This window comes from Blennius ocellaris, assembly GCF_963422515.1.
Source record: "Blennius ocellaris genome assembly, chromosome: 12".
NCBI classification, from domain to species: Eukaryota; Metazoa; Chordata; class Actinopteri; order Blenniiformes; family Blenniidae; genus Blennius; species Blennius ocellaris.
In genome coordinates, this window is record NC_137661.1 from 21,225,024 (window position 1) to 21,369,202 (window position 144,179).

Here is a 144,179-nt window from a genome sequence, read left to right on the forward strand (position 1 = left end):
AAGCTGTTCTTCCTATTATTTCTATTGTTCAGTCACCGCCCTCATTGACCTCATGATCCTGCACGGCTCAAAGTTTCCATTCTTCCCACATATACAAGCTGTGACTGCATTATAAAAACCTGAAAGATAATATGTGCTTCCATCATCCCAAGAGATTTGGAAAGACGACTTCCAATCGGAAGCTCTGCAGCAAAAATCACCAAAGAGACATGATGGTGCAGGTTGGAGTACGCACATGCAGCTCCTGGGAGTGGAGCCAGCTACAACGTCGTGTCCAAATGAAGCACAGACTCAATCCTATAACATCCTGCCAGCAAATGCAGTGAATAGAACCATAGTCATAACTTTATGAAATGCAAAACAACAAAAGTGTTGCTGATCGTGTAAGTAATGTTGAAGTTGGTGTGAGCTATTATTCTTTTTATGAGTTTTTTTTTTTTTTTTTTTTTTTTTTAACAATAGGGAGTTAGCAAGTCAGCTAACAATAGACATGTGCTCTTTGTGCATTATGTAACATCAGATCATATGGAAGGACTTTGTCTGTGTGCACATGCTGCTGTAATCAGAGTGATGTCTGACCAATGTGTATTTCTACAACTCCCCTTACCAAAAAGAAGTACATTCAAGTATACTTCAAGTATACTAAAAATCAAGGTAGTATACTTCAAGTTTACTTTAAGTGTACTTATCAGAAGTATACTTTACCAAGTACATTTTAAGTATACTAATAATTATACTTATATATATACTTATTCTAAAGTTTACTTACATTTAGACTATACTTGTACTTGACTATACTTATCAGAAGTATACTTTACCAAGTACATTTTAAGTATACTAATAATTATACTTATATATATACTTATTCTAAAGTTTACTTACATTTAGACTATACTTGTACTTGACTATACTTATCAGAAGTATACTTTACCAAGTACATTTTAAGTATACTAATAATTATACTTATATATATACTTATTCTAAAGCTTACTTACATTTAGACTATACTTGTACTTGACTATACTTATCAGAAGTATACTTCACCAAGTACATTTTAAGTATACTAATAATTATACTTACATATATACTTATTCTAAAGTTTACTTACATTTAGACTATACTTGTACTTGACTATACTTATCAGAAGTATACTTCACCAAGTACATTTTAAGTATACTCATAATTATGTCAATGTTATATATGTATATACTTATACTAAAGTTTACTTACATTTAGACTACACTTGTACTTTTCAGAAGTACATTTCACCAAGTAAAGTTTAAGCATATTAAAATTTAGGCTATACTTGTATACTTATATGTATACTTACACTAAAGTTTACATTTAGATAATACTTGTTCTTGAGTATATCTTATTAAAATGAAATATGACAAGATATAAAACTATTTGCAGTTGTATTTTTGACTGTAGCCCATTTAATATATTTTCACATTTGCTAGATTGTTTCTGTACTATACTATACTGTAAGATAATCCAAATCATATCGATCCGATATTTGATTTTTTTGGCAAAAGGTCAGTATGTATGTGGCTTATAAGTTTATAGCCTAAGTGAACCTGGTGTTTCTCATAGTCTACATAGTGTCATAACCTTTTTTTTGTTTATTTCAAACAACTTCCAACCCTTAAATGGCACATAAAACCACCTATTTTATAACAATGGAAAAAGGAGAAAAATAACTTATCAGGTAGTTTATTAATGCTCATAAAATGGGAACATTTATTAAAGACAATGAGCTCTTTCAATCCCGTTCATATGGATTTGGCAGAGGTACAACATACAGTTTATCAGTCTCAACAACAACACATTTCTTTAATATCTTATAAGGGCAAATGACACACATTTCCAGTCTTAACTTCATGAATGAAAGTACTCTCTACATCAATCTTTGAATCTTTACACAATGGCCTGTTAGATTTACTCAGCTTCTCTACCAACACACAAGAATGTTTGCTACATGCACAGTATCCCGGGTTTTCATGTGCACACTTTTCTTTAAAGACAACCAAGTCATTAATTAAACACAATTTACCATCATTCAAAGATACAGCACTGTTGAATCTTTTTTTCAGCCGTTCATAGACTTTCAGACTGTGAAACAAAACAGCTGTAACCAAAATACGCCTGTAATACCAGAAGCAGTTACTTAGATTTTCACATAGTTTTCCAATGGCAAGCCCATGTGAAGCTAGGATGTCTACCTGCCATGGAGGATGACCAAATCCTTATACCCTATAACAAGAATAAAGATCCCTTTTTTCAGGTGTTCATCTGCATCAAGTATCACATACACGGGGACAGTCAGCTCTAATGCCAAGGTATTTCAAACAGCATTCACAATAAAAGTGTACTTCATATGTAGATGAGCTTCCAAATTCTTTTTGGAACAGGTAATTGGAGGATGGGATCAAACCAGGAAAGGCAATGTTGAGCATTTCAAGCAAATGAGTCACTGCTTCACCAGTCAAATTGTGCCACAACTGGAAGGACAGGAGCATCAGTAGTCTCTCCTTTAGTTCCCGGAGGACCAGGATACAAGAGCTTGTCACCGGCATCTCCCCCATCTTCATTGACCTAGACAAGAGAGTACACCCAAAATGTTAGTAGTTGACATATTTAAAGTTTGGGCAAAAAACGTTTTTCTTGAATTACCAATCCCACAGAGCCACTCGATTAAAACAAACACTAATAAAATATTTTTATACATCATATTTTCAAATCCCAAAGCATAGTATGACTCCTAACTTTGCTGAAATATAAGTTTATTGAACACATATGATAAAGCATGCCCCTCATGTGTTATGTGTTAGGTATAATTAAAGAAACCAGGCGGGTTTTCGTAAGGTACACTTTCTAATGCTTGTATATTAAAGAGGGTCTAACTTTGATTGACATCCCATAAGCATCAGAGCCAAAGGCGAGGTTACGACTGAACTACACGCCCGGCCAGGGTCAAGTCTACAATGAAGATCCCGCCCATATGCCTTCTTCTCGGGGGAGGGGGGTCACTTTGTGAACATATTAGACAAAAAGCCTGCGACATAAATTAAAAAAAAAAGTATGGGCGTATTTTGTTCACTTTGCTTCAGAGTAAAAAACAAAGTAGGCTACACAGTTGCAAGACAACAGTAACCTGTCGTTCATAACTTACCTTTGCTTCCTTGCATCTGTTCCGTGTTCTTTTCGGGATTTGTTCTGTGCCATCCTCCAAGTACTTCTTGTACGGTCCCGAACGTTTTGCCATGATTTCGCTACAAAAATGTACCACGATCCTCCATTACGCTTCAAGTTTCTTCTCTCTGCCTTCTCATTTCCCAGCATTCATTTCGACACGGTAGTCTCGCGGTACTACACGTAGTGCGACCCAACTTCGCTGCATAGAGATCTCGCGATAGCTCATTCGCGCTCCTTCAAACGTTCGCGCGCTTGCAGGTGAAGGAAAAAAGAAAAGAAAAACGAGAGCTCGTCGACGAGATAGGTGTGTTAAAACCTTGATATGGCGTATGCTATTTATTACTTTAAAGACAAGGCTGTAGAGGTGGGACCAATACAATGGATGAAGGAGGACGACCAAAAACAACTGTCATCCAAACCTTTTAACGAGTGCCCTAATCTGGAGGATGGAGATGGCTGGTTGAACGTCAAGTGGACAGGCGGACGTGAGGGGAAAAAAGACGGCCAAAGGACGTTTCCAGCGAAGATTTTAATGATCAGCGGTCAGTATATGTGTGATTTATCTTTTATATATTTATTTAAGTAAAATACCTTTCCAGAAAAAAATATGTTACAACACCGCGTATTCGGCATATTACACGGTTTTTGTCAAGTCAATTGCACTTTTGGGCTGAAATCAAGGCCTTAAATGTCATTATAAAGCATTAAATTGCATTCAAACTGGCATAAATGTAGATTTCTGGGAAAATTATGACATTGCTCAATAATTTTTACTGTTTAAGTTAATCAAATATACCAATATGATTGTCTAAAGTTATATGTGTGAACAGTTTATCAAGTTTATGGTGACGTTTTCTTGCATGTGAAAAATTTGAGTTGACATATTCATTATTGTGCATTTTTGTGTCTCATTGCACTCTTTTAATGTTTCTCATAGACAATTACACTGACCTGTGTAAAAAGAGAGAGGACTTCATAAAAGGAGAAGATATCTGGAAAAGACCAAACGATAATGAGAAACGAAAGAGAACGGCCAACAGCAAGTGGATGGAGAAAGAGCAACCGAAAGGCATTCAAAACAGGTAAAACATTATTAAAAAAAAAAAAGTATGACTACATACAAAGCTCTATAACCGATTAATCATACACCTCATGTCATGAAAATGAAAAGTAAATCTTTCCTATATTCAAGTGATTTTTGAGTCTCTCATGTCATCTCTGTATGGTCTGAGACTGCACATGCAGCGTCTCCAGCAACATGGAGCTGCCTGTGGAGACCTCTGTAAATAATGCAGATCGACATACACAGCAGCCCGCATTGGCTGATGCCGATACACGTAAAAACTACAAAAATCGGCTGATAATATCGGCCGGTCACTCATACTTTCCAAATACTAACATGCAAAATATCTATTTGGCAGCAAAAGACAAAAAAAGCATCCTCATCCTGTCCTGCAAAAGAGGCTGCAAATCAAATGATTGAAGAGTTGAAGAAGGATCTCATGGAACAGCAAGCTTTGGAGGTAATTTGTATATTTTTTGTTTAATTTAGGAAATAATCTGGCAATCTATTGGGGCTGCTAGTAGTTTATATCGGCGACCTTGCTGTGCTTATCTTCGGCAGAGAAACGCTCGCTTGCTCAAGTTTGACCGGAAGACAGTCAGCAGCACATAAAGATGTGGAGTCCAAGCCACAACTTGATGCTGCAAAACTTGATGCCATTGTTGGTGAGTGTACTTAACTACTTTTAAATATCAAAATAAATTGTACTAACACGTTACACCGTTGCTTAGTTCTCCATTGTTGTTTTGATGCAGCACGGGAGGGAAAGGGTTAAGTCTGCAGAATCAGTAAGGAAAACTGCAGCAAAAAGCAAAAAAAGGTGTGAGGAATTCACCTGTGAGTAGCTACAAAAGCTTTCCACATAAAATCATGTGTTGGTAACTGTGTGTACAAGGAGCAGCGAGAACAGGAAGAAGTGACAGGAGACATGCAGACGTTATCCTAGAGCCACAATTTGAGAGCCACTGGTCTAAACCAGGAGGATCAAACTGCCATGTGTACTTCTGGAGGTCGTCAGGAAAATATCAATGATACAATATTAGGAGTTCACTAAAATAGTTGCACTTTTCTATTTTATTATTTGACTATTTATTAACGTATACACATATATATCAAAAGTACCAATGGATGGTTTTCTGATGGAAATCTCACGTTTCTTTCATTGCATACAAAATCTAAGACCATTTTAAGCATTTCAAAGTGCACTAACTTTAACTTTGTACATCCAGACATTTTGACTTGCTATAAAGAAAAGTGTTAAAAGATAGAAGTCTTGTCTAAAATTAATAAACCCTGCTGCTTGTTTTGCATATTTGACAATCGATACCTTTTTCCATCATGGGTGTACAGTTAAAGCATTATATGCGTACCTATTGTTAATTAATTACATCAAAATTAACTTATCTATTGTGATCAATCAAATTTTAAAAGTCTGCTTAATCTGATATTCAAAAAAATGATTCACAGCAGTATTATTAATTGAAGTATGAACTGTTAAGATTTTGTGGTGTCAGAGTTCACCTAACAGTACAAGTGTTAATTTCTTTGTGTGTGTGTGTGTGTGTGTGTGTTCACAGGGCATGCTCAGTCCAAGTTTCCATCTATGAGCGTTCCAGATGTGAGAAAAATAATAAGAAAGAAATGCAACAACGAAAACTTCAAAAAAGCATCAACAAGCAAGCAAGTAAATGCTTAAAACAGACAATTAAAACATGTTCAGAATAGTTTGTGTTCTCAAGTTTGTTTCCTCCTGTTGAACAAATCTGTTGTTATAATGTTCAATTTCTACAATTCTCTATATGTTGAATAAATGTAAACAAAATTGCTTTGCTGTTTTCTTAACTTTATTTTCTCAGCATAAAGGTGAAGTATCACGAAGTGGTGGACTTGAAATGTATTGGTAGTAATAGTAATACCAAGTTTAACTTTAAGTATACTGTAAAGTATACTTTCAAAGAGAGAAGTATACTCAATTTTATCAGAAGTACACTGGAAGTAAACTCAAAAGATTACTTTAAGTATACTTTTGGCATACTTTAAAGTATACTTGTAGTATACTACAAGTGGGCCAATTTAGTCCCAAGGAGTATACTTGTAAGTATCATTACTTTAAGTATACTGTAAAGTATACTTTCAAAGAGAAAAGTATACTCAATTATATCAGAAGTACACTACAAGTAAACTTGTATTATTACTTTAAGTATACTGTAAAGTATACTTTCAAAGAGAGAAGTATACTACAAGTAAACTTGTATTATTACTTTAAGTATACTGTAAAGTATACTTTCAAAGAGAGAAGTATACTACAAGTAAACTTAAAAGATTACTTTAAGTATACTGTAAAGTATACTTTCAAAGAGAGAAGTATACTACAAGTAAACTTAAAAGATTACTTTAAGTATACTGTAAAGTATACTTTCAAAGAGAGAAGTATACTACAAGTAAACTTAAAAGATTACTTTAAGTATACTGTAAAGTATACTTTCAAAGAGAGAAGTATACTACAAGTAAACTTAAAAGATTACTTTAAGTATACTGAAAAGTGTACTTTCAAAGATAAAAGTATACTCAATCATATCAGAAGTACACTACAAGTAAACTTAAAAGATTACTTTAAGTATACTTTTGGTATACTTTAAAGTATACTTGTAGTATACTACAAGTGGGCCAATTTAGTCCCAAGGAGTATACTTGTAAGTAAACTTCTAGTGCAAATATAAGTATACTTGGTAGAGTATACTATGTATACTTAAGTACACTTGATATTACATACTTGAAGTATACTTCTTTTTGGTAAGGGTCTGCAGCCACTTTCCTAGAGCACTGGTCTCTACAGCAATTTGGATGTGAGTATAACACATTCACTGCACTGGACAATTTGCTGGATAAGTTATGAAACTGCTGGAGGGGAATACCGCCACATGTTTGGATGTGGGGGTGGGGGGGTGGGGGGGTGGGGGGGGGGGGGTGTCAGCGTACATTCATCCGCATCTGCCCATTCCTTAAGAGAGAGATAAAGGAGAAGTGATCTGCTTCTGATTATAGGACACCAGTCACTTTTGGGGGCTTACATTTAGCTATTCAGTGCAGCATGAATTTATTAATCGACATCTGGACATATAAAGAAAAAAACAAAACAGAAAAGAGATGTTTAATCTTTAAAAAAAAAAAACTTCGCTGTAAATCTCCGCACATTTTGCTAAAGCCAAGGCAAATTTTATAATGGAGACATTATAAAGTGCAGAAAAGTTCCACAGGACCTGGTTTCAGTGATTCCATCAACGTTTTATGTATATTTAGATAAATAACAGAATGCTTCCTATACCAGTAAAAGTCAAATGCTTTTCATCTCCAAGAAAGATATTCTGTAAGACACCAGTGTCTATGCCAATTGTGTGCCACAGAGAATTAATGTAAATATTCTTCCATAATGTTTATTCAGTGTGTTGTCTGAGAACCAGCATCTCGACATTTTTGTTTCCTGGAAGTGGAAGAAAACATCTGGCTAAACGCTCCTGAGATGCTGGCTGATGGCAAAGCCAGAGAATGAGAGAGAGGAGTGCATCCCGTGTACATGCTTCCTCCTTGGAGACAACTGTGTTTGATGGAGAGAAGGAAGAGAGTTTGACCCACTGCTGCAAACACACTCAGAATTGCACAAACCTTGTTTGTAGGCATCACATAAAAAAAAAAAAAAAAAAAATAGTGGCGAGCAGTGCTCACAGATTTTCCATGTGGCTTTGACCTGTCTTAACATTACTCCTGCTTGGTGCGGTGTAACTGTTCACTGTAACTGTCTTTTATGTTGTTTTCAGGTTAAAAGACACCGTGAGCACCACCACCTGGGAGTAGCGGCAGGAACTGCTCCGTCTCCTAGTAGTGTCCCTCCTAAACTGCAAACCATATGGAGGGCCGCTCCAGTCAGGCTAAGCCGAGATTGTGGACCTCGAGAGGAGGATTCTGGGGGTGTGGGGGGGACCCACAGAGGCTTGACGGAGACATTTCTGTTCGATTTTAATGGTTTAGTCTGGATAGGGAATGGTTGAAGTGGGTGCCTGTTTGTTGGTGGAAAGAACAACATAAATGTTTTATGATATATACTACTAGAGCGCATACACCCTGATAAATATATTTCAGTAAAACTCTGCATCTGGAATTGATGCAAAAACTAAAGCTCTAATCTAAACGGAAAAAAAAGAACACTTTTAACATTTCTAAATCTCAGAATAAAACTCAGTCTCAAATAAAACAGGTTTTATTTGGGTAAGAAAGATTGAAAACAGTTGTAGCAGTTTTAGCATTTGTGTCAATAGCTCAAAATATGGAGACGTTATTGCAACACAATAAAAGCAAAGTTTGGTCTCAATTTCAAGCAGTGAATTCAGTGAAAGTCAGTGTTATCAGTCTGGCTTGGGTTATTTGTTGCAGACATTTGGTACAATGTAACATTTTGAAAGGTTTCTTTTTTTTTAAATACACAACGTTGAGAGCTCTTTATAGGCCCAAATGATGGGCTGGACGTGTAAAGAAAGACGCAAAGTTGACATTGTGGAAGCCAATCTAATGGGATGTACTGAGAATTGACACAGATTATCTATTAATGGTGTTTGTGTATATGAGATATCAGATGTATGTTCCATATCATGTAAAATACTGGAAGGTTTTAATGGCAATAGATTAATGTATTGTATGTATTGTAATGTATTCACACCTGAAAAGGTTTGGAGTATCTTTTATGATTGTGTCTATTTTAACTAAGTCGATATTGGCCTGTGTACTGCATGTTGTATCCCTTATTTACAAAAGATACAATGGAAGTTTAAATGCAAAGCCTTCAATGCTATCCCAAGAAACAAGTGAGATTAAAAAAAACATTCCCTACTATCTCTTTCCTCACAAAACTGAAATCTAAAATAGTATGTTTTATTGAAAACAAATATTTGCACTGCCCTACATTTAAAAAAAAAATACTTTCAATGACTCCTTCTCCCCTTCTTACCCCACGTCTTAAATCAGGAGATGCAATATTTGACTGGACTGTACACATATATAGACATCATAATGATGATTAATGCACCTACAAATTTTCCCTTCGTTTTGGTGAAAAGAAGTATACATGAACTATAAAGTGTCTACATTTTCAGTAAATTTAGGCTTTACAGACTTTAACAAGTTAAAGTCTTTGAAGTTCTTGTCTCCCATAGCGTTTAATAATCTTCAGACTAATGATGGCAAAGGTTTGCTGCTGCTCAGGATGCGTAATTTCTACTGACTTCAGCATTTATGTTTTTCATGAAATCTCCCTCACAAAATTGTTTTGATGCATATTCTTCTCCACTAAAGTCGCTTGCTGGCTTTCACTGCTGTGTCCTTGCTGTCTTGGTTTGGGATTCAGTGTTGTGTTGTGTCTGATAACACTATAAAAGTGCCCCATTAGACAAATTAGAAAAAGAAGAGGCTTTGATTAACACACTGAAGGTAAAGCTTTTGTGTGTGTAATTTTTGGACATGGTCAGCGACACTTCTATGTTAGACAATACATTTCTCCATTGCAAACACAGTGGTGATTATTCTCACCTCTTAACAAGAAGTTCATGTATTTGATTCCATGTTTTGTGAAGAGTTTCATGTTCTTCCTGTATGCCTGCATATGTTTTCTTTTGCACATGAGAGCAACTGGTCACTTTATCTTTTAGGTGTGATTGTGTGTGTGTGTGTGTGTGTGTGTGTGTGTGTGTGTGTGTGTGTGTGTGTGTGTGTGTGTGTGTGTGTGTGTGTGTGTGTGTGTGTGTGTGTGTGTGTGTGTGATTGTCTGCCCCTCTGTGTTTATTTGCCCTGCAATATAGTGGAAACCGGTGCATGTTGTACCCTGCCCTTACCTATAGCCAGCTGGGCTCCAACTATGAGCTGAATTTAATACAAGTATAAAATTAATAAAACATATAAAAAAGGTATGGATGGGTGAATATTTTTAGTCTAAACATACTTTCAACAGTTAAAATGATAGAACTTTCAGCAAAGCTGTTCTACTGTGAGGTGGAGTGCATTTAAATCACTCTCTTGATGGACTTGTTCTATTGCCAAAGTGAAGTGTCATAAACAAGCGATATGAGCTTCATCATTCTGGATGACAAATGTTGCCAAAACAGCAGAGCCTTGAGCTGCAACACCTGGAAGACTTGCATGTCAGCTAACAACTTGAACTGGAAACAGCATATCTCTTCCATTATTTCCTGGCATGATAGCAATGTGCGCGTGCGCTTGTGTGTAAGTGTACTTTGTGCTGCTCTTTCCACATGCACCCAACATTGCTAAATATACTGTACTGTCTGGCACCGCACCAGCAGCAGAGTAATCCAGTAGTCAAAATAGACAACAGGCATTGAAGAACACTGGCCAAAACCCCTATCCGTGATGTCACGACTAAGTAAGTGGTGAAATCCAACACCACCAGCTGGTAGGAGTTGTGATGGGGTGAATACGGGTCCCCTTGCATCAGTGCAAGTCAAGGCACATAGCAGAAACCACCGCCTGGAGGTAAAGACGCACAGAACGGTTGTGTTGGAGACTAAGAGGAGGAAGAAGAAGCAGGCTGATAATTCTCTGAATCCCTCACAGCAGACACTGCTGTGAACTCTCCAACCCGCACTTTTTTGTCCTTTCTTCTTCTCTCCAACCCGGTGCAAACAGTTGCGCGTCTCCACGTTGGATAGAAATAGCCTGATCGCTGCGCGCCGCAGAGCGCAGAGGATCTGCGGCTCAGGTTCGAGACAGTGGGAGAGATTCCCTTCTTTGAACCGCAATGCGATGAGGAAGCTCTGAGGTGGCACTACTTCTCGCCCTCCGTCCACTTCGCGCGTCCCTTGGCCGCTTCCCAAAGGGTTAGCCCATGTGCAGGTATCCCCGTGAGTGTGATTCTGTTTTCACCCAGATCTCTGCTGCCTGGACAAATGCATACAAATGCATTTAGGAGCTCAACGGACAAGGAGTGGACACGTTTCCGCGGCAGCAACGTAAGTGGACATTTGGTTCAATACTGTGTGCAGATGTCAGGAGGGAATTGTGCGCCTTTGCGCCGGTGGCGAAGCTGCTCCCGGAGCAGAGTTTCACTCGAAATGGCTTCAACTGTTTCTGTTGAGAGTTTTTAGCGTCTTTTCCTGACAGGGGCGCCAGTTTGCAGCTACAGGTCACCCCCCCCCCCTTTTTTTTCTTTTCTTTTCTTTTTGGGAACCAAATCTTCAGAGAAACTATGCAGTATTGGAAGACCCGAGTGGTCTACTTTGAGGTTTTTCTATTTTTATTGTTTGCTTCTCAAGATGCATCCATTTTGATTTTGTTTATAATCAGATTTAGTTCTGCAGCAATGGAATTCACACTGCTTTCCAGAAGTAATTTCCTCTGAAATTTTTGCATCTGGACGTTGGCAGTGCTGAAAATATTCCTGTCATATTCAGTTTTATACATGACAACTGATGTCTTGCTTATGAACTCACCATGTGAGCATGTAGCTTGGGATTTCTCCCATTATAATTTGGGTATAATATGGAACCACCTTGTTTTTATTTATCTTTCACGAACCTAAACATTGCAGCATGAAGAGAGACAGAGAAAGAGAGGCTATGAATGAGGATGTCTAGAAAGCTATGACACTTACAGAAAGTAATACATCATCATTATATTATAATCTGATTCAAGCAACTGTGTGCAGCCCGAATATCAGTGAGTGTATCAAACTGAAGTATCCGGGCTCTGAATGAGAAAAATCTATTGAACACCATTAAACCTAAACATTCCTCATGGAAGTGTGCATTATTGACCACCAGCATTGCAGGTTTTGTTGTCTTGCTAAATTCAGCTGGCTCTGCAAACATCAAAAAATGTGCACGTCTTCAGAGGGTATTTAACATGAAATATTATCATTTATTATCTTGTGTCAGAAGTGAGTCCAAGTTTTCTGCACTCTATTATGAATCCCTTCCAGATAAGATCCACACACGGAAAAAAAAAAGCTGAGATCACAAAGCATTCTGTTGTTTTCTGCTGATAGTGTTTGCTCAGTGAAAAACAAACCTGAGACTCTCAGAAATCCCCCCCCCCCCCCCCCCCCCCCCCACATCCTTGAGAGTGAAAATGAGAGCCTTATGGGAAAACTGAGTTGACAGAGAATAAACGTGGCCTCCCTTGATTTTGCAGACAGAGTTAGAGTGAATGCATCAGTGGTTAACTGGCTCCTCAGCTCCAGACAATCACCCACTGTTGTAGACGTTGCTGGCCATGTTTGAACTGTATAGCTGCAGAACTAAGAGCATGAACATGGGCTGATAATTCTTCTAATGGCTTGAAAATGCAAGCTTCTTAGTGTGAGGACACTTTGTGTGGGATGTCTTGCATATATATTTTTTTAGAATATTGTACAATGTACTGATGAATCTGTCTGGTTTGATTGGAAAGTTCAGGAATGGGTCTGTTGTCAAATCATGTCCATAATACTGTTGGCATTTTCCATCATATCACAAGATGACATTGGATTTGAGTGTTCGACTGCAGCATTCTGCAGATCATTGGGTTTTGTGTAATGATTGTTGTGCTCTTGTAAACCCGCTGAAGAGGTGCATACGTGTGTTTTCTGAATCAGCAGCTATCACGTGTGAGAATACATGCTTGATGAGTAGATGATCCTATTTAATCAATACACAAGAGATGATTCTCTTGTCATGTCATCTTTGCCTGAACAGATGATGTAGCTCTCCCCGGAGATTACTATCATATTTAATTATTATAATTACTTTAACATGGCGTAAAACCTAAGTTTTCTCTCTTCTGTAGAAAAAACAAACTCTTGGTAGTAGGTTGCATGTTTACAGGAGTCCCATCCTTTTGATTTATCAACCTAGAAAAACCATAATAATGAACTTGTATTGGTATCTATTGCGATGCGAGTGGTTTAATTTCTCCCTGCTGAGATGCTTTGACTTAAATATCTAAAAATGTGGCTGAATAGATTCCAACGCAAGAAAGAACCACTTGACATTTGGTTACTCGGTATAATCTAAAAACCTTATGGTGAAGGTTGTAACTGATAATTGGTGCTCAATGCTGAGAGGCCCATCACGTCAAAATGTGCCACTTTCCTTTTGTTTTTGTTCTTTTACAGCAAGATACTCACCTCCCCTACATCACTGGCTGTTGGGATTTTGGCCTGTCTCTGTGAGTGAGTGTATTAATCCCTCCCAACATCTGCAGGTCCCTCCACATCAGGAAAAGGGCAAACCAATAAAGACCTGTGGAAGTTTACTCACAGCCCTTTGTCTGCTCGCCGTCTTGTGGACTAAGTCAATCTTTACTCTGGTCTGCAGTGACCTCTTGACCCCTGAGCACCAATCGAGTGAGCTGCCAATATGTGCACAATGTCCAAGACAAAAAAAACACAGACAGACAGAACATACCAATGTTAAAGAAAATATGCTTAGATTCACATTTTTTTATTGCACAAGTGACCTGGAGTAGTTTGCAAATCATTCAGTGTCTTGAGCCCTGCCAAATTAAAGATTATAAATAAGCAAATGAGTCTTGGAAAGTTGCTGGGATGCAAATTTTGCTGATGACCATTTAGCAGAGGAGAAGACAACCTCACTTAGTTCCCCTATGAAGTCATTATGATCTGAATAAAATGGAAACACGGCCAGCAGGAACAGGTATTGGCAGTGGATGAGTTTAGTTTTTACCCACCCAAGAGCGTTTTATGTTGAGATTTTGGAAGCAAACCATGCAGGAACAAAACATCTGATTAGCCCCCCCAAAAAATGATCTGTTCATTGAGAGAGAGATACTTTCTGGGTTTCAGCATGATGAAATCCATGTGTTGTGTGTAATGTTGTGAGTTAACATCCGATGTTTGTACGATGCACAGAATTTTTCTGACGTCTCATGAGCCTCAATACTTCTTTCAAGCGTCATGTCATTTTTTTTTTTTGCCAAAGGGGCTTTAATCTTAGAGGTTAAGCAAATGTTTTAAGGTCAAGCTCTATTAAAAAAACCCCCAAAAAAGTTTCTGAATAATGACTCCACGTGGGAGCGCTGCATGCAGCTTCCTGATTTCCTGCTGGCTGATGCGAAACGTCAGTGTGCAGGAGGGTTGAAGCGAGACAGGTCAGTCAAGGTGACTCCCGTCAGGTTTGGTTAGAAGGTCCGACATGTCCTTACAAATCAGAGAACCTTTTTAGCCAAAAGCAAGGAAAAGAGGAGCAGCTGTTACTTTTGCAGTTTTTTTTAAAAAAAATTTTTTTACCTTAAACGTTCACCACAGCAAACCTGCTGGTAGCAGTTCATTCTGTGTAACACTATAGAAGATGTTGAACTTTACCTGTTATTTAGGAAGATTAACAGCTTTGTTGCGACTAACGGATTCGGTAAGAGGCCTGCGAAATTAGACATGTAAACATCGTACTGTGAATGCCACCGTTCACAAAACAAGCTGACAGACATCAGCGGTGGATGTGGGGAAATTGTTTCCCCTTTCCTTGTAAGGACTGTAAACGAACTCCAGTGAGTTAGTTTCTATTTGCCCAGTCTAATTGAGCACTTTGCCTCTCCGTTTGCCTCTCGGCCTTTTCCTCACTTGAATGGACCATTGTTAGGGATCCAAGCTAATTTTTAAGGGGAGAAAGGCAAGATCTGTTGGCGCGGGAGTGATTCATTGCTGAGGGGAGTTTTAAGTTGTGATTATTTATAGTCTTGACATGACACCCACTCCCCACATAGTGGTATTTCCCTTAGTCAACACAGCCCTGTTTGGGGAGCTTTGTCTTGTGTTCAGCAGTCTCTTCCATTAACTGCTTGGACTGAGAAACATGTCTTGGCGGACTGTCGCTTATGCACTGAATTACTTCAAGATCTAATAAAGAAATGGTTGAAAAAAAAAGTTAATCTACATTAATTTATGCTGACAATAGATTTACTATTTTCACTTGGTTTGTTTTGTTTAGTTGAAAAATAAAGCGGTTGTATTATTTAGGAATCTGTGAAATGGTTGGGTCAAAGTGTTGGAAAATTCCCACCTCTTACCATAGATGTGGTGAGGCGGTGACCTGAGTCTGTTTGGTGTCCGAGCCTGTGGGATGCTTTAAATAGCCCACAACAGGGAGACCGAGAGAGAGAGACTGAGAAAAAAAAAAAAAAAAAAGCAAAAGTTGTCTGAATCAGCATCAGATGGCCCCACACACTCCAATTGGGAATGTTAAGCTATATTTAGTTTTGTTTCTTTTTTGTCTTCCCTTTGGTCTACTTTTAAAAGCTGCCAACTTCTAAGGAGAACCAGCTCCTTATTGGCCTTATATCAGTTTTATTCCCTCTATACAAATGAATGATTGTATTCATACAGTATCCCCCCCCCCCCCCCCCCCCCCCCCCTTCCACCTGACTCATTTCCCTGTATCAGTTTTTCCCGTTTCACGGCTGAGGAATGTCGCACCAATTTCCCGATGGGGAACAGGTGACAGACACCATTCAGGGTGTTTCAATTTAGTCCCAGCTGTTTTCTTTTCTGTTTCACCCATTATTTTATTCCTCATTTTCCTCCTCTCTTCTGCCTTTCATTATATTTTTCCTCCAGTCTGCAGGGCCTTGTTGCTCGGGGAAAACAAATATGACTGCCTGTCTGAGATAGGCTGTCAAAAACACAGGCCTACAAAACATTTTTGAAGTTCATCCCCTCCTCCAGTTCAGTTAATCTGATGCTCAGAGGCCAGAGAAAGATGCTTGTGAGACATTGGGACGTCTATCATGTTGCGTGGAGCTATCACCCTGCACATAACATCATCTGAGGGTTCAAGGTGTGACAGCGCCCTTTGATTGATAGCGGGTTTTTTTTTTTTTAGTCTCACACAGCTGCATATTAAAATAGCAGGACTACTGTCTCCTGTGCTCTGCTGCAGCCACCAAACCATGCGAGTGTTGAAAAATTATGACACAAGTCACTAGAACTACTTCAAGTGGTGGAAGCAGCTGCTGCCCTGTACAAGGCTGGTGATATGATTGATTTGGCCTGAATATGCTGAGTATGCTTTGAAGTTTTTGTGTAGATGATGAAGTACTGTGAAGTATGCTGCAGAGTACACGTATAAGTAGTTCGTAGTTTGTTTTCACCTGAAAGCGAGAACATTTTTGGAAAAGTTTCTCCTAAAAACATTCACCCTCAGTCCAATCTGCATTAATCTGGCACTGTTTTCATTGAATGGAATTGTCTCTAATTTCAACATTTCACAAAGCGAATGGGCAATTAAAGTCAATCTTGCATCATATGATGAAGGACAACATTATGGACAATGGCAGTTGAAAACAAGGAGGCCACAGCATCATCTAGATATGTAAATAATTAGGAGTTGTTTCAAATAAAGTAAACTGTGTCACTGACTTCCTACCATCACTCCATGACTAAGATAAATATAGCACAATTAAAAAAACAACAACCGTGCGTTTGGATAAGTGTAACACACTGCACTCATCTACATTAAATGGCATTTACTGTAAGACACATGGGCACAATACAAGAAACAGAAATATCACACATCTAATGTTATCTTCTCAGCACCACATATCCTTTCATTTGCAAATGCATAGAACATAAATAATGTTATTTGCATCTGCAAAAAAAAAAAAAATCATATAAGCTGTGGAAAAATGCCTTTGGCCTTTCTCTGATCCTGCAAAGAACTGGATGTCCTTCCTCTGTAGCTGTATGGCGGGCAGTGCCACCTAGAGGCAGGGTCAGTCAGGGTCAAATCAGTGCAGCTGCATACATTTATGCAACATGCAGTAACACTGGTATGCATGAACCTACTGAATCTCACTTTGACATTAAGAGTGTTTTGAGTGAGAAATTCAACTGTGAGAAATATGTTTTTTCAAAGTTTTTCTAAAGGCTTTATTCTTTTTGGTCTGTTTCTTCATGACCATCTTCAAAGGTGCTCATAAAATATGTTTGCGCTTTGCAAACAAATACCTTATTTTTGCAGCTTGACCACTACTTTCGTGTGGACAGTGTTTGTGGCTTTCAGATTCTAAAGGCACATTTTATACTTCAAGACCTTTGGGAATGATGAGCCATGCCTTTACATCTTGGGAAAAAAAAATCCTTAAAGACAAGGGGAAACACTTGTTTCTGTAAACTTTAGCTGGGGCTTTTCCCTCTTTGTGGTCATAGCTTTGTTGAGGCACGCTTTCATGGACTGCATTAAATTGTTATTAACTGACTTTGCCTTTGAGACAAAATCCATCATAGTCTGGAAACAATAAAACATGACACAGAAATGCTCTCTGCTTGGCTTTTTCACTACATTTCAGGACATAAAAATGTCAAAGTCAAATGCCTTCATAAACACAGAAGTCAGGTTGCCTTTTAAAGGGCTCCAGGTTTCCCCTTTAAATGCCCTAACTACTGGTTTTAGCCATTAGGGCTGCAGATGATGATGTTTAACGAAAATGGCCATTCTTAAAATCTGACTCACTTTTTTAATAGTTGTGAATTAAAGTTAAAAGCTTTATGGATGCTTTAAAAAGTAATTAATTGATTCTTCTGTGCTTCATGGTATTTTCATACCCATTTATGACAATACTTTATGTAATTCTAACCAGGCGTGCCTAAAAATACCATGTTGTTAATATGCAAATCAAATGTTGTTAACCTTTTAACTAAAAAAAACAAAAACAAACAATTTCTTGTGGTCATGAAAGACCTTTGATATTTCATCATTACTGCATTACTAAGGTGTTTTCCACTTTGTCTTGTTTCACCTCTATATGATGACATGCGCTTTTTCCCATGAAGGAAATAGAATACACAGTAGATGGTCTTTTCACAGATAGTGCTCATTGGCAACAGATGTATGATTTTATTCATAGACTGGTAATTGTTTGGGAGTTTGACAAGATTTGGAAACTTCTGCATTTCTTCCTGTGTCTTTCCACTTCTTTAACCTCCATCTTTTATATTGTCAGGGTACAGGCTGGAGAGGTCATCAGTTCTATATCGGACTAACACAGACAGGAAATTGTCATAATAATGAATAATAATGAATAAACTTAAGAATGACAAATTTTAATTGATCCTCACAACACATGCAAAATTAATCTCTACATTAAGATTGATTGCATAGAGACACAGTATAAAGTATAATGCATTAAGATGAATGCTTTATTTAGGATTCCTAGCTGTGTACAGACTCAACAAACGATACACCTTAAAAAGATCACAAACTAACAAAGACACTATTATTTATGTAATTTTAGCCATATGCACATGTGTACTACATTGAAGATTCCTGAATATACTTTTTCACTAAAATGAACCTGTTTCCTTTTCAATGAATTGTTTCTGAGTAGCTGTAGTGGGAGTATTTAATTTTTACATCAGTTGTTGTAGTGTGTAGAACCTAATGGGAAGAACCTAATAACCAAGATACCAACTAATGACATAAACAATTATTAGTTGTTTAGTGCACCCATGTATGTCCCATCATGGCCAAATCACTTCTGACTTCTTGAATCTCCATCTCGATGACTTCGTGAGAAAAAATGTTGTCTGTTTGAACTCCTGCTTTCAGAAAAACAACCTTCTAAGTAGGATGCATGTTTGATCGTGAACAACTGAGTTTCCTGTTGGATTTTAGTCATGTTTTCCATTTGTCTCCTCTATTACTCACCTGAGACAGAACCTCAACTGGAGGTTTTCTGTACAAGTGATTTAGCATTTGGCTGGAAGATTTGCTCATCTGTACGCTGTGATTACACTCCTCGGCGTTCAATCACTGTGTAGGCAGGGAACATGCCATTTTAAATTGTGCACCCTGTGTCAATGCTTGCCATTTTTAGTGTTGCTCATTACAGTTATTTCCTCTCCTTATGTAACACAACTATTTTGTACAAACTTAAACTTTTACTAAAAACACCTGGTTATTATGTTGCATTATGATCCTGGACTGGAACACTTATATAAACCATATCACCAGAAATGTTGGTGTGTATTTTTTTTCTTGCATACAATACACAGGGTTGAGTTAAGTTCCTTAGACCTGCATTAGCTTTTGTGATGGCCTGAAATGTGTTATTCAACAGCATTTAAAGCTAAATAAATTTTGCCCGACGCAATCAATTATTCTTCCACTCTTCCATGTCTTGCATGTATTTATTTAACAGTCTCACTGTCAAACCTTTCTAATTGCCCTGATTTTTCCTTTGTTTGCCTCTTCAGGTGGAACTTTCTCCTGCTCCTGTCAGTATGCTCAGCAGTGCTCAATGGAGAAGAAGACTACTTAACTCAAGGTGAATAGCCAAATTCTAATGCATTACTTACTGAATGTTTCGCTTTGCCTTAATCATTTGGTGGGAGAGCCTCTCGAAACACAAAAACATTTAAGTGAGCTTCAGGTACTCGGCTATACAGCTATTAATTATAGATGATAAGGTACAAAGATATATAGGAATGTTGTATTGGCGTTGACACAAAACTTGAGTTAAAACTGATTGATGAACCTCTTCTTCAGATCAGGTTTGAGAAAAACCAAAAACATTTTGCAGGGTGAGATCCATACAGTTAAGATAAAAGTAAATATCTGTGCATATAAAGAGAATTAGTGACTTGACTGCAAACTGGAGCTCCCCTTCCTTGCAGTTTGTCATTTTTACCGTTTCTCCCAGCATGTCTGTTCTTGCCCTCTTTACATGCATAAACAGCCTCTGAACCTTTGTTGGCTCTCTTTTTACCTGTCTCATTCTGGTCCATTGGAGAGGACTGTAAACATGTCAGCTGCAGACATAATACAAGACCCATGGTTAAAAGAGCAATACGTTAAGGTACACCAATCAGCCAGAAAAATAGAAAGAGAAAAATGTCACATATGGCTGAGTATGTTTTACCAGCTGTTATTCAGCAGGACAGATGCTGTTGATAATGTGATAAACATCTTTATCCTTAAGAAAGCCACATGAATGAGAGGAAACAAGGTGAGAAGAGCAGAAGCAAGGACATGGTCTCACATATTTTATTTGCTGGACGTGCTAGCTTCATCATAGCAATTTGATAATCATCATCACAATGTAAATATACTTAATACATAATTGCTTTCATTGAAAGATCTGCTGTTAAAAGGGATTAAGGGGGAAAAAAATAACCTCAACGGATTTAAATTTTGTGCATTGATCTTTCCTAGAAATGCCACATTATGTACTCAGACACCATTAAAGCAGTATTGAACAGTGCCCCCCTGCAAGGAGACAGTAAACTGCCGTAGGGGGTCTCTTCTTCTCTCGCATCGTGCATTGTCATCTCCTCGTGTATCTCTAGATGGTGAGCTCACCGTACAGAATAAATCCATCACAATGAGGGGAGGAGGAATGCACACAGAGTGCTGGAGCAGCTTGTCTTAACATATGAGACAGGTTAATTGGAATCTGGGTTGATGTTACCGCAGGCAAAGAATGTCAAGGACATCTCAGAGCGTGCTCAGATCAGCTGCAGCTTGATGTTTCTCTATGAGGATGAGCGAGGAAGGTTTGTAAAGTAAAAAAAAACAAAAAAACAACAACAACCTGTGAAACGTGATTCAGAACAATACACAGTTCTCATTTAAATTAGTTTATTACACATTGATTTGATTGATCGATCATTGAAAATCCAATTCCCAGTGGGAATAAAGAAAATGTTAAGATTCAAAAACTGGAAATAAAAGAAATAAAGACTTTATATGCCATTTAAAATAAAATTAAATCTATTGAAAATGGCACTTGATTAACAATATTTTGCTGAAAAATCACCTGATTTGGAATAAATTAATAACCTACTGCGCACAATTTAAAGACCTTTCCACATACAAGTGAATACTATTCAATATCTGCAATGTCTTCCTAAAAATTTTTTTTTCTAAATGTGACCCCCGATATGCATCTTGTACAGTTGAAAGGGGACACTGGAATTAGATTGATGTGCCAAAGCATACTTTTCTTATTATTCTTTCATATTTTCAAGTTAAACGCATCGGTGCATCAGAACTGACAGGGAGGATGTCATGCTTAATCAAATGCTAAGGGGCAAAGCAAAACTGCAGCCCCTTTCTCAAAGTTTACTGGAACAATTTTGTATTGTTTTTAATTGTCATGTCTTTACAGACTTTACTTTAGATACACTGCACAAATCATGAAATGCAATCAATTGTCCAAAAAAGGAATAAAGAATTAATCCATTAATCACTTTTATGTGTCAGGAAGCACATTACAAATGAGATATATTAGATGTACATTGAAGTCAATACAAACTTAGAGAAACCTATGATGCCACACCACATATGAGGCAGTAGTTTGCTCATAGTATATAGATAGATATCTCCGAGAATTGATTTTGACATTTTTGTCTATCAGTCGTGGCCATCTTTTGTACATGTGGCATATTATCCGCAGTTGTTGGGTCGGCTGCTCCTCCAGGGAGCCAGCATTGATCAAAGGGGGAACATATTTATCTGTTTCAGGCAGATGCGTTGTACGTGTTCATGTGATTTTGTATTTTGAATCAGCACAAGTCCTGCAAAATGTTGTCATCACTGACAAATAGTGAAGAATCGAAGAACTGAAATCTTCCTCTTTGACCGATCATATTAATTCACGAAACATGTGTTACAGTTAGAAAAGGAGACAAATGATGTGACATGCTCTTGTTTGAAAAAGGTCGTCTGTAATGGCAACAGAACAGCGTCCCCAGGATGTGAGTAAGAGAAAGGCAGCTGCAGCCCAGATGAGGATCAGACTATACTGGGATACAGGAAATCAGTCCACACAGGCTTTTTGAATCAATCTGCCACCAGAGATTCATGCGAGCAGCGGTCCTGTAAGGGCCCCTTTTTTTTTTTTGTCTGGCTGCAGGTAATTTTTTTTAAAAACAGAATTTATGTAGGCTCTGCTGATGAAATGGGCTCAGTTGGACAAAATCACTCAAACATTACTCAGAGACCAAGGATATTCTGTGTGGCTTTGGCTTTTTGTAAAGATCAAAAGACAAACATTTAGCCAAGAGGGCAATGTGTCACATATGTCATGTTTCAGTCTTCAGTCAAGACTTGAAGGGAAAAGTGAAAACAACAATATAAGTTATGTAATAATATGAACGGCAATGACAATACTTGACATGCTAAAACTGTAAATGTCAAGTGCAATGCAGTTTTGTGTGTGTGTGTGTGTGTGTGTGTGAAAGAGGATAAAAATGGATACAACGTTGAGTGGATTTGTTGCCATATGTGTGTATGCTGCCGGCCAAAGACTGCAGCAATTTGGAGGACGATGTAAATGGGAGGAGTGTGTGGGAGTGGGTCTGCACGTGTGCAGGTGTGCATGTGTTTCATATTGAATGGACATCATGGTCAAAGTATGGTAGTTTTATCAATATTCTCGTCAGCTAATGTTTTTTTGTGGGTTCTTCAGTTTTCAGATTATTCAAATGCAAAATCAAGTTTAAGATTAAAGTAGTGGCTTTAATTGAATAAAACAAAAAACATTAACACATCTCGATTTCTCACTAATTCCCTTACTTCTTTGTGCATGCAGGCCTGTAAATCTGATTTATTTTATTTTACACATCCACATGGGGAAAAAAAAGTCTTGGATAAATAAACATACTTGCAGCAGTGAAAGGTTGATGAAGTGTCACTTCTTGAATGAAGATGTGATTAATGTCTTGTTTAATGAAATGGAAATACTCAACACAGCTGCTGCTCAGGCCATAGACATTGCCAACAGGACAAGAATAGGTGTTTTGACAACAATACGTTTGATTCTATGTACACAAGTAGTCAGAAAGAATTCCGACTGAAAATTGTAAACCAGAATTTATTTTTATATATTGCGTTTCTTGAGTGTATCCAAGTGCAGCAGTTTCAGTTATGAATTATCGAATTACTACAACCAAAGCTTTTATCTTTGTGGTTACTATTACACTAAACTCTTGTTTACTGAAGGAGGAGTATGTCAATGATACTGAGACAGCTCATTCCTCCGGCTTCCAGTGTTTTACTTGTCCATTATGTAACATTGAGGTAAGGATGTGTCCACTGTAGCTGTTTGGTATTCAAAGCCTGGATTAAACTTTAGCTCCACTTTATGAGTCTGTCTGCATGTTTTTCTGCTGCTTCCTCCCACTTCAGTTCATAAATCATGGTTTTTGAAGAACATCTGTTATGTTCAGTTCTGCATGACTGCCGGAATATGTTTCACACTCATAGGAGTGAAAAAAGTGGACTTTAATAACGACTAAAGATTTGTCGAAAACACATGAACGGAAATACACCAAAATAACCTCAGTGATCCTCTATTTGTATCAGAGCCAACTGATTCAACTTCAACTGAACTTAACGAGTGAATCGGCCATTAAATTGACGGCTCAGCTGGTGTGTCACAGAAACACTGCAATACAGTTCAGAGCCAATTAAATGTACAGCAGGTTACTTTTTCAACTAAGATACTTTTTTTTTTTATCTATGGGCCTGCTCCACTAAAGAGTTGCACATATAAAAATGGGCACAAATGTGAATATTCCCAGATGTGAGAAGTTTATGCTTTCAGATTCATGAGCATATATAATATTTCACAGGTAACGGATGTGGGTTGCGCTGCGGTTTGTGTCTGACAAAGTGTGTTTGACTTCATGAGTTCATATTTGTCAGAGCAATTTTATATGTAGTTGCCATATTCGTGCTTAATTATATTCATATTCAAGTTCTATCTTATTTCTGTGTATTCTCTCTTAGCAGCGCCTCTCAGGCGCTGCTCACTAATCACATGTTCTGAGCAGGTCAACCTGACCGAGGCTGATAAACAAGATGAGCCACGTCTTCCACACAGCTGCCATCTCGACGTCCCATGCGCGGGATGTCCTTTGATTGTATTCATAGTTGATAAACTGTTAAAACTCACAGAATGTTTTGTTACTATGATGTGTATCCTGTAAACCCTCCCCTTTGTTTAATGAAATAAAACCGCAGGAGAAATGGTCTGAAGCTCAGAGTGGGTAGGAGGTGTAATCTGAACACGCTCCTAGGCCATTCTCCTCGCGAGTAACCAAAGCTCATTCGTGTTGTCTTCTTCTTTCTTGCAGATTTAATAAATGTCTGTAGCCTAAACCTGACAATATTGAACATTGGATGCGTGTTCCAGATTGCTCAAAATACTGGAACGAGTGTATGCGAGGGAATTAATACACATAACACAATGAAATTGCATCTGAAAACATTTGTGATGTTTATTATTGCACCTGTTTTTGGCACAACTGAAGAGGTTGTGCAAACTGGCTTAGTCTTTAGCAGAGATTATGCTGTTATTGTGGCGAGAGACTTTCCCTCATTTTGCTCACCACAACTTTTGCTTGACAATTCTGATATAACACATTTTCCATGTTTTACCTCAAATTTGACCATCTCTGGAATTGTGCTGTGTTTTTTTCCCCACCATTTCCCACACTGTTGAGCTTCATTGTTGTTGCTGCCACTCCAGGGTGATACCATCAATCCAATATATTGTTTCCAACTAGTTCTTGTGTAATCAGTGACTAAAACTTGCAAAATCCTCATTTAAACATTCATAAATTTACTCTGAATAAGTCTCCCGATTTGCACATTTCTTTTCTAAGTGAAACGCATAAGACTAATGCTTATACACTTTAGAAACATTGCTTTAAAACAGTCCTTCTCTTCACAACAAAACTTGATTTTTCTGTGCTAGAAGGTGCATAAACTGTATGACATTAACAAAATGTCTGTCTTTTTGAGAGCATTTCTGTTGCTGTGCAGCACAAGCTTGATCATTTGATAGTTCTCATAAAGGAAACCTTTAAAAAAAAAGGCCATTGTAAATTTCACTTGTGAGAAAAACATTGCTTACCTGCTTTGTGATCTGGTGTTTTAATATTAACCTCATGCATGTGTCCTCTTGTCCTTCAGGAGTGGATATTCTTCATCGACTGGGGCTTACAGCTCAAAGCAGCGCACACAATCCTCACGAGAGGACCGGCTCACCTCCTACCGCTCACACCGATGTTCCCCCGCCTGTGGATGCTGTTTCTGGACATGGGGTGCTGCTCGACTCAAACTCCCTCTATGAGGCTCCAGCGAGCAGTTTGTTCCCACCCGACTTCGGCGAGGAGTTTTCCGTTGTGGTCAGCCTAAGCTCCTGGCGAGCAAACAATGCTTTTCTTTTCACCGTTAAAGATGGCAGGGACAGGCTGCGTTTTGGCATTCAGCTGCTACCACGTCGCGTGGTGGTGTATACTGCCGAGAAAGCTTCTATCTACTTCAATTACAATTGGCAGGATGGGCACCAACACCCTTTTGCCGTATCCGTTCGCGCACGTTCAGTGTCTTTCTTTGCGGACTGCGGAGCCGTGCATCAGCGGGAGCAGACGCTGGGGAGATCTCAAACACTGGGGGAATCTGGGGGCCTTTTCTCTCTTGGGAGGATGAACTCCAAGTCGGCGCCTTTCATTGGCCGAGTCTGCCAACTAGATATCTATCCTTCGGCCCATGCTGCTACACACTACTGCAGCTATCTTAAAAAACAGTGCCGGCTGGCCGACACTGAACGATTGCCTTCACCACGCTCTGGTTTGGATATTGAGGCCAACGACCCCCCTTCTAGCCATTCGACAATGTCCCCACCCGGAGTAGCAGCTACCCATCACACACCTGTTAAATCCACGAGAGCCTTTTCTCAAGGTAGTATTGAAACACAATATTCAACACTGAGCCCGCCAATGCAACCTCATCTGGGGGACCAGGACTATATTTCCACATTGGATCCCCTAACCCACCTTGCCGCATCCTCACTTCGACCTGAACTCTCGACCCTAAGTACCCCGAGTACGCAGTCAGTTCTGGATCTTGCTAATAGCCCACCCATCACCACTAGCAATGATATGTTGACAAAAGACAGGCGGCCCCAGGGGGACACTGACCACTCTGAGAACAGTACCGAGAAAGAGAGCAGCTCTGGGAGTCAGCAGACACCTGATGTCACCCCAGGCCTGATTTCCCCAGTCAGGCAAAGCCGAGTGAAGGAAGGACTCAGGAACAACTCCAATACCAGCTTCACGGACTCTCGCTCGGGCCCTCACGTCCCGGAGACTCGAGTGAGAGCCAACGGCACCACTTTGTACAGGGAGAATCAGGTTGACACTTCAGAAGAGCATGATTTAGAAGGCAGCTATGAGAATGTAGACATCGGAGGATACGATTATGGATATGAGGATCCAGACTTCTTCTACGACTACGACGATGGTTTCCGTGGCCCCAAAGGAGAGCCGGGTCCTCCGGTAAGTCACTGAATGCATGAATAACAAGTGGAGCCCTGAAGGGCTTTATCGTGTAGAGATGCAAGTCAGTGCATTGGTAATCAGACCTAGTTTATAGTCGCTATGCTGTGGATGTTTTGTCAAATTTGGCTTTCACACATATGCTCAGGTTCTATGAAAAAATGTTTTGGCAGTTGGTGTGCGTTAGTGCTTTAAAGGTGGCGACATGTCCAAGCACTGTTCTTTATCTGCAAGTTGTTAAAACAACACGTCATTCTCTCATTGAATAGCTGCCAGCCACATATGGGAGAGTGGAAAGCTCTTCTCCGGTTTGGGGATATACCCTGGCCTTTTCTTTCGATCTGAAGATGAGAGCTTTCACTCTGAACATACTTTTACAGTTTACAAGTATTGCTTATGTTTCCATGAGTGAGATATGTCAGGTTCTTTTTTTCTCCCTCTGATGTGTTTAAACTGAAGAGTCGATATAATGATGTAAGATGTCTGGACTCCTCTTCTAGTTTCCATGGTGCTTATTCAGTTTTCAAGTATCTGCAGGACTGTTATAGGGACACGGTTACGCCTGCATTGAGTTATTGCTTTTTTAATGTTCTCATCCCAAAGCCTGCCACACTGCAGTCTGTTTAAATACATCACAGTTTGGCAAAAAAGAACAACTGTGTCTGTTAATTTAGAATGCCATTTTGAACCATCTGTATGTATTAACTAATTTGACCAGTTAGCTGCTTCCATGATTCAAATCTGGGGTCAAATTGGTCCATTTCAAAGTTTCTCCTTGTCAGAAATTGTTCTATCATCACAATTTATATTTTACGTTCGTTTAAACAAATGTGACTTGACCCAGCACAATAGAGAAAGTGTTTCAGAAAACAGGACTGACTCTAGCTGAACTTTAAAACTGTGCTCCGTGACTTCTCAATAAAACACAGAGGGGGACATCTAATTTTTCAACATCTAACTCAGCATTCCTGACAGCAACATCAACATTGTCCAAGTTGAAGTTATTAACTTGTATTCATGGGATCCATGATGCATTAGCAGCCTCAATAAATGCTATCTTGCCTTTTTGCCCTTTTCTTCTCCCAAGTTCATAAATCCTTTTGTCTGAAGAACGATATAACGTGTGGAACACAGAGTATTTTCGTTCAGCTAACAGGTTTAACTTAATAGTCAATCTGGTATTAGACTGACCTACATTGTGCTCACAACATAGGAAACCTTCCACATTAATACTGAAATTAGGGATGCACCGAACCACGTTTTTTCACTTACGATCTGATCCCGATACCTGAATTTGGATATGTACCGATACTCATATGATTCCGATACCAGAGCTTTATGGTTTAATATTATTATTATTATTATTATTATTATTATTATTATTATTATTATTATTATTATTATTATTATTATCATTATTATTATTATCATTATTGTTAATTCTATGAGACTGTAATAAACTCCTCTCTACAGTAAAGTATGAAATATAAAAATGTATTCATATATTCTCCCAAAAGGCACCTTGAGGTTAGTATAAGGTCAGAAAAGGAAACGGTAAAATGTTTTTTGTTCACTTTCGATAATGGGAGGGTTTGCCTGGCGTCATCATCATCATCATCATCTCATAATTAACTTATATCTTTAAAACCTCAGAATCACTTTATTAATCCCTGGGGAAATTCTTAGCAAACACATGTGTCTATTGGATTATCTTCAAATACTTATTCAAAATACAAAATGTTCCTCACAGTCCTTCACTGACATCTTTGTGTTTGTGGTATCACAAATAATAAAATAAAAGTATTTTTATGCTTTCCATACAATTCACTTTAATGTTTAAATATGTACTGTATTTCTTGGCCCATTCACTCTTTCAGCAAGATTGACAGAGTGTAGGTGCTTTGGTGGGTTTTTAAAAGCACTAAAGTAAAAGAAAATGAATTTAACTATTTTCTGGAAATACATAATCTTAGGATTTTCCTCACTTGGTCAAAGAATCAGTATCATATTGGTAACAGTGACCTATGGCTTTACTTGTTATTGTACTGGTAGTTATGGGCCAATTCTTATACAGCTGGTTGACAAGATCTTTTTCTAAATGTTGGAGGTTCAATCTCCGATCTTCCTCTGCACATGTGTCAAAGCACCCATTCTCAAGACACTGAACTACAAATTGCACCCTATGGAGGTCAAGTGCCTTGCATAGCAGCCATCAACATTGGTGTGTGCATGTGTGTGTGGATGCGACTGAAAGTGTAAAGCACTTTGAGATGCGAAAGCGGTAAGAATGTGATATTTAAGTGTTTATTAAGCATTTATCATTCATCACACAATAAATTATGGAATTGAAACTCTAAACTATTGAGAAGGAGAACTGAATATTGGGTATCAGACAATCATACCTCCAAATATTGATCAGCTCCTTGATCTGCAATTATTGTCTCTATTGCTTCACACATAATGCAGTTTGACTAGAATCGGGTAACAGTGCATGGGGTGATTTGATTATTTGATAAGTTAATATGACACAGGGTAAAAATGACTCATTCTTCCCTGGGATTTGAAGATTTGACCTCTGTCTTTTGAACATGAAACATGTGAATATTATCATTCTTCTGCATGACTGCTTTGGCGTGTTTCGGCCCTGCTGTTGTGGCGAAGGCGGTGGTGTGCTCACAGTTTCCATGTGTCTGTGTGGGAGTCCAGAGGAACAAACAGATGTTTCTTTATTCATGTCCCCCCCCCTGTGCCTGTATACTACGCTGTCAGGGGATAGAGATGCTCCAGAGCATCCCAGCATATTCTTCAGCAAATATCAAAGTGTTTCTTGGTGGGGATGGGGATCTTAATGGTATTTTGATAATGGAAATTGTAACTCAATAGTGTAGACTTTAGTCCACCTCTCTCCTCGTGTGATATGATATAATAAAAACACAGATCCAACTATTAGTGTCTGTTTTTGGAATTTATCATGTGTCCTAATATCCTCTTCGTGCACTAAAGTTTTATCTGGATACTCCAGTTTCCTGAAAAGTTTAATTGTTCATTCTTGCAACGAGGAACTTGGAAAGTCAACAGAAAAGTTGCATTTTCCAGTTGTGAGTCAAATGGCCAACACGTCATACCCACAAAGATCTGAAGATAAATGACTCTAATGTCACTCATGTCATTGACCTATACATAACAAATATGAATTTATCAAGAGACTCTATCAATTCATCTATCCTCTATCCAACTTAGAGCCTGGAGCAACTTGGAGCGGTGCCAATCCATCACAGGACAAATGCAGAGGCGCACTCACCCACACCACAGGGAAATAGAAAGTCACTAACTATCTTTAAAGGCATGTTAAAGATAGATAGATGCACAGGTAGAACATGCAGACTCCACACAGGATGCTTCCCCCGTGGAGTTCTTGCTATGAGATAAGAGTGCTAACAATGTGTAGCATCAATGGATTCTACAAATATTAGAAACAGTGCGGTTTATTGTAGTTTGCTGACTTGATTGAGCTGATTGGCTGAAATCCTATGTAAAGTATGATCATGTTGCATGTTTACACAAATAGATTGCAATTTCACTTTATGTACATTTCACAGGTGATCAACTAAAATGAACACCGTGATTGACATCATGGGCACACTGGAGTATTCAGATGAGGGTTTTGCATGTTTTCTGATCTGTTGACATGAGACTGATTTGCTGGAAAAGGTATAATTTTCACTATGTTTGGTTGAGTGTGGCACGGAGTGATTGGACTGGCCAGCCCCCATGAACACAGAATGAAATCTGATACTTGAATGGAATCAATGAAGTTCTCAAACAAGTGTTAATGTAAACAGGTCTGTTTGTTTTTTTTTTAAGGATGTTCTCTGTATTGATTTGTATTTTATCTCTAGTATTTGTGAACAACTTGTAAATTGTTTCTAGACTGCTAAAGTGGTAAAATTGCATGTTTTAAGAAGAGTGCTCTGACCTTTTATTAGCCTACTCAGCATCTCATTTCAACAATGATTAACTTTGCTTTAAACAGTGTCAGTGATTTATTTTTGCTCCGTTTCCTTGATGATTGTATTTGAAAGCCTTTTTGAAATGCTTCCATTGTCTCATCATTCTCGCTCGAGATCAGAACAGACACGCCAGTGCATTTTTTCTTTTTAGGATCCCTTCAGATAAACTTTGGCAGCCGACCACTTGAGAGACACCTTGTAAAATGTTTATGTGGAAATTTTCTGAAGAGGAGGCCTGGTTTTGTCAAAGTACAATTGAAGTTTTGGGCATTTACCAATGGGGTTGAAATAAACAGAAATATATTTTATTTACTCCCCCTATCTTTTCACATTTGGATTCGTCTTTATGGACATGTTCACTGGTGAACTCAGCGTTATTGGATTGCATGAAAAATGTTCTTTGGAATGATGTGGATTGAGATTTAGAGAAAGAATGAAAAAAACTAGTGCACATTCATTCTTTGGACTCTATCGCACAATTCATAAATCGATTGAAATTAGATAGCAACCTCAGATGCATAAAAATAAACAATGGTCAGTCATAACATTATGACCGTTATGAATCACATTTCTCAGTACAGGCAGACTGTATTATACAGCAAGGGATTAGCTTTCTTAAAAGTTCATAGACGCAAGTGGGATTGTGATGGTGAGATAACGAAGTCATCATCTCTATCATCTCTAAAATTGCAGCTCCTGTGTGACTTTTCTGGTGTGAATTGGTTAGGAGAGAACTGCTGACAGGGCTAAAGGTCTCATTAATGCCTATAAAAAGAGAAGCCTGACCCACATGTGTGGTCTCACCAGACAGTCTGAGCTTGCTGCAATGGTTCTGATAAAAATGCACGAGAATATACAGTAAATAGCTTTTGTTGTGTTATGAACAGCTACATGGGACACAATATGCTCAATTTATACCTGTTTTATGTTGATTTCTATCCACCCACAAGTCTGATCTTAGTAAACACCAAGATATTAATAATTTCTGAAAATTATAAAGAGAATGAACATGTTAAAAAAAGAAGTGTGAAAAAAGTAATGTCTGTAGTTTTCTCTCTAACCCAATGTTAGCAATGATTTAGCATCATAAGGATCTTGTTATCAATCTGAATGTTGTTTATTATCATTTAAAATACATAGAAGTCTGAAAGTGCCAAACCATCAGTGCACAGTGGATGATTGGTATGACTGATGACTCCATTCTGGGTCATCAGGTTTGTCTTCAATGACACATTGCCACGTTGCATTATTGTAATGGAATTGTCTATTTGTGAGGTTTTCTTCCTAAAGGTTTCCTTTAATATGTCCAGTGTCAAAAGATTAGGTTTTGCTGTTAATTATGACTCCATACACAAACACACACACACAGACACAGTCCAAAAGCAAACTGCGAATAAAGCCCAGTGCTTCTTGTAACTCTAATGTGCGTATCTGTGTATCTGGCAGAAAAAGTGGTTGACTCACATCTTGTCTCTGGTGATGACATTTCTGATGAAGTCCAGTCCTCCTGTACTGAATTCATCCAGGGGCCTCTTCCTCTGAAATTGAACATTTCTATCTGTTTGGAAAATCCACTTAGCACAAACCTTGAGATGTCCCTCGTGTAATATAACACAGTCAGTGTTTCAACATTGTTCAGAACAGTAACGTTTTGTGTCAACAAGCACACACACCTTAAAACTGAATTTAATGCTTCAGTTCCATGACGGTGTGAAGTTAAAGTGATTGATATTATCTGTGACCATCAATAGTCATTTAAAAGAGGAATAGAGATGAATAGGATATAAACAGAGAAACTTTCATGTATTGATGAACACGTGTTCGTGTTCATCAATGCATGTTTTGACCAACAAGGCTGTTTTTATGTCACGGTTACCACAGTTTCAATAACATGCTTAAATAATACTTGTGTTATAAAATGCTGTTTATTGCTCAATGTCCCTTTATAAAATCATGTTTGCAAAAGGGTTCGAAAGATTTCCTGTGAAATTATCAGCATATTTATTTTTTTGGGAATGAAAGCCAAATTAATGTTAAGTTGCAATAGTTCATATTATTACATGCAATCCATATCATTACTTGACGTAATTTGACCCATCAGCTCAGAGCTTTCTTAATAAAGGTTTTAGTTTAAAACACATGGCTGCTTTCTTTGAACTCCATACCTGTTACGTAAATATAGCACATACTCATCATTGCAGAGGCCTGGACAGTGAACTACAAGTTATTGCTTGCCATTAACATACTTTATCTGTCTTTCCTTTTTTTTCCTTCCTCTCTCTCTCTCTCTCTCTCTGCAAACATTCCCTTCTTCCTCTCCTTGTCCCTCTGTCTCCTGTTTAGGGTCCTCCTGGTCCCCCTGGCTTACCTGGTCCTTCAGGAAAAAGAGGTTCTCGGGTGAGTAATCTCCACAAAGGTGATGGTACATAGACAGTATGCTGTGAAGTAGATGTACTTCTTGAGAAAGTGCTTTTTTTCTGTCTGCATGCATTATGTGATTTAATAAGCCATTAATTAAGAGTGACACCAACATTTGTTTTATGTTATTTACATATATGTTAGAAAAGTGACTATTGTAAGAAAGTGCAAACACTATCCTTAGAAAAGTCGTGTCATAAAAACAAAATCCTCAAAACAAGCACCAGTTTAAAATGGATAAATGGTTCAAGAGTGATAGATAGGAGACCTTTAGATCTTAGATAATCTGTCTCTTAGGTAAAAGAAAATGCATCTTCTTACAGTAAATTAGCAAATCAACAGCATTAATGCATTAACTGGGGGCTTGATTGAACGTACAATTTTCATCTTTTGTTTTGTTTTGTTTTGTTTGTCGAACACCATCCGAATGTGTTTTTCCCATATTTTCCATCCCAGCAGACCACTCTGACTGCAACTGCCAAGACTGTCATGATGCAATGTTGCGATCATGCCACACGGCCTCAAGGCATCTTTAAACAGAACAAGACACATTTTATTAAATGACTACACATACCGCATGTGTTAGAGGGGATGTGTGTGCATACGTTTACTCTCGTGGCTTTTGTCCTTTCTGCACAGCAACACCACCATGGCTAATTTTACTCGGGGAATGTAATGCCTACAATGTTTCGATGATGGATGAAATGCAATACAATCAACCTGATTATGCATAAAGCTTGTGGAATACCATACAACAGTCACTCTTATGTGTTGGTGACAATTTCTCAGCAATTTCTCACTTGTGGGACAAATAAAGGTTTATCTATTCAAATCAAATTTTCTTCGGAACGTGGAAAACATAATGTTTTGCTCTCTTTGCATCTTGGATGCATATTGTCAACAGAGATAATCATGAAAAAGTAACGGAATATGCGTTTGGGTGGTTACTCTTTCATTATTGCGACGTTTCTCAGTGATATCTCATCTAACATTTTTACTTACCTTTAAAATTGTGCTACTGTCGTACGAAACATGCTTTTCACGATGAGCAACAGAGCAGCGATGTGCCTGATCGTCTCAGCCAATGCCAAAGTGCTTTATCTGCTGGCTTTTGCGTGTGTCAATTTAATGATTTCCTTACTTTTTGTGTTCTATAAATCTTTACATTGTCTTTCTGTCTTATTCTGTTGGTTCTAAGCAGTGAGCGGATGACACATTTTTCTGGTTTAAGTGGTTTCTTTCATTGTGAGAAATTGGAGCCAGGAGGTTGCATTGCTAAGAGTGTGTTGCTTGAAGTACCAGCAAGACAATTTACAGATGATACAGACAAAACAAACAAGCAGAGAAGTGGGTTTTTTTTTGGTAATGCTCATTAGATGATTGAAAACTCCTCAGTGGTTTGCAACATGCAGAATTCGATGATGCTGGTAAGCAGAGACTACAATGTTATTGGGAGAAAATACAATGGTCACTTTAAGTGTTTTATTGATATTGGGTTCATCTTTTTGTTTACTTTTTTTTTTTCACCAGATGACATCACATCAGCTGCAGAAAAACTTGAGCAAGATTTATGCTCATGTCCAGCTGACCCTGTGTTTTCAAGACCTTGTGCTTCGCTGTGCCAACATACTGGTCCCATTAAAAAATAAGAGCAGGGCTGTCTTTTGTTTTCTTTTGTCCATCTGCCTTGTAACAGAGAACATGACAGGCGTGCTTGGAGGCACTCAGACAGGCTGGTAGACAGAGAGAGATGTGGCATACGGTGCAGCATGTCTCCTAGTAAAATGCTTTGGAAACACATGAGCGTTGCAGAACCTAATCTTAACCCCATCGGCTAAGTCATAAAGTAGAAACAGAGTCAGGCCTGGGATCTTTATGTGGTGGAAAACTGAAGGCTGGTTAACTGGGGCTGTGTCTGCTGTGTCAGCACAGAGCACCATCCCGCATTATACTGCTTCAAATTATTATTATTATCCAACTTTGATCCTCTAAATCAGGGGACATAATTTGACGTGAGACAGACAACCTTGCTTTGAAAGTTATTTTAACATTATGTATTTGGTGAAAGTGATGGAATTCATGTCTCAAAAAAATTTCATAACTATGTTTGTACTTCATAATGAAAAAAAAAAAGCATGACCAAATACCAGCAAATACCAATCAAACGATTGAAAAAGGGGTGTTTTCGTCTTTGACGTAAACCTGCCAGGTTTGCTCAAGACTGTTACATCACACTTGATACGGTCTCCATCAACACTCTCAAAAATGTGAGAGTCCACGTTTTTTTCTTTCTATTTTTTTTGGGGGGGGGGTGGGGGGGGGGGTTGTTCTTCCTGAAGGCAGTCGGCTCCAATTACTGACATTTAAAGTGACAGTGAAAGATTTTGCTCAGGCTTTTGTAGTGCAGAAATTTCTCGACTGGCAAGCTGCAGAGATACAGATGAACAGGAATGCGGCAGACATATGACGTGTGTGTAAGTGTGTGCAAATGACTTTGCACATGTCGCGATAGGCATGTGCGGTTGTGCAGTAAGAGCACAAAGGTTTTGCCTCTGGGTCAGCAATGTTGACCCCGAGTTGACCCCATGCTGTTTATTGTTAAGTCTTGTTTTCTGCAACCTTAAAGAAAGCAAAATCTATAGTAACGCTTGTTTGACTAAAATACCACCGATTAGCAATTTTATAACTGATCTTAAAAGCTTTTTATCATCTGTAAACAGTCATTTGATGTAATGCATTTTGTTTCCCTCCCTGCATCTCTTCTAGGGCCCCGCTGGTCCGCATGGAAACCCAGGACAGCCCGGACCACCTGGGCCAAAGGTGAGTCTGTTAATAAAACATAAGTAACTCCTGTTAGCTTATGTTTATGCTTTGGTCACAATCTGAACCAGTTCCCCAGAAGGGTTAAACACTAGTCAGGGGTTGAAAAATGTAAACACTCATTTTATATGTAGGGTCAGAATGTATGTTGATGTGTGGTGAATAAGGTTAAAAAACATTGGTGAGCTGCTTGTTTGAAAGGGTTTGTCACACCTGTACTGTCAGGCTGTTTATAAACCGTTTCAATAAGTGATAACTAAAGAAATCTTTACTTGTTGAATTTTATCATGGATCTAGTTCTGGTGGGCACATGCAGGGATGGTTGTGAACCTCTGCAAGAAGCTTTTGCAGCTTATCTTTGACTCTTAAGTAAAATGTTTAATAATGTCAGCCGATCAGTGAATAATCCTCAAAATCTCTGCATTCTTACAGCAGTCCTTTGTGTTGCAGGAAAAATGTTTTAACTGGATGGCAAATGGGATCAATTATAGCGTCTGATGACACTGATGTTTCTTTTTTCTCTAGAGAATAGAGCATGTGCAGACAGTATTAAACCAAACACAGCCAGATGGAGGTGAAGTTTAATGATAACGAGTCATGAATTTGTCACAGTGCAACTGGACAGGAAGAGACGAGGGTGGTCGGTCAAAATGATATACCCAGAGCCTCTGTCATTATGAGCCCGGGTGTCACTTCAGGGCAAAATCATGCTGGTCTTGGGTCATTAGCCATGATGCTGATATCGTATACGATGGGGCAAGGAAGCATTTAGTGAGCTTTATCTCAGCATGCTATATAATGGGGATGTGAGTGAGGATGTGGTTTTAAGTTATGTGCAAATATTTGTGGTGACTGTATCCCCGCCTGGTGACCATGGAGTCACATGGTCGTGTAATCAGAGGTGTCACGCTGTTCTAGCAGGAACAAAGTACAAGCGAATGTTCAAACTTTTCCCCTGTTATGATAGGATGCGAAACATATGGATACCCACTCAGATTAGTCACACAGCACACTGACACCGGTTTGTTCTCCGTCACCCTTGACCTTGTGGAGATCTATTCGTATTTCGCTGGGGTTGACAGTTTGGCTGTTAGGAACTCCTAAGCTGCCTATCTGTTTCTTCAGCCTAATACACCCACATACGTTTGGACAAAAACAAAGTGTATCTAATACCGCAGTGACCTGTCGGTGAGTCAGCCTCGGTCCCCAATACCCTCCGTGAGGGCAGGAAGCGGATAAAGAGGCCTTTTGTCTCAGATTGGAAAAATTGCTCTTGTTGAACTGTGTTTGGTTTCTAGGACACATGCAAAGGGATATAATCCCTGATGCTGAGCCTCGACTCAGTCTGATTTGTTTTGACGATGCGCTTTTAACTTCAAAAAGGACCTGTCGATCTGTTTCATGCACTGGTGAATGTTATTTCAAACAGGAAGGAGCTTGGGCTTTGTGCTGCAGTAGAATCTCTGCTCTCTTGCTTCTCAGCTTTTGTATGCCTTGCTGGCTGTCAGTCAAAACTATGGAACTATAATGCTCAAAATACAAAGAGATAATATCTGTTTGGCGTGAGCTGTTAAAGAGAATCTGCCAAACATGTTAAAGTTCATTCATCCATCATTCTATTTTCTATTCCTGATTCACCCATGTTAAGCCTAAGTGAAGCCTTTCCAGCAGATGCACAGAGCTAACACAGACAAACCACCAAGAGCCACCAAATAATCTCCCCAGCATGTGTTTGAATTGAATATATGGAAGAAATGATAACAGGGGGAAAATGCAAACCCCACATAGAGAGGCCTCCAGCTTCATTATAGGAGGCAGACAGTGAGCAGTAGTAGAAGACAGACAGAAATAACAACAAATCACCCGTTTTTGATTAGGTGTTGATTTTGATATTATTATTTAATCAGATGTGAAACTGAGTTGTCTAAAAAAAAAAGTAAAATGACTAAACGAATTAATCTCTTCTTAATGTCCACATTCAAATCTGTTCCTCACCACAATATTTAGTGTCGACAACAGCAATTTTGATCCCCAGATTTGACAGCAGTGCTGAAAACCTTTGCCGGGAAAAATAAGTCTTCCCCCTGGATGTTGTTGTACAGTATTGATAGTCTGGAGCAAACGTAGTATGGAGTTCAGCTTAGTTTATTTTGTTGCACAACCTTGTTCCTCCAATAATCAAGATTCTTAAAAACATGCAGCTAAAGTTGCTGATTGGTTTGACCCATTTGCAATTACACATAATGACTGGGATAAGAGGAAAACCTGGATCCTCACCAGGTTCTCAAACACACTTAAACAGATAGTCTTCACACTTGTGGTGAAATTTAGTGGATTGGACCAAATATGAAAAAAAACTGAAATGCTTCGACAATATTAGTGCAGGATTTCTCCCCTAATGGACAATGTTGGACCTACTCTCAACATTGCACTGCTAAATACAAGACAATGTATGCTGGATTATTGTAGTTATACTTAAAAACTTACCAAAGCTTTTAAAATGCAATGGGTGTAAAACCAGCAGCATTCATTTTTCTTTTTAAAATGAGATTTGTTTGATATTGTAAAGACACAGCATACCTAAACCTCATTAAGCGCATATGTTTGGTCTGTTTAGAGCATTTTCTTCTCTGCTGTGTTCAAACTTCAAGTAAACTGCACTCGAGTTTATTTAGATGTAAACAAAGATTACCATACATATAAACACACACACACACACACACACACACACACACACACACACACACACACACACACACACACACACACACACACACACACACACACACACACACACACACACACACACACACACACACACACACACACACACACATATATGGCGAGCGAATGCTGCCGAGAACAAACATACCAACTGTTGTTTCCCCAACAAGCAAACATCATGAGGATGATGAACATGTCAAAGAAAAGATATAAATAAATGAAGTAAAATAATCTGAGTGACAGAATAGAGTAGATGTTTAAGTTGTTTGACACATCCCGACCTTGTGACTCCGTTTCTATTTCAGGGTTCAAAGGGTGACCCCGGACTGTCACCAGGTCAGGCTCCACCAGGAGAGAAGGTAAGAAATCTACCCCGCCGTCCTCTCTGCCTGGTTTCCTGGTCTATGGTTTTCTTAATAGTTTTTGTCTTTGTACTATATTCATTTATTAGACTGCATCTGTCCTGTGATGAGGAGTAAAATACTATAGTACTGTTTCATCTCACTTGGTTGCTTCTGTCTGTCAGATGTTTGTGTCTCATTCAGTTTGCATGATGTGAGCCAAATACTCTAAAAGGAATCACAAATGTTTACTATAACCCATACATATAATAGTGTTAAATATTATTTAGCTGTCTTGAACATATTAGCAATGTATAAATTATAATTTATCAATCTGTTATGATGGTTTATCAATAAGCTTCTCGTCGAGTCACGTTCTCAGCATTGCAATAAATCCCTCCAGAAACTACCACTGACTATCTTTTATTCAATTCAGACTCACACCATTATCAGAATTTAGTTTAGCTACACCACAGCTGGTCTGCCTTGCTCATGATCCAGCCTCGTCTCTTTTTATGCCAGAGTAATGATTTTCATGAGCAACACTTTGAAACCTCTTGAACTAATTAAGAATCAAATGTGTCTTTAAGTTTAGTATTCTCAGAGAAATCCTCAAAGAAAAACATATGGGAAAGTTAACATTAGCTCTCAGCTGTTTTTTGTGCCCAACACATTTAATATTGAATTTCTCTTGGATTCAAAACTATTTGTTTCAATGCAATACAGTATGTATCCCGACGACACTCCTACAAATTAAAGCAGAACTGGTGTCACTTTTCGAAATTTGTGTCTATACAATATGGTAAAGACTTAAATGACGAATGCAAAGTAACAAATGATTTTCCACCAGAAAATCAAACACTCCTGATATGTAAAATACGCACATCAAAATTGTTTTGAAGGTGTGTTTGATGTGAAAAAAGCAACACAAAGGCATTGAGAAGATGTTTGTAAAGAACACAGAAACAGTTCAAACAGGAAACACTGGGAACAATGTGGTCATCAAACTGTGAACACAGACCATTAAAAATACCATGAAGACACAAAAAAAACCCAAACTCCAACACATAAAAACAAACCACTGAAACAACACTAAACACTAACCATGCAACAAACAAGAAAGATCAAACCTCTTTTAGTTGCCAAATGTTGAAATTAATGACATTGGTTCACATGTCACTGATGGTATATTTGGCTCTGAATGCTTAAGATGTTAGTGATTTACGATAGGTGTTGCTCTCACTGAACTGGGGCTAATAATTATGTCTGTTAAATCTATTATCTTTACAGAAATTAGTTGAAAAAGGTTTAGGGAAAGGATGTATGTAATGTATTTTAATACCAAAATGTTGTTATAAAGACTGACGGGATACAGATAATCTGTTCACTTTAAACACTAAAGAAAAAGATATTTTCATATTTTATGTGACTACAGACAATGATCTGCTCCACTGTAATCATTGGGTTACTCTTTTTTATTACTTATTACTTACTTAGTTATTGCATTATTTGCACACACTCAGCATATGTTAATTTGTTAATCTCAATTCAGTCTTTCACATCATGATTTTGAAGTATACAGAAATATTGCTCTGCATATCATTTAGATTTTAAACTGATTTTTTAATGTAAATGGATGATGGACATTGTCAAATATACAAAAACCTTTGAACAGCCCCTCTTGCTCACCTGTTCTGCTCATGATGAACACTTTTTATAACATTTGGAAGGATTAATCGAAGATGCTTATTAATCATTTGAGATAGAAAAAACAACATTAATTTGGTCTTAAGTAATTTATACCACAATGTTGTATTACCATCTGGGTTATATTTATCGACATATTCCTTCATTCTTCATTATTCTTAGAGTGTGCTATATGTCACCTTCATTTAAAAAATAAAATGTGCGTAAACTTTTATCTCCCACTTTTTGGTTTTTCTCTAGGGTGATAAAGGTCCACCCGGTCTGACTGGACCGGATGGGTTTCCAGGTCTGCAGGTAAGATTTTGCTTATAAAACTGGGGTCTTTCTGTGAAGGGTTTGCATCGTGAAGCCACGGTGAAGTTAGCTGTGTTTGAGGTTTCTGAGGGAGAGCTGTTTGTGCATGCGACTTAATCCAAGCACTAGAATGCATGGATTTAAATGCCACTGTTTGTTGGTGGAGATGAGCTCTGACTCTAATAGAACTGCAGCTATGACTTGTGCAGTTGGTCCGGATCACAAATGTCCCTTCAGAATTGCATAATTGGCTATTCATAGAGAAAATCCCAAGATGACATCATTCATCTATTTTCTGTAAATGAGGGAGATGAACAGTCTCACGTTCTCTACACAGAAAGGTCACGGGGCTTGGAATCAAACCAGGAATAGTCCTAATTGTGAGGCGATTGTGCTCAGCACCATACCACCATCATCTTCTAGCGGAGCGGTCTAACTTCATTCAAATTTCATTGGAAAGGATTACGTCAATAGGATACAATGGGTCATAATCGCAGAAGGGCAATGGCAATACCATGGGAGCAAGGGACGTTGAAATGGAAGTATTTCAATTAAAAGAGCAATGCATGAACTGTGACAATAATTTAATGCTTGTTGAAACACAAAGGTTTACAACATTATGTATTTGTGAAAATGTAATGCAAAATAAGAAATGCAAACTATATGCGTTGAGTCAAACAGTGATGTTTCTCAATTTGTGAGTAATAGTTGATCTAATTTAGAAAGGCTTTAAAAATATATAGATTTTTGTTCATATTAATAACAATATCTGAAAGAAACATTTTATCCTCCATGTGGTAAAAATACAGAAGGAGAGATATCCAGTTCAGCGTGGCGGTATTTCCTTCCAACGCTCTTCACAAATCACACACTGAACAGACCTGTTTTTCCTTTCGGTTTCACTCACAGCTCGAGATCAAACTTCATTTCTTCACTCTTTGCCACTCAGAGCATCATTGCTAGTGTTTTAGGTGCGATGCTGCTTCACTTAAACCTGATAGGCCTTCAGGTCAAGGTCAAAGGTCACCTGAAAGAGGAAACCCACTCTGCCACCCCACCCGGGGTCAGGGTGTCAATGACGTGTGTAATATCCCATGCCTCTTCTGGTCCCACACCAGCAATTGTCATGCCTATAATTGGAGAATTTCACGGATGCTGCTACCCATCAATGAAAACCCAGTCGCTTTCTTCATCCATCAATGTGGACGAATACCCAAATATTTGTGGCTTTAATATTCCTACCTCACGTTTAAAGGGGTAAATTCTGTTGTTTGATACTGTATGTGTAGTGTTGTTGTGCTGAACTCGTGATCTCAGCTGAACTTTGCACCAGAAACAGAATAGACTCCAGGCGGCTGCACGTCGGCTCTGCCTATACAGTTGTCCTCTCACTGAAATTTTTTTTCGTCTGGTATCCACATAGCTGACCTTAACCTTGCCTCCCAGGAGGCCACACTAGTGTTTGCAGTAGCTGAACATAATTTACCAAGCACATGAACTGTGCCCCACCAGGTATTTTCAGAGGAAATGACTGGCTCAAGGTCTGTGCTCTTTACCCCCAATGCGGGCCTTTTATTGAGTGTGAAGGTCCAAAAGTCACAACCTCGGAAGTGTATGATAGAGTCAGTGGTTCTGTTCGAGAAGATCTTGTGCTGCCCCCCAAAAAAGATACTGACCAGGCCCTGACCTGGTTTTATGGTTACATCTGTTGTTCGTGATCATGTCAAAGGGAATAATAGGAGCAAATAAGCACCACGAACATGCTTAATTAAGAATAGTGAGTGTGATCTTGCTGAACATTGACATGCCAGAATCCTAATTTAGATTCTGTTTTCAGCACAATCTAAAATTTAAGTATTTTCAATTTTAACATTTTTCTATTCTTTTATTATCTTACATGTATTTTATTCAATTTTCAAGGGTGCCAAAGGTTATCCAGGTCCACCAGGACTGCCCGGAGATCCCGTAAGTTTTTTTGTGTATGAATGTGTGTTTGTGACCTTGTTCTTCTATAATGAGCTTTATGACTCAGAAATCATCCTCAAAAAATATCTGGGTGACAACTTTTAAAGGGTGGCTTATAGTATAATTTAGAAAAGTAGTTGTTAAATACAAAGTTCAAAGTAAGTCTGCCCGAAGTGGATGTAGCTGGATGCAAAGTCATGAAAATGCAGCGTGCGTCTGCACACGTGTGGCCCGGTTCATTCATACGGGCGTGGAACTGAACTTGATGGATGGGGATGTTTCCAGTCCGAACAAATAGTTTTCACCATGAGGGAAGTCGATGCATTTTTAGGTAAAGACACGTTTTATGGTCAGGCGATGGTTCTGTGGTGTTGATTATGGTTTATGGTTTGGCAACCAGTCGCTCTGGTTGTGTGTGTGTGTGTGTGTGTGTGTGTGTGTGTGTGTGTGTGTGTGTGTGTGTGTGTGTGTGTGTGTGTGTGTGTGTGTGTGTGTGTGTGTGTGTGTGTGTGTGTGTGTGTGTGTGTGTGTGTGTGTGTGTGTGTGTGTGTGTGTGTGTGTGTGTGTGTGTGTGTGTGTGTGTGTGTGTGTGACATTTTGATGTAGTGGAGTTGCACACATGCTTGTAGTATTTACACCCGCAAACACAAGACAGATGTACTTTAGCAGCTCTGTCTGGTCTCTGGTTTCTTTTCTGTTTGTCTCTCTAAGCTTTCTGAAGTGCTAAAGAGTAATGAGTCACTCTACAGTGGACTAAAACAATGGCAACTTGGGACAGCAAGAGAGGGACGGCTGGATTTGGGTGGTGCAGAAAGGTGCAGTTAGTAGACAGGGTTGTCTGGAAGGAACAGTGCTTGTTTTATCCCTCTAGCAGTGCTGGTTGAAGTCTGAGTTTCTCCTCTTTCACTTTATCCATCCAGCTAATCTCCCTATTCACTGTTCATTCATTCTCTCCCTGCCTCTGTCTGCCTCTCTCTCTCTCTCTCTCTCTCTCTCTCTCTCTCTCTCTCTCTCTCTCTCTCTCTCGCTCGTTCTCGCTCTCGCTCTCTCTCTTGCAGGGCATACCAGGATCTCCTGGAGAAGCTGGGACTGCAGGTTACCCTGGCAGGCAGGTGCAGTGAAAAACACAAAAACAATTTCTACGTCAATTCTTTTATTGACTCTCGCCATTGATTAAAAATAAACCCTTCAGAGACTTCAGAGAGCGCCCAGCCAATCATCACTGCCTGGTGCTTCCTGCTGTCTCATGCATAGACATGCTCATTCTTGATTTGCATTCAACCGGTCAACAGTTGCTAAATACCCGGTACTGAAAATTTAGTTCGCAATGAAGTTCAGTTTAGAGTGAATCACAATATAAAGTTGTGATCGCACTATTTTTTTTCAACTTTTAATGAAGTCGACGGTGAGAAACGAAGAAACATAATCTGTAACGTCAAGTGTAAACAAAACAAACATTCTGTGAATGAATGTTTGAATATACACTGGCACCCTTTTCCTCTCATTAAGTCATTTACAGTCTAATGAGTTTAGTGTGCAGATCAATATTCCTGTGGATGCTGTGTCAAAGGTCCTCCTCACCTGAGCCTCTCTTTTCTCACAGGGCTCAGCTGGACCACAAGGTAGCCCAGGGCCTAAAGGTGTCAACGTGAGTAGATTCAACTCTCCACTTTCATTCTGCCCAGTTCTCCTCAGCAGCACTCGAAGGAACACCTTATTTTTCCTGAAAGGGTTGGGACAGCAACGGGTCCTCAGCCTCGCTACAGAGAGCGTGATCAGGAAATATCAGGATGTGACTTGTATTCCTGACATGCCGCCTCACGGGAGTCTACTTGTGGGGGCTGGTCCAACTCTGTATTGTCACAGAGAAGGCCGACTCGTTCTTCTCACCACAGTTCATTCCTCAGCAATGGAATGCCCTAAAACAGGCAAGCAGAGGAAAGAATGAAGGATGAAAAGAAGAAAAAAAAAAAACAGACCAGAGAAAGTATAAAAGGAAGAGGTTGGTGGAGGTCAAATAAGCGAGTGAGAGAAGGGACTTAAGTGGAGCATTGCAGCTGAGAGAAAGAGGATAGGTGGGATTATTGTGTCAGACTGAGGCTGGCAGGGTGAATAGGAGCTACAAAGACGGACAGTGTGTGGTAGTGGGGCGAGTGTGTGAGAGAGAAAATGAGAGAGAAATGGAAGGTAGATGCACGAGTGAATCATACATACCATTACGACAGCTCACATACATATCCGAACAATCCAATACAGTCAATGTAATACTGACCAAAAAGCTGTAGTATCGAATGGGTTTTTAATTGAAAATCTTTATTTTCACAAGTGCAAACTACAGTTTTAGATGCAAGCTGCGTTAGCTCGATGCCGAAGGATAAATCATTCTTCTTCTATACAGCTCTAACTTGCGGTGGTTGGGGTTTAGAGTGACTCCCGTTTGAAAATGGGCGAAGCCAGTTTACATTTCGGTTATATCATCGGTCATCACAGACAAAACAAAGAGAAACAGAAACAGACACACGGACAATTTGAAGACATCAATTAACCTTATAGGCCTGTGTTTGGTCTGTGATGGGACACCCAAGAAAACCCACACACAAAGAGAAAACATGCAAACTCAGGTTGGACTCAGGACGTTTAACTTGCAGATACTGGCACCATGAAGGGGAGTGATCAAATGAAGGTTATCCTGGATAGCAAGCAACTCCACAATCCTGCATTCCACATGAAAACACCATCATGTACAAGCACCCAGTGTCCTCTCAGGAATGAACAATGTAGAAAGTGCACAGTTCTCTGCTCTTCAGCTCACAATAGAGTTGATGGATCTTTTATTTACCGAATGAGGACTTCACATTAAGATGCTACGGTTCACTAAATTGCATTGATGTAATAATAATAATTAAAAAAAATCTGCTCCACCCAGTTTTAATTATGTTGTATGCAGTATAATTTGTACACATCTTTTCTTCTTGAATCTACATTGATTAATCTTGACATTTATAGATTATCAATCAGCTGTTTGCACTGACCGACACTGGTATATAGCTGTGCTCTTGGCGTTTGTTCTTCTTGTGGTGTCTTTCAGTTATTGTCAAGTTTTCCTACATTGTTGGCACATTTCCATAAAAAAAAGTGCTAAAAAAAAAGAAAAAGAAATGAATGAATGAGCTGATATGTAGGACTAAAAACTTAAGCATTGGAATAAGTTATGTTCTGAAATCATATTTGAAAGAAATGTTGAAAAAAATGCCATGATGTATAAATTTCGCTCCTTTATAGGGTTTTATTGGGCTTCCTGGTGTTGCTGGGCCACTCGGACTGGAGGGAGAGCGAGTGAGTAATGTTTGTTAATAACAAGTGCATATGAAATTAGAAGTTTTGCATTTCTGTTATTAATCCTAATAACCTGAAACCAACAATATTTAGCAATTTACATTAAGCAATTTCCCAATTCTTTGTTGTTGTTTTTGCACAATTATCTTATGCATTTGTGTAACTTTTGTTTGAGTACTTTGCAGTAATGGTCATCTCTGGTGCAGTATAAACAAATCATAGATCAGAAGCTTTTTCACTTACTTTGGTTTTGGTAAAAAGTTTCATTATCCACAAAATTAAGTTTTCCTTGGTTCATACATGCAAGATTACTGTCTCAAGGAAATGATGGTCTTCATGGCTTTTCTTACTACAGTAATTGAGCACAAGGGTGTGTAAAAACAAAAGATTCCAACCATAGAAACAGTTGAAACAGTCAGTTAATCTTGACTGTGTGACAGGTGGTTCTACTTTTGAGACTATAAAATGGTTAATGTTAGACATTTACTGAAATAAATTCAGATAAGATTTAATGGCTTGCAACTACTCTCCCATCAACTTTGCAAAGCTTAGATCAGATATATAGGTTTTGTTTTTTTGTTTTTTTTTGCTGGTTTGACATCCCATGTCTGAGTAACCTATCCACTTGTTTTTCTTCTTTAGGGCATTCCTGGCCCAAGTGGAAAACCTGGCCCCAAAGGAAGACATGTAATAATGAATTTATTTGGACTCCTTCAAGAATTCAGGGATGGCTTAATGTGATGAATGTGTTAGAAAATACTGTTCACATAATGAAATCTCATCACTTTTATACCGAAAACATGCCATACTCATAGCATAATAACATGGTACGTGTTTTGCTCAAAAGCTCAATAGGTACCATGCTGTCATGTATGTACTACAGCGGCAGGACACCGACAGTCTCTGGATTAATTATGCATCGAGACCAAAGATTAAAATTACATATATTTTTACATAATTCTGTTATATATTTTGACACAAGTCCTGCCGAGATTGTTCCAGGGTGGCACAAAAAAAAAATGCAGTTAGATTAGGTAGAGACGGAAGGAATGTCTGGGTCAGGCCCCCACACTGTGAAAAGTTAATGTTTTAAAAACAAGTCTTAGCCTCTCTATGTTGAAGTTGCCAAATGGGCTGCCAGCCCACTGTCTGTTTTGTTTAAAATTCCTTTTTTTTTCTCGTCTGAATAACTCTGAGACCAATCTGTCTTTAATGTATTTTGTTGTATGTCCACATCATTTTCATGCTGATATTAAGTTTGCACAATAAGTTGTTAATACAACACATAGTTTGATCTCAATCCTGCGAGAACTGGATTCAATTCTAGACAAGCAATGTTGAGAAAGTGGAGGAAAAAAAAGTAAATCATACCACTTTTATGTTTACATGTGAGAAGGCACTATGTAATACAGATAAAGAATGTAATTAGCAATGTCCCTCAAGATGAATATACCCTTTCCCCACAGGGTGTGGTGGGTGACGCAGGGGAGAGGGGACCTCCTGGTCCAGATGGCAGTGAGGTAAGAAGCTTTATCAATCTCCTGACAAATATTCTTATACTTTTTCCAGTATTCTGCATTTGTAAAAAAAATTTTGGGAGACACACATTAGTGGTAAGGTTCAAAATTGCATGCCTGATGTCTATCTATCCTTAAAAAGACACAGTGCTGATGTCATTGTTGATTTTCAGCAGTAACTTTTGAAAACAGCAGGACAATATACTGTGGAAAGGCTGTGGAGTATTTCGAGCGATACTGTTATTATTAGTGAAGCTGGGAATCTTGATTTGTGGAAATTGAATGCTGATGTTTCTATTATGTGTAGTGCAAAAACATGGAAACATTTTTTTACACTTTTACAACTCATCTTATGCAACTGTCATTATTGTATTTCTTTAACATCACAGGGAAATGTGATTTATGGATTTTAGTTCTCAGCCTTATCAGTTGGTGCCATATTATTAGCTTTTTATGTCATATTATACCATTATAGTTATATTTTATAAAACAAATTTGTTTGATCAACTACATTTTGTATCCTTCACAAATTCAGGTTTTTCCAATTCATCCTAGAGGACTTTCCACTACTGTAAATGTCCTGTGTATTTAAGATGCTGCTGTGATTTTACAGGGACCTGTTGGTGGGATTGGCATTGGCGGCTTTCCAGGTCTGAGGGTAGGTCTGATTTTTTTCTATGGTGGTAATATTTTATTTATTTAATTTAAAGAAAAAATGTTATTCATGTGACATCTCCCAAGCGTATTAGGGCACTTTGTTGGATCTGTCATTCATTTGGCTCACACCTCTGCCTCGGTCTGTTCCTGCATTCGATATTAGGAGTGCTTGTCAGCGTAGCTTTCATTCTGCCTGTTTGTCTTTCACGGTTAAATTGTGGTTTGAATGAGTGGTCACAGGCTGTACTGTGCTGCCCCACCAGCAATGAATGGGAATTTTCCCACTGCCGTTTATTTTCTGTTTAGCATAAGCAAGCATTTTGTGTATCTACTGGCAGCAGCGTATTGTTCTCCCCCCATTAACTGACACTACTATGGTCATTGAGGTTTGCGCAGGTGAAGGCAAAATATTTCACGCATGTTTGGCCACTGGTAAGGAATTCACACAGAAATTAATTAGGAGGATATTCAAGAGCTGAACAGCCAACATGTTACGTGTTAATAAACAAAGTGCAGCTGATACAAAAACGGCAAACAGATGAAAAAGAGCACTAAGCTGTCATTATATGTTATGTTAGGTATATATAGATATATTATGTTATTACATTTTACAACTCCAATCCCATTGAAGTTCATTATTAATCAAGCAAATTCCTGGGTAGCGCACAAGATCGGTGGTCCAAAAATGGGTCTGCATGAAGATGTGCGGCTTAACACTTCAAGTGAAACCAGATGCATTGATTTGATTAAAAGAACCCTGCATTACTCCTCCGAGGGACATAAAACCCCATGAAAACATGAAAAATATCTCATAGGTAAGCAACACCTTTTAATCAAGTTTTAATTGGCTCTCTCCACAGCCTCTTATCGTTGGGTAAACTGATACTGTTGTAAAGATAAGAAATTCTGAGATACAGTTTGACAGATACATGCCAAGAGTGAATTGTGGAATTTGAGGAGAGACTGATGCTGCAAAGCGAGTTATACAACGGTGTTCAGTTTCGACACACAGCCAGTAAGTTTAAACCCCCATAGGCCTCAAACACTATTAGCAAAACTACCTGGGAGGCTCCATCTTTTTTTTACCGCAGGGCAAAAAACATCCAGGCTAATAGAGAACAAGCTTTTTAGGTTTTTTTCTTCAGACCGCTTCATTGTCTGAACCTTTCAAAGTATCCAAATATAAATGTCAACAAAGTTGATCCAAGTGTGCATGGTGCTTTTATTGTGCCATACTTTGAAGCTTTGTTTACACAGCGCTATGCTCCTTATAGCGTTGGATTTATTGGGGTGTTTTACGGGTCACGTTCTGACACGAGACACATCTGGAAAGATGGGATTTCCTCACCCTTCACCTCACACGGTGGCTGTAAGTCTTTGTGAACACTGACTGTCAGATAGAAACTATGTTGAATTGTTTTGTTTTTACTATATACAGTGCACTATAGCTTGAAGAACAGGAACACATACCAGGTGGTCCAACTCGTAGATATGAACAGATGAAATTAAAAAAAAATTTCTGTTATGTTTGAATTTCTTTTATTTTTAAGCTTGTCTTTTCAAAGATGCTTACTATGTACATATAATGTTGTGAATTATTATGGTTCGATTCTAATGCTGATTTTGCAAGTGAATTTAAGTTGGTTGTCTACTGTACGGTATGTCCGACTGAGACCCGATTCACACGCATCACTGTATGGTCGCGTTGGTTTCTAACCTTGAGTCCCCAGTAGGGGGGTAACAGGTTACAGGGATCTGCACCGGTCTGTCAGCTCTGAGGCTGTCAAAATTAGATTCACACACGCCAATGAAAATCGAGGTTTGATTCTGTATTTTTGATAAAATGGCAGTTCATGGCTTCACAGTACTTTTGGATAATCAGAGACGTGGGTTCTGGCCTTTCTTAGGATTGATGTGGGGGAGGCTTCAAGGAAAATGTCAGGGGCCGCCGCTCTGTCATGTATGTAAGCATGAGAGGGAAAATAGTGTCATATTAGCTTTGTTCAGCTCATAAACTGAATCATATGTCAGCAGGCACTCAAACCTCATGTGCTGATAGCCTGTTTTGTCCCACTCTGTTTTACAAATGTTCCTGTCCATTTGTTTTCTTTTATTTCTTTTTTCACGACTGTTATTGACTCCCAAACATTGCGAGATGTTTTGGATATGTATGTCATCCCTAGAAAATCAGTATGAACAGGAACGCAGATGGTTTGCAGCTCATTTTTGAATAACAACATACTCCTGTTATGTTAAAAATCTGTTTTGATTTGTGTTAATTTTCAGGCTTTTTGGCATGCCAACAGCATAACAGACTAAACCTTAACGAGCACAAGTGATGAGATATTTATCAGCATTTCATGCAGTCAGTGATTGAACTGGTTTTCTTGTTGTTTTTGGTCATTTTGAGTGACTGTTAATTTTTCAGAATCAGAATATTTTGTTACTCTTCACTTTATCGTTTTTAATGATTAGAGGATTTGTGACTCAGTAATCATGTTATGTAATCAATTAATCAATTAGCTTGAACCCAAATTGTTTGTAACCATAGGTATCAATAATCTATTCAACATTGTATATCATTCATTTATTTCAAAATACAATTAGAAAATATTTGGTAACCCAATCTCCCAGTGAAATTAATAATATTCATAACTGACAGGATCACATTCTTCAAAGAGATCGGCTTTATAAATAAATCATCAAATCTTTTGGTTAAAGGTAATAATTAAAGAAGAAATTGGGGATTCAGTTCTTATTTGTCTTTATTGAAACAACTCATTGCCAGTTGTTAATTTTAAGCAATCAAAATGAAGAGCCAAAATACTCATCACACCTCTTCTTACTCAGTCTCTGATGTAATTCATACTTCAGCTAGCTTTCCAGGAGAGTGATTATGACGCATGGTTGGTCTCGCAATGTTGTTTAATTTGGCATCAAAAACTCATTTTCGCTTCCCAGTGTCAGTCACACTCCTGTGGCTCCCTCATTTATTGAAAGGCATTTACACGAGATCAGACCTCCAGTCGAGGAGTCAGAAACAGAGCAGACGCTGCGAGTGTTCATGCTGGTATGTCTCCGCCAGTTGGTGACTCAGCAAACTGTGGTGCAGCCAGACTTTTATACAGCTATGATGAAAAAAACTAAACATCCAGACAGAGACCAGGACTGTACTGTGAAGTTTTTTTCATGTTTCATCTTCAGTATGTTTCAGTTTCACCACCTCACCGCCTGACGGTTTTATTAGAAACATGTTCACAAATTGATTATGGAATATGCATGCAGAATGTATTTATTTATTTATTTATTTTTATTTCACTTACTTGACCTACATACACAGAGACACACACACACACATACATATGTCTCAGCAAATCATTGTGTGGAGTTGGTTTATTTTCACTGGGCATGCTTTCACAACGCAGCTTCTTTCTGCAATCCAAACACACGCTTGTTTGATTAATTGGTGACCCTATTCTATCTTTCAATTTTATTCTACACTTATTCATTCATTTCCTCTTGCCATTTTTTTTAGACTATAGTGGGGAAGAAGAAAGGCTGGACAGGGATCTGATACCTTTTGTCCTCATGATAACCACAGCTGGTGCTCCCCTGCACGAAAAGACAAATGAGCTCATACACAGAGATTACTGCAAATTAAGATGAACTATAATGCACACTCAGTGGATGGAAATTTTATTTAAAAAAATTAAGTCTGATTTAATTTGATGTCATTTTGATGTGAGATTTCTAAAATTACGTGTAATTTGGCCAATGAGTGCAGAAGCAGCTCATATTTGGGTTTTGTGAGGTTACAGTGGTGGTGTTGAAATGAGATTTACGGGAATGCACCGATCTGTTTTTTATCAGGTCTTAAGTCATTTTTCTCCCCATGCTTCTGGCAGAAAGTGGTTTGGGTTGACGTCAAAGCACCTGGCTGTCAGGCTGTATCCTGACAAAGTCTCTGTGTGGGCTGGTGAAGGACCATGTCTGTTCAGCTGGGCTGGTGCACAGCAGTTCTAGAGTCAATCTTTCTTCTTCTGCTTATCTCTCTGTTTTAAACTGAAATCGAACCTTGTAGGCCAATGACACTCACGTATACAAACATCTGGAGGTGTGAATTCAACTAATTGACACAATCCTTCCATGAGCTGTTTGCTCTAAATCCAGAAATTATATACATGTATTTGTTTTCACATTTTTAGACAGCACTGCATTGCTTTGTATTTATCCAATCACTCTAAAGTGACTCACAACTACTGCTTTGTTTTCAATTTATATTTTCTTAACAATCCATTTAGTCCAACCTTAAAACTGAAAGGAAAAATAAACCCCCGGGGACGCGATCTCTGTCCCCACAAGGACCATTAGTCACTGTAATGCGAGTGAGTGAAAAGATCTTGGTCCGCACAATGGGAATAAATACACACACGCCACATACACTCGCCCTTGTCGTAACAACATCATTGCTACTGACAGTTACTACGGCATGGTTTAAAAAAGAAAGAAAGAAAGCACCTCCTCATTGGTGGACCTGTCAGCTTGCAAAGGTCCAGCAACACTTTCTGGCCAATCTCACCTCGCCCTTGTCAATTAGCGAGGATGTTGTAAGCTGGCAGTCGCTGGCAGGACAAAGCTGATGCGCACGACACCACTGGGTGCCCTGTCAGCAAAACTTAGTTCAGTTGTAAGGTTGTGGCAAAGAGGAATGCTCTGTGCAGAAAGTTTATGTCTGAAAAACATGAAGAAGAGATTGGAAATGTTTGGTGTGAAACCTTCCAGTGTCAGGAGAAAAACAAAAATCATTGATTCTGCATATTTCTGATGCATAAATTCTTTTTTTTCAGGGGGAACCGGGGCCTGAGGGACCACGGGGACTGGCTGGCCTGGTGGGGCCTCAGGTAGGCTAGTTATTAGCTGCTGCTAGTGTTCACTTTGCAAACAATACTGTTGACTGAGGTGACTCAACCAATTATTATCACTGCCTTCATTCCATGTCATTCATGTAAATTCCGCACATATTTATTTTTTTACATCCATCCATCCATCCATCCATTGGCTACCGCTTATCCGGGGCCGGGTCGCGGAGGCAGCAGTCTGAGCAGAGTTGCCCAGACTTCCCTCGCCCCAGACACTTCCTCCAGCTCCTCCGGTGGCACCCCAAGGCGTTCCCAGGCCAGCCGAGAGACATAGTCCCTCCAGCGTGTCCTGGGTCTGCCCCGAGGCCTCCTACCGGAGGGACATGCCCGAAACACCTCCCTCGGGAGGCGTCCGGGGGGCATCCGAAATAGATGCCCGAGCCACCTCAGCTGGCTCCTCTCGATGTGGAGGAGCAGCGGCTCTACTCCGAGCTCCTCCCTGGTGACTGAGCTCCTCACCCTATCTCTAAGGGTACGCCCAGCCACCCTACGGAGGAAGCTCATTTCAGCCGCTTGTATCCGAGATCTCGTTCTTTCGGTCATGACCCATAGTTCATGACCATAGGTGAGGGTAGGAACGAAGATCGACCGGTATTTTTTTACATGTCAAAATTAATAATAAAAAAAATTAATAAGGGGATAATTTCATGTAAAATGGTATGATTATACACCAAAGGCCCATTTGTGCTCCTTTTATATAAATTGGTAAAGTCATGCGTAACTACCTTCATACTCCCATGTATTCGTTACTTTGCCGTTGTTTGTAAGCAACACATTCAGCAGAGGGCAGTGTATTCATGATGGTGTAGAAAATCAACAGTCCTACAAAACAGTTTTTAATTGCATCTTTGTCCCGATGTCCAGGCAAGGTAATGTTGTAGGTTGGCTTGTATCCAATACACACATTCACATCGTTTTATCAGATACCCCATCTGCTTTGTACCTTTCGCTGGTTGCAGTTATACTGTGTTACACTGCCCCCACAGGCCATGGGTGGTATTACTCTGCAAGCTCCCTGGATACGCGCCAAATTACGTAATACGTTACGTAATGAATGCAGGAACAGACAGAATGCTCCGTCTACATATTTAATGTTGAGTTTAGGTTGGCCTTTGGGGTAGGACTTGCTGAGTGGAAAATGACCCACCTTTGGTTTTCTCCTTAAGTATTGACACTGCAATGGGAATAACATGTTTCCCTGCTGCAGTAAACGGTAAACAAAACACATAAAGTAAACATATTTTACAGTCTTAGTAACCCAAAGCTGTCACTTCTTGCATGTTGAAAGTAAAACTAATTTGATGAATTCAGGCTGCAGATCATTAGATTACGGAAAGTTAGCTATTTCGGTTGAAATTTCTGATCTTGTGTCGAACATATCCAAAAGTAATGATATAATTTTTTTGCTGATCGGTATTAGTTGGATACTTTCATTTTAAAACTAAAAGGTACAGTAAATCTCTGCAACTGACGCTCCTGAAATCATTCCTTTTACATCTTGCATTGTATTTAATCTGCATTAAAACATGGCATTCAATTTATTATTGTTTTGATTAAAACTGGGAGTTTTAGTGACATCTTAAAGCTTTGTGTTCGATTATATCGCTCCTTTTTTCTGATGTCTGACCAACCTGTGCCCTCCTGTCATTTTGCCATTTTCCACTTTATTCAAAATTTGCTTCCTGTACATATGTACGTTACAACCTTTGACCACATTCTCACCTTCTTATCAACGTCTTTTCTCCCATTCTCTGACACCCACTCCTTCCTTTTCTCTTCCTCTCGCAGGGCCCAGCAGGACGAGCCGGCCCACCTGGATTGAAAGGTGATAAGGTGATCTAAATATTGTATCTCAATATATATCACAGTGCATCCATTTGAAATGTGTCACTACCCAAGCTTTGATAATGTGACATGGTGTTTTTGACATTTAATAAATGAGCAAACACAAATTTGGGATGATAACTGTATGTACGTATTAAGCTGTTATTTGTTTAGAGTTTGTTGCCACATTTTTTCCTCGTAATATACAATAAATTATCTATTTAGAGATTGTATATACAGTTACATAGCCTTTACTGGAGCAAGGTGGTGTTGTGTTATATTTCTGTATGACTGTAATGTTTAGGGTGACGTGGGACAAAGGGGCGAGCAAGGAGAGACGGGGTACCAAGGTGATAAGGTCAGTCTTCTGTCACAGCAGCACAACATTTGATCTGATCCATCGATTACCACGAAGCACTAGTATTAATGCTATGACATTGATTTCCCCAATCAGAACTTTACTTTGTGAATCCCCACACAATCTGAAGCAGGTCTTGGTGACATACGTGATCTCACAATGGTTTTAATTTTCTAAACGTGCAGCAGTGGACTTTGTTTTCCCTCTTGTGAGGACAAATACATGAAAAATAGCGGCATTTCTCAAAAGAACATTTGTTTCGGCAAAATGAAAAAAAGATGACTCAACATAGTTGAACGGATGCATTATGTGTGTATAAATAAATGCAGATGCTGAGTCATTAATCCCAATAAAGTCACCACATAAAGCTTGTCTCGTCTGAATAAAGGTTTGCACACGTATGCACATCCAGACCTGCACTCTGATATTTAAAAATGGATTTGATTTGAAAAAAACAACAACAAAAGAACAAGAAGATAAACTACACAAATGAAATGTAATACAAGTGTTATCTTTCAGGGTGCTGCTGGAGCACCTGGTATTCCTGGGCCCAGAGGGAAACCAGGACCACTGGTATGTTTCTGTGTCTTTCGAAACATTTTACTGGAAGTGTTTTTATTTGTGCATTTTCGTGGTCACCTGTGCTTGTCTAATATTATAGTAGCCGCTGTGTGGAGCTTTTATAGATAAAGCTAAGTAAACAGAGCACGCTGTGACATCTGGACTGTTTGGGCTTGTAAACTAAAATCAACATACCAGTTTTTGCTTACAAATTGTGGGTCTCTGGGTTCTTTGACGAGAGGATGAAGTGAGACAACATGTTCAAACTGCTGTTTGTTTGCTAATCCTCTAAACTTAACCAAAGTTAGGGAGAAAAAAAAAAGAGGTTAATCATTCAAAAGTCTCCTACAGAGTAAAGGCGCAGTATCAAATAAGGGGTTGACACATCATGAACTTAATGTAAAGCAAGAAGAAAGAGAAAGAAGCTTGACTGAGGAGATTGTCCCAAAGTCAAATCACGTTTGTTTCACTAACATACTTTCAGTTTGCCAATTCAATTTGCAGTCAAGACGACTACTACAAAAGATGTTACTAAGCTTTTGATCCACTCAGTCGAGCCTGCTCCAGCCTGCACAGTGTGTACAGTAGGTGCTCTTTTATCCAGCTGGCTGTTGTCTCCACAATTTCAAGATGAGATCCTGAACAGGCTGTCTGAAAGCAGACATTTAGTAGATCTACATTACATTTAATAGTCGTACAGAAGGGATCAGAGATGTTCATATTGATTTTATAGTTAATTGAGTACTGATTTTCTTTTCTGAAATAAGGTGTTCATAATTAAAGATGGAAAGCCTTATTGAACATGTTCTATCTGAATAACAATAAAGTGAAGCAGTTTTTTTTTTTTTTTTTTGTAATATAAATAACTAAAGACCATAACTACAGAAAAAGAATGTGCAAACTGTGAGAGACTTGGATGACAGTTGACAAAAAAAAACATTCCCCTTGAACACTCAATTTATGCTTAATATATGTATAGAGTTTACTGTTATAGGCCTTTGCCATTTCACAGCATGTACTTCTATTGCTTGCAAATGACAAATAAGCCTCTTGACTCTTCTTCGTATCATTTTGAAACAGGGTAGAATTGGCGACATGGGCATGCAGGGACCTTCTGGGCCACCAGGACCAGAGGTAGGACATGCATATGACATTTTTTTTTTTTAAACTTTTATTCATTACCAGGCTCTGCTTGTGTCTGTACAAACAGAGCCTGAACAAACAATTTTTTTCTGTGTACAATGAAACCTGCAGAGAAACATCACAGGAGCAATAACCAGCTATTTTTATTGAAAAATATAAAGATCAGAAGTTGGCTCACATCTTTAAAGGACAACAAATCTTTCAAACTATTCCTATCTGTACTAAATAAATAAGATGCATATTGTTGGAAACGATATCTGAACTGTTTTTATGCTTCTGTTGGTCTGCCCACACTTATAACCCAATTTTTTTCAAGTTTTCCCACATTTACTCATGTCAATGATAAATAGATTAAACTTGGCCGAGATAAAAGGGAAAGTAAATAAATGGAGACAGAGGCTAATTATGGCACAATTATAAAAAAACCAAACAACAAAAAACAATTAAGTGACAGCTTAGAACAAATAATTTTTATTGTAAAGAACATATGGTCTATATTTGGACCATGGAAATAAAGGTTGTGACTATATTTCACATTTAGCTCGATACTGAACACATGCCCTCTAATTCATGGTCTCGACAATAAAGGAGTTTGTTTTTGGTTTTTTACTGACATGGCTGAAAACACGATTATTTTGAATGCAACCATGAAGTGGTAATTATAGTTTGTTTCACTGTTTTATGTGTTCCTCTTGGCCAGTCACTGCTGCTGCAAAAATCCAGAAATGATGCAGGTTTTGTCTATCAGAAATTAACTGACCGTATATGTAGACACACAGAAGCATGATTTTAAAAAAACGGGTAAACGGTTGAATACTTTTATATACAAAATTACATTTTTCAGGGCAGTGTAGTAAAACAAACATGGATAGAACACAAGCACACCCGCACACCCACACACCTATAAAATATAATCACACTGCTGGTCTTTACTTTTCTATACGAGTGTGTAATATGATGGTTACAAAGCCACGGCAGAGCTCCTTTTATGGCTGCTCCCACTAAAGACTATCATCAAAGACATTAGATGCAAAACTCATGATGGGGGGGTTGAAGTAGGAGATAGCGGCTGAAGAATGTAAATTTCATGGTGCCGCACATCTTGTGATTTAACTGCAACCGAGGCTGAGTTTTGAAAGGTGAAGATGAACATATGGTGGAGAGCAGATATCTTCCACTAAGGAAGTGGATGTCATCAAAATATGCAGAGTATTGTTCGCCATTTTATAAAACCAGTAAAGAACAATTTAGACAGATAAAGACAGTAAAGACTGTGAAGCGCACGCCGATCCAAATATTTCTCGTCCTTCACCTGTTCTTTTCATAATGACCTAAATCTGCTTGATCTTAACTTTGATCCAATAAGCAGGAAAGTCACTTCAGATATTTCTGACCCACAGACATTTGAGATGAAGCTTTGTTGCAGGTGTCTGTTGATTTTTATGTAAAAATACACATTTTCAAGATGATGAACTCTTGCATAGCCTTTATTGTTTATTTCACTATTTACTATGGCTATAAAAGTCTAATCTTAGAGATTGGTCCAACTTCTTAAAATCTGCTGGACAAATAACAGAGTGAAAGAGTATGATCTTTTAGTATTTTCCTATTAAGTATATTAAAAACAGCTACTACTGATTGCTTTTTTTTCTGGTTTAGACTTCACATATACCAAAAACTTTACAATGCGTATCTGTATCATCAACGCAATAGTGTTTCCCATTGTGCTTCCTGCTCTGTCATATTCAAACAGTCTGTATTTAGAAGTAGAAGGTTCCACCTTTTGCCAAGTGAGGTAATGCTACTGCTGCTGCTGCTGTTGCTGCTGCTGCTGCAGTGGACATAAAACACATGGAAAATGTCAAGGACGCTGCTCTCAGGAGTGCTACTTGATCAAAGGTCACACAGGCCACAGCCAGCAGGCAGGTTTTCTGAAATGAGTGATTATGTCATGGCAGGCAGGCCTGAAGGTATTCTGATTTTTGGAGCTTTGGAAGCAATCTATCACTATTTTTACATACATTTTCCAAAAGCCCACCTTCACTCAACAAAGGCAAGATGCCTCTCTGATGCAGATTTATGCAGGGTACCTTTAGTCATGTGCAAAGAGATTGTGCACAAGTTGGCCAGTTGTTTGCAAGTGTAATGTCATCCCACACTGAGTTAAAAAAAACCCAAAAAACAACACATCGATCAAACTCGCCATATGACTTCTGGTGATAATATAACATAATGATACTGTCTTTGTGCTGGTTTTGTGAGGGATTTCCTGGAGACATCGGCGTGCCAGGACCCAATGGTCCACCAGGACTAAAGGTACAACAACACCTCTGCCTTCCATCTCAATCCCTGCATTTGTTAAACCAAACATGCAGCTCAGATCTTGCCCTCTGAATGTCTTGTAGGGTTTGCAGGGTGCTCGAGGACCTCAGGGTCCACCAGGGCCGCAGGGACCACAGGTAAGTCAATTTAACACACAACTTCCCGCGAAACATCTGTGCAGTTCTTGATCCACAGATAAAGAGAAGTGGAAAACATGACTCATTAAGGGTTTTCCATTCCATCTTGCTCAAGACTCGATTAATCGTCGCAGCACCTCCCGTTGAGCATCTAATCTTATCGCAAACAGTTGCAATTCAAACCCCAGTTGGAGACCTGACCCAGTGGAACTTGCCATATTTCTTGCGGCATGTTCCACTGGGTGAAGTCATGATTCACCAGTGGGTACTTATAAAAACAAGACTGAAAGTTTTCCAGCCATGGAAAAAAAAAAAAAAAAAAAAAAAAGAACAGGAGCTTTTGGAATGTGTTCAATTTTTTATTGTGCTGAATGTTACAGGATTGATTGTTCTGGCAACTGTTCAAAAAGGTGCCAAGTTGGGCAACTTGCTCAGTTTTCACACTTCAGATCGAAGCATTGTAGAAACACCGTGACGGTGACACCCACAAGTAAAGAAATGAAAATTGACAAAGCACATTTACATAATCACATTTGTTTTTTTTTAATTGTAGATTAGATGTTCCTGACTAGTAGAGGCTTGACTGCAAAGTGAAGTTCTTTCTTTCTTTCTTTCTGTTTGTGTTTACGTGTGTGTTATTTGATGTGCCAGCTGTATTTACTTGACACTCAGGTTTTCAGGTTTGGTTGTTGTTTGATGGACTGCCGTGCATTTTTGCAGGGTGATGAAGGACCACTCGGCCCACCCGGCAGCGCTGGCCCTACTGTAAGAATTCCTGAACGCATATACTTCAACATACACAAACACACAAAGACAAACATGCACATGAGTTGGGATGCTTGCAGGTTGTTTGAATAGGACGAGATTACGATAAACACGATGCGTCTGTGGAAAGCTGCTCATTTGATAAACACAGATCTTATCTCCCGAGTTGACAAAACTCATAGCTTCTAGCTTCAGAACAGTGCAGCTTAACTCATTCATTCAACTCTCAGTATGTTCACTGAGATTTATGCACGTGTGGAGGACTATAATAAATCTTTCATCAATGGAGCGCCAATACTACGATTCACTATGGCAACCGCCAACCCAGCTGGAGTAACGGGTTCAATACATGTTCATGGAGAGTATGAGCCCACTGACGGAATAAAAAGCAGCTGCAGCAGCAAAAAAAATGGCAGCAGCTTATGCCAATGATCAAACTTTCAAGCAGATTTCAACAATTTAATACTCTTTCTTCGTTGCACAGTAGGAAAAACTGAATTATATTTGAAAAAATAAGTTATGGAACTAATGTTTGTTTTCACCTGGTTAAAACCCCAGAAAGAGAAATATGTCCAGAAGGATTAGTGTAACTATCAGAAGTAACTAAACTTTTCAAAGGCTTAAGCCATAGCAAATACTGCTTTAACAAGAGTTAGAAAAAAAAAATGAAACCTTTTTCATCATTATATTATATGTTGTGTATCATTTAACAGAATTGGGCATTTAAAAAAAGGTGTATACAGAATCAAATGGTGTGTCTTTAGGCTTTCATTAATATGAAAATGAATATGAAAATGTATGTAGGAAAAGATTAAACGTGTGTGTGTGTATTCTTTAGAAGTGCTTTTTTATTGTTGTTGATCATTTTTATTAGGTGTTGTTATGGCCTCAGGGAACAAACTGTCAGTGAGCGTGGAGGTGCAGGTTTCACTGACCTCCAGCGCCTGCCAGAGGTCAGTAGGTCAAACAGGTGTTGAGACTGTAGGGCGGGTTATCTCAGTCTCTGGTTCTCCCTGGCCATTGGGAATACTATTTAGTTTATATCTCAGCGGCCGTCTCCCAATCGGAAGGTTGCAGGTTCGATTCCCATCTCGGCCTGCCCACATGCCGAAGTGTCCTTGGGAAAGACACTGAACCCTGAACTGCCCGTGTGAATGCAGTGTGAAAGTGAATGGTTGGTGGTGGTCGGAGGGGCCGATGGCGCAAAATGGCAGCCTTGCTCCCGTCAGTCTGCCCCAGGGCAGCTGTGGCTACAGATGTAGTTTACCACCATCCAGTATGGAATAAATGAATAATGCAATGCAATGTAAAGTGTCTTTGAGTGCCGAGAAAAGCGCTATATAAAACCAAGGCATTATTATTATTATTATTATTATTATTATTATTATTATTAAACCCAACGGAGGTCTCCCACCAATATTGTATTGTGTAGAAGGCAATACAAAAAGAAATACTTTATTCCAACGACATGTGCATTGAGTGGCCCTTCAGAAAGTTGCAATGGAAAACTAACGAGTGTCTCTAAATTGTGCCTGGAGCGGTTTGAATGATCACAGCTTCAACTACAAGCGGATTAGAGCCGCTGACGGTTTGTGTCTGACTGCTGTTGCTCAGGAGCCGGAAGATCAAAACTCATGTTGAGTTCACAGTCAAAGACAGTGATGACTGACACAGTTTGTTGACTGTCTCGCCCACGGTTTCAAAGAGGCTTTGTTGTCTTTTGATCATTATTATCAGTGTGTCTGTATTTATGTTTATTTCTGTAGGGGAGACCTGGAAGAAAAGGTTACCCTGGTGAACCTGGCCCCGAGGGATTAGAGGTGAGTCGGCTTTGCTAACGCACTAATCACATATACTGATAATTACACTACAGTCCTATTTGATCGATAAATATAAAACATAGACTTTTAAGGTAGTTTTTGATATATTTAGTAGTCAACTTGTTTATTTTCTCTCATAGAGTTTTCTAACTCAATGCGAGTCTTAGTTCAGTGAAAAGTGCTTCCTTAGTTTACTTTCCCTATCAGGACACATTAGCTCTTTCCCAACGCAGAGTCTGCATTCTTCACGTCATTCACACTGCGACAAAACCAGTTCAGTAATTCTTTATAATCCAGTTCCCAAATGAGTCCTCCATTTCCAGGACAACTATCAATCGTCCACATCCTAAGATTCCTGGCACTATATGTATTTTACTTGCATATTTTTATTGTATATTTTTTTTACTTCAACGCCCTAATAAATGGTTGAATACTTTCTTTTTCCATAAAGTCTCAAAAAGGACACAAAACTGTGATGCGCATTCTTATAGTATTAGACAAACAAATAAGAGTTATGCTGTTTCCATGTATGTGCACATGAATCCCTTCTTCAACAGCAATAATAATTTTAAGATCAAAAGGGCATCGTGTATCAATTACAGCTCAATTGTATATTTTTTTCTTACTTGAGTTTCATTCACAACCTGAACTTTTTTTTTTTTTACTTTAATTTGAGTAAAGAAATTGAGTTTACATTTTACTTTTATACAGTGTCTATGCTTTTACTGAAGTAATGAGAGTACTTGTCACCAGAAAGACATTGTGTTGCCCCCAGCTCGGCTCTCGTGTTGTTGGAAACTTGCAGATTCTGAATCGAGGCAATAGAAGACCACGGGTAGTTTATGTGCAGTATTTAATATCTCAACTTTAACAACTTTGACTAACTGTGACTCAATGGAATAAGGTATGTGCATATTTAATTATTAGCTGAATTTGTGAAAAATGACTATTGTTGACTTTTTGCGTTTCCTTTTCAAACATCAGCTATGTTTAGTTAATAACTAACTCCAGCATTTTACTTTCAGTTTAAATCGTTTTTTTTCCCATCATTGTCAGTTTCGCCTTCCAGTTTTCATTGCAGGTTTTTACTGGCTGTACGTGGCCTTTGAACTCACCACAAATGCACTGCCATGTTTCAAGAGCTTATTATTCTAAATTATGGCTTCCTGCTCACCTCTGAGTACCAGTGCCCGTATGTAAGCGGCCCTCTTATTGCCTCGATGTTCTATGTTGTAAACATGCTCCCCAATTGGCAGAGATATTTATTTTGTCCACAGCCATCATTATACACGGTGGGAAAACCACAATAAGAAGCAGCACCAAAATGATCCCATCAGTCAACCACGTGTGTGTTCCTTCTTACACGTGTAATATCCTGTCAGTAGCGGGGGCAGTGTGGCGTCTGAGACCTCCTTAGTTTCAGGAAACTAACCAGCACCCTGTTTGATGTTTACTGTGTGCAGGGAGAGAAAGGGGACATGGGAAACGTTGGAAAAATTGGACCACAAGTAAGTTGCTTTTTACACTTCTAATGACAAGACCTCACAGCCACCATTCTGTGGATTTGTAACTTTTCATTAAATCCACATCTTTATGTGTTAATGTGAATCCTGTACTGTGGCTTTTACGACCTGCAGTTCCTATCTTAAAATGTTTGCTTAAAGTATATGGAGAAATTTTATTAAGCTAATGATACGGCACTTCCACAAGGTGTTTTGAATTGCTCCCGTTTGGTACTTGTGGAGGAAGTTACAGGAGCACCTAATGACATCTTCCTGTTTTCCTGACCCACATTTTTTTTCATGTTAAGAGAAATCTGGAACGTCTCCAACCACCAAATAGTGCTTTAATCCCAAAATTGGCAAAAGATTGCTGCAGAACAGAAGGAACACCAATTATAGGTCCTCTGTGGAAGTGACCTCATTTGAGTTGCACATTAGTTTATGGCTTCAAGCCTGCAAGAGTGTGTCCATTGTTGCACAAGAGTCAAGGGAAATGCTGATTTAAAAATGTGTTAGTTTTCATCCTTTACATGACCTTGCAACTACCCTAAAATATCTGTCTTGGGATTTTTGCTGAAGCAGTCGATTCACAGTTTTATATGTCCGTCTGTATGTTTTATGCATCACTTCATGCTTTTCACCCATAACAGATCGTGCAGAGAAATGCAGGGACATGCATCCCCTCTTGTAAAATCCCCTGAAACACAAGTGCTTTGAACATCCAAAGTATGCCTATCCTTCCCAGAGGCCCCTTAATGCTAATATTTGCATTCTGTGCATAGTAGAGGGAACCAAGTGGGCCTTGTTGGACTGCAGCGTTGCTACAGTGCACATATGAGAGGCATTAAGCAGTTACTGAGTTGAGTGGCCTTTGAAGCCAAACAGGAACCATGGGGCTATGCAGAAGAAAAAAAGAAGGGGGAAAAAAAACCCTCCCAAAACATATGGAGTCTCTAATGAACACCATTACATCACTATTTGGATAAATTGAAAGTGTAAGAAACTGTAAGACCCTTGACCCGGGCTTGACTGAGAGTGCCCTGTGTCCACCTGTTTTTACTGACTGCCCACCTTGAGGCCCCTCACAAGCTGTTCCAAGTAAAAACTTTACTGGACTGGATTTTGAGAGTCTAGGGTATTTTACCCAATTTAGATTAGCTGTGGAGTGCCCCATTTCCATGTCACCCTCCAATCTTCAACTAATAAATGTCAATCTGTGCTTTGATTTTGATGTCAGGGACTTTGTGTGTGCTTGCATTAGTGTAGAAAAAAAAAGAGAGACATGTCAGGGAGTAGCTTTATACGCTTAACTACATGTGAGTCGGGCCATATTTCTTTCTTTTACTGTAAGGTTAATAGCTCCATCAATGCTCTTGTGACCTGGGCTGTTATAACTAAGAAACCAGATCGCCTTCAAAACACTGACTGTTAACGCTCCCATGTCAAAGACCTATCATGTGGAAAACTCCTTGAAACCATTTCCTTCTGTTAAATGACACCGGGTACCACATTGTCCCACTTCATGTCCCAATTAAGGGATTTGTGGTCAATTTAGTGCTCCCGTTCCCATGTCTGCGGGCTGCATCCCGTCACTGACACTCTGCTACTAAAGTGCAGCTCAGCTGCTTCGCGCCCATTCAGCGGGATCATACTCTTAAGATGATGAGACAAGAGTAATGCATTAAAGCTGTCAGACTTTTTTTTAGCCAAATTAGGAAGGGGCACATGGAACAAAATCTTATTCTGTTTATTCGAACGGCCTCTTTCATGTGTGTAACTTTAGCTTATCTTGCTCTCTGACTGTTGCTATTCTGTTCAGTAAAGGCATATTAATGGTTTGAAAAATATGAAAAGAACTTTTAAAATGATAGATTTTATGCGGTGGGATCAGGAGTCGGAGTAATGCGGATTTTTGTGCAAGTTTATTCTCTTTAAGAACTTGTGAATACAAGCAAGTGGGCCTCCTTAAGGAAATAATATTGTAGCCTTACCACCCTGGCTTTTGTGGTCGGTTTTTGGGACAGTATGAAATATTACTTCACTCTAACACTGCAAATCACTTAGGGTCAGTTGTAGTACATGTACCGTGGTGCAGTGGAGTCGTAGTAATGTGGTTTCAGGTCTGGCTTGTGGTGAGTGTATGTAACTGTATCGCCTCTACCTTCACTGTTCATCATCTCTTTTGAGTTCTTGCATTTGATTGTTTGTTTTACAAACTTGACAACAGTGACAACATTTTAAGTACACATTTGCCCTTTCTGGTTTGAACGCCTCACCAGTAAATCTCACCGTCAGTCCTGAACTCTGCATAGTCCAGCAGAGACGCTGGCACCAGTCCAGACTGGAGCCCCGGTGCCAGATGACTGATCTGGATGTGGTTAAGCACCACATTTAGATTAGCTAGTGTTTCTCCATCCGGCTCTCTTTAAATTGCTTTTTTCTTCTCGTGGGTGGGTGGATAGACAGGGGAAACTGTACTGTTTAAACTGTAGTTTCCATATGTTGTGACATCAGAATCCAAGAGGTAAGTTCCAGTCATGGCAATTAAGTAAACTGTTGAAATATTGCAGTTTCCCTTCTTTGCTGACAATTGTTTGGTACCACAAGTAATTTGAAAGGTGCAAACATTTCTAGTGATATTCTTGCATTATTAGCTCCATATGGCTTGTAAAACAGATGGGGAAATTATATTGAGTATACCAAGGTCACTGGCAAGTGTTGGTGCTTGCTTTTTTTGTTGCTTCTGCATCTTATTGTGTCTGAGTATTCTTTTTTTCACCCATGTGAAAGTCATTAAAGTCAAGATGTGAATGTTAGTTGTCAAAAAGGAGCTCATGTGAAATTGTAATCACTCTTGGGGGTTTTTCTTCAAGTTTGCAATGTTTGGTTTTTCTTACCCATGATTTACTTTATAATATATCTTGTGACATTCCAGCTTTTTGTGGTATGAAGTAGAAGAACAGTGAGGAGTCCTACTTTATTGTCTTCTAATGTGTTTGTGTTCATCACTGTTTGTAATCCTCCTCTCTTCTCCTCCTATTCTCTCCTCTCCTCCTCTCCAGGCTCCGCTCGGCCCGATTGGGATAGCTGGAGTGATGGGCATTCCAGGTGAAAAAGTAAGGAGTCTGTGTGTCTCTGTCATTACGCTGTCAGACAGAATCAGCTGCTTGCTTGTCAGTGGCAGACCCCTGTAATTAAGCCTGTGTTTAGGCAGCCATAACTTGAGGCCCCAGAGGCCCCCCGGAACACATGCCTGCATAAACTCTCAACACTCTCACATCCACTCCGATAACTATGTCAAATCCACGTCGCCATCAGAGCCACTCGAATCGAACTCTACTGCTTTGCCCTAACAAATGATGTCCAGGAGAATCAATAGAGCTTTTTATTCACTTGAAAATGTGCTGCATCGGCAGTCTTGAGTTCTTTGTTGAATTCAGTAACTAGCAACACATAGATTTACGCAGTTAGAATGTCCTTTTTCCTGCGTCGTGTCAAGCCAACAGGAAGTGGATCTGCAGCTTGCGAAAGGATTTTCCTTGCACCCTGAATATTGATTATTGACAGTCCTTTAAAAGACAGATCCGTCATTGTTCTCTTGCCCTGACAACAGCATGTTCCCCTTTCCTTCCTACCCAGCAGGCCCGTTTGGAGGCCATCTGTCTGTCAGACAATTGCTTGTCCCTCCGCTCCTCTTACGAAAAATTGTGCTCCGTGTCCAATCTGTCAGCACCAGGAATACCCTGACCGCCAGAATGAAATGACTCACATTTACAAACATATATATGAGAGAAGGAGATTTTTTGTATTGATTTTAAGTATGTCCCCCTGTGATTCTTCTGCTTACTGGAACAACACCTGAAAGACGATTTGTATAGTTAACACATTTCAAGAAGGATTCATATGGGTTGAAGGTTGGGCTTAAATGAACACAGCGTCAATGGTCACCCAGAAATCTTCCTCTCTTTTTGTTTTTCAGGGTGACCGGGGACCAGCGGGTCCAACGGGTCCAGTTGGAGAGAAGGGGCCAACAGTGAGTGTCTCATTTGATATTCTGCACTGCTCCGATTCTTGTCTGGGAGTCGATATAACTTTGGTGCAATAGCACAATGGTTTTCCAGCAAATCAGCAATAATACAACCACCAAGTGCCGCTTGAATGCCCTGTTCTGTAAACTGCTGTCTGAGGTTGATGATTATAAAACTGAACCACTAAGCAGTTTTGGCTGTAAGTTTTGGCAGATGTTGTTTAGCTCCCATGTTTAGTTGTGGAAATGAAGGCATACCTATTCGTTTTCGAACTGTGTCCCTTATTCCACAGAGTTCTAACTTTTGTAAACTTGTAGATGCAAATCTTTTCTAAATGATGCAGTGTAGTGTATCATTCTGTTTTCTACAGTCATGTCAAAGCCAGAAACAAAACAAACTTCAATAGAATGTTTCTGTGGCTGGGGTGAATAACTCACTTTTATCTGTTTGATCAAATTTCATTGCTGGATTCCTACACAAATCTTTAACAAAACAGTAGGTTTTGAGGCAAAAAAGACTGTTCCACCATGTGACATTCATATAATCAAAACCAAATTTGTTGTTCACTTCTCCTTATAATATAATTGACTTTTGTTATAATTCTCATGTAATCTCTGTGTTGTAGCTAGATCTGTTAACTCATAGTCGGAATTCTTCAGGTTAATAGCAGGTTCATTTTGTAGTATTACCCCATTTACTAATGTGCAATAGGTTTTTGAATGAAAGTTATTTTGGAAGTTGATCCTACAGAGAGAGTATAAATGTCTGCTGCTGCAGAAATCCGGTTGCTATGTTGTTATAGACTCTCAATGAGAGCCTGGATTGTATCTGTCCCAGCCTAGGATTTGCTCCATGTCTGTAGCTTTGGGCCCCAGTCTGGCTGCAGCACGTGACTGATTGGCTGGAAGACAGGGTGACTAATTTGGTGGCTGGCTGAATAGTTGACTGCAAGTGTGTGATTGATTGAAGGAGAGAAAATGAGAGGTCTATGACTTACGTAAGGTGGTGTGGTGATTTGTTTGCACCAGTCGGTGCTATAGTGTAGCCACATTAACAAAGACAAGCAGTGCAGCATGAAGGCTTTGGGCTATTTCATCACGTCATGAAGTTCTGGTTAAAGATGATCTGCAGCCATTGGTATGCTTCTGGCAAATCTCAATACCCTTTATCAGCATTGACCTTCTTTAATGTCTTTGTATTCTTTCTTCATAGCATATCATTATATTAAGATGGGTGCTGATGAGAAACACTCAATTGTTATTTTATACCCGGACAGCTTTTAGCACATTTTAGGCCACATAATAAAAACAGCAACAGGAAACTGTTCACTTTTCCCATGCAGTATCAGATGTCGCCCTACACTGCTCTAAAGTGGCATGGTTGCTTGTTTACATTAATATATGTTTTGTTTTGTTTTTTTATGTTAAGGGTTATCCAGGCTTGCCAGGAAGTCCAGGAGACATTGGTTTACAAGGTGCACCAGTAAGTGTGATACCCTCATTGCCCGCATGGAGCATTAATTTTTTAATGTTGTGCCACAAGCAACCTGCAAATATGTAATTGCTGCATGCATTAAAATGTTAAACCGCTTGTCTTCTTGTGGTTTCCCTTCTGCACATTAATTTTTCTTACCACTCGCTTCATGGTTTTTGGGTTTGTTTATTTTTTTTAATTTGCAGTCTGTTGGAATTTGATGGTTTCATTGACAAATTATAGTTAATTTTAAGGGCATGATGAATGTGTTGTCTACACAATGTACCTTATTACCTGATAGTTCTGCTGAAGTCTGTGATAGAGGCATCAGGTTCATATAACAACTCATAATGTTGATTAAAAGATGTTCAGTAGGGTTACGCCCTGTTAAGTAAAAAAAAAAAAAAAAAAATGCAGTCCTTTAAAATGTATTTATATAGCTTATCGTTAGTCTGAAAGCATTAAAACCTTCCTCTTGGTGTGTTTTTTTCCTTTTTGTCTTACTCTTGTCCTCTGTCTTATATCCTTTTTTTTCCTCACAGGGTCTACAGGGACAAAGGGGCATTCCAGGCATAGCCGGGCCAAAGGGTCGAACGGTAACAGCAGTTTTTAACCTTCAAGTGAACAGGTCCCTGGTATAATTATTTATGTATGTGTGCCTGCTTCACTTCAGTGGCAATATGGAAAAATTCTCTGATCAGACTTCGTGTTTTACTGTTTTACATCAGATTAAAGCAATTAAAGACGGATGGATGTCGCTGCACTCCACCTCAGTTTCTTTATGGGTACAATTACAAGATCTTTGTGATGGCAAAGATGGTAGACGACATTAAGTAATGGTAAATGGATGAGGTTTGGTGATACTCGTGGGACCCCATGTGGTTGAGAGGAGAAAGACAGCTACAGGAGAGGAGGAGAAAAATAATGCTTTAGATTTTGAAGTGAAACTTGGATTCACGCACAAGTTTTAAAAGTCAAAAATAGATCAAAGACTAATCCTCAAAAATCCTATTAAGCCCTGAAATAGTAGACAGTGGAAACAATATATGAAAATAATGACATGAATATTGAAATGTATGGTCAGGTTTCAGTTAGGGTTAACGATGTTCCTTTAAATTTAGCTTTCTCCATCTTCTATGCCCCCTTCATAAAAGTCAGGGTATCGAAGTGAGCTGAAGCCAACCACCAGCTGGCACAGGGCAAAAGGCATCATGGATGGGTCACAGGTCAATCACAGGCACTCACATTGCTAGATTTAGCAGCCTTACAAGCATATTTTTTTAATTGTTGAAGAAAGCTGTAGTATTGACAAAAAAAGCACCTATGTAAGAACCTGTAAAACTCCGAAACATTAAGTCGTGCAGGTTTTTCTAAAGGAATGCTAACAACTGCACTGCCACACTATGAAGCCCCACAGGTCATATTGCACTAATGCATTATTCTCACTGTAAACTTTTATCATCCTGAAGAATACTTCATTGTCTTTTCTGGTGAAAATCTGTTTATTATTAGTATGCTCTCTCCTGTCAGAATAATGCCTCATGTTTGTGAGCCAGACAGTCAGAGGTTTGTCCTATCATGGAAAGTGCTGGTCTCCTCATTAATGTTAATGTTCTCATGGGGGATTACAGAGCTCTGAGACAAGATCCACCAATGTCTCTTTGTTAACTTTGTTAAAAGCGGCGGCACATATTGGACTTTTTAAAGTGTAGTTTTTTTTCCTGCTTCAACCCATTTTCCTCAATTTTCCTTTATCTAATAGTTTGCATCTGCTAAGCTCCAATGCCAGATTGCTAAACAGCATCATGGCCAAAGCCTTCTTCTTGAATGTGTGTCTTTTGTAGGCATCTCAAGAAAAACACAAGTCAACTGAAGAATAACTTAGACCGACAGCTGCAGTTATCATACATCATCATTCTTTGGCAATACCCTCCATTTATACCATGATCATGTATTTTTCTTCTGCTCAATATTTTTGTTGAATGTAACATATGGTAACAGTTAACATGTTGTCACTTTTGTTGTTTACTGTAATCCACACGTTTCAGTTTGTGGTCGCATTTCCTGCCTCGTTACGGTGAGAAACCGATATCATCTGAGCTTCCCACCTCTTCATCTGTAGGTGGCCCCGATTGTTAAGACACACAATCCATCATGCAAAAATAAAAAAATAAATATAAAAAAAACACGTGGAGAATAATCTGTTGACAGAAAGTCACATATTTAGTTCAAGATTTTTATTAGAACAAGTCATGAAAGACTCAAACTCATTAATCAGTGTTTCACTGGTGTTCTCTCTGTGTAATAATGGTTTGTCCTTCCACACATCATGACTACTTTCTCTTGTAATTAACATGTCCAGAACTATCTAAACTCATACTGAAATGGACACGGGAGTTGGCCAGGATACCTTTCAATCGGTTGAACGTTTTAAGTGGATATTTTGGAAATTTAGCTCCCTGTTTGTCAGGTTCTGTCTACATTAGCATGTCCAAGTTTTATAACACTTTAACATGTGGGAAATTGTTCCTCGTTTTCTTGTTCTTTTTTTCTGATTTTATGTTCTGTCTACAGTGGATTTCCTGAGCAACATTAAAATAGTCAGATCTCTTCCTCTTTGGCCACTTTTATGGGAAACAGTTCAATTTTGCATTATTGCCAACATCTGGTGAGGAGTGAGGTAGACAGTGTAGCTAATCAAATCAATATTTAATGATAGAAAAAAAAACATAGAAACTCTGTCAGACTGAGGTAAAGCCCAACAGATGTGCTGTATGGCTATTGCTAATATTTACAATTAATTAGTGATTGCAAAACATGATGAAAGCTTCCCACACCCTGTTATTCTCTCAGATTGCACAGCCAGTGTCTGTAATGATCTGTTTTGTTTTGAAATAGCCAAAATCACAGTGTTTCTATCAGGCAAAGTATAAAGCAAAATAAAGCAATTATATTAAAAAAAAAAAAAAAAAAAAAGCTAAAAAATGTCGTATTAACTCAAGAATGCCAACAAAGACACCTTTCATATTTACATTGCTGCTTGTTTTACTGCAAACATGCTCTTTGATCAAAAAATACTTCCTGTCAGGGTTAATTATAGTACACAGAAACTCAACCCTATCCATCAGTGCAGCTGATGCCAATGTGTTGAAAAGGCTTTGTATATTTCTTCACACTGAATTACCAAATAGTTTTTTTGTTTTTTGGGGGGGTTTCCATGCAAAGAATGTGTTAGAAATTATGGGATAACTTTAACATGGTTGCAATTATTGAAGTTTCATTAAATTAATAATTGATTTAGTCACAAAACTCCTTTTCGCTTATTGAAGACTGCCACAATATTTAGTGCTTAATATTCTTACTTTATGGTGGACATATCTTTGATTCACCTCGACAAATTAAGTGTCTGTTTACGCAGAGTTCTTATATACTCCTGGATGTTCTGTCAAATACCTATTAATATTATTAATCAGGCTGTAATCAGGTTAGACGGAGGTTTACTATCGGTCTAAATAGGAGGTGAAAACAAATAATGGAAACAAACTCTACCAAAATTAGAAACCTTATAACCAGGTTGATGAACTGTTCTTTTTATACAGACACTGGAAATCTAAAAAATTGCTCACAATAATTATATGAATAAAATAATAGAAAAGCATGAAGAAGATATGAAGGCAAATAAACTTTCCCTTTAATGTAGATTTGAATTAGGTGGGTGATGTGAGAGGCATGGAAAAATGAGGAAAGCCAAGGTGGAAACCACAAATATGCTGAAAATGGAAAAGGCCATGACATTTTAGACAGATGTGAAAATTGGAGAATCTTGGTTTGCATTTTCTGAACATTGTTTATCACCCGTTATGTGTTGTGGATCTTCAATGACAAGACACCCCTGGAATATTTTTAGTGGTGTTTCTCTGCAGTGACAGACCAGAAAACCACGAAAGCTGATAAAAAAAAAAAAGTTTTTTTCTTTGCTATTGTTATCTCGGTTTAGTGTCACCATTACCTACAGCATGGCAACTTGAAGATAATGCTTTGAAGCTAAATGCATGTGTATCACATTTTTTTGTTGCACAGGGGCCCCGGGGTCCAGATGGCCCGCTGGGAGAACCAGGTCCTGAGGGCATCAGGGTAACTAACATCACTTTTGTCAAAAACATCTCTGCATTTGTAAAAACAAAAAAGTGTAATGTTTTGTTTATTTAATATTGCTTTTTTGTACAATCACAATGATGAATATTCGGCTAAATGTATACAACTCTACTTTGCATTCATACATGTGTTCCATAAAGACTATTATTATTGACCAGAAAACAAACCAAATTAAAATCAATTTTGGCTTTTTTCTCTTTCAGGGTGAAAAGGGTGAGATGGGACAAAAAGGAGAACCAGGGTTCATTGTAAGTAGTCCTTATATTTGATGATACATAATTGTGTGCTCTTGTTCATTTTAAATGAGGCCTTCAGTTTCTTAAAAATAGTGAAGCCACATTTACATATATTACAAAGAGCCATTCATTGAAAGCTGAAAATAATGAATGTCATAAAAAAAAACAATGCCGTCCATCTGCATCAGTCTAAAAAGCACATTCCTTTTGAAGATGCACACTCACCTCATACAAAAGTTATTCAAGCATCCAGTATACCCCCTGGGCCTCAGTTAAAGAACAGTGGGCCTTTAATCAGTTTTTATTTGTATAGAGAGGCTTTGTCTTCTTGCCACTGTATCAGATTATACCAAAATGAAATTCTTATGTTCTGCTGCCAGCTCGTTGTAAGGAAACCTGAACCTAAATAAGCTTAGGAGTCATGGGATAAAAGAAAATTGTGTACTCAGCTGAGCTGATCTGCATTGAAAGAAAAAAAGAAAAGCGTTGTCAATGGATTCCTGTCTGTCATGCCTTGTTTTAATGAGATAATCAGATTTTACATCAAATTAGGATTTGAGTCATGAAAAACAAGTTAAGATTAGATATGACTATGTAAACTGAATTGAGAAGAAACAAACATTAACTAGACATTACCTATAAGAAACCATCAGTGAAATCACAGGTAAGAACAAAGCACAAATCCAACAAACAAGTCAAGGTCCTTTTGCCGGTGCCTAGTGGAAGGTGGAAGGAGACAAAGCCCCTCCAGAATTTGTGCATGAGATTAACGGTGGCTAAGTCAGGAACCCAATCGTGGGCAACAAATAAAGTCCCTCTGCAGGGTGAGCAAAAGACCAAAAGCAACAAACTGCCTCTGGGGCTGGGGCCAAAGCAAAGAGAGCCACTTGGGTGGACCAAGCAGGTGAAATGGCTGGAGGTCACAAAGCTGTAGCAGGCAAGCCTGCTTGAGGGGTTGGCCATGGCAATGGAAGCCTCTGTGGAGGTCAATCATGAAGATTCTCTTTAGAGTGCCAATAGAATTATGACAATGCCAATGGTTTTGAACAGGGATGCTTGGCTGCTTGGTGTGGCATCCTGTATGCAGAGCAAGCAGATGGGGCCTCTTTTTGAGGATGGCGACCAGGTTCTGGCGGCAGAGCCTCTTGGAAGGTTTCGGGTATGATGAAGCCTCTCCAGGGGTAAAAACGGGGCAAAAAGGCAGTACTGCTTGTTGGGGCGGCCTAGAGGGAGGATGGGAAGATGGGACTACTTTGGGGGCAGCGGGAGAGGGAGAGTTGGCGGGGCCACTCGAGAGGAAAATGGCCATGGCAGTGTCAGCCTGGACAATGCAATGAAGCTCTTTCAAGGAGGCCAGTGATGACGGGCTGAGCGGGAGGCCAATGACAATGTAAACCCTATTGGAGCCCAGTAGGAGGCCAATATCTGAGTTACCATGAGCATAAGCGATGATGGCAAAACACCCTCCAGGGGACGAACAGGAAGTTCATGCCTACAGAGTCCCTTTGGTATCTAAGCAGATGGCGAATAGTCATCAAGTGCCTGGGGGGCAGCCTGGGGACAGGGCATGTAGGCATCCCAGGTGATAATGCTCCTCTGGGGTAGAACAGGGGGCCCAAGCAAGGCCAGCATGGAGTCTGGCCTTCTCTGGGCATCAGCTTAGGCAAGGAGACAGGGCCACTCAATTTGAATACCTGCTCAAAATCCTTCTGGGGCCTCAACTCTTCTGGAGACCCAGCAAGAGAGCAATGGCAACAAATTCTCTGTGTTGGTCTAGCAGGACACCAATGGCAACAAAGCTCCTCTCAAAACTGAGCAAGATGCCAAAGATGTGACAAAGACCCTCTGGGGAAGGGGCAGCTGGGCGTCTAAGCAGGGCAACTGACTGAGGTGGGCTTTCCTTGACTCTTTCAGAGAGACATTGGGACAGATGAAGGCAGGCTCTCCCAAACACCCTCAGTCGAAGTCTGGAACAGAGTCAGTGACTCTGCTGGGCACTGGTACTGGCGTCGCAATGTTGATGGAAAAGGTTGAAAAGGTCTTCTTGATCCATAGTGGTCAATTTGTACTTTTGTGGGTAGTGGAAAAGGACCCAATGTACAGAAAAGGATTAAGACCATATTATTAAAAAAAAAAAAAATCCTATCAATAACTTTAATGTTTGAATTCTGGAAAAGAGCATAGCTAAAATACTGCAATTCATATACTACATCAAAAATAGCTCTTCAATAGACTAATACAAATATATTTTATATATATATATATATATCATTTACTATGGCGAAATCACAGAAAACAACAAAATGTATGTTGCACATACTGTATATTTGGTGTGACTTGACTCATGAATCTGTGGCTTTAACACATATTGATCAAGGACGTGTACACAACCGATGACTGTGTCACTTGAAAATTAATTGCATGAGAGGTCGCCACCAGACATGAAACAGTGATATGTAATATCATTATTGCCATAATTAGCGGATTCTGTTGAAACTGCCTATTTATTAAAATTTTGATTCCTGCTCTTTGAAGGGTAAAGCTGGTGGTCCGGGTGAGAGGGGTCCCCCTGGAAAACCTGTAAGTAAAATTGAACAGTTTTTTAACAGAAGTTTTTTTTTTTTTTAATCATGTGCAATATATCTCTAACAGAGGTGCCCAACCTTTCCTCACTGAGGGCCAGATTTGATCATGTGAAAGGGCTCAATGCCTTGATTATGTTATTTGCAACAAAAGCTAAGTTGTCTCTTAATATTTGATCATGACCTGTCAATTCTTTCTCCAAAGAGTTGAGAGCGAGAGTAAAGATTATTTTTCTTGAAACGAAAGTGTCGTGCTTATTCATTGCAAGTTAGAAAACAAAAGTTGTGATTGGTTCTCACATTATATAATTTCTATATATGTTAAAATACCAATCCGCGGACTAAACTTTGGATGTCTAACGAAGATGTTTCGATTCAAAATCTTATTTCAAAAGTAACATTATTCATATGGTAATTGTCCTAAACAAAATAAAAATGTGAAGTAAATAATGCTTCTTAGATCTTCAACGCACAGACGCAAATGTCATCTCATCTCGTCTCATCTGGTTTGGGTGCTCAGTTTTTATTCAACAAACATGCTGAAATCAGTTCATTTAGACTTTTTTTTCTTAAATAATCACAGTATATTACACTGTCCTATTGTCTTATCGTTTTGTGTATCGAGCATAATAATATTTGTGTGATCATGTGCTCTCCAAAATAAATTGCAGCTACACAAATGTGTGAGCATTTCATTAGTCACACTATAAAGTAAAGGGACAATACATTTGTGTCACACATAACTACATTGAGCACTTAGTGTAATGTTTAAAAAAGAATAATCAAGGTAAAATTAATGAGAAAGCTGAGTAAATAGCTATCAATGTCTGTAGATCAACAGTGGGTTGATCATGTTGAAGTTACCTGTTAGGGGGGTGATATATGCAGAGGCACATTCAAATTCTCAGCATGTTCTCTTCACTAAATTGATTAACTTTTATTTATTTTTTAAGGAAATATAAATAGAGGCTTTTTTTGCAGACTCTGTCATGCAAATTCAGGGCTGAAGTAAGTGGTTTAGATTGACGTAATTCAGTTTCCTGCTCATTTTTACATTGCTGCAGAGAGATGATGTAAACAAACAAAATATTTTAATGATTTTTAATTTGCATTCAAAGACTCTCTTGGAGCCAAGCAAAAACTATCTTTGAGAACGAGGAATGAAAACGTTGTTATTTATTATACTGAATTAAGCAAACTCAAAAACACTGATAATCCAGTAATGCAAAAAAAAAGGAGGATGTAATGCACATTTTAAAGCACATCATTATGTCTTGTCTTACTTAATTAAGTTATCACATCACAGTTTCTGACAAACTAATATACAGACTGTGACTCGCCTGTCTGCTCTCTGGCTTTCCTCAGTTGTTAGATTTTGCTTATTTCCTCACTGGCAATTGACTTTATACTTCCACAAATCATGAATTGGCTGCACATTTGACATATCGGGATTATTTACTTATTAGTCATAATACACACAGAGAAAACACATGCAGGCATTTGCTCTCACTTACATCTGGCCAAATAGGTTTAAAAAAGTTTACTGTTAAAAAAAAAAGAAAGAAAAGAAAGAAAAAAATAGAAACTGATGGCTGCAACTCTTCCAACATCTAGAGTTACAGCGCCCTCTTGTGCCTGAAAATATGTCTACAGAAATGGTTGTATTCAGTTTCAGTTCAAATGTTAGAAATTGGTTCACAAAATCAAATTGCAATTCTCAGACAAAAACATTATAGTATTTTTAAATCACTCTATTGCACATTCGTAAATAAAGTATTTTACATGAATGCAAATCCCCCAGTAGCAAATTATGATCACAATGATAGAAACTGTACATAAAAGGTGAAAAGGTTATCTTCATCAATGGACAATTGAATTCTTAAGGAATTCATAACAATAAAAACAACGTTACATTGTAAACAGGTCAGTTGCAGCCGGAATAAAAGATTCATTTGAGCTTGAGAGTTTTAGCATAGTTTACATGATGCCTGAGGGAAGTTGTCGAAACTTTAAAAAGTGAAAACCGAGACTGCACAGAATATCTTCAAATACTTTACAGTGCAGACTTATAAGGGTAACACCTGCAAATGTCCTGTAGATTTTGACTATCCTATGTATTTAGTTTTTGTTTTAAATATACCAATTCCAGCAGTCAGGAAAAAAAGGAAGCATTGCTTCAACGAAACGAGAGAAAGAAATGACAACGCTTGTGATAGAAATACATTCTGTGTTGTGCTTTCATGCACAACTGAGACTTAATCGTACTACCTGTACTTTATAAAATGTGTTATTTCACAGTGTATAAACCAAATTATGTGACTGTTAGTGAATATATGCTGCTGAAGTCATTCCCCAAACTTCCTCCGCCTCCGAAAGCAATATCTTCTGTCAGCATCGCACCAGGCAGTGTTTCGAATGAGGCAGTTCCGTTCAAACCTGGCAACGCAGTGTTTGAACGACAACAAAGGGATTTGACATTACAGCGGAAAGCTGATCCGTTTGTGTTGCTTCAAACAGTTTCCGTCACGTCTGAAGGTGTCAAATGTAACAGGACAGATATATTACACTCACTCATCGTGTGTGTGGTTACACTGGAAACTATGATGATGATGATGATGATGATGATGATGGCGGTAATGATGATAAGAGGACCATGACCAAAGTCAGGTTTTCTCATGCTTGCTATTCTGTAATTGCACAAATTAATGAGTGCGGCAACACTGAGCTCATTATTGTGTTTTCAGGGCAAACCTGGTGTTCCTGGCAGCGGCGGGGAACGTGGGCCCCACGGTGAACCAGTGAGTATGCTGCCGTCTGAGCGCCGCATTGATGTGGTTGTTTCAGGAAACTGCAAACAAAACCACACACTGTGAAAACCGACGTGTCTGGATTCCGTAATGACTGCAGGGAGAATGCACAGAACCATAATTGCTTGCAAAAGTTTGAAGAGGAAAAAGTTGTCGGGGCTGGAATAATTTTAATGTCTTTGAACACTTGAGACACTCCAGAAACTGTTGAAGAAGAAAAGATCGTTGTAATCGTTCTGATTTTTTTAAAATATTTTACTTTCACCCTCCGTGTTCTTCTCACCTGAAAACTCCTTACCTCACACCTCCCTTCTTGGATTAAACTACAAAAAAAACCCTGATTTTCCTGGAAATCCGCCATCTCCTCGGGGACATGAAGAATGTCAAACAATCAGACACAGATATTTATTGGAGTATGATCGTTCAATAATGCTAGAGGCACGGTTTATGTTATGGGTCTCATCTTGTGTTTGGCTCGTCTTCAATCTTCTTATTCCAAGCCTTCTCAGCTCTCGGTTTTCTTTTTCTACAGCGCTAAATGTTGAGATATACGTGTTTGCTTTGCCATTACACGCCATCGCTGTGTGTTAAGTCTGTTCGGTGCTTCATTTGCCATGCTTAGCACACCCAATGATGATATCATTGCACTACTACCTGAGTGTTATTTGACCTTTATATAAAGAAGTTTTTGTTTTTTTTCTTGCAGGGACCCAAAGGACCTCCAGGAGAAGCTGGGCCTGATGGAGAGCAAGGACCTGAAGTAAATAATCTTATTTCACAATGCCTTGTATATATGATAAGGGTTTGAGAGTTTACTGTGCATACAAATGAAGAACTAAGCCTCTCTGTGTTCTCTCTGCAGGGTGTTCCAGGTTTAGAGGGTGAACCAGGCGCCATTGGCGAGCCGGGATTGAAGGTCAGCGTGAGCACTGCTTTGCATTCACCACTTCATCAGTGCATCATGAAGAAACATTTGTTTTGAAGAGCTTCAGTTCTGTCAATCTTGCAGTCAGTTTTTAATTTTGTGTTTGCACGTCTTCATTCTATGAATAGATGGCTTTTTTTAGTATTTGGGTTAACCCATAACAAGATAATTTCTGTTGTGTGGCTGAATTTAAAAATATTGGCTCATATTACACATTACTATGTTCTGGAAAAAATGTGTGTCTTGTATTTTGAATTAATATTTTGGATTCTAATACTAGATATATTTGTGTAAAGATACAAACTTGAAACTTTATTGTTGATTTCACACATTCAGTTTAGTTAAATTTACTTTTCAGATTTATTTTTCTCAATATATCGACCACCATTCACACACCATTTTAAGCGATTAAGATTATGGCATACATTAAAACAAAGGGATTAAAACAGCGTATAAAAGAGAATAAATAAATTTAAAGCTTTATTAAGATACAGGTAATAAAAAAATAAGTAAAATCTATTGTTAACATCATATCCAAACCCATCAGGTGGCATGAAAGAGAGAATGAGAGTTACATTGTGTGTGCGCAGTATTCCACTTCCATGTTTTGAAACTGGTTTCCTACAAAACCTTAAGTTTTACACCAGAAACTGTGTTGCTCTATACTCAGCTGCGACTCGGAAACATTGGCCCACTTGAACCCAGTCCAAGAACCAAATCCAAACTCAGAATCCAAACGAAGAAATTCACAACCTAACTGTAACCTGGTGAACCTGTGGCTGTATTATTCCAAATTCACTGTGATGCCTCTTCCTCCAATCCAATCCAAACTGGGCCACTTCAGGGGCTCTATCCTTCAGCTACAATGCTCCCACGAAGAGTTGTTGTATTGTTTCAGATATTAACATTTTCCTTTCACATCCAGACATGTTTTCTCATGTTTTGTCCTCCCGCAGGGAGAAGTTGGGCCTCCGGGAGCTGAAGGGGAGCTTGGGCAGGAGGGAATGAGAGTGAGTGACTGCAAACAATCCACTAATCTCTTCCTTCCTCGTGTTTGGATGAACCTCACCCGGTTGTATATTTACTCCCCTTCGTTCAGACTATGATGATTCATCTCTTGACCAGAGAAAAAGTAGCCGGATGAAGTTGTTTTTGTCAGATTCATTTTATAAATAGAGTTTGAAGTGATTCGGTTTTAAACTGAGCAATAATACTGATGCACACTGCGTTGTATACTTGGTAAGTCCGAATGAGTGGAGAATGATCTCAGAGATTATTCATCTTAGCAGTTTTTTTTATTTCGTTTCATCTCTGACTCGCCTTTGTTAGGCTAAAGAAAAGTGGCTCATCTGTGAAAATAGTGCAAATGCTCAATTACCTCTTATGTCATTTCATTTATTTTTGTATATTGTTTCATAGATATTTCCTTTTGGTTGGTATCTTTAAAGTAATTTTTGTAATCTACTTTACAATTGCACACCATTGACAATTGATTTTTATTCCTCGTAACAGCCTTTTTAAATGTAATTGAGTACTACGGAGGCAATGTATCCATTGCAATTTTTTCAGTACTTCGGCCTTTCACACATCACCTGCATTTAGACATGTCAGGTGGATCAGACACTTGATTTTGCAGATAACTACATCCACTATGCTATGCAAGAAACTGCTCCACAATACTAACAGGTCTCTTTCACGACGTTGACAAAGGTCCTGAAGAATACTTTACTTTGAGTAGTGCTCATTTGGTGCAGCAATGAAGCATGATTCTAATGACCTTGATTGATTTGTGAAACCCGACTGTGAGTGAGCATCAAACTGTCAGTGTCTTTTCTCAATATCTATGTTGCTGGATTTTCTTTTGTTTTATAAGGGCCCTCCTGGTCCTCCTGGTGAAGATGGTCCTCAAGGAAAAGATGGAACCAAGGTGAACATATTAACAGACATTTAGTTAACCAGTATGAGATTATTTGGGTTTTTTTTCAGCATTATTCCCTTGAATAATTCAAATTCATTCATGGAGGGAATGTAAGGCCGTCCACTGATATGTAGTAGCATTTTTAATTATCTTTTCCGCTCACCCCCTTGCTGATAATCGAGGTCAGAGATAATGTGAATGTATGCATCTCTTTGCTTGTCCTTGTCACACGGCCAGGGCGAGCCTGGTGAACGTGGCCCAATTGGAGAACCAGGAGACAAGGGGATCGAAGGTGACACTGGGACTCCTGGAACACCTGGCGGGACTGGAAAGCAGGGCTTTCGTGTATGTTTATCCTACATTTATAAATTTCAATTGTTTTCTCAAAAAAAAATTTAAACAAAACATCTGCTTTAAAATACATGCAGTCATTGTATCTGTCCTCCCACATAATGCCGTGTGTGTCCCAGTAGGGGTCAGCCTTCTCTTCAACAAAGCCTTTTTGTTACTCTGTCATTTAAAAAGGTTTTGTGAGGAAAACCTCGGGATGTGTGTCCTTGTTTGAAAGCTGTCTGTCAAAAGTCTTCACTGAGTGCCCTGTTTGTTTAAAGACACATCTTCCAGCATTTTCAGAGGTGATGAGGGGCATTAACAGTCGCTGGTGTTAAGTAGAAAGGGTACATCAGTGCACAGATACAGAGCTGGACGACTGATGATACCTGGTGATACCTGAAAAACTACAGCAGCATCTTTATCAGCAGTGAACAGTTTTGGAAGTCCTCTGCAGTGCAATAGTGATGTAAAAAATAGACAATGTTATGATTTTTTACAAGCTGTGAGGTGTATTCGCACGCAATTTAACCTCACAATATAAAGTTATAATTACTTTTGCTTTCCAGGGGCCGGAGGGAAAACTGGGTCCTCCAGGAAAGAGAGGAAGGCCCGGAAAGAAGGTAAAGGCCCCACTTTTCTGCTTTTTTTCCTTTCTAAAGGTCAAAGTTAATGTTGTTAATTGGTGTTTGACTCTTTGGATCCTTCTAGGGCGAGAGGGGTCCTCAAGGTCTGGTTGGTGAGGTTGGCAGTCGAGGAGATGTTGGCCAGCCAGGCGAGCCAGGGCTAAAAGGCGCCAGGGGAACTCGAGGCACACCTGTTAGTTCATAGTTTTTCTATGTGTCCTCTCTGTTCTCGAATCACAACCACTTGTTTTGAGTGGAAATCTTTTTTTTTTTTTTTTTGGTGCATTACTATCATAAATTTCTGAATTTGAAATTATGCTGATGCTTTAAAAGGGATCTTTTCGGTGGAATTTCGTATTGTACTTTTGTGCTATGTAATACTTGATGTGAAGCCATCTGTGTTCTGAGACAAAAGGCTCTCTCAGATTTATACTTATGTATTTTAAGCTTTAAAAACAAAGCCTAGAAGAGAGAAAGCCAAGCCAAGCCAAGAGGAAGGCATTCATTTTTCTTCCTTACAGAGGAAGTTTCTCCACAATTCCCTCATCTCTTGTCAGCAGAAACGGTAAAACTGTGTTGCAAGAGCAGTGGATAGAGGATTTATATCCCTGCCATAAAACAACTGTGGTCACAGAATTCACTTGCACAGATCTCTTTGAGGCCAAGGTTATACTCATCGAAGCTGCTGAAGAAAACAAAAGAATACAGAAAGTGCCAAGGACTGTGTCAAAGCCCTAACTTTGTTTTTCACTTCCTGCACTGTTTTCAGGGTCAACTGGGAGTCATGGGGACAGAAGGGCAACCAGGACTTGCGGGATACCCAGTGAGTTTTCCCATTAAATGATCATATTCAACACATGTATTCATAACGTATAGCAAAAAGAAAAAGAAAAAAAGAAAATCACCCACATACACAATATTTACACACATTTTCCAATTGCAAGGTTGGTGGTCCAATCCCACATTGAAGTTCATGCTGATAGAAATGTGTGGGAATATGCAGTGCATTGCAGTTTATGGTGTGTGAGGAGTAAAAAGTGGGTCTAGACAATATTAAGCAGGTTGTTATAATGTTACAGCTGATTGAGATATCCTCTTCTCTGTCTGACATTTTCGTTCTAAGTCTTTCTTGCAATCTCCTCTGTCTCCTGAATCCTCTTTCCTCAAACATATCTATTGGATGTCCTCCCTCATTGCGCCCATGAACCTCCTCTCTGGACTTTCTCTTCTCCTTTGGCCTGGCAGCAACATCCTCAGCATCCTTTTCCCTTCATACGTATCTATCGTCTCTCCTACAGACCAAACCAGCTGGTCTGTGTCTCTCTCTCACTTTCCAACCAAAGAGTCCAACATGAACTGTGTACTCACTCCTTAACCTCACTCCAAGTGGAAACTTCAACATCCTCTGTCTTTTCATTCACTGTCTTCAGTGCCATCCCATTGACCTTCCCATGTCAACCCTTCTATCTGAGATCACTCCTGGCACTCATCTCCATCCTTTCCACAATGGCTGTACTTTTTCACCTCTCTTACGAACCTTCCACTGCCATGAACAGTTTGGCCTCAAGTACTTGCACTCCAATCTCCTCGTTCCAACCACTCACAGCTGTAATTTTAAAACATTTTCCCACAAATTTTTAATCAAGAATTAGTCCTCATCTGAGTCTGGACACTGTTTTGGCTCAGCAGAACCCGCTTGTGATTACAGCAGGATCCTCGACTCATCTTGATATACTCTGTGATGGATCGTACTTGGCTCCTTCATACTTAAGAACATAAGCTCAAGTGTAAAGAGCTGTTTTGTGTTTAGTCGTCATTCCACCTCACGGAGCTTTAGACATAGATCTCAGATCAACACAGCTGTAGGACATGATTCCAGTCATTCTTCCCATAAGTCTTTTGCCAAAATCCATGCTGGAGACATCCTGAAAGTGAATCTGGAGGATATTACTTACCGTCCCTGCTATTTTAATATTTCCTATTACTCTCAGCTGTTACCCAACACAAAATATCTGGAAAAAAAAGCCTTTTACAAACACAATACAAATAACAACAAGAGGTAGATTTGGCTGACAATCTTCCAGTGAACTGTACAGCTTTGCAAAAGACAATATTAGATTTTGTGTGACTGTAACACGATCACTTTCAGTTTGATTTTCACTATTCTTTGCATGTGTACATGTGTGTTTGTTTAAGATCCCCTCGTACAGGGACTGTACGGTTGTCGAGTGATGATTGACTCTGAGCTACAGTACAAATCCCGAAGTGACAGGATTCAACACAAAGAAGTTTCTTCGTGTCAAACATCTTTGATTAAATATGCCAACACCCTTCACAGTTCTAGCTCATGTTTTTGCAGAGAAACATTGGAAAGCATGGTGTCTTTATCATGCACATTAATCGGTGGCCTTTTTCTTGTAGGGACATCCTGGAAAACTGGGTCCAGTTGGACCACCAGGCCCTAAGGGGGAAAAGGTAAAAAAAAACCTCAGCTGATGTAGATTTTACAATGAATATATTAAAATGGCTCTGGGTTATTATCGTGTTTGTGTTTATAAATTGCTACTGTCCATATATGAGACTATAGATCAATTACTTTGTGGCTTGGTGTTACTTCAGTGCAGGGGTTTTGCATCTGGTCTTTGTCATATTATTAAATATTGATATTAATGGTTGCTGAGATCAGGGTTAAAACAAGATTTGTGACGGTACTTTCTAGTTACAAAATCATCATAGGATGTGTGATTTAATGTTTTCATTTTGCTACATTTCAGGGTTATCCAGGAGAGGACAATAAGACCCCCGGACCACCAGGGCCCTTAGGTGAACCAGTAGGTCTTGCCTTCCTTTAAACTCTCCACCTTCTGTTTATCCCAAATAATTGAAATGCCGGATTGACAGTGTGAAAGTAAAAGTTAATCCTGATCAACCCTGGATTTTAGCACCATACACTAATATCTTGTACGGCTAAATCAGCGAGAGTGTGTCAATTTGTTTTCATGAGTCTGGGCATTTCAAAAAGCGATTTAAAGGTGAAGCTAAATGTTTGCTTAATTTGTATTTATACTCTAGTTGTAATACTTAGGAGGTACGCTGCCATTCAAAGGTACAACACAAGGCAACTGAGAATCTTGTAAACAAAAGTCACGATTAAAATTATTTGACTGTAGTGAATCTATACAAAACGCTGTTGTCTTTGACAACTGTGTCTCTGGGGGACATTATTCACCTTGAGTGACCTCGAGCATTCTGCGTGGTCCACACAGTGCCCAAGAAAACAACGTAATTCTTAGACTAATATCAAAAGAGGATCAGGACTTATCAAAGCGTCTTAACAGCTTGGGAAAGCTCACAGCTATACAGTACCCCGATTATTTTGCTCTTTCAGACACATTTTCCAGCACTGGACGTGACCGCTTAGCCTTGACTGCATGAGCAGTCAGGGTCACCGGCTGTCTGCAGAGGTATAGATAGCAAACCTGCCATGAAAAGTATTGGATTATCCACTTGGCACAGAACGACAGTACATAGTTTGAGCAAAACAATGGCGGCCTCTGTTTGATCGGCTGAAAGCGAAGGCTCGCGGGTTACATCTATAGAATACGTTTCAGGAGTGTTGGCCTCGGGAATGACTGTCTTTAAGTAGCAACCGAGCTCAATTGAAGCTTGGCAGCTGGGGTGGTTTTAAAAAGAAGGCATGCAGTATACGTGTGCTCATGTGGGTACATTTGTGTCTGCACAGGGGCCTCCAGGAGAACGAGGAGAGCGTGGAGAGCCAGGGGATGAAGGCTATCAGGTAGACAAATCCATTAAACTCTACAGCACACATGTTGTACCCTCACCACTCGGAGTGCTCACTTCCTTGATTGCCGCTCATACGTCTGTTGATGCCCTACTGAAACACTGCTTTGTGCAGACCACACAGGTTGGATTAGTAAAATCCTGCCGATAAGTCTGGTGTTTTTGTCACTTTATTCTTCCGGCGTTTGGATTCTCTTCTCACAGAATGTTTACAAACAAATGCACAGCGCAGGCCAATTTACATCAGTGTTTATTTGATTTTGCCAGTGCAACTCTAATGTTGATATCTGAATGCTTCTATAAATGTGGATTGTATAGCTAGAAAATGTCGAGAATGCAAAGTTTTATATGCAGGCTTTTAACTGGGGAGACCCTCTCCAGACTTTTCTTGATTAAAAAAAAAAAAAGGTTATTTTTGAAGCACTTGAGCTCTTGTATTTATGACACAATTAACAAATAAGTACTTCAATCTAAGGCCAAAAGTGTTGCATGACAACTATATTATTATTTAAAATGAAATCTTGGGGGAAAAAATCAATAAAAACAATGTTTGACTTTATTCTTCCAGCTACAGTCCAGCATTAAAATCGTAAAATGTAATATGTCTTTACATCACTTACTTGAATGGCCCTAATAGGTCACTTTTGGACTTTTTTGCAATTTATGTGTTTGGAGAATTAATAAATCCTCTTTCGTAAAAGCCTCCTGTGGCCTATCCTAAAGGTATACATAAAAGTTATGGCTTAGAAACTAAGAGATATTGTTTTGTTGCCAAGGAATCTGTAATTCAGTATTCCACAGTATGTGGTAATGGTGCAAACCCATAACCTGTTGCTGAGTGTTTCTTAAAAGTAAACAGTCAATAAACAGGCAGATGACATGTATTGAATGTGTTATGAAGATATGGAGACTGATCATGGTTTTGAGTTTGAGCTAAATCCATCATTAGTAATTCACAATTATGCATTTGTTTCAGGGCCATATTGGCACCACTGGATCTCGTGGGGCTGTTGGACCTCAAGGTCCCCCAGTAAGTCAATGAATGTTTGTCAGAGATTTAATGAAATGCTGGAAAAACCTGCTGGACTTCAGTTTACATATCATTGGCACATGCATTTATATGGCATTTTTCTTACCCTGAAATATCAACGGTGTGACTTGTGATAAAACGCAGATTGTGACTATGTTTTGGGGAGAATCAGTGAAAAGAGCAGTAAAATCTATTCCACCTACTTCTCGAGCCAATTCCAGTTAAATAAAGTTGAAGGCAGTTTACATGCTGGTCCATCACAGAGCAAACTCAAGAGAGACAGACCACCACTCACATTCACATTCATACCGACGCACAGTTTGGGCTGTTACCTTTCCATACATAATTTCATGATAACACAAAGCTCATAATAAATGTAGGAAATGTACTTCAGTTTCTTCTTGCAGATTGAAAGTATGCTCTTTAGGCTGAGTGGCTTTTCTATGTTGCCTAAAGCTGTGAATGTGTGAGATTCTCTTGTGAGGTGGACTGGTGACCTCTGTCCAATCCTCCTGGAAATGATGTCCTCCATTTCCAAATATCAGGCATTTGACCAAATATATGTGTTGATCATGTTAGTTTCACTCACAGTGCTCCGATCTTAAAGACATTTAATTGAGGTTTTTTTTTTTTTTGGTCTACTGATATAATGGCTCTCGTCACTATGATAGAAAGATAGATTTCATCCCTTTTTGCAAATCACACCCTGGAAACACCGAAGCAGTAAACACTGACGGGGATTGAAATCGTTTGGAATAACAAAATGTACCAACGACTGCCTATCTGAGACTCTTTATCCGCGGTGAAGCTCTATAAGTCAAATATGTAAATGTTTTCAGACTGACGTGACATAAGAGGAGCTCAATCCAATGTTTTTTTCCCCTCCAGAGCCTGAATGTACTCTGCATAGGTCACTGTCTATTAGATTATACGATATCTGTGTGCCAGATAGACATTTTGTTCTGAGATTCATGCAAAGGGAAACTTCATGGGATGTCCAAAATGTACAAAGTCACTCTAATAAGCACTATAGATAAGTGGTAAATCTCTTCTTTCCATGACACCATCTGTATCATAGGGTGAATATAGCTTTTCATAACACTTTTTTCTTGTATTGTGCAGGGAACAACAGGCCACCCTGGCGAACCAGGACCAAATGGAGAAAACGGAGCTCCAGTAAGTTGTTGAAAAACACACATTTTACAGAGAGCATTTCTATTCATCTTTGTCAAATATGGTTAAAAAAAATAAGTTGCACAGAGGGCCTTAAAAATAGCCTGACTGCAACCAGTAACACCAACAACAAATATTTAGCCGAGTCAGCATTCGCCACAAAAAATGGGTACAGCAGTTTTCTTTGTCTTGCTTGATGATTTTAGCTCAGTTGTGGTTAAATTTCAGTTCGGGAGAACAAATATGCGTCAGCTTTACTCACATATGAGCCATGTGGTAAAAATAGGTTTAAGTCTTCAGAAAAAGAATCGGCCAGAGCAGGAGTTGATGATTATCAAGGATATATTTTTTGGTTCTTTTATCTCAGATACATTTCTGTAAATGTGAATTCCTTTCCAACCTGTTTGCTTTTTAGCTTTGGCACTCTTTTGAGCTCTTACACCTCAATGGTTACATAACCTCATTCATAGTCTCCGGAGGGAATCGGCAGGCTTTTTTTAAAGAAAAATAAGAAATACTGAGGTGTTTCATTGTTTCATTGAAACACTTCAGGTGCCCTTTTGTGTGTTTTGAATGCCCATACTATATATTGTAATCATTGTTTCTCCGGCTTTTCAGGGACCAGCTGGAAAGAAAGGGGCAAGGGGTCTTAGTGGAGCTCCTGGCCTTGAAGTAAGTATCACATCAGTTCAGTTAAATGACAGTTTTGATGGAAAACAGGCACCTTTATGGAATCAGGGGCCATTTTTCACTAACTATATATGCTATGGTGCAGCTTAATATGAGACTTACAGGTGAGTCCTAATTTTTACCCTCTCCAAGGTTATTAAAATGAAATTAGGTTCTTTAAAAGTAAACAATATTCAAACACTATATAAAATCTAGAACACAATGGTGAAACGGATTATAGCTTCTATATTTGGGACTTCTGGCTTTGTATCATGTGGGAAAACCAACGTTGGGGAACCACTTGGATGAATGATTACGGGTTTAGAAAAGCAGAACAGCCTTAAAAACAGTATGTAATGGTAAAATGAGAAAATGTTGCTGTAAATGTTGTCAAACAAAACTGAAAAAAACATTTTCATTTTTTTTTTAGGGGCCCTTTGGTTTACCTGGACCTGTGGGGATAAAAGGGTACCCAGGGCCTGATGGTCCCGCAGGTCTGACTGGCTTACAAGGACTACCAGGAAAACAAGGACGACAGGTAATGAGTGAAATTACTTAAATAACATTGTAATCCTGCAGAATACTCTGGTTATGTCATTTCACGCTGTATGCCGTCATATTTACCAGTTGGTACTTTTGGTAATGCTTTTCTAGTAAAACTGATAAAGTGGGTGACTTATCGCTAAGGTACAGAGAGACAAATAATAATAATGATAATTATAATAACTTTAACTATATAGCACTTTTCTAAACATGGTTACAAAGTGCTTTTACATTATAAGCCAAAATAAAATTTATAATAATAAAATACAGAGATCAGAAAAAGAACAACAAAAAACTTTAGTTAATAAAAGCCAAGCGGTAAAAATTAGTTTTAAGACCGAGTGAGATGATTTACTTACATAACATAACTGTCAAAAGGGCATTTCCTTGACTGTCTGCATGATTGAATAACTGTAGCAGATCTGTTGTATTAGAAAGACCTAGAAAAGCCAAGATGGGAAAAGAGCACTGCACATGTGAACTGGCGGCACGTCGAATGTAATCAACCAAAGACTATCACTTTTTTTGTCTTTGTTTCCTCAGACCACAGAGTACACCTCATAAAACACTCTGTACCTCCAGTAATTATTCTAAGCTTTACCACATTGTCCCCACAGCGCTGTCTTTTTTAATTTTTTACTCTTCCTGAGTGGCTCCAACTTCACTTCTCCTGCTTCCATGTTGTTTTAAGACCAAGGCTGATTACGTGACCCCATCATTATATGCCTTATTTGATTTGATTGGCTTCCTCTGATTGCACCACAGTGGGATTATTCTTATACAATAAATGTGTGGCCAGAGTGTTTTAAGATTTGCACAAGCATCATTGTTATTTTCTGCCAAGAGGTCGAGAGCCAAGTTCTGCTGTCTGGCTTTAATTTACTTCGTTTTGTCTGAAAGTCTGGTTATTCTAGTTTTTGCATTTCACATTTATCAACTGAGCAAATTAATTGATATTATTCCTGACTGAGTTACATAACTTTACAGCCACAAATATTTTTTCTTTCATTGATTTATTTTACTCGGATTCTTTTTGTGTGGAGCACTAGTTTCAGAGGACTATTCTTTTTGGGAAACTAATCTGAAAAAGTACTGCTGAAAGAGAAAGAGAAGAAGAAAGAGGAAGAGGATGACATGCTTCACTTTCCTGCAGAATTTTCTAATCTTCATCTTCATTATATCCAATAGTCCCATATTAATAATGAATTCATAGTTTTTCTTTCGTGAACAGAATAATAGCAACATGAAATGATTGTTGCATTTGTTCTCTTTTGGCCAGGATCTCGGAAACCAGACTGTTTTTTCAAGTTCAGCATCCGGCAGGGTTTTGTTTTTGTTTTTGTTTTTGAGTCAGTCATTAAGGGAGCGGAAGACATGTGACACCACTCGGGACAACCTGGACACAATTTTTGTTTTCATTCTGGGAATCTATTTTGAGCAACGTTGATTAAGTGTGTGATACTGCACAACAAACAAACAAACTAACTTTTAAAATAAATGTGTTCTATTTTCCACAAACAGAAAAGGACAACCCAATTCTTAAAAATCGATTCCACATGCAGAGACGACAAGTAGGGTTATAAGACAACAGTACATAGCATTAAGTCAGGTCAGTAGCAATGGGAGGAGAGCTGACAAACTCAAATCAATTAATTTTTACAGAAGTTGTTTTATCGAAAGCAGAAGAAGATTGTACATACGAAACCTAAAATGCACGATAACGTTTGCTTAGTTAACCACTTCATGGGACTACTAACCTGTTATAATTTGAGGACTGCCCTAATAAGTAAACTTTAACGAGTGAGCTTCCATTAACTCTGTGATAGACAAGTTATTGCCACTACATTTTATGTCCTCAGATTGATTCCATGTTAGGGAATCTTTGTCTGTGTGAGGTTTGCATGTTCTTGTGTATGTGAGGATATTCTACCAGTACTATAGTTTCCATCTGCACTCCAAAAGCATACATTTGAGACTGATTGGTGTCTATAATTGTCCTTTAGATATGATTGAGAGTGTGTGTGATTGTTTGTCTCTATGTCCCTTTAGTCAGCAGGATAAGCACTAGCCCAATGCTGGTTTCAGACGTATAGAAGATGGATAGATAGATAGACTATAGATCTTGTTAAAATAAAAACTCTCGCTAATGCTACCCAAGGGGTTCAAAAGCGGTGTCACATCGGAGGGCTCAAAGAAAGACTCAGTACTTCACCTTAATCAGCATCAACAATTTTAAATCTGGTCTGAGATCATATTGTTTGTATGTGTAGCTTCTAAACCAGATGTGAATATAATGCCTGTCTTTTTTATTTTTTATTTTAGCACACCTCTTATACCAGTCATTGATTTTATGCAACCACATCTGTTCAACAGTGAACCCGTGTAGGAATATGTACATACATGCCTGCAGGGACTCGGCAGGAATTTTTGGGATTGTGTTGAAAGCTCAACAGCACTGCAGACTATAAATATATAAATGATCCCTGGTCTGTTTTGGGGCTTCGAACCAGCTCTGTGCTCTTGCGTGTGTGGTGCTTTTGCATATCCCTATGTGTGAGAGAGACCATATGTGAGGGATGAATGGGCCAGTATTAATTGAATATCTGAGTGATCGCGTTAAGCTGGCAGACAGTTGCATTTTCTTATGCAACAGTTTCTCAGCGTCTGCAGATCGCAGATAAACCTTTGATAGCTTAATTATAGCCTGGTCCTTGACTCATCTGCTCTCCTTGTAGTGGTTGGGGAACAGAAGCCACGTTTCAAGCGGCAGTGCATTCAGCCTGTTTTCCTATTACCACTCACTTTCTTTTGCTTCATCACGCTGCTGATGAAGCAGGCAACTACTGTTAAAATTGTAAAATATGTTATATTGCAAAACTTTACAAGAGTTAAGTCAGTTTCAGGCTATATATAAAGACTTAAAATCTTAAAAGCATAACTTAATTGTTGGTCAACTTTATCAAATATAGTCTGCAACTAAATATGATTACTTGGAGTGAGACGAAGCATACGTGCCCATAGACTACACTTTAAGTCTATGGGCACGGCTAAACAGTATTTTAAGCCATGAGGTCAAAATGTTTTGCAATGGCAAAAATCAAATACGTTTTCCTCATGCAGGGTCATCAAGGATCGGTAGGACAGGAGGGACCTGCTGGTCGTCCGGGTCCCAGGGGAGAGCCTGGACTTCCTGGATTATCTGGAGAAAGAGGACCACCTGGTTTGAAGGTGACCGTAATGATAGTGGAGGAGATATAATTGATTCGAAATTGTTGTTTCTCTGGCATGAAATCCTTTATTTTAATTTCCACGTCCTGGTTTGTTCAGGGTGAACTTGGTCTACCAGGGGACAGGGGAGCTGCTGGATTCAAAGGCCTTGAGGGGACAACAGGTGACCAGGGCAAGAAAGGTGACCCAGGGCCCAAAGGAAAAGCAGTGAGTATATACAGACCATTTTTATTGTATATAAGCCAGAAATCTTTGTAAAGACAGAACTCCATTTTTAGTATGAGTCATTGTTATACCATAGGCTTTTACAAGTCCGAGAATATAACTTGAAGATTTGTAGCTAAACTTCAAATTGAAATGCATACAATATCATTAGCATTCCTGAGCCATAACACAACACAACACAACACAACGCAATTCCATACAATGTAAGTCTACAGGGAACATAAAAATGAGTGTTTAAATTCATTGGGATGAATGAAAGAAATAAAGCACAATGAATACAATAGTAATATATATGGAATAAATCTGTGTGGCATGATGGAATAGCTTGGTTAGTCACTTTAAAGTTCTTGAACGTGCATGTGTGGCTAGTAAATGTTGCATAAACATGTTTATAATCTACTTTGTTCACCTCATTATATTATATTACATTGAGTAGATGCATGATTTACAAATGCTTTATTTTTACCCCTCACTTCTGTTTTTCTGTAATTTCCTCTCCTTGAATGTTGTCTTTTGTGTGATGCACATTTTTTATGTTGTCTTTCACAAGACAAAATAATCAAGTCATAATAGTGGAGGTTATTAAATTTCTCTTCGTAAATTGACATAGTCCTTAGGGAAGTTTTTTTTTTTTTTTTTTAATAGGGCTTTGCAAACTTATATACATTCTTTAATACTCCTCTCTAAATATAGCTTAAGGGCAATGCGTAGCCAATCTGCAGTGGGGTAAAATGTGTGTGTCTGACACTTTTCCACCGTGATCGGGGTAACAAATTATCTGGGCGAGACCGGGAATGGAAACATTCCTCCTGGTAAGGCCAAGTTATGTAAGATCCTCACTCTCCAGAGACCTGATAAAGAGGTTCTCCACTTTACTTATGTAACTTGTGATAGATGAAGAAGAAAAACCAAACAACACTCGATTTCTTGCGCTCTCTCTCTCTCTCCGTCTCCATTGATGCTCACGAAACACAAGTGGAGACTCGGGGCCCCTGGGTTGGATCTCTTTGCACTTTTCGGCGAGTAGAATTTCTCGGTCGAAGTCACTATTTGAAAGTGGAGCTGTGAAAGGACGTGAATGACTGACTGTACAAACACAGTGTCTGCCACCTTGGATGACAGCCGGTGTGCAGACATCCAACCCACTGAATGTATGTCCAGAGAGGTTCATGGGTGTGTGTTGGGGCCACTTTAGGTTCAGACATAAATCCTTGTCTGTCTGACCCTTTTTCTTTTGTATAAAGTGTCCCGTTTGTGTCTGGAGCTATGTTGGAGTGGAAATCCAATAAAGACACAGAACAATGATGAATGTCAGGGTTTTATCATATATCGCTGACTTAATGTCAATACTACAAATTATACAAGACAAAGACCTTTGACTCTGATGTGACTGTTTTTTTTTTCAAGGGAGAATCTGGAAATGTTGGATTGGTTGGTTTACAAGGCTTTCCAGGCCCAAAGGTAGATAGCCTCAATATTAACCGCTAAATGTGACAAAACACCATCAAAGTGTCATTGATTTGATAAAACCTATTTTGTTTTGTTTCGTTTTGTTTTTTCCAAACAGGGTCCAAATGGTGAAATTGGATTTAGAGGCTTCTCTGGCCCTAAAGGCCCAATGGGTACTATGGTAGGTTTGATTAAAAAGAATCTAAATGGTAGTCGACAACCAGCTCAAAAGCTTTTTTTTTTGTCATACGCAGCTGGATGTCAACTTAATATCACCTTGAGAAAAACAGTCAAGTTTTCATTCACTTAATACAGCACCAAATGAAACACTGTAATATTAATATTAGTGTGAGAGCTTTGTTTGCACATGACAAAGGCATCTGTGATATCATTCTCTGCTGTTTGTTTCAGGGATTCACTGGACCCGTTGGCCCTGAAGGAATGATAGGGCCACTAGGAAAAACTGTAGGTTCCTTTGTGTGTGTGTGTGTGTGTGTGTGTGTGTGTGTGTGTGTGTGTGTGTGTGTGTGTGTGTGTGTGTGTGTGTGTGTGTGTGTGTGTGTGTGTGTGTGTGTGTGTGTGTGTGTGTGTGTGTGTGTGTGTGTGTGTGTGTGTGTGCGCACGCGCGCGCTGTACAAAGATCTGTAATATTGCTTGGTCTTTTTCTTTTAATAACACTTGCTCTTCTTTCATAGCACAATATAATGTTGACGTGTTGTCTTTGCTTTGTCTAACTTTTATTTAAATTTTCCACAGGGACCTAGGGGTTCAAGAGGAAGCAATGGTGAAATGGTGAGATGTGATTCAACTTACCTATCATGAAGCTTTCATATTTCACAGAGATTTTTTACACAGTATGATCACATACTGTGTATTGTTGTTGCAGTTGCAGCATGCAAATTATAATTTGAAAAAGATTCAAACATCCATCTTCTTTCCTCACTTCTCCGGACTAGGGTTAAATGGGGGCAGCATAACCCAGCCGACATCCAGCAAGTGTTAGAGTACACTACTAACAGCTGGGTGGCCTTGACGTTAGTAAAGTGAGCTTGTGTCTAGAAGGTTAGTTTGAGTCCCTGGATTGGCAAGACCTTTTGCTGAGAGCCACCGGTTGGCCCCATCTTCATTACAACCACTGTGGGCTCTTAACAAATGCCTTAAAAACCCATAATTCCCTCCTTATGGATACTAAAAGCGCAATCTCCCTTTTGTTTTAAAGGTTAAACTTGCTGTTGTGGTCCCCAATGCATAATCCTTATGTATTATTGCAGATTTGTTGTGTGGCTAAAACACAGAGAGAGACAATTCCACCTGCATATAGAATTTTTATTTTGTCAGCTTGTCAGTCTGCGTATGTCTGTTTGGATCCTGAGCCTAACATTTCTGATCTTGAAGTTATTCTTGTTTCAATGTAGTACATTGTGGAGGTGAACACAAAGAATGGTTGTGTGAGATGAACATCATATCCGTAGAAAATTGCTCCATAAGTGCATTTCAATATTTTCTGCTGTGTATTTCTCCTACAACAAATGGACACTAGTACAATGCAGTGCTTGAATGTAAATAATTACCTGTCATTACATAGAAATTCATTTATTTATGATCATGCAAAAATGTTGCAGCTTTATTTTGTCATTATTTACAAAAATTCTATAACTCTTAAATATTTAGGTCGATATTTTTTCCCCCTGCTTTAGTCTGAATAGAGGCATGTTATACAATCGAAGCAGCCCTCAATGTCTGACTATTGCAGGAACAATGAGAATCCGTTGCATGTCTCAGCAGAGTATAAACCAGTCTCATTCATTGACAAGCTGTCTCAGTTTAAGGGTGCTCTGCAGAATTTGGATTCACATTGACTGTAGTGGAAAATCCTCATGTCACTCTCCCAAATGTGTGCTCCAGTGCTCTCAGACTGTCTTGTATAAACATTGTTGAGGAAATACCTTGTCAACATCTTATCACGGCAATTCACAGTGCAACTGTGCGCTGTCACGACTTCGTCAGCGTTCCTGGTCAGCGAAGTTTGGTGTGATTGTCAGCTCAGCCTAAATATCTATGCAATTTACACCATCGTGCTCAAATAAACAGGCTGTGTACACAATGTGGCTCTTATTCAAGTCTTCCTTTCATCACTGATGTTGTCAAATTTAGGCATATTCCCACAAGCTGTATACCCACATGAATGACCTGAAGTCCGACCAGAAGACTTAATAGAGTCCAGCTGCTACTACAATGAACACGTGTCGGGCTCTGGTCAGCCACAAGGGGCAGTCGGTGACCACATGCATAATAACGATACTCCTGGTCTACACAGCGTTATGCAGGCCAGAAAACCACTGCTAGTCAGTGCATTGTTATCGAAGGTCAGCTATATTAACACTTCACTTGTCTTCTGCTTTTTTTCAGGGGCCTCAAGGACCACAAGGAAATCCAGGACCCAGAGTAAGTGTTTAATATCTTTAAATTGACTGTGAGAGAGCAAAGACGTCTGTGTGTACTACAGCATCTCTCTGTAATCCAGCTTTATTGGGTCCACTGATAAAGGCTATAATAAACTAAATAATAAATATATGACAGAAACCACAAAATCACTTTTTAACCATGTGATTATTTTTTTGTCTTTTCCTTTTATTTTTGTTATCCCAGGGACCCCCAGGTGCTCCTGGTCCAACAGTAAGTGCTCCATGTCAGTAATTTAGACCTTTAGGCCCTGAAGGTAAGTTGGACAGTAGGACTTGTTTTATGTGTTGTTCTCACTTTCACTATGAGTGACGTCTCACTTCTTGTGAAACCAAAGATAAAATCTCATTGACTTAATACCGTTTGAATTAAGTCAAGGATTGACAAATCCTCCTTTCTGTCTTACTGTTGAGGAACCTTCAAATGATTAATTTCTGACAAAGTGAATAATTGTTCAGCTTTTTTTCTTCCTTCAATCAAAAACTTTTATGGTTTTATTATTGAACTATTGCATTGCTTTTGACTCAGATGCTGAGAAGTCAGAAAGTTGGTAAGGTCCCACCACTAAGTGTGTTGTGTTCACATAACCTCAAGAAATGTTATCCTTTACAAAAAAAATATCTACTGATGAATAACAAACAATATTATTCCCCCGCATTTGCGCCAAATCATAGATACCCTTTTTTTTTTAACAATATTAATAGACTTTGTTTCCATGCATGTGGAAACACTGCTTTTTGTATCTTGTGAAATATGTTATATTAGTCTGTGTTCCCCTGGGAAATGTTACAAGAGCTTGTTTATTTCTATACATCCTGGTATTTCAGGTAAAAATGGTGGAAAGCAGAGAAGGCTTATTGATGACATCATTGAAAATGTAAGCGATCGGTCATGTTTAATGCGCATTACACACATTGGAAACAAGACCTTTTGCTCCAATACAGAAAACACAAAGCATTTGCATTCATATGGGATGCAGGGGCATGAAATGCCTGCAATTGCACAATTCATCTCAACTTTGCCTTCACAAGGAGAGAAAAAAAATAATAGCTGGATGTTTTATTTGTATGATTATGGGACGCAGATCCAGAGATAACTGAAGAACAAAGGTATAGGTCCAAGGACAGAACTTTGCAAATGCATATTATATTTTAAGGACACTTAAAGATCAGTTATTTTTTTGTGGTTTTGCAAGAAGTGTTAATGTATATATGAATGTGCACATTTCACAGAGAAGGACCCTCCGGTATCTTTGTGTTGTTGCAGGATTCACTCTGGTTTTGTGGCGCTGCACCATAAACCAAACCCAAACCAATGATGAAAGAAAAAAAAAAAAACTCCAAATAGCTGCTTTTATTTCTGTCAGCTAATAAATGCCACTTGGGTGACTGTTGTATAAAAGTACTGCTACACTTGAGGTCATTTTGTACCCATTATTATCTTGACTGTTATTATCTTCACCTGGCCAACAGCTTTGTACCTAAAACTGAACCTGCGGCATGCTGATATTCGGTAAAACATGACCTCAAGTGTGATATAATTTCCCTCTATGAATAACCTTTTCTTCTTCAAGCCACTTCCAAAACCCAGAAAAACAACTAGAGAATATCTGATGTCCTTTTTTTTGTTGTTTGCACACATTATGTGATAACTGTGGTGTTGATACTGATTGGAATGTGTTATTCTTCCCCCACACTGAAGTCAGGAATGTCGTGGTTTATTGATGCAAGACTCATTTTACTGCTTTTCTGTGGTATTAAAGTGTATTCTGATTCTATTAAAGTTTTCTCTGTAAACCGAAAGCCGCCATGTTTTCTGTTCGTCCTGAACAAACCTGAAGATTAAAATCTTTCGGTTTAATAATGAGCGAGGCAGTGAATCTGTCGTGGTTTTCATCAAACGAAATATGTTGATTTTTGAATCCGCAGAGACAGATATATGATGACAGAGCAGTGTACAGCGTGTCTGACTCCAACGCTGCCCTCAGGACAGAGGTAAAGTACCTTATGCAGGCCGATGGAAATGCTGATAGAGTTGAGCATTTGTTGGAAAAATGAAGTCATGAAGCTTCTCACTATCATATATTATTCTGAAGCTGCAACGGCGTTATCGTCTCCATTTTTAACTAGAGTTTCCAGAACATGGAAATGAGCCTGCCTGACCAGAGTACAGAGATACTGAAGACACTACACTATCTGAGCAGTGTGATTGAAAGCATCAAAAAGCCCCTCGGCACCCAGGAGAACCCTGCTCGGGTCTGTAAGGACCTGATGGACTGCCAACACAAGCTAAATGACGGTAAGTTATATCACCCATGTAATACAAAGATTGTTGTTTTTTTTTGTGTGTGTTTGTGATTTCATTGTATGTAGAGAATGTAAATATCTTTGTTTTCTCCTCTCAGGATGGTTCTGGATTGATCCAAACGTGGGCTGTACTTCTGATGCCTTCAAAGTCTTCTGCAACTTCACTGCTGGGGGACAGACGTGTTTACATCCAGTGGCGTCTAACAAGGTAAACAGAAAGTGAAGCCAACTTAAAGTACTGTATCCTCGATACACATTTTGTAGGTAGGCCTCATCACCATTCCTGTAGGACTTCTGAAAAAATAAAAGCCAATAGGATTTTCTCATAATTATTTATATTGAGAAAAATGTCTTGTTATTTTTTATATAATTCGACTATTTTTGAACTATATTCTCAAACAAATATATTAGACAGTAGTGATAAACTAATCTTAAAAACAAACTGTCTCTAATCAAGTGACTGTGACCTCCATCATTTGATGATGCTCACCTCCAATGCAAATGTTTTCATCTTATTGTTGAATAAAGTAAAGATATACTTGGAACTTTGGAAGGTTTTTGAGTAACTTGGTACATGTATAAAATAATGGGAGCCGATTAGTCTTTGTTATGTGTCTCAAACAGCCTCTATAACCTGGCCACTCCCACGTCTGTTCTTTATTAAAACAAGCAGAAATTACATTTATGGGTGTTCACTCGCATATTTCATCATGTAAAATCAAGAGGGGAACTCTGTTGAGTGCAAGCCAAGCACAGGCTTTATTTCAGACATCTCACCAAAACACATTAAAAAAACAAAACCCCCCAAAACTAAAGTGGAACAAGTAACAATGCAAAGACTCTCTCATATTCTTTTAAAAGTTTGATTGACAAGTCTTTTTTTTTCTGCTGTGGTAAGGATGACACAGTGATCACAGCACATACTGTCCCTGTTCGCTCCCACAGATGGTGTTCGGTGTCGGGAAAGTCCAAATGAAGTTTCTCCATTTACTGAGCTCTGAAGGCAGCCAAAGCGTCATGCTCCACTGCCTGAGTGATCCACCCTACGGCACCGCAGACGGCCTGGGCCACACCGAACCTACACACAGAGAGAACAGCCGGCTCCGATTTCGTGGCTGGAACAAACAGATGTTTGAGAAAGACACGCTACTTGAACCACATGTGCTACAAGATGAATGCAAGGTGACAAACGAGCTCAACGTTTCTTTACAGTCGACATGAAAAAGGATTTAACGGACGTCGCATGACTCTTAACAGGGATACAATCCTACATATGTGTGCTGGCTTACATGTTCCATTGATGACATTGATATGAATCTTACTTCACAGACTTTCATTAAGCTAGATGATATGACTGAATTGAGCTACAGCTCTATACATGGCTTTTCGATGTAAAAACGATATTACAGCAACAATATATGAACTGATATCTTAAACAGTTCTGTTAAAATCATGATAAAATTGAACAGAAGTTTGTGAACATGTTGTTTTTTTCATAAATGCCTAGATTGTGTCTTAAGTTTAATCACATTTCTTTGTTGTCCACCTGTTCTATTTTCAGATCCAAGATGGCAGCTGGCACCAGTCACATTTCATCTTCCATACTCAGGACAGTCGTCAGCTACCCATCGTAGACATCCAGGAATTCCCCAGTCCACAGCTCAACAGTCAGCGGCGCCTTGAGATCGGTCCAGTCTGCTTCCTCTGACACGGACGTCACCGTCCCATAGCCCCTTCACATCAGCCACTTCAATCCTCGGGCGTGTAAAAATGGGTTCCTACAAAGGGACGCTTGCCAGCTTGCTGGAGTGAGTGTCCATGACAGTTTGTGTTTGTTGGAGAGCTTTGACGGGACTTTGTGTGAATACCAAATGCCCTATGTCCAAACGTAGGCAGACGTCCACGAAAGAACTCCAATCTCTGTGGAACATCCAGACCGAGAACGTCAGAGAAGAGTGTATACAGATATTTATCAAATAAATGTGTAAAGTACATTTTGTTTGTGTAATTTTCAGTCAAATGGTGCTTATGTTTGCTGCATATGGACCCAAATCACTCCCTGATCACAGGTTGGGCCTCACAAAGCAGCAGCCTTATTCAACTTCCCTAACAACCCGTCAACCCAAACACTCCCAGACCATCCGAAGTGGAGGCCCAACTCCAAGGATCGTGCCGGGCCTCTGCAGAGGGCACTGTCTGACTAAAGGTTTATATGAGTGCAATAGCATGTGGATAATGTGTGACTGCTTTAAATCTTCCGATCAGAGGCTATATTTGACATTGTTTTCATGATATTTTTGTCTTTGGTCCTGTCCAGTTGGACCTGTACATCTTGACAGATGGTGCTCTACCTCTACATGCTTATTTGCTTTTTAGAATAGTTTGCTAATGTCAAATTGGTATTTTTTTTTTGGCTTTGTGTTGTATGTACCGGTTACATCAAGATTTGTTATGTTGTCTAAGTACTTATGTTGATTTGGTCATTTCTAATTTATGAACCATTTTTTTTTGATACACGACATATTTTTGTAGCTTTTCCTTCAATGTGGTAGGTTCCTCAGGGGAGATCTATCATTGGTGCTGCAACAAACGATGAGTCATCAGTGACATTACCTGTGTATATATTGACATTAATAGTGTATGTTTATTTATAATCTTTTATTTGTTCACTTTACTGTACCACAGTAAGTTATACTCTCAGAGAACTATTTCCACAACTCAGTCGTAAGAAGTATTTATGTATAAAAGATGTGCTTTTGCGTTCCCACCTGTGACTGTATGTTCAGCAGTTTACTGTTATTTTTTCAGTTCATTCAGTGGACTGGCAGCAACAGTAGGTCAATGTCAGAAAACCCATTAAACAGCTAGTATTCATAAATTATGTTAACATCAAAAATTTTAAATTACAGAGAGTCTGTGGAGGATAAAGTTGGATGCAAATTTGTAAATAATAAATAATTTTGCAAACAAATAAATGGAACATTTTACCCACAATTGGCTTGTGTAGCGTTTTTTTGTTGCTGTGTAGGAAAACAACCATGACACATAAAAATGGTCAAGAGCCAAACTGTGGCTGCAGATTGAATGCAAATGCAAAGTTATTTGAAACAAAATCAAGAATAACCTGAAAACTACCACATGTGATATCACCAGCGAGTCAAACTGAAAGAGTTCAAAATGAAAGAGAGATTTCTACCCGACTCATGGACTGATTACAGTTTGCACTCCGGCAGGTGCTTCAGGTGCCTCAGGACCAAAACCAGTAGATTTTAAAACAGCTTTTTATTTTTTATTTTTCTCCCAGAGCTGCTTCCCTCGTAAACTCTAACCTCTGGACACCACACTCCACTGCAACTGTTCTCAATCCGAATCAGAACCACTCCTTCCACTGACTTTACCTCTACATACACACATACACACACGTACGCAAACACACAGTAAATTATCTTTAAAAAAATAAAATAAAACAACCATTAGGAAACTACATGTACAGACTGTAAGTGTTCCCAGCCTTTACTCAATGCTTGGCAGCAATCACAGCCTCAGTCTTGTTGAATATGATGCCACAAGCTTGGCACATTGATCTTTGGGCAGTTTGACTCATTCCTTTTTGCAGAATCTCTCAAGCTCCATCATGTTGGATGGGAAGCATCAGTGCACAGCCATTTCCAGATTTCTCCAGAGATATGTTCAATTGAATTCCAGTCTGGCTCTGGCTGGGCCATTCAGGAAGTATACAAACTGGTCCTGAAGCCATCCCTTTCATGTATTGGCTGCGTGCTTCAGGTCGTTGTCCTGCTGAAAGATGAAACATGTTGCCTTAGTCTAAGGTCAAGAGCACTCCGGAGCAGGTTCATCCAGAATGTCTCTGTACATTGTTGCATTCATCTTTCCCTCCACCCGAACTAGTTTCCCAGTTCCTGCCACTAAAGAACAATCCACCACCATGCAACACTGTAAGGTTGGTACACACAAAAGTGTTACATTTTTCTCATCAGACCAGATAATTTAGTTTCTCATAGTCTAAGACTCCTTCAAGTGCATTCAAGTGCATTTCTGTGTGGGCTGCTGTGGGCCTTACTAAAGAGGGGCTATTCTCCCAGGCCTGATTGGTGAATTGCTGCAGAGGCAGTTCTCTGATAGAATGACCATGAAAGGGTCTTGGTCAGCTGACCCACTAAGACCCTTCTCCCACAATCTTGCCATTCAAACAACCAGGAAGTCACTGTGCTCAGCACCTTCAAAAGCAGCAGAAAATTTATTGTACCCTTCCCCCGTTTTGTTCCTTGAGACAATTCTGTCTCTGAGGTCTACAGACAATTCCTCTGACTTCATGTTTAATTTGTACTCTGACATGCACTATACACTGTGGGATCTGATATAGACAGGTGTTCTGCAAATATTGTCCAATCAACTGAATTTACTACAGGTGGACACCAGTGAAGCTGTAGAAACATCTCCAGGATGATCAGTAGAAACAGGATGTGCTCAATTTGGGGCATCATGATAGAGGCTGTGAATACCGATGTACATGTTTCTTATTGACACTATTGGATTTTCAAGCTTAGAATTTATAGGAAAGATTTAATTCAATGAATTTTCAAATCAGGTTGTAGCATATCAAAATGTGGAAAAAGGTTATTGGATCAATTAATGAGTTCATGAGGTTGTTGCTGCTCCGGTCCTCCAACACCAGGGGGCGCCCGCGGGCGCTAGTGCACACCGGAAGATGCCTTCACGTGCAGCGAGCGACCGGCAGGAAGAAGAGTTTTGTTTTGGTTCAACGTGCTGTTCCATGATCGATGACAATGTGCTCAATAATACCACCAAGTCTAATAATGCCGTCTGTGGAGAGCCCGGAGGACCGCGGCGGGGTGGAGGGAGAGCAGAGAGGCACCAAGAGGAAGATTTCCCTCACGAAGTGAGTCATTTAAACACCAACAAGCCTAGAATCAGCCTGGTGAAATGTGTACCCTCTCTCTTATTATCCTATTGTAGCCAATACTATTCACTACGTGGCTAACAGAGCAATAATCTGAGTATTTGCACTACTTTGCCCTGCCGGTTTTTATATTTGGTTTATTTGTACTTGACGATTGGATGACTGTTAACATGAAAACAGTAGCTATATGATGGCATGTTGTCTGTCCTGCAGTTGTGCTGTTTGTGGATCTGATGAAGCCAAGTACAGATGTCCTGCCTGCCTCACACATTCTTGCAGGTGAGGTTATTTAAAGCAAATATTCGAATATTTATTCTCCACGCCTGTGGTAATTAACAGTCCGAGAGGGTTAAGTTGATGGTGATATTGTTGTTGATTTTGTTGTTGTTTGTTTTGTCATTTCCTTGTTTGGGGTTTCCACAATGATCGTATTCTTCCATTGCTTTCTTCCTGTATCCCCCTTTTTAACTTCAATCACGGTGAGATAATAAGAGGAATGAGTCAAACTGCCCGAAGCGCCATGTGCCAAGCTTGTGGCATCATATTCAAAAAGACTTCTTGCTGTAATTACTGCGAACGGTGCAAGTTGAGCAAAGGCTGGGAATACTTAAGCACATGTGATTTCTCAATTATTATTATTTTTTCTTTTCATTTTAATACATTTGCAAAAATAAGAAAAAAAAAAACTTGTCACATTTTCATTAATCAGTAGTGTGTGTAGAATCTTGAGGGAATTTCATCTATTCAGGAATAAAGCTAGAACGGCAAAATGCGGAAAAAATGAAGCACTGTCAATACTTTCCAGATGAACTGTCTATAGTGAGATCCAAAAGCCCTCAGGCAACAGTGAAAAGCACTTTGCTCCTCTTGAGCAGTCAACGCATAAGCATTTTTAAAGACTGATTATGGATGAGTGTTTTTTGCAAAGGATGTAGGTTTAAATGCAAGTTACAGTAACTTTTATGACAGATCAAGTGACATGAATAAAGAGAAATATTTAGCACAAATGTGGGTTTATATGCATCTATGAATATATTTGTGTATGGAATTAATAGTTTGTAATAGAAGTGTGATTCTCAAACTGTGGTAGCTTGTGTACTGGTGATGTCCCTCTATTGGTATGTGGGGGTAAGTCATTTAGATATATTTTCTAATGAATTATATTTGAAAATATATTAATGTATCAATAGTACAACACTACAACACAATAGCACAACTACAAAAAATGCAAACAATACAAGTGCGTATTGAAGTAATAAGTCCATAGCTATTAGGGTAAAAAACCTTCTGTCCTCTGTTGTTTTGCAGATCTGTCCTCGTCTGTGTGGGGGGACAAAAATCTACCTGAATATATGAAAAGTCACTAAACACATTGTGGTCTCTGGGTTTTTTTTTGTAGTATTTTGTGTGTGAAAAAACACAAAGAAGATTCTGGATGCAGCGGAGTCAGAAACAAAACTGCTTTTGTGACTCTGTCACATTTCGATGAAATGGCACTTCTCAGTGGTGAGCATTGGCATTCTTTATGGAAAAACAAGATAAATTGTGATATCTCACAATCATTTTCTTTGTTCAATCTTATATATATTCCGATTGTGGTTTGTAATTGAGTGCCTGTCCTTCACTTTGACTTTCCTCGTTGTGTGTTCATTCTTCCTGCAGATTACAGGTTTCTGGAGGACGCTGGACGATTTTCCGACGGTGCAACAAGAGACAAGCTTGCTCTTGTTCCCCATATCACTTTGGGAGTGAGCATCTGATCTTTGCATTTGCTCGTATTGTTTGCAAGATGCCCGGGTGTTTGGCACACGATTGCAAGTTCAAGCAAGTTTTTCACGAACAGTTGAAATAAAGTGACCATGTCCAACCAAAGTAGACTACTGTAGGAATAATGGGAATAGACAAATTAATGTTTTTAGAGATGTGTCTTGTTTAGACAGTTAATTGTAGTCTACACATTAAAAAAAAAGAAAAAGTTTTTGGTTATTTTTGGGAATTTTAATCATGATAAATATAGCCTCTGACTAAATAATGAACAAAAAACCAAAACAAAACTGTTGAACTTGTGTCACTACCCACTAGCATTGTAAATCACCTGTTAGACTACTCGACGATGCTTACTTGATTGTTATTTTAGTGTTGGGGGACCAGAGGCAAAGGTGACCCACAGAAAAGCAGTTGAGAATTGATTCAGTCCAATTTTATATACATCACACCAAAGACGGCAGTCATCTCACGGTACTTCTGCCAAGAATGATTAAAGGATTCTGCCTAAGCAAGCAGAGGTGGTGATGGATATTAGCAACTGCCTTTAAACAGGAAAACATTTGCACAACCAGACTCGGAGGTGGAGACTTTCTGCCGTTCTTGTTGAATTTAGGGGATATAAAGACAGAAAAACCAAAAAAATAGATCGTCATAATGTCGGTTGCGGATTACAGGGTGGAATACAAACTCTGGTTTGGGTCGGGGATGACACAAACATAAGGCAACAAACAGATTGTCATCGCTGGTTTAGAGGAACGTTTCAAATAGAAGGTGAAACAGTTTTCTGTTTTTTTTCTGCTTCAGTTGAGGGATTTTAACGTAAATATAATGGGGTTGGGCCTTTACTTATTTATCCAAACTTTTACATGTTCATACTCCTGTTATATTGTTGAAGTAAAATCAGATGGTCCGTGGTGTTCCCAGATCCAGACTAAAAAGAAGAGGTGACCCTGTGTTTTCGATTGTATAAAAGTTTAATCTGAATGTGTTGTACTGTCTTTACTTTTCCGTTGTCCAGGCCAAGAAAATGATCTCCGCTGCCTACAGGATGAACATCTCACTGAGATTACTCCCCATCACCTTCACCAAGAGCCGAGAAAACTCCACCATCTTTACCAAAAAGTAAGAATACAGTACTTCAGTTCTTATGCAATAACCCACGTTTGGAAATCGACGTCACTTTAACCCACATTAATGATGCACTGTAACTTTCGAACTGTGTGTCACACCTCCATATAAATTGCATTTTTTTCAAAATGCGTCATGGAGAGGAAAAGGACACATGTAGGTTACATAATGGGTATCATAAAAATCACATATGTTTTTCCATGTCCAGATGTAACTGCATCCTGGATAAGCCTCGATCTTTTTTTTTTCTTTTTTCTTTTTGCCAACATTTTGCTCACTCTATCAGTCAAATGTAAATGTAATGGAGTTTTTTCTGTGGTAATGTTGCAGCATTTTTCTGTCGTACAGTGACATCTAATGCTCCCGGATGGTATGTGCCGTGTATTTGTGAGACACTTCTGAATTCATTTCGTATGACCAGACAATATCTTCTTATAGTCTGACTTCGAGCACTGGCAATACGCTTTCTTGTTAAATCATATTCCTCACTGTCTTTGCGTCATTGACAATGCAACATGAATAACTATTATGTTAAAGGATAGAGAAAATAGGATTCACTTAGAGTAAGACCACCTTAACTTTGCACTTTTTACTTTTCGTGAATTTTTTACATATTTTCAAAACTTGTAGTGAAAACAAATACCAGTTCTATAGGACAATCGCACTTATGGTAATATAAAGCTTTAAAATTACGTTTTCCGCCTGAGCAGTATTATAGAAATTATAAATAAGAACTTGATGACTGTATTTACTTTGCACTCATTGAGAGAAAACATCATTTGACAGCTTGGTAAAGATCTTAATCTTCTGCAGAATGAGCTACTGATTAGTGCTGTTGTGCTTTGCCACAGGATGGCACTCTTGTGAAGCCCTGATAGTAGTTCAGCAGTGTCTCGCTCTGGCTTCCCTCTGGTTCTTCCATGGCAGCGTGATGGTGAAACACAGACGTCTGCCCATGAAATATACCTGAGGCAATGCAGGCAGGTACTATTGATAGTCACACCAATCCTTGACACGTCGGGGTTAATGAAACCACAGCGAGCTGCCAGTGTGATTCATCAACCGGCTGCTGTCACGATGAGTCTCATGATGAAAAGGTTGCACACTTTCAAATGGAAGTGTTTGTATTTTATTAGAATGACTGATAAGGGAGAAATCTAAATGTATGCCTGCTGGTAATGAAAAGAAACAAGTTACTTTGGAGCGAACTATTCTGTTACTTTGTTCACCTTCATTTGGATCTGCTTTAATAATCGACTCATAGCTGTATAATTGTGGTGGGACACATAAGCTCAACTCATATTTGAGTTCAGCTGAAGTCAGTTGGTGGAAGATGCTCTATAAACTGGATTTAGACAGTTCTCAAAGGTACATAATGTATTTTTAAAATGTGTGTCTATGTGCTGTGCTGTAAGAATGAAGCCCAGCTCACTGAAGCCCAGATCATGCAGTTTAGTTTATACAGCATCAAGTCTGTCTTCAGTCCAATAAGAAAAGTGGTAGATTAGATAATAAACACAATAGATTCTGCAGCTCTTGGTAATTACTGATTCGACGAGATTAACAAATTGAAGAGCTTAACTGAAGAACAATTGGGTGCTTCAGTGACTTGCGACTACCACCTAATGCAAAATGTGTCACAAAAGTATATATACAATTTCAATACTAAACCCTTAAAGAGAGGGATGACCTGCTGAGCACAAAAAAGCAGCAACAAACCCATGAATGTGCAGACGGCTCCTATGAAGGTAAGCTGAGGTTTAGTCAGGGCTGCTACAGCAGATATAGACTAATCTTAATGTAATTGATGGGCTGGCATTGTTGCTACTGTCAGAAGAACTGAGAGAGTTCAGGGATTGTTGTCTTTCTCCACTCAATGGTAGTTGAGTAGAATATTAACTGAATATGTTCCTGGTCGTCCCTGGTTGACTGAACCGTGATTTTATTAGAAACTGGCAAGTTTAAAAAAGGATAATGCTCGGAAATACACAATGAATTATTTCTATCAAGCGCTCTCTGAAGTCTTTAATCACAATTTTTAATAATTGTATCTGATTTTATATGCTGCTTAAGTACAAGGCAATTTAAGTAGAAGGTGCAATGCAGTACTCTGGATGTCAGCTCATCCTAGTCCATCAACCTTCTGGCGTCTTTTTTCTTTGAATCTTGGGCAAGAATCTGCCGTATCCAGGTCAAATCAGTATGAGCCTGGCTCGCAATGTTAGTAGTGGCAGTCAGTGTTTTGTGGAAGTTAAAATCAAGATGTTTGTGTTGAATGGGGTTTCTCCTTGTTTGGTTGGAGTCATTTGTGTCTGACACAGCTGACATCAAGTCAAGCCCTTTATTTGTACACGCTGCCTTGTTTGAAATTTCGAGCTCAGGGTTTCCCTAACAATGAGTCAGGACCCAAAGTGGGGAGGGAACTCGTTTGTTTTTGTGGCCCAATGCTAGAACGGAATTCCCAACACTGTCTTGAATTTGTTTTAAAAATTAAAATTCATGTAAATATGTTCACTGCAGCCTGGATAATGTCAAACCAAACAAGAATACAAAGGGGAATTCCAAAAAAGGTGGATTCACCAAAGCAGATGATAATATTGATAAAGTGAGGCCTTAGTTTGAATTATTGAGCAACTAAAGTTTCATATTAATGGCTTTTGTATTTTTAGCTATAGGTGTATATTGTGCTTTTTGTTTTTTTTCCAGTTTTGTACACCCTCCCTTTTTTTGACTCGTAATAGATTTTATAGAAACTGTAAATTCGTGGTTTTCGGTTTTCTTCATTGATAATGCATAAATGTACAGTAGTCATATTAAGCTTTAACCCTTGCAAGTCACCAACTTTCTGTGTTGAGTCTTGAAAATGTTTAGGAACATTTGTTGCAGGCGAAATTAAAATTTTTAAAGTCTAGTCAAACCCCACTGCAGGGATAGGTAGCCCGAGCTGCAGCCTTCTGGAGTTGGAGGCAGCTGCTGGAAAGTTTAAAGTGTGTGTGTGTGTGTGTCTGTGTCTGTGTGTGTGTGTGTGTGTGTGTGTGTGTGTATATGTTAGTTGTCCTTAAGGTTTGATTTCACCAGCAGTTGAAGATGGTGCCTTTTTCACCTAACATGTGGTTACACTATTAAGTGATGAGCGAAAAAAAAAATAGCAACTAAGTTACCAGACTTTTGTTAATTTGAAGGTTTTGGCCCAATGCTTCTGTCAGGCTCTTAATTGCTGGGTAATTCTTTCACACACACACTTCTGAGCTTCTCTCCCTGGACAACCTCCCATCCATCAGTTTACTATTCCTTTTCATCATGAGCTCTGCTGCTCTAATCCCACAGTGGAGGAATAGTTGAGGGGAAAGGAGGGTGATGAATCGTCATTGAACCGCATATTTAAGTCTGAAATGCTCTGGGACACCATAAGGTGCCAATCAGGATTGCCGCTAAAAGAAACATTTGTTAAGTCCTCCCAGCTGGTTTTATGTTGTTGCTTTCCCTTTCACCACCTCCTTTTCCATGCTTCGAGTCTGCCACCCTGTCATGTCTGTCTGTGGCGTTGCAGGTGGCGATTCAAGTGTGCATGTCTCGGGATGAGCCGACTTTAAGTCAGGATATCGCAACAGGCCCCAACCTTCCAGTTTCCAGTTCCGCATTTGTTAAATGGTGCCTGAAAAGTTTTCTTCGAATGCCCAGCGAGATTTAGTTTAAAGTTTTGCCACCTGGAAGACTTTTCAGATTCGCACAGCTGCGCCGGCAGAAGACACGAAAACCTTTATGCTTTTGTTATTGTCGTATCTGTAGAGAAATCACCGTCCCCGTCCAGCTGCACCGCCGCTCTTTGTTTAGTCTGGTTAGTCTCACCATGTCTCACTGTGAAGATTTTTTTTTTTTTTAAACTAACCGCAACAGTGTCCCATTCACACAGCGGCAAACGGACATGAGGGATGGGATGAAAGGTATATGATAAATAGAAAGGGAGCGAGGGAGCATGTGCTTCAGAATGGACCCAAGTACATAATATAAAAAGCAGATGTGAGAGCACTGTGACTGCAGCTGGTTAGCGACATATTCATGCTACGCACTCGCGCTGCCAGAAAAGGATCATTACTGGCAGACAGCTGACTGGAGGGCTTTCATGATGTGTGTCTGCGTGCGTGCGCACGTGTGAGCATATGTGGTCGAATGTGAGTTAGTGAGCACGTGTCTCTATGATTAAATGTTTGTATGCAAAAATAATGGCCGCACAACTAGTTTCTTTCCACCTCTTACCAATGACTAATTTCAAAAACAAGGCACGAACAGTGAAGAGATTGACAAAAAATTACAGGCTGCCTCTTGGTCCAGCCCTTGGAGGGTAAGTATATAATAGCTGGCATTTGGCAGAACATTGGGAGTAGTTGTGTTAGGGTGGAATTATGTTTTCTACAACCTCAGCCTGGCATGGCAGGGCATTTTCCCCCTAGGCATTTTGAGTGAACTGGGCAACACATTTCAGGAGCAGTTACTGTGCGTAATAACTGAACATATTTCTCTAATAACCCCAGATAATTAGTAATATGATCCGCTGTGGTTTGGTGTCCTGTATATCATGTTTCTATGTCTTGCCAATCAGCAATTTTTAATTCTTTTGGGATGGAGGAGACCTCTTTTTGTTCACAGTATCTGGAAACAAACCTTTGGAGTACCTTTCACTTTGTGTTCCACATATTGCGGTGCATGTAGGAATGATTTGGTTGATTCGGCTTCCAACAGGGGTGTACATGTAAAACGGTATTGAAAAGGTTTAAAAAGATTTGTGAGCGCCCTAAAAAACTGGATTGTTGTCACTTAGTGTTTGCTTAATTGCCATAAGGAAGGTTGTCATCTTTATCATCACGTACAAATTGTATTTATTGATGATGAACATTTTTATGCCATAAAGCACTACAATAACTACGATGTACCCTAACCTTCACTCAGTTTTCGATGGGACAGTGACCAAAACGTATGTAAGTCGAGAAAACATTAGACGAGTGAAAACGATGCATTAATAAGAAACAATGATTAAGATTGTGTTACTTCATGGTTCTTGTTGCTTTGGTTCCAAATCAGGCCATTTTGGTTCCAGCTCCATGGATCCCAGGTAAACTCTGTTAATCAAATAGAAGCCACATTTATTTTCCCCTAAAGCTCAAAGAATTAATAGAAAATGCCGATGTAATGGACTTCCCCCATTGAAATCTTGCTGTCGGCTATTGACACCATGGAAAAGGACTGAAATCCCAGTGCCTCCATCAGAGCAAGTAATGCATTTTGAAAATGCTCCACTGTTGCATTGACATTCATCGCGGGTTTGCAGAAACCAGAGTGGACTGTGAGCTATTGCATATGACGAATAAATGCACAAATGGATGAAAGCAAAAAAAGAAGTGTATTTCAGCCCAGATTTCATAGCCAGGGACGACTATTCCATCACTTCACGGTCATTTACAGCACGACTTCTACTTTCCAGAAATTAGGTTCAAATCACACAATCAGCTGCTGCTTTACTCAAAGAGTTAGTTTTTTTGTTTGTTTTTGTTTTAGATGTCCAACAGAAAAGCTGTTGGCTGTCTGAGCCTTGATTAACCAGTGCTGATGCAGAGCAGAGTCTGTGTCTGCTGCCACCCGAGGCAAAACCTCACATCAGAATGGCAAGCAAGGAGTTTCATCAGTGTTACGAACATTGTCGTCACGATTGGCTGCGTAACTGTGGGCAACATGCTGCTTTCTCTGGCTCTGCGAGAAATTCCAAACTTTGAATTAGCCAGAAACCTGATGTTGCCCCATTCAGCAGAGATGCATACCACTTCGCACGTGCATATAGGTTTCCACGTGTTCTCCAAAATCAATTGCTTGAATGCTATGAACCCTTCCCTGAATGCTTTCTGTCTAAAAAAGTCAACTGAAGGTGACAACATTTTTAGAACATTTTGAAATCCATGTTTGGTTCGTAATAAATTTTGATAAAAATCAGTATGTGAAAGTCTCAAAGGGACCTCAAATCCGACAAAATCTTCTCAGGAAGCCATTTGTTATGCAACCTTTTTATAGCAGATTGACAGAATTGAGGAATTTCTCATATATTTCCTTACTCAACATGCATATCTTATTACACATTTAAGAATGAAGCTAAATGTCATTTTTGTTCCATTCGTGATATGAATATATAAACAGAAAAAGGTGTCTCTATTTTGCTTTTTTTGTTTCAACATCTTCATATCGAGTCCAAGTTAAAGACTTTCGTTGAGCTTTCTGGGAAAGAATTGTCTTCAACTAAATTATCCAAATGTGTTTGTATCATCATTTCAAAAAAGTAAAATCTGTTTTCCTTGTTTGTTTTCTTCATGTTGTCCAGCTTCATCCCACAATCCAAACAATGCTCACTAAACTAAGTATTGACTTGAAATTAGATAGAATAGAAGTGAATGTATGTTTGTGATTGTCTCTCTGTGCAAGTACCAATATTATAGCTGACCCTCAGTCTTGCCCTATCAGCTATGTGCTTAGGGTTAGGGTTAAGTTTTGACTTATTTTTCTAATTTTATATAGTTTAACATCAATTTTCGACAATTTTATTCAATTTTAGACTCTCCCCCATGTGCCATTTGAGGGAGCACAGTTTGAGAATCATGGTTCTAATATACATACAACACCAAGATTGATTTATATGTGAAATTGCTGCAGTTGTAATGTTTTCTATGCCCTTTCATTCCTCTCATCCATTCTACCCCCTGATGTTAACAATTCATTCTCTGAATCTTAGTTGTCTTTCGCTGTGCACCAACACCCACTCGACACCCAAATCCTTGCATCTGCCTCCGATGAGCAAGGGACACATGTTTGTATTTTCATGCTACACCATTTTTGTTGCATCTGTCCTACGAGTCCAGCCAGACGGATTTCGGCTCCCGCTGCCAGACCACCAGTCACGCTTTATGCTCTCTGGTGCTGATGGCACAAGCAAATCCACTTGCTTACCTAATCGAAAGAGTGCGTTCCTGTTAACGAATTCATCCATCTTCCACTAAATCTGCTTTGCGTCTCTGTCTCCGACATGGAGGCAGACAGTTTTAAGGTTTAAAGTGGCGGCCAAAGTTGTGTCCTGAGATGCTAACTGGTTTGGCACGCTTCAGTTTGTACACCGCGTCCATGATTGAAATGCAAACGCTCCATTTGAGCACAAATGGCAACCGATGCCGCGTAAAGCTCTGCCTTTCTTGACGCACACGGCCGGTTACCGTGTGGAATGGGCGTCGCCGTGGAGTTGTCTGACAGGGGTCGGTAGCTGGTTTTACTTGAAGACATGCCTGTTTGAAAAGCTATTAAGGCAGTTTATATGCACACACATACACACAGACTCTGATTCACGCTAAAATCATGAGTAATAAACTACCTGCTGCTTTACTGCTTTAAGAGCACATTCCCCCCCCAGGAGGAAATATTCATCAAACAACTTGTTGAATGACAGGTAGCTTAACTATATGAAATAGGTTTGGCACACAGCCAGATTATAGCGAAAGAGTGGTACGCATGTTGCATTATAAACCGCAAGTCAGCGAAGAAACCTGTTTTTTCGGGTCGTGATTACTGTTGATCCTTAAAGTTTTTAGGGGGATGAGAATAGCTCTGCGATGTTTTCATCTCTTAAGATTTCCTGTTGGAAAGAGAGGACGATCAGACATTAGAACAAACCAGCGTACTGCAGTCCTGATACAGGGATTTGTTGTTGGATCTGTATAAAGATAAAACTTAACATATGCTTGGCATTATATTTCTGGAGTGCCTCGATCAAAAAAAAAAAAAAAAATTCTATTTAAAATTTCTTTATTTCTTGTATGGTATCAGCATCCAGTGCAATATTTTTCACTACAGTCATTTGAGAGGGAGACTCATCGATGGATCATCCACTATATAAGAGCCTTTTGTCTTACCTATTTTCAGCGAGGACTGAGTCCAGCCCACTTGCCGCCTTCCCCTGTGACTGTAAATTAGATATAAAGGGTTTAGCAGATTGATAGATAAATAATAAAGGGCTTGAGTTGATAGGCAAAAGAAGTTTAAAGCTACGTTTTTGGAGAGGTACAATTTGCACACACACATATTTATATTAAATCCAAAGGCTTAATTTGTTAACTTTCTCTTTAGTGTTTTTTTTATACCCTATTGCACAAATGGGAATCACAGGAAGCAACCAGCAATGTTTTTTTTTTTTTTATCTTTTATAACAGCTCATTTAAAAATGATGGATAATTAAAGTTTAAAAAGTCAGTATTTCCAACGTATATTGTGACTCTGACCAAAAAACTTTAACTACCAGACAATCCCAGGAACAGTCTGGCTTTTATTATAAATGTGTTATTTCCAATTGAAACTTTGCAGCTTTTCTTTTTATTGTGTTTAATTGACTGGGTGCTTTTTTTAACAAGCTATTTTAATGGGTTGAAAAGCTGAGCGATGACAACAAAATGCTGTTGTGCTTCTAATTTTAAAGCATCCACTTGTGAAGCAGAGCGATTTGGCCACTCCAGTCCTCACAATGTTCAAAAGAGGCTTTGGTGAAAATAAATGGAAAATCTATTGGTGTTTTACCAAACACCAAGGGTCCAGTGTCCGACAGAATACACAGAATCTAGAAAGTTCACAGATCCAAATTGGATCTTTAACTGGCCTGAATTATTATAGTATTTGAGTGTTTGGAGAACAAACCGTACATACACCTACTGACGTATTTGAATTCAAAGTTTATGCGTTTTCTGATGTTTCTGAGCAGTTGTACAATATTAGCAATGAAACATGTTGACTTTTAAAAAAATGTTTTAGCTCCTCTCTGGCCATTTATCAATCATATTTCACTTTCATATTTGTTAACACCCAACAAGCCTTTTGATGAATAATCTTTCATAAAGCATCTATAACTTTTGATACAGCCTCTATAGGGTATTTGATAATTTTTGCATGAAGTTCTGATGAGGTTAACATTTTGGTGCATACTTGTTTCAAAAGGATGTTTTCTTGTTTATTTGAGGAAGGGATCTATCAATTCCTGCTTCTTGCCACTGTTGTCCTCTTCTTGCTCGAGGCCATCCTGCAAATAACCTTGAAGAATTTGGGAGTGTGACCTGATCTTTTTTTTTCACAGATTCTGGCATTCAAAGCAGTCATCCCCGGCTGTTGGAAGCTTCTGTTTTGACTTTTATGCTGCTTGTTCCCTCTTTTTTTTTTTTTTTCACATCAATGAATGATAGCCGTTTTCCCAGGTATGCACTGTGGTCTTGCCTAAAATGATTGCACGTATCCTTGGCCAAGCCCCTTTTTCCATTGACAGACATAGTTTCCATTTGCTGTAATGACAGAATAATGGCATCACACCTGGTGCTCCACCCTCATTTGCTTGCACGCACAAACGCATACATACCTGCTCACATGCACACGTTGACGCACCAGAGATGAAACTCGGCCAAAACTAAGCAAGCACATACATTTCTCTGACTAAGGGGTTAGAGGTGTTCGGCACCTCCCACAGTTGCGTAGGGAATCCTCCCCCACCCCCTTGTCTACACTTCCAACATACCTGCTGCTGTCGCCGTCTCTACATACAATTTAACCTCCTTCCTTGCAGCCAAGGGAAAGGTCACAACTACCTTTCATTAAGTGTTCCGAATGTTTTTCATTTTTCTTTTTAAATCCATTACCGACCCCATTTTTAACTACCAAACAAAGAAAATATCCTTAGTTGTTTAAACTGCCACCTGTATGCCCCCAAACCTCTACAGTCGCGAACCCGTGTTGACAAAAAACTGTTTTTTTGTTTTGACATTTCCTTGATTATAATTATTTTAATCTTTCAAGTGTTTGAGGAATGTTTTGCTGCATTCGTCAACCTGGCTCCCGACAACCAATTACCAGTAGCTTAAATATGTTTCGAAAGAGTGCAATTAACTTCATTCCAAGAATATAAAAAAAAAAATTCTGTTGCTAATTAACAGCATATTGACTTGCCTGGATAAGGCCAAAACATTATGATCACCTCTATAATTGTCTAGTTTGTTCTGCACGTGCCAACAAAGTAATCCCGACTCGTCGAGGCACGGCCTGTACAAGACCTCTGATGGTAGCCTACGGTATGTGGCTCCAAGATGTTAGCAGTTAGATTCCACACTTCTTCCACCACATGGAGGCCAAAACAACACTTGTCACATTCCTCCCCTCAAGGTTGCTTCCCCTCTCTCCCCTGTCGCTTTTCGCAGATGGGATATCCTTCGTTGAATTGAGTAGCTTTGACATCCAAACAAGCTGGCGGTAGTTTTTGGTTCGTCATCATTGTGGTTGCTTATCTGGAGTGCTCCGGGAGGTTTCTAGGATTCAATCATCAACTCCATATTGCAATCTGGTTAAAAAGAAGGAAAAAAAACAACAACTGATCACTAACGGTGTGTTGAGGCAAACCCAGGTACAAAAAGACTCAATCTCGCTAAATGGCATGTCCGAGTCCATTTTCAAACAATCTTTTGTGTGGTTTGATTCAATTCTGAATGCAGCATTAATGAGGCTCTAATCGCATGACCGAGATGCTTCAAAAACACTGCATCTCCAGCATGTCTGATTGACTCAAACCATGGAGGAATTTCTCTTGGTTTTTACATCTATTTACGTTTTATAAAGTGTTGATGAGTGCTTAGCTTGTAAAAAATGCACTACAATAATCCAACATGCAAGATATTTATCCAAAAATGCAGCATTGTTGTGGAAGATACGTTGCAGAGGATACACCACAACAGCTGTCCACTATGGAAAATGTATTTACCTCTTCTCATTGCACATACTGAACCAGTTCCATTAGGGTTTATTTCCTTCAAGTTTAGCCAAGACCAGGCCAATTCAGCACAACCGGGAACATGCACAACTGTGTATAATAATTCTCATTGTGAGGTTTTTGCTCCGGTGTATAGATGCAGGAAACCATATTTGCACTGTGTTTCCCCTCCATGCTTTGCAATCTGTTCAGTGAAAGTAGCATAGTTTATATTCAAGTAAAGTATCAAGAGAAACCTCCATCTCGTGCCCTGAAAAATCTCTTGGTGAATACCAAAAGCCCTAATAACAAGGTCTCCTGTGAGTGCCTTGCAATTATGTTCTGTGTGTTTCTGAGGGTGTGTCTCATATTCATCCTTAAGATCTATCAAGGGCTCTGCACTTTCTCTCTGATGAGGAAGAGCTTGATGAATCGGCTCCACCTTTTTACATGGTGAAATTCTGTGGTCTTGGTCAATGTATGTCCTTGTAGTTGCGTTCGGCTCTCAGCATGGTCGCTCCCTGAGTCCAGAGGGACCGGCCTTTAGATGCTTGTGCCAGTAGTTTCTTCGCCTCCATTCCTTGTAATTAATGGAAAGATGTGGAATTCGTGTCACTTTTATGGGCGCCTCACAAAGTTTGAAGGAGAAAATCTGGTCACATCGACAGTGTCTCCCTGTATATTTAAACGCGATACCCTTCACGTTAACAGGCGTAGTCAGCGCATCATCAAAGGTTATTACGTGATTTGTAACTACATTAGTGATTATGATGTTTTTACTTATACTTGTGGTTGATCATTTTTGTCTTTATTTATTGTTTTTAAATCATGAAACCCAAAGTTTCCAGGAAGCAACACCGCCTCCCTTGGCTTTCATCACAAGTCACACCCGAAATGTACTATCAAAGACATTCCCAGCAAGAACATTCCCAGCAAAACCCCCAAATTTGAACCAGAAATTAATGACTTCTGTCGGAAAGAGAAAGAACTGAAGAAGTTTTCAATTATGATCATTTGTCTAAAAAAAGCATGAATCTATTATTGTAGGAGAATAAAGAAAGCTGAATCACATCTTATTGTTTTCGTCCACCACACTTTTTTTGATGTACTACATTTTCTTGGCTGTTTCTGCTGACGGTAGTGTGTGTATATGAACAGTGCAGCTGTTTGGGGAATAACTGTTTGGTTGTAGAGGACGCCCAGCAACCCTGAAAGCCCAACCACATTTAATAGTTACTGCCCAAAGCATTACCCCAGAAGAAGTGATTATTATGTGATGTCCACCAGCTGGTGTCCTACTATTGAGTGTATATGTCATAGTCACCATGGTGACTCTTATTTATTTTATTTTTTTTTATTCACACACATGCAATGACACAGATGGACAAAGTCTTGGAAGCACCCAGGCGTATTGTCTTGGATTGATTAAGACTGAATCCATTTTATGCTCTGAATTCAAACAAGGACATTTGTGTTTTGCTGTGAAGGCAAGACTATGCGAGAACAAGTGTGGTCATCCATTGAAAACCAGACCACAAGCACAACTGTTTCTGATAACCTCAAACTGAAAATGGATCTGTGTCTCCTTTAGAGGACAGCAGTTCCTGTGGCACCTGAAACTCATGTTTCCTCAAAGCAGCTCAGAGTTCACTCAGAGGAGGTGAGTGACTCAACGTGTTTTCAATAGTATGCAAATAAAAGTTTCTGCTCAATGCAAGTGTTTGGGGTTGTTAACGACATGTTTCCAATGATATCTCGTTTTCTTGTTTTTGCAGGGTGTCCGATCAGAAGACCTTAGTAGAGATTTTGACTGCTTACATTCATCCTACAGAGTCTGATCCCGTTGCACGTCAAAAGTGAGTTTTGTTAATTTTGATTCATAATAAAATCTATGGAGTATTTTGGTTTTGGTCATGCACAAAAGTAGCACTCCCGTAACACAGTATTTTCTTGAGAAATACTTTATGGCTCTTAAGCTATCATATTACTGTCACCTGTGTTCATGTAGCATCTTCACAAGGAAAATGAACTAAACGCCTTGATACAAAAGCAGCAGTGACAGCGAAACCAACAAAATGTAATGGTTAAACTCCATTATTAACAAGACGTGTTGAACAAAATGCAGAGTAAAAATTGTGTATTTTAGAAGTGATTTAACGGTAGTCAGAGAATCTGCAGCCATATCTTCTGGTATACTGCTTCATTCCTAAAACGTTGTGTAAAAGTGATGTAGGAATTAACTAAATGACAAATTTTATAAAGTCAAGTTCATTTGCACAAAATATTGACATTGTGTGAGTCTCTACCTTGTGTAAATGTCAGAAATAAATCATTTTGCCATGCCAGGAGTAGACATTTCTGTGGAGTGACCCTCCTATTGGGATTTGGGAGATTAATACAATTGCAATATTGCTATACAAGACACATCATGACATGCAACAATGTATATTTTAAACTAAATGTGTATTTTTGTGTGTAATCAAGTTGCTTTATTAAGATATGAGCAACTATCTTCATCCATTTTTGCCTTAAATTAAATATATTTAGAGTAGCCGTCTCTCATTTGAGAGTTTAGGAATCGAGCCAGACGTAAGCATGCTCGGATGTTTGCAGGTGATCTGACCAGCTGAAGTTAAAGCTGCACCCATGATCTTGGCAGTTATTATAGGTGAACGTGTCAAGTGTAGTCACATTTATCACCATGGTTAATTCATTCATGCATTTTACTACACTTTCCCTCGTAACCCCAGACAAATGGGCTTCATCGAGCAGACCAAATGTATCAACCACCGACTGATGCTTAGAAACTGAAAAGATGCAGTATGATCATAAAACCAGAAGTCAGCGCTTCTTTAATCTATATGAGGGGAAAACAAAATATGTGGGGACACTGACTGCTGCTCAGCCTATTATATTGTCTTAAATAGTTTGAATGATCATTTTTATTGTTTCCAACAACTTTTAAGTTTGTACATTTTCACAGAGGAAGTCTGGGGGAAAATAAATCTAAATAAATCACTCACAGTAATGGCTCCTGACGTGCATATTTATGCATCTGTAACATGGCTTCTCACTGAATGTCAACACCACTTTGCCTCACATCGTCTTGAATGTACTTGCATTGTACTTGTCAGCTGCAGCAGGAAAACACCATGGCTGTTGTTAATTACACGTCCCTGTTGACTACAAGGATCATTATTTGTCACTATGACTGCACGTTTACTTGTGGTGACCTGAAGTAGGTTCATTTCCCCTGACAGAGCGGAGCTCCTTTAATTGAGTTTGGCAGGATTATGTTTTAAGGATTATAACACTGTTATGGACCAAGTACAGAAATAATTCTGCACGTTTAAGAGCCTTGTGGAGAAAGGAACAAAGCCACAGATAGAGCCTTTAACAGGGAGCTGTTCATAAGGCAAACAGCATTTTTCTTTACCACAAGCATATTTTAGATATACTTCTGCATAATATAGTATGGATTATTGTGTTATTATTATATATTATATTATATTATATTACTCTGGGGATTTTTGTCACACTATTTTTCAAAGCTAATTTCCTCTTCTCATCTTTCACACCAGCCTCATTATTGCAGTTCCAGTAATAAATGGTTGTATGGTGTGTCTCCAAGTTGTCATCAGCTCCCACATTTCTCTTTGTAATTTTGCTCTTTTATTTCCCCAAGTTTGTGTTTCCTCCAGCATGGACCGCAGCCTTTGAACAAGGCAGAGTGTTTTGTTGCAGAGCACCGAGTACGTCTAATCTGAACCTCCAGCAGAACAGTGATCCGACTCCCCTGGCCTAACCTTTTACACTGATAACAGTCAGCCGTAATCGGCCAGCCTGCGTCGAGTGCACATTGTAAACAGGTGCACTTTGTTAAATAGATACCTGACTTGGTTCTTTGCCAGCCCTTTAGACATAGACTGCCCAGTGTCAAGCGAGAGAGGTTTAACCCTCTATGGCTCATTGGTCAGCTGTTTATTGCAAACTCTCAGGTGCTGTGGATGTCAGGAGCCCAGAACCCTTTATCAATGTGTGCGTATGTAATCATTGTCATGTTGCACTTATCATTTAAACTCTTTAACCCTCTTTAAGCCCTTCAAACGGGTGACTATTTAAAACCTTTGTTCACTGCGCTTCATTGCTTGTCGATGTCTTATGGGAGATGTTGCAGCTTTTAGTGTCCTAAATGTTGATTTCTGCTTCCAGGTTAAAGATATATGTGCAGTCTGCAGTTGACCATGTGAAAGTCTTCATGAAAGCCGAACGGGAAAAGGCCAACTCTGTGAGGTGAGACATGTCTCGCATTATCGTGCTTGTGATCACAAACATCATCTAACACTCTCAGTTTTCAGCTGACATATATCCAGGCGGGTCTTTATTTAAATTGCAGGCACATCTTTGAAACTCTAGCAAACTGTATGCTAGAGTATACCAGGGTAAGTTGTTATTGGGTTAATCACCAGTTTAAAGGGTTTAGGTGTAGCCCCTCAGTCAACAGCCCACATGCTGTTTATTCACCTCTAAAATTAATTCATTTAATTTTACTAAAGCTCAATGTTGTCAAACTTTGAGCTGTTGAAAACTGCGGATAAATGCATATGGTGTGATATGAGTTGAAGTGAAACAAAACTTTGTTTCATTGAGGATAAATGTTGTCAAACAACCTTCAATAGCATTTAATGTTATTATAATGTCCAATATTTAGTCCTATTAAATCACACATATGCACAAGTGAAACTAAACAAATGCAGGCCCTGACCCATAAATAAACCGGGGTCTTCACACTTGAGACTATGAGACACAGAAGTACTAAAAAAAAAAAAACAGCTCACAGCCAAATGCGACTCGGTTCACATTGTTCATGGGTCGTTCACAAACAACACAGCTCTCATCACAACGGCTGCCGCAATAACAATGCACATGCATTTTCAACTGATTTTATTCTGTGTGAACATCAGCATTGGCTCGAGTATCGGCTCAAACTGGGTTTGTAATGGACATACAATACAAGAGCCTCCACACTACCTCAATATACACAAATTTACGGAATCAAAACTTGCTTTGACATTTCTTGGGTCTTTTAAATCATTAAAGACCCTCATATGTCAGCGTATCGTGAAACTAACAATGAGCTCTCACTGGAGTAGCTTAAGACATGAGGATAGTAGTATTTCTGCTTTGTCACTTTGATCAACTTTCAAAGAAGATACTGATTATTCTCTGTGATCACCGAACTGCGTCACCTTATTTGACATCTTTTAACTTTTCTGAAAAACATTTGCCCCCTCTGCAAACTTGACACAATGTTGGAGACACTTTCCCATCTTCAAAAGTGTTTCGGAGGCGTGTCATTGCGCAGGCATCTGGTTTGTGTGACCGTATTGACCGTTCTCTCAAGCTTGCCAGTCTCAAGTGATTTATCCAGCTTTCAGGAAATCGGCACAATTTGTTTATGAACATGACATCACTGGCTTGTAAATTCCGACAAACATACGCAGACTTTTGGCATTGAAGTTGTGATGGAAAGGTTTTTCTCATAGAGGATGCCATTGATCAAGGAAATTGTCCACTCCTTCATGTGTACTCTCACTTCCCAGCAGTTCTCCCTCTCTTTTTTTCCCCAACATGCCCCAGGTGAAGGGGTAGAGGGGCAGACAGTGATGATAGCGCAACTTCGCTTTGCTTACTTTTGGATTCTTTGGCTGTCTCCCATCTCCACTTAGCTGTTTAGTGAATGATTCTTGGAGCTAATGAGCCTGACCCCCCAGACCATGATAAGATGTCATGAAGCCTCACATCTTTCATACATGTAACAAACACACAGGCTCTTTTCTGTTTAGGTAAGTGGGGTTGGACTGCCACTTTGCCCATGCAGAAAATGTAAATTTTATGAGTGGAGATAGGAGAATTCACTGACTTATGTGAGTTTTGAGCTGTCAGATGGCCACCTTTTTATATCTGTGACTGCACGAGTCACTCACAATCTCTGATATCACACACCTTTACGGTGTCACATTTATGATAACAACTATTACAGGCTTGTTTATGACTGTAATTAACCACAGTTTACTCATTTGTATGCGTCTGTCATGTCTATCTTAAAATGATGAGCTTTAATTGCTTTAAAAAAAAAAAAACATGTGTAAAGTAATACATTTACTTCCGAGTTTGAGTGTTATTTAGAGCGATATCAAAGAAACTGTTATAGTTATAAGCATGTGCAGATAAACCTTAAACGCTTTCGTCTTGCTGTAGTTCATTCTACGAAAGCTGTAGTGATGTTGGAGCTGCTTTCACTATACCATTTAAAAAAGAATGGACCAGACGGGCCTTATACTTCTATAACTTCACATTTCTATATGATCATGCTAATCTTTGCTGGCTACGGGTTGCGCATGCCGTGTCACCCCATCTGTAAATCATCATAGTCACTCCCCCAAGAATGGCAAACATGCACCAGTCAGCAGTTACCATCATACTTTCAAAAGTAAGCAGACATCTCTGGTAAAATGTGGAGAGCTGTTCTGCATTTTAACTGCATAAACAGATGCGAGAAGAATTCAGACAGAGGCTTTTAGGCTCTGCTGCTTAAAAAGAAAAGCAGCAGCAACTAAGTGATGACTTCGAGGTTTCTAGGTAACTGTACACAGAGTGAGGGTGAAATAAAATTACATATTATCAGGAAAACACTTTAACCTTGATTATTACTATTTACACACTTTAACGCCAGTCACTGCCTATAATCAGTCAATGAGTCATTCCTTAACTTGAACACCCCCATTAAGGTACGATCTTCTTAATATCAAGCTGAAAACAAAACCACCCTACATAGTCACTCATTTTAGTCCGATGATTTGATCATACTGAACCGTCCTGCCTAAATTGTTTAGCATTCAAGTAAGCCACCAGATCACAGGGGATCACCATCATCCTTTCCATAATGTATTAGTTACTCCTGTCGTCCTGTTACACGTCTACAAAATGTATCACTCCATCTGCATTGTCTCTACCAGTTATACCAGGTAAACATTATACAATACCTCTGCCAGATCTTGTTCCCAATGTATGTTAAAAGATGTTCCTTATTATGTTTTTTTTTGTTGTTGGTTTTTTCCATCTAACTTACGATTTCTGGGCCTGGTGATGAACTTATGATGAACTTATCCTCAGCGGCTGGGGTGAATCTCCGTATCATTTTCCTCTGGCGGTCCTCATGTGAGCCAGTTTTGTTGTTGATTGTTATTGCGACTGCACTTTGGGACACATTCACAGTTTTTAAAAAAAAAATTCCGGACTGTCAGCTGTGTACCAACCTGACTTCTGTAGAACACAACTGACGGTCCCAACCCCTTTAACGAGACAAGAAATTCCTTAAATGAACCTTGACAAGGCACACCTATGAAATGAGAACTATTTTGGACGGCGACCACATGAAGCTCATTGTGAAAAGGCCGAAGGTTTGCAGCGCTGTCAACAAAGCAAAGGGTGGCTACTTTGAAGAATCTTTGAAGAGGTATTTCCTGGTTTTTTTGTTAATTACATAATTCCATATGCCTTCAGTGCGAATATACAATGTAAATAGTGGAGGGGGAAACAAATTGATTGAAAAAGGTGTGTCCAAACATTTCACTGGTGGTGTATTTCCTGCTCTGGTTTATTTCCAAAGCAATGAGTCATGACAGTTGGTCTCCGTATTACAGCACTATCGATTTCTCTCGAACTGTTTGACGTCTGATTCACAACCGCTATTAGCTTAGTATAGTCATAGTTTCAGATCAGTCAGCAATCATTTCTTTTGCCAGAGTCCTGTTGGATTGCTGGTAATAAGTAGTTCCGAAATAATAAATCACTCTCACATCCTCCCACACTCTCTCTAGTAATCCTTTCCTCTCATGCCATTATACCTTTTAGTATCAGTGTGCATAACAACAGTCTGGTGGTGTGTGATTCACTTCTCATGCAGTGTTTATTTGGAACCTTAGGAGGGAGTTTGTTAAACGAGACGAAATCAGGCTGCCCGTCCAGCAGGGTTACCACCAGTTGCATAACAGGACCAGATGTAATAAGAGGAGAGGGCCTGATTTTTGGGGTCCCAAATAAGGTCACAGCATATCGACCACAAACAGGCCATTCTGGGGTTTGTTTTTTTTGCTGGGGGGGGGTGCAGCCCTATAAGAAACCCCTAATTTTGAACTGTGTTATTAATGTTATGAAGTCTTGGTTAGTGGTAGTCATGACTACGTAGGGGTAATTTGCCACGTGTGACACAAAAGGGTATGACTGTGTTTTTGTTGTCGAATGTCTACTGGAATATCGACCTGTTCCAATAAAAGAGCTCCTGTTTTAAACTAAACATAGCTGTATGACCAGCATCCCCTTACTGGAAAAGACACAGGCTGCATCAAAAGAACCATTTACACACTTTTGGATGTTTGTGTTGGTTTTTTTTTTTTTTTTTTTTTTTTACATTTTGTTTTTATTCTTTCCACTGCTGTGACTGCCTTTCCCCTCTCATCCCACAGAGTATCCACACCTCACAATGTGTTTTATATAAAGATGATGTGATGCGGTTTTTAAATGTTTAGCCAATAAACAAACTTCTGGTGTTCTGTTTCCTCACCATTGATGTGACCCGGTAAGACAGTAGTGTTTCTCTTCTGTCCCAGCTGTTGCTTTCCCTCACATACCTGTGGCAACTCAATTCTTGAGCTTTCCTGAACTGGTCGATCTGCTCTCCCTGAAGCTACAGTTTAAAGTTAGTTTCTGCTCAGCAGATGCTTCTTCAGCTTTCCTGCAAAGCTGGACTGGTGTTCTGCATTGTTTCTAAAATAGAAGTGCATTAGCTGCAGCTGATAATGAAAGTGTTTGGTGTTATCGTCCCTCATGCTTTGATTAAGTCACGGCTGTATTTTGGAATCATGAAGTACTGAACAAATACAATATTTTGCAGCCCCAACACCAAAATATGCTTAAAGGTGCAAAGATTACTATTCTAGGCGGCCATTTCATTTTATTATGCACCACCTGCATCAACATCTCAACTAGGTCCTCCAATGAAAAGTAAGGCCAAGGTCGATGTGACTTTAATATGCCGATAAGTAGATTTTACCTGACTCTTTACTAAAACCCAGAAATGTTCCTTTGTCTAGTGATTTTTATAGTAGTCAGTCTAATATTGATAAACAATTTCAAATTAAATACAATGTTTGACTAGAAACAATGCAGATAAAGTTCTGGATTGAAAGAGCTTTTATCTTGCTGGAAGTGCATTTTACCAGATTTCAAACTATAACTTTTTAAAGTTTGATTAAGACAGGACCCGATGTGTAAGAGATTTCCCGTGTTTTTGAAGAAGTGTGTTAATCTTTTTGTTTTGTGTGAGCGTCAAAATCCCAGTTTGCTTCAGGTAGATTGGCTACCACCATAATATTTGGCGTTTACTTCAGCTTGACGCTGTGTAAACAATCTTCGTGCCCGACTGTTGTTGTTCTCATGGCATTTCTGAGAACGAGTTCACAGCTGTATTGAAGACAAAGTGTTCACCAGTAGTGCTCCCTTTCACGGAGGCTGAACGAATGGCGTCGACTTGGTGCAGCTGCAAGTGTTAGCAACAAAGATTACTGGTGTTTTGTTTCCAAGTGAACTGCCCCAATCTAACTGAAAGTTTCCAGTGTTATGACCCACAGAAGAGGTCACATGAGGTCTGGCTGGGGACCAGGCCTTGCATTGCACAGACGGAAACCCAAACCTCCATCAAAGCATTTAAAAAAAAACGTGACAATGGAGTGCGGGGTTGGTGATTGAAAAAGCATTCTCTCCGGGCAACATGCGACAAGAGCAATTAGGGACTTTGAAGAGACAAATTACCAGTACTTGGTGCAGGTTTTGACTGAAATGTCCACCCTGGACCGTCAGAATCAACAGCATGAAACAGCTGGTGTCTGATTCTGTACGTCTCACCTGGAAACCTTTCAAAGTCTTGACACGCAGTGCAGGGTTTGTAATTGTTCGGATGGAAAAGTGGGTCATCATTCAATCTTAGGTTTGGCGGTTTGACGCCTGTCTGTCTCGTCTCATTTTGTTCTCTGTCTGTATGGATGGTTGATCCTGTCTGATCGAACCTGCTGCATACTGGCCTTCATGTATAAAGTCAATTTACACAGATTCTGTACTTGTACAATCCAGGTTATAAGTCCCACGAAACAGAAGTTTAAAGTTTAGCCAAACCCATAAATCTTTTTGAGATATTTGACAATGACCCTTGTCCTTCACACAAACCTTGATGCAGCTGCCAAACCGACATGGATGAAGAAAGCCCCGTCCTACAACATTCACTTCAGTGACAGTTCTTAGCAACAATGTGGGAAAACAACAAGAACCTCCCTGAAGAGAACATCAGTCTTACCCTCTTTTCTGTTCATTCACTAGAACAGTATATAGAGACCAGATGTGTGCGTGTTTCTGTCCGAGCCACTCATCCGTGTTTCTAGTATTGTCCAGCGCTTTAACCGTCCCACCGACACCATAGGGAGCTGCAATGTGCTCTGACCTCGACTCGTCTTGAGCTGTTGTTTAGTCACACGCATGTTACAGTTTAGCTTGTATATCCACTGAAATAGAAAACATCCCTGCGCGTTCATTATTAAAGGTAACACACAAAAACAAATAACATGGAAACAGTGTTTTTTTTTTCCTTTATAAGCACAACACTAATGGATTCAGCCCTTGTAAATATTCTTATTTTGCTTGCTGAAGTATGCTCTGGTTTCAATTTGCTTCACAAACTGGCTTCACTGTGTAGCTTTGCCCTGGTGTTTGAATTTTTTTCTTCCGACAGCCCATATGCCCACCAAGTTTAATCGTATTACATAAGCCAATTATTCTCTTTTGTTACAAATACAAGCATTATATTTCTTTTTTATCTGTTATAACACACTGGTAGCCATTAAACTTAAATTATGGAAACAGCCACATAATCTCAAGGCTGTCATGGGTATTTGCCAGCATGAGTGGATGATGCCACTTGTTGTATATATCCATACCTTTCACAGGATGTATTTGTGTTTTTGCGAACGCCTTCACTGGATGAATCCCAGTCATTGTAAAGTTAAAGCAGCTCCAGTCTCCCAGGAATCCAGTTAACTGTTTACTCTGGTGATTTATGGCCGTCTCTAATGCATGATAGGACCACTTTGAGGCAAGACTAGACTGATGTCATCTAGAGAAAAAAAAACAGCTAAAGGATTTTCACGTGCTTCCCCGGGATTTTGTTGATTCTTTTCTAAAGTCATTTTTCATTTTGAGAGACAGACACTAAGCAGAAAATTCATTGCTAAGCTGAGTTTCAATTCTCTCCGTTTAAGAGCTTCGGCATTAATGACGATATTTGTTCTGTCTTTTCTGCTACATCCCACCAGCTTAAAGACTTAAAAAAAAATTGCTCACAGTGGGCCTAATGTCACATAATTCACCCATTATACTGTAATTATGGTGTCTTGTAATGATCACTTTGTCTTTTTTGTGCCTTTATTTTATCTGAAATAGGTACCATCAGTTGGAACTCAAGAAGACCCTAAGGGACAACTTAAGCTACAAAATGCTGGTTGAATATCCTGTGCTGCACATTGTGCTCAAAGATCAATGGAAGGACTATCCTGTAAAGGAGCCAGGTAAATAAATACCCTTAAATTTGCATCAATTCTCATGCAGCACTGGGGGGGAAAAATTATCTATTGCTGTATGCAGAATAATGCCTTCTTTAGTTGCTTTTGTGCAGATTCCCATACAAAAAATGTGTATATGAATTGAAACTGGATATAGAAAATAAGTAACACCACAACACAAAGTCTAATGTACATAAAATACTGTGAGACATATTTCATGCAACATGTGCTTAATGTAATCTTATACATAAATTTCACAAGGCTGTATACATAATTAAAACAAAAACTCATCTCCTCAACTGTAACCCTGTAAATACCTGTAAGGAAAAAAAAGATATATATATATATAAAATGAGAAAGTAAAGGCGCAGTAATTATATTTGATATACATTAGAAGTCATGTGTATTCATAAGGTCTTTAATAAGCTTCGATTAAAAAGCACTACATAACCCCAAAATACCAACTTTCTCTACTCCCCCTCCCCCCCAATTCCAACAGTATTGTATCATGTCCTGCTTTCTCCAGCTGAGGCTTTGAGGCTCTCGGCTCACTTATTTTTTCACTATGGCAACATGCTACCCCAACGGAAATGAGCGCGCTCTGCTCAGCATCACACACACCAAGTCAACCTCAACAGCAACTGTCGCCAGAAAGAGGATCAAACACGGCTTACTGTCGAACATTGACCTCATGAGCAGCAAAGGGACAGAAGATGAGAAAACAGGAAAATCAGTCCATCTCTTTCGCGCAGGTTGTCATTTTTCCTACCAGGGCCATATATTCAGGGTCAGGAGCTATCAATCATCCCAAACTGTGCAGCACAGTGTAGCTCCCTCATCAATTTGTTCGTGCACAGGTAGGGTCAAACTGAATTTCCGAGCAGGATTGGTATAGTTTCACAAGACCGCACAGACCCAATATCAATACACTGGCAGTGCCAGACTGGCTGAATGACCAATGAGGTAATTTTAGTCTGAGAGAGAGTGTGTGTGTGTGTTTTCAGCGATAAGGCCTTGGTGCCATGCTGTTTTCCTATAATGTTAGCCGCAGAAACATCCTGATAATTACACATGCCATGGCCTGGGAAGCTGGGCTGGAAGTGATAACAAGCAATAGGATACTGTGGCAGCAGCATATCTGCTGAGGATAAAGTAATGTTGAGGGTCTGGCAGGCTCCAAGCATGCAGCATGCGACCAGGCAGGATTCTGGTTTAAACTGCATTCAGCCAGTCAAGGCTGACTCTTTATTTACCAGCCTCACTGACCCTGAGCCAATGTCTCTGTTATATCCCTTTTCCTTTGCTCCTATTGAGGCAAATATGTGAAATGACTTCTAAATATGTAACCAACAAAGGTATGTATGCAACCCTAAAGAAACCAGCCTTTTGCTGATTCGCTGCTTGGCACAAACATATCTGAACTGGTCAATATTTCATTTTTCACTACTGCTACTTTGACTTCTCAATATTAGCTGCAAAAACATTCTGCCACGTGGTTGTTCACAGACTGTTTTGGAAGATGTAGCCAAACAACAGTATTCAAGCATGAGAACAAAGAATTAATCAGACTTGGGTACGTTTTACAAACAGTGGTTGGAAATAAATAGTATGCCGATCTTTTTTTATCATCTTCAAACATTAATTAAAAGACAATGGAATCTCTAGAATTCACCATAATGTCTACATTATTGAAGAAGACAAAAAAATAACAATAGTTTTCTTCATAATGTTCTTTAGAGTTTAATATTCCACAAAGTTTACTGGGTTGAAATTACAATCATATTCTGTTAATTAGAAATAGTAGATTTTCTGAAAACATAATGAAGCTTATCTTTTAACCAAATCATCTGTGTCAGACTCATAGGAACCACAGTTATGGAAGTGACCTTCTGAGTAATAACATCTTTAAATGCAATGCTGTTTCTATCTTATTCGATTCTGTCAAATTTAATATATGTGAACTTTGACACGACTTCAACGGCAGGTATTTATAGCTATACTTAGTCTAATAATGTGTTTTACTTGTCTTCAGACCTTGACATTCCCAGTTGTTCTCAAAGTTGAAGAGGTGAAGTTGTTTAAATTCCACCTTCTTGAAGACTAAATTCCAACTCAAAGACTCATATTTGAGACTGTCACAGTGTGACTTGTTTGTCTTAACAGAATTTGAATGTTTTTCTGGCCTTTAAAATATTTTTAACCATTTCAATTAGTTGTACAAACAGTCTCGGTACAGTGATGCCAGTGGGTTTGAAATAAATAACACATCATTATTTTGTTTATGCTCAAAATGTGTTCAACCCAAAACAGTCTTCCAATCCAATGTTGCTTTTGTTTGTGGGTTTTGTTTTGTTTTTCCAAACGATCGGAATAGCCTTTATTGACATTGTTTGAAAACAATACAATTCTAAAGAAGGTTGGGAAATCATTTTGAGTACCAAATCAATTGAAACTCAAACATATCCGATTTTTGATGGCTTTTCACCACAACTAATATTAAATTGTCTTTAAGTACAATACCTAAACTACTAATGGAGTTTATTTACATGAATTGGTTGGGGAATAATTGCTTAAGCCACAATCAGTTAAGTCATTTTCTTGACACGAGGCCTCATCCTGGGAACCAGTATGAAGCCCCAAACAGCATCGTGATTCCTAGACTGGCGGCACTCGCACCTCTCTCCTCACCCGTTCAGCACAAGCATGGCTCCAACTGTGTGCTAACCGTCTCTGTGCTTTCCCCTTCAATTGCTTATGGATATGTTCGGACACGTAAGAGTTTTACTGTTGATAGTAGCCGTGTTCGATCATGTTTAAAGAGAAACGGGGTCGTCTTGTTTCAGCCGAGCCTGCGCCAACCTGCAGGGGCCCGGCAACAAAGAAAATTGCGCTGGACCAGGAGGAGGAGGAGGCCGTAATCCAAGAATCATCCGCACCACAGGGGCCGTACACCCCACGAGCAGCCAGCGTGTCGAGAAAGACCCAAGAAACAACTCCTGAAACTGAACCCCCGCCGGGAGTAAAGAAAAGCGAGGAAAGAGAGGAAGTAAAGGCAGAGCGAGAAGAAGGGGAGATCACAGGCAGTAGTGATGAGGAAGAAGAAAACGCATCATGTGATGAGAGCTGCGGTGATGCCAAAAGTCCTGCTCGCAATGCAGGTTTGCTTGGAGATGGAGCGGCAGGTTGCGTTAAGCAGCCTCAGGATGTTCTAAACGCAGAGAGTGGCAGCGGCGGCGATCAATGCGTGAGTAAGGATGTTACTGGATCTACTGAGGATGCCTCAGCTGCCAGAGAGAGTGCTATGGTCAGCATGACTCAGGAGGAAGCGGTGAAAGAGCCAGAGCCTGTTCATGCCCATCATTGTCGAGATGGAAATGAGTCAGCTAATGGTGCCGACAGCCGGGGACCAGAATGAAAATACCCAGATGCTGATGATGAAATGATTGACGGGACGAGACTTATTTGACAGCAGAACATGCCAGTGCTCTTCAGTGAGTGAGTAATCCACGGCAGTTCATAAAAAGTCTGGGTTTGGGAGTTATTTTGTCTTTTTCACATAAACATTTATTTCCAGTGATATTTTATCAAATAAAATCTTTGTTTTGAAATGCTTGAGTCTGTGTGATAATGTTCAGTCGCTATAATAATCAAAGTGAATTTTGGATAATAGTTTCTTTTTTTATAACCAAATAAATTATTTTTGACTACATATATGCTTTTGAATTCATTCCTGTTACATTTTTTTCTTATTAAATTAGATGTTTCAATAAGATTTGAAGCCCAACAATGTCTAATGAATGGACTGTGAGTTAAATAGTTTATGCTTGGGTGTAAAGTGTGTGCACTTTAAACAGACACAATTTCAAAAAAATTGGCCGTGTCAGGATCATATGAAGGGATCCAGATGGAATAAAACTTTGAAGTATATCATGGTTAGGTAGGACATGATTGTGAACAAACGTAAAAACTTTTGCGATTCCTCATGACATCACACTTTGCGTTTTTGTTCAGCACTCACTCTGTAATGTGTCCCTTGCTTGGCTGCATGCTCAGATTGTAAAACTTTTAAGGCTTTGGCCTAAAACTGGACCCTAATCAACATTGAAGCTAAGCATGTTTCATCTGTCAAGCTTCAGGAAGGTCATTAGTCTCATTTTTCCATCAGCTAATAAAAGTTCCATGTTGACAAGCTTTGGTTTTCTGACACCTCCGGGGTTCCTGTGTGAAACGTGCATGTGTACACTGTGCCTCCCTGTACCGGGCTCTTCCTGGACTTTAGTTCATTACGACACCAGAGTGCCAGTAATAACTGATGGTATAGCTCGCTGGTGGGACTGTGTGTTTAGAGGTGTGTTTTTAGAACTCCTGCTATGTTAACCCCGATGGACGGGCGCACTTTGATGTCTGGCCCATGATGACGCACTGTCCGGCCTTTTGCAGTCCGGGGCAATAATCACACATCTGACTGTGCATCACTTCTCCGGGTTCCGAACGAGGAGTACATTTGTGTCAAAGATTGACAAACAATATGAACAACATGCACTGATCCAAACTGCAGTTTGCTAAACAAACATTTTTATTCACTCCCGTGAATAATCTTAGTTAGGACTTTTTTGTGGACAATATAATGTTCATATAATCCAATGTTTGGGGGAAAAAGTATAAGGTCATTTATATTTGTATGTTAACTCTTATGGCCAGCCTCTGCCGAACGTAATGTGCATGAAGTTTAAAAGAGGATTTGTCTAGACTTTTACATGTTAAAATCCACCAAGACCTTGTTAACATCAAAAATTTATATTTTACTTTGTATTTGTTTAAACATAAATAAAATAACTAATATTAAACTAATATTTTCTAGATGTACTTTATTGAAACTGTGTTGGGAAATTTGCAGCAGCATAGACGGAAATAATGTGCTTATATTTGGAGCTACAGCAAGATCAAAATCTGTTTCTAATACATCACTGAAACATTGATCCTTCCCTCTTTTTTTTTTTTATCAGTCTTGTCCTAACTGAGACTTTGTGTTGAAGCTTTTCTCAGCCAACACGGAGGAAATAGGGAAATATCACCTTGTTAAGAGCCGGCTGTGCTTGGAGAAGGTGTAGGTGTGGGAAGGAACAACCACCGGGTGAGTTAGGGTGAAGTGAGGGTTTTATTGGTAGTTCTTACCAGGGGAGTTACCTAATGAACTCAAAACAAAACGGCTGGTACCTTCAGAAAACTGCTGGAAAACCGATAACGTCGCCAAAAGTTCAATCAAAATTCACACGCTCAAAAACTGGAGTGGACCCAAGTTCAAACGATCACACGAATATCTAATCTTTACAGCAAATGTGTGAAAGTATGTAAGTAATGTAACCCGTGCTGCCTGCACATCTGTTCCCTCGTTTGTTGTGACTTTCCCCATCTTGACTTACCATTCGTTTTATTTTAGCGGCTCTCTTAATTGTCTTTCTCTGTAAAGTTACTCAACGCGACCACACGAAAGCTGTGCTGTTGTTCCTGCCTCCTGTTAAAAGTCTGTTTTTAGTCTGCGGAGAGCACGGCCATTGGAAATAATGCCTCAAATTGAACTAAATTGCCCTTTGAATTTTCTCAACTTGGTTGGCACTTAATTTGTCTTCACTTGGTGGGGATGTCTTGGCGGTGCTTCGTGCAGAGCTCGTTTTTATGAGACCCTCTTTAGAGACCCAACTGTACTGTGGCAGCCTGATTTAGAAACTGGGAAAGCAGGTACTGAAGCACAAAGTCGTATTTCCAAAGCCTGATGTAATCCATTTTCACACGGCTCTCTGAGACGTTGTCATTAAGCTGAGAGTCATTCATCACGCACAGCCTGATCCCTCGGAATCATGCTCACTTAACATATAACAGTCTCTCATTTAATATACATATATATCAAGTTTTCAGCTGACATTTAAATGACATTTTAGGGTGTCTTTAAAGGTGCACCTATCTTGAAAGATGTCCCACCTGCAGTTTTATGTCATTTTCCATCATTACCATCAGGGTTTCCTGAAGAATGTTCATTATGAAGCTCACATTTATTCCTGCAATGTTGTAATTAATCACACTAAACACAAATCATTCATTGTTCCTTAGGCAGTACATGCTTAAATAGTTAAAAATGCAAAAATGTTTGCATCACGCTAAATCAATATTACTTATTAAATGGCTTTTTGAGTTGCACACAGGGTGGATAATCCAGGGCCTTCGGATCACTGAAGCAGTCATATAATTTGAGATATTATATGTCCCAAACAAAGCTCAAAACAAATGGGTTGGCAATGTTGTCAATGCAGTTCTATCAGCAATCAGTCCTCAGATCAGTCCTCAGTAAGCTGGATGCTGGAATGGATTCACTCGTTCCTGTTTGCCTGTCCTGTCAGTCTGACATTTTCAACTAACAAATCTGGTTTACTGTCTGTTCTTTTGTGTCCACTTCCAGTCATCACGGTAATAAAAAAAAAAATGTTTGTGAATACTTAGTATTCTTTTAAGGATTTGTGGTATGTGGAATGTTATTTGATCCCACCACCAACTCTATTGATTTGTACAAGTCCAACCCATCAACTTGAAACTCAATCTTTAGAAGGTAGCGACTACAGCAGGTCATTGAATCCAGCTGGTGATGGCTTCAAATGAAGCACTTGAAGCTGCACTCGAGATGCTCAATCAGAGCGAACGGCGACACGCTGCTACACTGCAACTCTTCAGTTTGAGCTGTGAATGCTCGTAGGATGCTTTTCAACTTAAAGTGACTGTACATGTCTGTCTCGCAACATTTCTATTGGGATTTTTGTGATTTTTCTGCACAAACGTCCCATTATTTAAATTGTTTTTAAAGTAGGTCAGTCAGGTCGACTTTGACATATCCAGGTGCACTTGCACTCACATTTTTACCCTGAATGTCATCTCTATTAACTGTTACAACTCCTCCCCTCTCTGCAGTAACTTGGAAATCATTGCGATACTTGATGATGTGTGCTTTCCCCTTCATACCTAATGATTGCACAAGGAACAATATTATTTTCAGTTTTAATCTCACAAAGAAGAGATCATAACTGAACAAGAATTGTGCATATCCACTCACAAGACTGGTGTTCTATTGCTCATTGCATACCGTCACTACATGTATGTATTATTTACTGCGGCCTATAATCATTCATACATTAAATACGCTTCAGATAAAAAAAAAAAAAAAAACTCTGTCTCATTACGCTGTAATTGTTTTAAATGGCACGGCATTGTGTAGCCAGGCAGATGTAACATTATATTTTAGTTTGTTTACCCTGGTGTTGTTTGATTTATGCCGTGAGGTGCAGTTGTGACACTCAATTTTCCCTCAGGATTAATAAAGCATTTCTTATCTTATCTGGCCCATTTGATCCTCCTTTTGGCTGCACTTTCTGCAGAGGTTAAGTTGCTGTCTGGTCATGTCCTGGGGTAATGTCTGAGTGTGAAGCAGTTGGAATGAGACTCGGTCCCTCCCAGTGTCCCAGATGCTTTCCTGCCGTGTGAAATACTTTAAGTACAAAGGCAAGATGGAGCAAGGTATCTGGCAGTGATGCAGCCCATCTTACTAATATCCATTTACATTTCAAGGCTCATTTGTTGTCGGAAATTCAATGATAGTGTATAAAGGAGCAGCACATCCACAGGATGCTCAAGGTGGGAAATGGTGCTTGTTCGCGTTTGAAGAAAGATGAAGCTTGAATGTTTCAAAAAACGCTCAGCGGGGTGCCGAATCAACACTTCTTTGTGAAGCTTGTCTTTGACGCACGGAAAGCGGCCATAAATATGTTCGGAAAAATGTCACCTTGCCTGGGATTCGATGATGAAATTTATAATGATGTTCATGATACGTGCTAAAAATGTTTAACGCTTGCATAAATTATGCACTGTGACATCTGTTCGAGTTGAATATGGAATTTTTCAATAGTCAGTTCAATTTAATTGAACTTTATTTATATATGGCTGAATACCACATAATAATTTAAGGGCGCTATTCCTGAGAAAATCCCACAAATCCACGCTCCTCTAGCATCCTTAACATCATCATCCACAATCCAGTGTGCTTCGTCTTGTGCTGACATTAAAATTACCAAACGGTCACATGTAAGTGTGTGCGCACGTCTTTCCTGATATTTATGCTTCTTTTTTATTCATGTGTGTTTGCTTAAATTAAGAGTTTGTGACAAATACAGGCCAGCATGCAAACTTAAGTGCAAGAAACATTGAGTCACGGTTGCCACTCTTTAGCTTCTTTTCCATGGTACGACTTAAGTCAGTCCGAGAGATCACGAGATGTAGAAAAAAACAAATCTGAAATTGTATTACAAGGAAAAGTGGGTGGTGACATAATGACTCTGGTCTTACCAGCCTTTATCCCTTCACAATGGTGGAAACCAGGCTGCAATTACCCAGCATGGGGTGGACAAAAGACTTGGAAAATACATCACTCTGGTCGCTCGATGTTCCGTAGGAGCGTCAGCAAAACCCCGGGGGCTGCCCCAGCTTATGAAGTCTTCACACACGAAACTATAAAGTTAGATATAATAATACTCAATGCAGTGTGAGATTAAATGTGATGAAAGTGAAGCGAGCAGTGCAAAGGATAGGAGAACAGGTCAGTGTGGAGCAGAATACCAGTTCATTCGTAGACCATATAAAGTGCTCCCAATATGCTTTCCCTCATTGGTCACATGTATCCATCCACACATCAATGAAGATGGCCGCAAGGTAACAGAACCTTACACTTCAGAGTTTAGCCCAATGAATCTTCATAGGTTCAATAGAAATATTGATATTAAATTATTGTTACTCTCAAAAGTAGATTTTATATTTCCAAAGTAATACTTTACAAATCATCAGGCTTTTACTTGTGTGCTGTTAAAACACACAATGGAAACTCAAACCAACAATCAATGTATAAAAATTGCATTTGTTCCAATTTATTACTGACATTTGCAGGGAATCCTACAATATGTAGGATTAAACCAAGATATCAAAAAGGTACATAACAATAAAATGCTGAGCTAAGAGAACAAATGACTAAAATAGCAGCAGACCTCTTTTCCAGTTCTTCAAAGCCTTTTCAACAGATGCACAAAGAAAATGAAAAGCCATAAACAAGTCAGCCAAGGACTGAGTGCAGCACATGGCACAAAGTAAACGGACTTCTCTTTGGAATTGAATGAGAGAGAAGCACAGTTTTCTCCTGGTCGTCTACAGTATTGATCAGAACCTTTAGAGGTCTTCAAAGGAGACAAACAGCCAACAAATATGGATCTGCAGTGCAAAAGTTTGATTGTAATGATTATAAAGAAAAGAAAAATGCAAACCATCAAAACATATTGATCAGCATTATTTGCATTCACATTTTATGAAGTTGTTTGATAGATAAAATCAATAATTTAACTAGGTTTACAGTAAACTTTATCAAAATAAGCACCCTCAATTGGATGAGAATTCCTTTTGGCATGAATTCTGTTTATTAGGTCAGTTTTGTAATTCCACATTGGCGATTATTGATTCAATATTTGGGGAATTTAAGATTGACTCCATGCTCACCCTTTATATCACAGCTCTATCGACAGATAGACAGAGAGATAGATAGATGGATAGATAGATACGTTATTTATCTTTAGAGAAATTCAAGTTCATGAGAACCAAAGCACATTTTTCACATTTTATAGGAAATAAAGACAGAGGTACACCCTCAGGCCATTTTGATGACGTGACTATGATAAAGAATAAGAAGAGTAGAAAGTGCCAACCCAAGTTGAGTTGATGATTTGTACTTCCCTTTGTACTTTGTACATTTTCTTTCCATCGGGCCTGGAACACCCAAATGCTAAGCTGCGGCCTCTCCCATTATTGCTTAGTTCATTTCAGCAAATAATCACAGCAGTGGCCAGCAGACCTCTGGGGACTGGGGACTGCCTGAGCGCTCCAACAGCCTGGGAGAGAACTGACTGATTTCCTCCTAAGCCTGTTCATCAGTTATCCTTATGTAATTGTAGATGGAGATTTGATGGGTGTGTCAGAAGACTTACATCACTGTCTATTGCTGTGTGTGTATGTGTATGTGTGTGTGTGTGGGTGGGTGTGTGTGCGTGCGCGTGTGTCCTGATTGCATTGAAATGGCCCCACGCCCTGCAAGGATTTGGCAGAAATATATCTTTACATCACCAATACAGAGTAAGAACTTTAACATATTGTACACACAGATGTACCTACATTTGTTTTACAATGTTTATTTAATTCTGCCTGCTTAATTACTGACATTGGCGTTTTAAAATGTGTAGATGGACCAGGTGTAAAAGTCTTGATCGAGGGTGGGCTGAGGGAGCCACATGGGAAATTTGGACAGTTACAGAGGTCGAGCATTTAAAAAAAAACAAGCTGTTGCGTGATTTTTTTAATAAAAAGTATCAGCTCTGCATTAGTGAAGTTCTTTCATTTTTAAACAGGTTTTGTCTAATAATTATCATAACTATGACATATCATCCACAGTTATTGGTTTTCTACAAACTAAACACTTAATTTTATATTTGACTTTACTAAATGGTTTTAGAGACGACTACAACGTCATTCTGAATTGGTCTTTGTTTTTTTTTTCTTATTTGTTTACATTATAAGCCTACTTTTGTTGTTGTGGAGGATTGTTAGCTTTGCTTACTAAACAGACATGGGTTGAAGACACACAATAACCGTGAATATTGAGTGAAATAAAACAAATATCTTCACAATATAATCAAAGCAGCTCTAAAGCCTGCACCATACTTACAAGTGTTCATTTGATTCGTTCAGACTCGTCAACGTTCGATCACAGACAGCCAAAGAGCTGCAGGTGGCTCAGTCTGGTTTAGATGGGGGAATTGTACCCCGAATGCTGTGTCCTGTTTTGTCCAGTAGATGGTACTTCACAAAACAAGTGGCTGCTGCTGTTCTCTATGGTCAGACTCTCATCACTCTGTCTACTCCATTGCACCTGTATTCCTTAAAACCTTCAATATTCACACGCACAAACACATAAGAAGTCAGAAAAAATAGTTGACATCGATGCACAGAATGTTGTAATAGTTGCTCTCATTCTGTCCAGCATGACGTCGGGGTTTATGAAGCTTTAATGCTAATGTCCATGCCAGGTAAACACATTTTGGACCGAGGGAATGATGTAGTCACTGAGTGACTTGATTGCTTGTGTAAGAGCCTAGATTGTGTCTGACTCTATGGATTTTATAGGTGTGTGTTCGTTTTAGTGCAACACCACTGTTGAACATCATTTCTGGGTTTGAGAAGTAAAGAACCTGTCAGCTTACCTGCATGTCTGCACAGTATAATGGAATTCTACGAATGAATGAAAGCATAGCTCACATAACATACAGATTCCATTACATAACCAAGTAAGCTGCATTCTGTTATCGAGACGAATGATATGATTGCATAGCAGTTTTCAAGCTATAGCCCACCAGTAGGAAATGTTCCTCGTAGGAAACATTAAAATGGAGAGAGAGAAAACAGGGCTCCTTGACAGTGTTTTGACTGTAAACTCTGGCTGCAAGAGGCAGCCACACATCTTTGCGATTAGGTAAACCTCAGAAGTCTTTCATGTGAGCAATCTGTAAAACCTCGGCGGGCACATCTTGTGCGGTATCCAGCTCAATCAAAGACTACGTGTCCTGCACAACCTCCTATTAAATACACTTGATTAAGACGTATTTCCAGCAGCTATGCAGCAAAATTGAGCAGAACTGTCATGTAGCGTCAGATTAGACACGTTTTTTTTGGTGGTTTTTTTATGGTTGTGGAGATAAAATGCCTTTTGTGGCTACAAGTGAGCACTTGGGTGTGTTTGTGTATATTAGGAAAATCTCCTTAGCTAAAATGAACATGTTGCTCTGAAATATTTTCCAACATCTGCCGCCCATCAGGATGTCTGCTTTCTGAGCCACTACTGCATTCCTGAGCCGCTCCCTGTACCTGGATCAAAAAAGAAACTCTCCCCTGTCGTTGCCCCTGAGCTCTGCTCTCAGTGCCCTAGTTCAAACTGTACTGGTGGTATTTGGACTCAGACCCTGTGAGAAAGAAAAATAACACAAGTACCTTTTCAGACAAATACTCGATATGCTCTTTAGTCACGCATGTCATTGTGCATTGGGATCACAAGCCCTGCGGTCATCAAACTTGCACTTTTAAAGCATGTAAGACCTAATCTTAGCTCAGGAAAACAAAAAAAAAAAACCCCACCAGCCTGAGAGCCAAGAAATATCTGCAAAACATAGTTTTAGTGCCTTGAAAATTGAATTTGAAGGTACTCTGGGCATAGACACAATTGTGTTACACTTTTTTTTCCCAGTTCGGTGGCATAATAATATGTCTTAATGCATATTAAACTGAGACCTGGACGGGAGACTTAATCCCTCCCTGATCTGCAGGGCTGTTTAGCAGACCCCTGGAGTTCAAGAGTTTGCAGAAACCAATGCAACTGATTCACTTTCAAGGGCAACTGCTAATGAATTAGGTCAATATGTGAGTGCTGTTTTGTTGTTTAAAAAAAATACAGCTTACCCATGAATGCATTCATGGTATACAGCTCATTGCATAAAATAATAGTCATTGTCCTCGTTTTATGGTGTCTAATCCCAAGCCATTCAGAGCAGCACTTAAGATTCTTGGCATACTCTCATACTCATTGCTACTCATGGACTTAATCTCTCTTCCCCCCCCCCTCTTAGAATCAGTCAAGTGTATGGCTTAGCCAGATCAAATGAAAGCAAGCAAGCCTGCTGCAGAATGACATTCCAAAGCACAGAAAGTCAGGCGCGAGAGCCTCCAAGGTTGCGTTATATAAGAACAGGCTGACCCTGCACATTGTCTGTCTGAGAATCTGTTGGGTCTCCACAGTGATATAACAGGAAGGCTTTCTCTCACAGTAGTAGCTCAAAATATCCTCCTCCAGCTCCGTGCACGCGAGCATTGTTTGGTTCTGTCCTGCAGTGTACTTCGAACAGACTTGAACTCAGGCAGTGTCATGTTTCATAAATAAATCAGTTTTATTGTAGCATATAAAATTAAATCATTTTACAATTTATTCCAGTATGACACATAATAACCAAATAAAGTAGCTACATTTTTGATAAATAATATTAATAACAATAATTAAAACATTCATTCATCCTTTGACATGTTTCGCTTTGTCTTTATCATGAAGGGAGTTCAATAGCTGCCACAAAACATGAACAGTAATGCCCACGTCAGGAAGGAATGATACCCCTCACCTGTCAAACAAGTCGAGAAGCAACATTTCGTTGTCTTGTTCTTAAAAATACAAGATGGTATGCTAATTGAAGTTGCACATGTGCATACCCACATATGCACACACAAGTCTACAAGTTTGGGGGTCATGTCTTGATGTAAAGGATCAAAATATACACAGTGAATTGATATCAGCAACTAACATAAATGTACAAATATTAATTACATCTTGCTCCATAACGAAGCTACTTCAAATGCTCCATTAATACGAAGCAGTTCTTGGGAAGAATGCTGACGTAGTCACAGCAAACAGTGCACTTCATTAAGTCCTCATGATGTAAGCCCACAATTCCTTGGGAATCTAGTTACAACAAGAAGCTGGTAGTTGATTGGCAGCCTATTTACAACCCCCTGTGTTCACCCGGACTGCCACTGGCAGCCAGTGACGCTGCTGGTCGATTGTCTTTTGCTGAGGGGTTTGGATGCTCGTCACCAATCAGTCTCTGAACTTGTGGATGTCGTTGGAGAGGCGGTAGAAGGGGTAGGAGGCTTCGTTGGCATGGGGACAGTTGTAGGTGCACTTGCAGGACTCGATCATCATGATGTTCTTGTTGAAGGTCTCGCCATCCTCGCAGCGGAATGTGACCGGGATGGTTCTGGTCTCGTGGGGGCTGCAGCAGCGGCCATCGACGCAGGCTCCGCAGTACCTGGGTCTGTACTTCTTCAGGCTGGAGCAGCCGGCGTAGGTGAACTTCACCGGCTGGCTGGACTTCTTGGTTCTACTGCACTTCTTTCCTTTCTGCAAAGGAATGACCATAATAAAGATGATTAGGCGTTTGTTGTATTTACAGCATCGTGCAAAAAAATCCTATAGCATTCATGGTTGCTCAAGCTTACCT

General features: G+C 39.2%; 3 protein-coding genes across 3 annotated transcripts in view; 2 read left to right on the forward strand and 1 right to left on the reverse strand.

Moving 5' to 3' along the window:
• The first annotated feature begins 10,819 nt into the window (after nucleotides 1-10,819).
• Nucleotides 10,820-102,688, forward strand: col24a1 (collagen type XXIV alpha 1 chain). Its single transcript, XM_080506136.1, has 60 exons — nucleotides 10,820-11,271; nucleotides 19,506-19,576; nucleotides 25,231-26,597; nucleotides 32,951-33,004; nucleotides 35,792-35,845; nucleotides 38,875-38,928; nucleotides 40,858-40,911; nucleotides 42,832-42,876; nucleotides 43,935-43,988; nucleotides 44,480-44,524; nucleotides 46,159-46,212; nucleotides 46,855-46,899; nucleotides 47,679-47,732; nucleotides 48,343-48,387; nucleotides 53,234-53,287; nucleotides 55,094-55,138; nucleotides 55,434-55,487; nucleotides 56,007-56,060; nucleotides 57,129-57,182; nucleotides 59,454-59,507; nucleotides 59,597-59,650; nucleotides 60,371-60,415; nucleotides 62,182-62,235; nucleotides 63,699-63,743; nucleotides 66,800-66,853; nucleotides 67,717-67,770; nucleotides 69,194-69,247; nucleotides 69,781-69,834; nucleotides 73,319-73,372; nucleotides 73,597-73,641; nucleotides 76,165-76,209; nucleotides 78,956-79,009; nucleotides 79,725-79,778; nucleotides 79,881-79,934; nucleotides 80,900-80,953; nucleotides 81,817-81,870; nucleotides 82,099-82,206; nucleotides 82,761-82,814; nucleotides 82,903-83,010; nucleotides 83,587-83,640; nucleotides 85,239-85,292; nucleotides 85,592-85,648; nucleotides 86,560-86,613; nucleotides 87,595-87,648; nucleotides 88,771-88,824; nucleotides 89,440-89,493; nucleotides 89,921-90,028; nucleotides 93,154-93,261; nucleotides 93,361-93,468; nucleotides 94,894-94,947; nucleotides 95,054-95,116; nucleotides 95,347-95,400; nucleotides 95,692-95,727; nucleotides 97,345-97,380; nucleotides 97,585-97,611; nucleotides 99,327-99,392; nucleotides 99,528-99,696; nucleotides 99,803-99,912; nucleotides 100,650-100,886; nucleotides 101,266-102,688. Exons 1-60 carry the CDS (start codon nucleotides 11,219-11,221, stop codon nucleotides 101,410-101,412), a joined length of 5,166 nt encoding a protein of 1,721 aa, XP_080362262.1. The 5' UTR covers nucleotides 10,820-11,218; the 3' UTR covers nucleotides 101,413-102,688.
• Nucleotides 102,689-104,510: 1,822 nt separating this feature from the next.
• Nucleotides 104,511-133,609, forward strand: znhit6 (zinc finger HIT-type containing 6). Its single transcript, XM_080505620.1, has 10 exons — nucleotides 104,511-104,625; nucleotides 104,860-104,925; nucleotides 106,046-106,152; nucleotides 106,309-106,394; nucleotides 107,432-107,535; nucleotides 119,934-120,002; nucleotides 120,118-120,198; nucleotides 122,555-122,635; nucleotides 129,893-130,017; nucleotides 132,855-133,609. The coding sequence occupies exons 1-10, from the start codon at nucleotides 104,513-104,515 to the stop codon at nucleotides 133,424-133,426; spliced, it is 1,404 nt and encodes a 467-aa protein (XP_080361746.1). The 5' UTR covers nucleotides 104,511-104,512; the 3' UTR covers nucleotides 133,427-133,609.
• A 9,445-nt stretch (nucleotides 133,610-143,054) lies between these two features.
• Nucleotides 143,055-144,179, reverse strand: part of ccn1 (cellular communication network factor 1) — a 2,831-nt gene continuing 1,706 nt past the window's right edge. The window contains exons 4-5 of the mRNA XM_080505943.1: nucleotides 144,178-144,179; nucleotides 143,055-144,079 (exon numbers count right to left, since the gene is read on the reverse strand). The exon at nucleotides 144,178-144,179 is cut by the window's right edge and continues 201 nt beyond it. Coding sequence (XP_080362069.1) covers nucleotides 143,777-144,079; nucleotides 144,178-144,179 — 305 coding nt within the window. The 3' untranslated portion in view covers nucleotides 143,055-143,776. The remainder of the gene's footprint in view (nucleotides 144,080-144,177) is intronic.

Bases quoted from the DNA above. Each gene is read 5' to 3' on its own strand.
- col24a1 (XM_080506136.1), top strand. From the start codon at position 11,219: ATGCATTTAGGAGCTCAACGGACAAGGAGTGGACACGTTTCCGCGGCA. The intron at 80,954-81,816 runs GTGAGTGACTGC...TTGTTTTATAAG, and splicing joins TTGGGCAGGAGGGAATGAGA to GGCCCTCCTGGTCCTCCTGG. The intron at 94,948-95,053 runs GTAGATAGCCTC...TTTTCCAAACAG, and splicing joins AAGGCTTTCCAGGCCCAAAG to GGTCCAAATGGTGAAATTGG.
- znhit6 (XM_080505620.1), top strand. From the start codon at position 104,513: ATGTGCTCAATAATACCACCAAGTCTAATAATGCCGTCTGTGGAGAGC. The intron at 104,626-104,859 runs GTGAGTCATTTA...TCTGTCCTGCAG, and splicing joins AGGAAGATTTCCCTCACGAA to TTGTGCTGTTTGTGGATCTG. The intron at 106,395-107,431 runs GTGAGCATCTGA...TCCGTTGTCCAG, and splicing joins TTCCCCATATCACTTTGGGA to GCCAAGAAAATGATCTCCGC.